Source organism: Phascolarctos cinereus, unplaced genomic scaffold, assembly GCF_003287225.1.
Source record: "Phascolarctos cinereus isolate Bilbo 61053 unplaced genomic scaffold, phaCin_HiC Scaffold_4;HRSCAF=312, whole genome shotgun sequence".
In the NCBI taxonomy this organism is placed as follows: Eukaryota; Metazoa; Chordata; class Mammalia; order Diprotodontia; family Phascolarctidae; genus Phascolarctos; species Phascolarctos cinereus.
The window spans coordinates 301,966,239-302,110,417 of NW_027555847.1; the positions used below are offsets into that span (position 1 = coordinate 301,966,239).

The 144,179-nt window shown below is 37.6% G+C and overlaps 1 long non-coding RNA gene across 1 annotated transcript; it reads left to right on the top strand.

Annotated features, from left to right (window-relative positions):
- The first annotated feature begins 4,466 nt into the window (after nt 1-4,466).
- Nucleotides 4,467-94,259, top strand: LOC110222238 (uncharacterized). The gene is made up of 3 exons (XR_002328323.1): nt 4,467-4,585; nt 67,283-67,404; nt 93,861-94,259. It is a non-coding gene; the product is annotated as an uncharacterized LOC110222238 (long non-coding RNA).
- The last annotated feature ends 49,920 nt before the right edge of the window (nt 94,260-144,179 follow it).

The following is a 144,179-nucleotide window of genomic DNA, read 5'->3' on the forward strand; positions in this document are numbered from 1 at the left end:
ACAGGTGTCTGCTCACATCTCCACATCACCATTCCACTTGTCAGTCACAGTTGAGGTCAAGGGCTAAGTAGGAACTGAGGCTAAACTACTTTCTCATTCCGATGAGTAGAAGCCTTCCTTTGTTGATAGGCTAGACTGAAAAGCTAAAATCACCATACTGTTCTTACTCTGTCTATTCTGTTGATAATCAGGGGGTTTTGTCTGTCAGGACTTTCATTATTATTATTTTAAAATTACTAAGTACCTACATATGCATGGTTATATGCAATATATTACATAAAAAAGTTACCTAGCTATGGTTCTTGACCCCAAATCTAAATTTAGCTAGTAAAATGGCAATAGGAATGTCTCATACTCAATAAAACTTCCATTGGACTTTGTCATGGTATAAGAATCATGAAACATTCTCCAGGTTTATTGTTCTAATCCCAAGTTGTGGAAAAGAGAGGGACATGTTTTGCTATGAGAGTACTTACTAGGAAGAAAATAGTTTAAGATTTCCTACCTGTTGTAAGTAAAAGAGATGTATTTATTTGGTGATTCTTAAAGAATATAAGATGGAGAAGTACTTATCATCTTCTATCTAATCCTGGAGATAGTATTAAAACCTTTGTAAGTCTACAAATATAATTTGGTACAATTGGCATTGGTCACATTTTCAGAAAGGTATTAGATCCCAAGGGAATCCTCAGTATGATTAGCTGGACAAGTCTCCTACAGATGTCACAACATGTAACTCTGACTATAGATAGCCATACTAGCAAAATGGAGTAGAGAAATGAGGTAATCACCTGGTGTGGTAGCTATGTGTATGTGTGCATGTGTGTGGGTATGGGATTCCCAGATAATTAGTGATGATGGGATTGAATGAAATATGTTAACCCAACAATCTGCCATGGGATTTCTACCTATTAGCTCACTTTTTTTTTTAACCAATCAAGGATTTTGCAAGAGAATCAGTGTATAGTATGTCATCAGAGAACTGTATGATCAGAACATGAGGTGAACTAGTCATTTGGTGAGAGCAAGGGATAACTCACGGATAGCCTGTCTGTTCCATTGGTATCTATGGTATCTAGAAAAAGGCTGCCTGAATATTTGTAGGGGTAGGGAGAGGAACCCTGTAGACAATTTACTGGAGATCACAGAGTTGAATGAGATGATGAGGGGGCATGGATAGGATGTGATATAGGAAGGAATGCCCACGTTGATGAGCCTGCAGATCCATTGAAGTTTCAAAGTAATTCATCTTTGAAATTTGCCCTCCTTTAATGATCAGCCACTCCATGGAGTATTCTGAAAAGTCCTGTCCTCATTCTGGCTGATCATATATGAGCTTTGGGGAGTTTGCTTTCAGTCATGTGACTCAGGGGTAAATGACTTGTACTTTCAGATGGTTATGAGTCCCCTGTTGGCTGCAGAGCTAGAATTGCTGATGACTCGTGGATGTTAGAGAGAGAGAGAGAGAGAGAGAGAGAGAGACAGAGACAGAGAGCAGAGAGAGACAGACACAGAGACAGAGACACAGAGAGAGACACAGAGAGAGATATAGAAAGACAGAGGCAGAGAGACAGAGACAGACAGAGACAGAGAGATAGACAGACACACAGAGAGAGAGTGAGCTTTAGTTCTCTCTTTTTTTTCTAGCTGAGAATTGTGTCAGAACTATTTCAAGCTGCTTCCCAAGTGGGATAGGTGAAAGGACGGTTAACACTACCTCCTAACCATAGGCTCCATATAGCTATGAGCACAGAGCATCTAAAGCTCTGTCTCTGCAAGCCTGAGGTTAGGGTTTGGGCTGCCTATTTATCTATCTGGATATGGATGTGTCCATGTTTGAAGGTGACGTTTTGAGTTTGAGAAGTGTGAAGATTCTTGATCCCATCAGATTGGAACTGAATGGTACTAAGAGAGGAATCCCTGGAAATTACTCCAACACTCTGGGAAAGAGGATGACTACCAAAAAGGCAACTGGATCAAGCATGGCCATTTTACCAGCAGGCGCATATGGGGAGTTGTTGGATAGTACAATGCTGAGGTGAAATATAAAATGCCTAATTAGTAGTCCTTAAAATTTTTTTATGCTCTGGTGAGGTTTAAGCAGCACTATAAATTAAGTTATTGAATCCATTATTTTTTGTCAAGCATTCTTTTCGTGTGTAGGAAGTAAAGTATCTGTTCTATACCTGATGTAAGGTGTACATTGAAAAAATCTTAAACAAAGAGAAGTTTTAAGCAATCTCCTTTTCCCTGCCCCTTCACCCCCCACAATGGGGGCAGAGAGGTTAATGAACTAAAAAGTAGACAGCTTTGTGGAGAAAGGAGTAGTACAGCATCCCAGCAACTTGGGGGAAGGAGCAATTTCTTAAAGTTAAAGTCATGAATTGTCAACACCTCGCCATACCATTTCTAGGACTCTAATCTAGGATCTAAAGTCAAGGGTCTAATAACCTAAATTTTTGAAACTTAAAAAACAAACAAAAACTTTCCCAAGAACCTTCTGTTGTACTAATCTGATTGTAAGTCAAGTGTATTACTATTTCTTGAAAAGAACTTTTCAGTGTTCTGTCTGTAGAAGTTTTCTCAGTTTACTTATCTTTATAGCCTATTAAAAACTTTATTTTTAAGGATTTATTGGTATTTATAATTTTAGACTACCTGTTAGAATTTTTTTAGTCATGTACAGAAGCATTCTTTCTTCAAAAAGTTCAAAGATAGTGCTAGCCTTATTTTTGGGCTGGTTATTTTGGAAAGAAGACCTTTTTGTCTCATTTGATATGTCTTCTACCTTCATTATACCATGATGTTTTAATGAAGTCATGATTCTAAAAGATAAACACCTGAATCTAACAAGAAATGAAGTTGATCTATTCTTTTAATTTTCCTGAGAAGATTCCTTGTTAGCCTAGATCAGGAGTTCTTTACCTGGTAATTTCCAGTGGGTCCATAGACAGATTTTAGGGGGTCCATGGACTTGGAGGGGAAAATATCGCATTTTTATTTTTACTAACCTCTAACTGAAATTTAGCATTTCCTTCAATTATGAAGTTTAAAAAAATCCCACAAAATTATTCTGAGAAGGGGTCACTGGATTGCCAAAGGGGTCCATGACACAAAAAAGGTTAAGAACCCCTATGATAGATAGACAGTAACTCTGCTGGACAACTTGAGACATTAGGAAAGATGTCATCTATTCAGAAAGAAGCATGATCCTCATACAAAATGCTGAAAAGATTGGGGTATTTTGATAAATTATTGAGATAATTTACATAGCTTCTTCTTCCCATGCATATACTTAAGAATACAAAGGATACTATTTATCTGGGTAGGTAACTAAGAAAGAGGAGGATAGGCTGATTGATTAGGGGTCATCTCTAGTCTTAAGTACCACAGGTTCATGGGCTTTTAGAGCTGGAAAGGACTTTAGCTATTTTCTATTCTAATCTGCTCATTTTCTAGATGAGGAAATTGAGGCCCAGAGAAATTGTAACTTGCTCCAGATCACATAACCAGTTAATAGCAGAGCAAGGATTAGAACCCTGGGTTCTCCTCATTATAGCTTGCTGCCTCCTGATCCTGTGAACTTGGCCAATATTTTAACCTACCCTTTCCTGTTTATTCACTTGATTCTCTTCACATCCTCAAATCCTTAATCTCACTCATTATATCTAATCTATTACCAAGTCTTGTTAATTTTGCCTTTGAACCATCTTTCATGCAAGCTCCCTCCTCTCCTCTAACCCCTCTACTGCCCTGGTGCAGGGCCCCATCACCTCACATCTGGACTATTGCAATATTCCGCTGGTTGGTTTTCCTGCCTCAAGTTTCTTTCCTCTTGTCCATCCTCCATTCAGCTGTCAAATTAATCTTCTGAAAATGAAAGTCTGACCAAGTCACTTCCCTACTTAGTAAATTCCTATGGCTCCCTATCACCTACAGGAACAGATATAAAATCCTCTGTCTGGCACTCAAATCCCTTCACAACCTGGTCCACTAGTACCTTTCCACTCTTCTTACACCTTCCTCATCCCCACATGCTCTTCAGTCCAGTGACACTGGCATCCTTCCTCTATCTCTCAGATACAGGCATTTTCACTCACTGCCCTCCCCAGTCCTGAAATTTTCTTGCTAATATCTCTCCTTCCTGGATTCCCTGGTTTCCTTCAAGTCCCAGCTGCAATAAACCTTTCCCGCTCTTTAGTGCTAGTGAACATCCTCTTTTAATCATCTCCAATTTAATCTATATCTATTTTGTTTGTACATAGTTGTTTTCATGTTGTCCCCATCTTTAGGCTGTGATCTCCTTGAAAGGAGAGACATGTTTTGCCTTTTTTTTTTTGTCTCTCCAGCACTTAGCACAGTGCCTAGAACACAATAGGTGCTTACTAAATGCTTATTGGCTGTGATTTACTGACATCAGTCCAACATCAGCCCCGTAACAATTCTCATTGTTTCTTTATGCACAGTATGTTAACATACACCTTGTTTGCAGAGAATTTTTAATGTCTCGCATTGATCTTTTGTTCAGAGAAAAAGGACAAGGAAGCTTCTTAATGACAGAACTACAAGCCTAGATCATTTAGAGGTAAGCTGGAGAAAGAGAGGGCTAAACTGAAAGAATTAGTGTCATCTTATTACACTGTCCCCTATCTATAGAGATTAGACTTATGTTAATTCACTAGTTTTTATCAATGCGTTTTTTTTTCTGGTTCCTAGTATTGATAATAATGTTTAGTAAAAGATTTTGTAACCCAGTGGCAGGTGGTCCAAGGGTATTTATGTGTAGCATATCCCTTCGGGGGGAGTAATTCTTAAAAACAGCAGATGGGTGCTACAATGGAGGAAGACCTGTGCCTGAGACCGAATTATAATCTAAGGTTTTTAAGTGGCAATGTGATAATTTAATCAAATCAGTGGGAAAAATCCTGTGGTGGGCATTGGGAGGGAGGTTTACAGAATGTCATTCAGTCTGGAAATCATAAATTAGAACTTTATTCAGTGAGGGATATTAATACAGGGGTAGACGGAACAAATTTTCTGTGGCTCATTCAGACGCCCCTTGAATTGAGGCACAGTTTCTGAGGAGCAGCCATACTGACAAATGTATCATGTGACCCTCGGAACCGAACTGCTGAATGAAGACATTAGAGGGGGATTTTTTGCTATTCATTAAGATTTGTAGAATCCAAATTGTCGGAAAGTCATGGGAAGGCAGGAAGGAGGCTCCTTGGTTTTTTTTTTTTTCCGAAATCCTGGCTGGTATTGGCTGGTATTTGTCTGCCCGCATCATCCAATGCAGGCTCTCATTCTGTTGCCACCCGGAGTCCCATTCACTGGTTTGTTTAACCTCAAAGTGGGAAAGTAACTAACACAAATACATTCATTGTCCATGCTCTAATAGAATTAAGATTCCCAATACACTGCCTGCATTTGAATGAGGTTTGTTATATGCTGGGCTGTGAGGTCACACCCTTTTCCCTGGATGGTTCTTAAGAAAGCCAGAAGTGTAGGACCAGAATTTTTTTTAAGCTCATAAATATGAAGCACACTGTGTTTAAATAATGTTAGAATGGCAACACACATGGACCAATGCCAAGAGACTCAACGTTAAAGCTGACAATTCATCCTTACCCGCAGCACTGTGAATGCAGAGGGGCCCTGTGTCTGTATGAGCTGTGTTCCCAGCACACTGGAGAAGCTCTGTCTAATGGGCCAATATGGTACATGGTTTTGAAATGCACAGTATTTCCCCAGTAGGTGGGAAACTGATCTATTCTGCTATACAGTGACCGGCTTTATAAACGGAAAAGTTACATAATCATGTTTGTTTTTCCAACATGCGTTATCAATGTGACTGGTCCTTGCTGAGCAAATCTGTACGTAGTCTCCTGCTGATCTGGGCAAAAGACACTAAAACGCATTTAAAAATGGCCTCTGCAAAAAAAAAATTCATTATGCAACTGTATGAGGAAGACCGCTGGAGATTGTTATCACCTATTCTTATCCATCTGCCTATTGCCATCACCTACTTCCTTTGGCCATAGCAGCACAAGAATGGTTCTGTGGTTTAGTTATGTTATAGGACCCTTTGGCAGTCTGATGCCACCTGTGGACCTCTTCTCAGAAAAAAAGTTTTAAAATAAAACACATAGTGTTACAAAGCAAACCAATGATGTTGAAATACAGTTACCAAAATATAAAAAAAAAATAATAAAACAGCTAGCATTTATATAGCACTTTAAGGTTTACAAAGTGCTTTACAAATATTATCTAATTTTGTCCTCAGGACAATCCTAGGAAGTAGATACCATCATTATCCCCATTTTACGATAAAGAAACTGAGACATGCAGCAGTGAAGTGAGTTGCCCAAGGTCACATAGCTAGTAAAGGTGGGAGGCCAGATTTGGACTTACTCCTTCCTGACTCAAGTCCAAATGTTCTATCTACTGCACCATTTAGCTGCTATATCACAGACAAGTTCACAAACCCCAGGTTAAGTCCCACAGAGAAGATGTCCAGGGAATTTAGTATTCCAGCTTTCATGGAGGGAACTCCTCACTGAAACAAATGAGCCCATTTTGAGGGCATTTCCCATTTTGCTTTTCTGAGCTTTGACATTCTACCCCAGGAGTGGAACATTAGGGGCATAATCCAACCATTTCACATGTAAAATCATTTTCAGTGTCCTCTTGGTGATTAGCATACATTATATTTGTGGTGGTGGAGAAGCAACCATTTTGTCTTCCAAGGTTAAGGTGCAAGGAAGTTGGTCTTTAATAACAACAATAACAAAATATGATGGTGGAGGAGAGCTCCTAGGAAATAATGTACTAAAATATGGAGGTATTGTTTAAAAATAATAGGATGAATTGCATACCTTTTCCCCCTGTGTAACTGTGCCTGCAAATTAACCTTGCTCTTAATCCATGAATTGTTAAACCATGAATATTACAGCTCAAAATCCAATACTGTTTATGTCCCCTCATTTGTGCTCCCCTTTTCTGGTGCCATGTTCTTTTGCCTTTGGCTTGAAGGCTCTGATCCAGATTCGTTTGGTGCCTAAATACTTAGTTGTAAATTGGCCGTTTTTGGCAACTATATTAACTCATTCAGAGGACTAGGACCACTGGCAGAATCTAGTCCAGTATAATTCTTTGGCCCAGACCTCACCTCTAAAAAGGTGACACCCATGGGGATGCGGTGTCAATAGGTCTGAATATCAGCTTTATTCACTTTCTGGGGTTTTGTGCCAAAGGGATAGTAATGATCTGTGATTTCACTGATAGATGGAACTGCCTGATGAGGAAATGCCCTTTACCAGTGCAGATCAAATTTCCTCTGAAACTTACAGTCTTAGTTGCCTACAGCATGGAGAGATTAAGTGACTTGCCCAGAGTCACAAGACTAGTTAATGTGTCAGAGCTGGGACTTGAACTTAGGTCCTCCTGGCCCCAAGGCCATTTTTCTGTCTACTGTGTCATAGTCAAATAGACTAAAAACAAAACAGCAATTAAGTCTCACAGAGGCCCCTCTCTCTCATTTGGCAGTGTGGGCAGTTATGGCAGTGGTACATTCAGAAGCTCAGCCAGACATACCAAGAGCACTGTGTTCAAAAGACTGTGTTCCTGTTAGTCTCAGGTTTAGTTGTAACATTTCATAAAGTTCTTGGGGGAAAATACTGTTATTTTAAGATCTTTTGTTTCTTTTTGATTTCCTTCTTTCCCACAAATACAGCCTGCCTCAGCCTTCAATGGAAGCTGCAATTAAGATCCACATTGTCTCATTGCCAAGTAATTTTTCCCTTCTTCATCTTGAAACCCAGCTACAGTTTCTACCTATAAATATGGCCCTCAAAGATGTTAGTCCATTTTCTCCTGAAAAGTCAACCTAATTGGGGCTTCCTTTCATTTGATGCTGAATTTGTTTGACAACTTTGGTGGTTGACCAGGAAAGATGCCATCTGATAAGCAAGTGCTGGAGCCCCAGCCGTCTCTCTCCTGGCCATCTGTGTGTGGAGTGAATCATAAGGGAGTAGAAAGATTTATAGGGGTTCATTTGCAAAAAAACCAAAACAACAGTAAAAGACCTTTCACTAGTCTCTCAGTAACCCTTTTTTTCTTTGCAGTACCTAGTGAATGGGGCTGGCACAATACCTAGATGGACTGCAGCGGTGCAGACATTATACACAGTGGTTTTATTAGGTTCATAATGAGGGTGATACATTCCAATTCCAAAATGGATGAGATGAACATGAAGTCTAAAGAAAAAAATATCCAACAACTTTACACGGTTAAGGCCCCAGAATATGTAAACATAAAATATGTAATCTGTCTTTGATTTGAGCCATAATGCTTCTTTGCTTTGAAATCATGGCTGTATTACCAAACTGACAGTTTTAATGGAAAAAGTGGCTTTCAAAAGCTGCTGTTGCAAACACACTGCATAATTCTCTAAGTCGTGAATATTTTACTACCCGGATATGCAGGGAGGCAGTGAAAACACACACTGGTACTTTATTCCTTGCAAGGTGGCATGTAGGGAAATTCACTGGTTTTCAAACTGCAAATCTGTAATAGGTTGCAAACTTATAAATGTGTAGGAAGGTGCTAAGTTGCAATAGGCCAGAGATACCACTTCATAGAGTGATTTGGAAGCATTCTTTTCATGTCACAGGTCATCAATTGTTTCTTGGATTGCAAATGATATATATATTTCCTTTACTCAGTCCCTAAAGTCAGAGGCATTCAGTATAGATGGAAATTTATAACACCAAAGGTGTGCCTATAGGATGCCAAATCAATAGGTGTATTTGTATATATTTTGGCTAAAGATGAATGCCGATACCTATTGTTTGTTAGGTGAAGTGAAAGCTTATGAGTACACTCATGGGACTCTGAAAGAAAATGGGCTTCACCAAACATACAATATTTATGATGGATATTGCCAGATAAGAGCAGTGACCATGACAAAATATCAAGAAGTAAGAGATACAGGGTAGTGTCTGTGAACAGTTCTGTGGCTTCAGAATTGAGTTGTTCTTACATAGAAGTCAATGGGGGTGGATGAATCATGTAAAAGTGGCAGCTAAGCGGGGCTCTTGACATGTAAAATTCAAACATTTTTGTGAAATCTCCATACCATTTCATTTATTTGTGTTCACCAATTCAAATTCAAAATCAAATTAACAACAACAACAGCAACATCAGCATTGTTTAAACACCTACTGTGTACTGGGTTGGTTGTGCTAAGATGGGAGATACAAAGATTAAAAAAAAAAACCTGACATAGACCTCACTTCCATGAACTTATTTTTTACTTTCTGTAGATATATTACAAATGAATTACATGAATAAAGTAGATCAGGTAAAAGAGAAATTCAGAACTCCAGGGAAATTTGAGGAGGTAGAGGTCACTTTCAATTGGGGGTATGTCAGAGAAGTTTTCTTGGGCCTTGAAGGAGAAGAAAGATTTCAACAGGCAGAGAAAAAAAAGGTATGAATAAAATCTTGACTGACAAATTCATTTGGATTCTGAGGAATAAATAAAAGGCTAATTCAAGATTTTGCTAATATGTACTATGCCGGGAACATTAACCTTCTGAAATTCTGTCTTTAATCAGGACATTTACAGAAACACACAGACGCACAAAGTAAGCACATATTTGGCTTTGAAAAGTTTGCTTACCCTTTATTCCCTCCCCTCTATTTTAAATACTTTCTGGCATTTGTTATATTCCTTCACCATGCTTAGCACCTTGCACATAGCAGGTACCCAGCACCCATTTCTTGAAGTGAATCAAATATCTTCCTGTCTTGATGAGCCAGCTGTACACAGTCCTTTCTTTCCTGTTATTTCTCCAGCTCATTCTTGTGAACTCGAGCTCGTCTACAGCCTAGTGTGCTGACAGGGCTCATACTACTTTCTTATTCAGTGTCTACGATTGCTTTGGAGGGAGAGAGAAAATGTGACTATTCATGAAAAGGTGGAATAGAGGTTAGGCTACGTATAGGATTTTCTTGAGGAGTTTATGTGAAATTTTGCATTATTGTTTAAATACCAACACTAAAAAAAGTATATTTGTCCAACAATGTTATGAGTTGTGTGTTTAGATGATGATGATGATAATAACAGCTATCATTTATTTGGCACTTACTATGTGCCAGGCATTATGCTAAGCACTTTGCAATTATTATTTCATTTGATTCTCAAAATGACCTTGAGAGGTAAGTGCTATTATTATCCTCAATTCAGAGGAGAGGAAACTGAGCAAACAGAGATTGTGGCTTGCTTAGGGTCATACACCTAGTGTCTGAAGTGGTATAATGGTTAGGCCATGGGGCCTGGTGTCAGGAAGACCTGAGTTCAAATCTAGACTTAAATACTTACTGATTGTATGACCTTTGGCAAGTCACTTAACCTCTTTGCTTCTGTCCCCTTAACTGTAAAAAAATAATAATAGCACCTATCTTCCAGAGTTGTGAGGATTAAATGAGATAAATGAGATGCCTAGCACATAGCAGGCACTTACTAAATGCCTATTCCCTTCCCTCTCCTATCAAAAAGTAGGGACTTGCAGGCCCTTAAGGTTAAGATCCTGTTTTATTTATTGTTGTGTCTATTACGCAGTCCAGCTCAGTGCTCTACACATGGTAGGTGCTTAATAATTTGCATTAGTTGTTGAATGAATGAAAGTCCATACAAGAACACAGACAAAAACAGGAAAATCTCTACAACATCCTGATTCTATTTCATGTGCCCACACCTGTTTTGGGCTAGACAAATGGCTACCAAATATCTTTGATTATATAACACTATCAAAAAAATTGAATATGTTTTGAAGTATATTTACTTATTTATAAATTATATATGTAATTATTGTGCTAATAATTATGTATTAAAGTATAATTCTATCTTAAATAACATATTTAATAATAGCTATTTAATTAAATTTAGTTAATAATAAATATATTATGTATAAATCATTATGCATAATTATACATTAAATAAAACATTAGAAAAAATGCATAAAAATAAAAATTACATACACTAAAGACAAATAAAATTTGAGAATATTTTATTTCCCACTAGCACAAAATCCATTTTTCGTCTTCATAAAAATGTTATTATTAATAATATTTGATTTAATATGAATTTGAATATTCTATTATTTTTTGAGATCTAGGTTTAAAACTTTATGATATAGCAACTTGAAAATCTGATTCTAAATTTAATTTATTTTGATACTTGATTTTAATGGCTGTCATAGCTGAAAAAAGATGTCTTCTGAAGAGACTCAGCTCCAAATGGAAGTACTGTCTTTTCTAAGTCATGATACTCCTTTTTCAGTCCCATCTACCTATCACAGAAAGGCCTTTGTTGAAATTTGTCTATTAAATCTCCATATTTCCTTATGACAACCAGTTCTTTCAGGCCAATATGAAGGTGTTGTCTTTTCATCTTTTTTAAATGAATTGAAACTCTTCCATTGGAACATTTAAAAACATGTTAGGAAATTATTTTCCCAATTCTTTAAGGTACAGATATGAGAGGGCTTGTTTATTTGTTTGTTTTAGTGACACTGTTTTCTACAATCCACATGGGGTACAGAGAAGCTTGCAGAAATATGTGACCTAAGACCCAAACTAAGCTTTGATGACATAAGGACTCTATGTTCAGTCCTTCTCTGCTCCACTGGCTCTCTTTTGCTGGAAGATCTATTTGCTCAAACAGAGCTGTTAGAGGTAGAATTTCATAGCACTTTTTGCATCTCAGGCATTTTCTTTTATCCATTTCTATTTTACCTTTAAATCAGATTATATTCCAAAGATCCTTCTTGTACCCCAATTTGTGCTCCATATATCTCATTGTACTATAGTTTATGTGCTTGTAGCTCACTGGACTCTGATATGTGTTTCTCATAATCTTTTCAAGTTGGCTTTGTATTGTTTCCCCTCTGCATGCCCTCACTAACTCCTAATATTAGCTTTTGTTAGAGTCTAGTCTGTTTTGTGTAAATGTTCTCAGGCATTGAACATGTGAGGTTGGGAGTATCTGGATTGACATGTTCTATCAATCCAAGATACTTGAAAAGGAATGGTTAAATCAGTGCCCCAAAGTTTGATTTCAGCTTTAACATTTTTTTTTGTTAGTTTAAGCAAAAAGCTGGGTATAGATGTCTCAAAGTCCCCAGACATCCTCTGGGCAATTCTGCACATATTAAATAAAAATGTATTCTACGGAGGAAAAAAAAAGATACCCAGAGTCCAAACAGGTGCATCAAATGATGCATTTGGTGAAGCTGCTAAATTCTCATTGAGCAAAACATAAGGCTTTGGTAGAAAAAAATGGAAGATGACAAACATGTGAATTGCAATAATTGCAATACTGTATGTATGTAATTCTGTCTTTAGGGAACAAAGAATTATCCTAATAAATCCTGCATCTTTCCTAGTGAGAGAAATCTTCTTTAACCGTCCTTAATAGTGTTAGTTTAGAGGCAAATGATGTTAAAATGGCTGAACATTTGGGAATAGCATGGCATTATTTAACATCAGAAATACTCTTACATTTAACATCTTTATAGTCATCTACTAAAAAGGTAATCCTTTCATATGTAAAATACCTAGCAATGTGCATACAGGGAGCAGAAGGGTTGAACAGACATTCAGTGAGCAAGGTAATGAATGGAATTCTCACCCAAGAGGGTCTAGAACAGTGCTGCAAATGTCCCATGCACTCACTGAATTGAATTCACTCATTATTCTGAAGGTGCATAGGATGGATTACCCGGTATTAAGCGAAAGGAAGCCCACACATGCTCCATAGACTTTTGTATGTGTTTATCATTCCTTTTCTCCACAGAGCTAATAACAAACCACTCTAAGTATGGGTGAATCAAACTCAACAAATGCTTTCTCAAAAAAAAAAATAATGGCCCAGAAATAGCAGATATATTTGTCTGTTAATGTACCCAATAATCACAGAATCATCATGCATACATTGTACTGGGAAAAACAACAACAATGATGATGACGAATCTGAGTCTTCTCATCCTATGTCAGAATGAGAGCAATTCAAGATAACCACCTATTCCTTCTAACAAGTGTTCCTATAAGCCTCCTGGGGAAGATGCTATTCCAGAAGTTTTCTTGGGAAAACTTCTTTAGTGTTACAGTGAACTGGCCTCTTCAAATATTTTTCCTGATTTTTTTATTTAGTTTCCTTTTTCTTCCTCATTACCCCAAGGAATGGGTCCTCAAAATGTGTTTATGATGAAATCTGCTTTGTGATAACCAAAGCTTGCATAGGATGGTATAGCTGTGGCTTCTCAGCAATTCATAAGTCATTCTGACCATAGAGTTGAGTCTATTCTATCAATTTAAATCAAATGCAAGAGGCTTTGAAAATAATACAGAAATACAAGTCAGTCTAATCAGTTCACCACAGAGGAAGAAAACTCCTAATAAGCCTGACCAAAAGTTGTGCAATTAATTGCTATTAACATTCTAGAAAGATTATATAGTATAATGGATAGGGAGTTGGCCTCAGAGTCAGGAAGGAAGATTCCATCTTTGACTCCTATTAGTATGACTGTGGGCAAGTCACACAACCTCTATTTGCCTAGGTTCCCTCATCTATGAAATAAAGATAGCCTTTAAGGTCCCTTCCTGCTCTAAATCTATGATCTTATGTCTCTCAATGCCCCAGGCAATTCTCTTTGAGTTACAGAGCAAGTACAGTTCTATATTAGTAGAAGTAGTTTCCACACTGGGAGTTTCCTACATGAAAGAAATCATAGATTTAGTCCAAAAACAAGACAAAACCAAATATATTCTGAGGTCTCCCAGTTCAGGCCTGCTTAGTATTGCACACAACTGACATTTTCTGCTTATCACTGAGGGCTGGTATGGGATGAACGATTGATAAAGACATTCATTAAGTGCTGCTATATGCCAAACACTGTGTTAAGTACTAGAGATACAAATTTTAAAGAGAAAAAAAAACAATTATACAGTCAAGCAGCTCACACTCTAATTGGGTGGGGGGTACAGTGACTTTCCTCTTTGTCCTTGCTCTGCCCACAAGAGCAGCTACCACCTGGCACTTTTTTTTGCTCCTTCCTTTAGGCTAGGGACAGGAAATGGCCTTTTGAGATGGTTCCTGCCTGTCTTTCACTTCTCTTCTGGCTGGTGACAAATGACAGTTGTCATGTCCTTGTGTTTTCCTGGGCCTTTGTCCTTCCCACACCAGAGGAGACTAGCAACCTCATTGCTTCCTTCTCATCTTGCCCTTTTCCCTATGGGTGAGCAGAGGTCTGGCTTTGCTTATGTGCTTGATTTCTTATTCTCTCTTATTCTGCTAGATGAGACTTTGGAGAACCTATCCTTGATATCTTCTCTCTTGGAGAAAGGAACTATAGGAAACTGAGAAGGCATCTCAGCTTCTAGAGGGAAGAATAATGGCCAGAAGTCTTTTCTCTCTCTTCCTTTTTCCCTTTCTCTGTTAGAAATTGGAAAGTCCAATGACCTCACATTTGGGTGGGCCCCACTGGGTGTAAAATAGAGTTTGATGGTAATGATTGCAGTCTTCCTTCCATGAATAACTCCATATTTCATGTTTTTAGGATTATTGTTAAGGTTTTTATCTTCTTGATTTATTGTTGATTTGTTTTGGTCATGTCTAACTCTTTGTGACTTGTCCAGGGTCACACAGCTAATAAGTGTTTGATGCCAGATTTAAACTCAGGAAAATGGGCACTCTATTCACTGTGCCACCTAGCTAGTTTTCCATGTTTGTTTAACAATTTCAGCTGTCCCACATACTTGGTAGCATGGTTACTTTTGGCTCAGGAATTTTCCTAACAGTCTAGTGATTCATAGTCCTAACTAAATAGCTCTCTCTTTAGAGAAAAAAAATAATGTGTATTTGTTTTGTGGCATTCAGCTTTGTAGGCATTCTATGACCAAGGCCAGATTTAGGGATGCAGCAGATTCAACAGCTGGTGGAAGTTTGGGATTCTTCTTTTAGCAGTAACATTAGCATTAATTAACTATAGCCTACTAGATTGAATGCATTCATCCAATTTATCTAAATCCTCCTACATTCAAATTCTTCCTTTCAGTGAATTGCAATTATAGCAAAGGCTATAACAAAATCACTGTCTAATTTGCTCTATTTATTAAAGAACATGGAGAAACTATCTTTAAGTACAGGGTGTCAACCAGGTAGATGATTAGCCTTATGTATCAGCAGATTAGGTAGGTACCTGTATGGTATGGTCAGAGAAGCTTCCAAATATCTTATCCAGTATCTACACCAAAATTCTAACCATTACGAATTTGAACAGCAAACATAGGATCATAATCACCAGAACACTGATATTAAAATGGATCCTTTTTAACTTTATTAACATATTAATATGGATGATACTTAATAAACTCTGACAGCTGGATAAGTAAGATGTACTATAAGAAAGATATGTTTTAATGAAAGTTAATTAAGTTAATTTTTTAAGTAAGTTAAAGAATACACTTGACCCCTGCTGCAGTACTCTGTCCCTGATCTGTCTACCCACCTTCAAAGATTAAAGGCTGGGGAGAATTTCAAGAGGCAGAAATTGTTGGGGGGTAGGGGAAGGGTCAGTGATGATAAATTGATTGAAAAGAAGGCATTTTATGCATAGGGCACATGCTTGGGCATTGTGCCTCTTCAAAGTTGTAGAGCCAAGACAGTGTGGCAAGTAGTTCAATACTGCAAGAACATGGCGCAGACGTGGCTGTCTGACTTCCCAGTTCACTGTTGCCCCTTTCGTTTGTTATGGTGATAGCAGGCAAAGCCTCAACCAGATATTATGAGACAGCTAGATGATGCAGTGTTGGGAATGCTAGAGCTGGATTCAAGATGTGATTTCAAATCCTACCTCAAACACTTATGAGCTGTATACCCTCGAATCACTTAATCTCTGTCTGCCTCAGCTATAAAAGGAGATAATAATAGTACCTACTCCCCAGGGTTATTGGAAGGACCAAATGATATCATATTTGTAAGGTGCTTAGCACAGTGGGGCAACTAGGTAGCACAGTGAATAAAGTGCCAGGCCTGGAATTAGGAGGCCTCATGTTCCTGAGTTCAAATCTGGCCTCAGACACTTACTAACTATGTGACCCTGGGTAAATCACTTAACCCTGCTTGCCTTAGTTTCCTCATCTGTAAAATGAGCTGAAGAAGGAAACGGCAAACCACTCCAGAATCTTTGCCAGGAAAACTCCAAATGGGGTCAGATATGGTTGAACAACACAAGCTTAGCACAAGGCCTGGCATGTAATAGGCATTATATAAATGCTGTTTATTATTGTTACTTTAGTGCATAAGTTAGTTATCAGAGTCCAGATCTTCACATTACAGGTGAATTCTTTCAATGCATTGAGTCACTCTGGGTGGGTAACACAATCCTTGGGCAGAGGCATCAGAACCTTCCCCATCAATGGGATCGTGGTTCTCTTCCACACAGGACAACTCCTCTATAGGATATAAGTTCTTTGAAAGTAGTAACTGTTTTGTTTTGTCTTTGTCACCCTAGCATAGTTCCTTGCACCTAGTAGGAACTTAATAAATGCTTAATAAGTGGTCAATACTCAATTGAATGAACGGGCTCCAAATTCCATGGAAAGAAAGACCTCTAGGGAGTTACAGTTACTCTCAGGGATGGAGAAGGGTGGGGCCCCCAAGACCCTCTGCAGGAGCTCCCTTGTATGTGTCCTAAACTTGTCCTAAACTCTCCAGCTGAATCCTCTGCTGGGGCACAATTCAATCATTCTGGTTTCCTCAGAACAAAGTAGGTCAGTCTAATACCGGCATCAGGCCTAGATCAGATGCTACTAATTTAAGATCATAGATTTAGGGCTAGAAGAGACCTTACCATAAAAACCCCTCCTTTTACAAATGAGCATACTGAGGCCCAAAGAGTTGACACAATTTACTTAAGATCACACAGATAGCAACAGAACTAGGTTCTGAGTACACTGGTCCTCTGACTTCCAATCTAGTATTTTTCCTGCCGTACATTGTTTCCGGACCCTTGTCCTCACTGAATAACTCGGATGGCCTATTGGTGGCTGACAAGGCCTATGTGCCTGTGCCTGGATGTCTGTCTCTTACTGTATCTCTATGAATAAGAGGCATGTCAACTTAGCTTATCTCTTACCTGACCTCAGGGGGCATTGCCCTTTTCATCACCTCGTGGAAGGAAACAGCTGTCTCCTGGGCATGGGCTTCGCCTCACCCTCATTCCTCTTTGATCCCGCTGAGGTTTCTATTCCAGTACCTTCTGCAGAACCTCAGAGACTTCCTCCCTTTTTGTTGCTGATGTAAATAACATTATCTCCCTCTCTCTTTGACAAACCCTGTTATGTACAAGGGTCCTAGAGCCAGCCTTGGAGCCAGGAAGACCCGGGTTCAAGCCCCTCCTCTGATGCAAACTTGTGACCCTCGCTTAAATCACACAATTTCTCAACACTCTAGACAACTTTTTAAGACTCCGTGTTACATAGAAGGTGCTGATCTACATTATGCTATCTACCCAGACTTCTCAGTGCATGGATAGTATAATTGATCTGTGAGGCATTCATCTGTAATGCATCTGGAAGACTTCACTTGGCAATTCCCAAAAGGTCCCATGAGGACCATTAAATGTCTCCTGCTTCAGGCAATTTGGGATAGCAGGGCATGAGCAGCTGAAGAATCAGGAAGGGCTTCAAGGAGAAGGTGAAGCTTGTGCTGAGTCTGAAGCAACCAGCAATTCTAAGATACAGAGATGAGGAGGGAGAGTATTCCAGGACTGGGGAGCTTACACTATTGAAAACAAACAAAAAAACAAAAAAACACTTACTAAGAGTCTGACATATGCCAGGTACCATGCTTTCTAGATGTTAAATCATTTGATCTTCCACAACCCTCTGTGGTAGATGCTATTGTAATCCCCATTTTACAGTTGAGGAAACTGAGGCAAATAGAGGTTAAGTGAATTGCCCAGGGTCATGCAGAAGGTGCATGAGAAGGTCTGAGGCTGGATGAACTCATGTCTTTCCAACTTTAGGCCCAGCACTCCATCCATTGCCTTTAGCTATTTAATTCTAATTAATATTTAATTTAATAATAATATTTAACTGTAATTCTAAGTGTTGTAGCAGGAGCAATGTTTTATAAGTGCTATAGAAATGTGAGCTGGTTTTTTATGTTATATAACTCTCCCTCAACCCCAGTATAATGTAAGCTCCTAAAAGGTAGCAATTGCTTTTTTCCTTTCTCTGTATCCCCAGCCTTAACATAGTGCCTGGAGTATAGCAGGCATTTAATAAATGCATATTTACTGACTTTTTGTTTTGTCTTTGTTTATTCTATGCCTATCATAGTTCTTTATACATAGTAAGGACCTGCCTACTTAATAAATGGGCAGCTAGGTGGCGAAGTGGGTAGAGTGTTGAACCTGGAGTCAGGAAGACTCATCTTTGTGAGTTCAAATCTTATCTCAAACACTTACTATCTGTATGACCCTGGGCAAGTCACTTAACTCTGTTCCAGTTCCCTCATCTGTAATATGAGGAAATGGCAAACTACTTCAGTATCTTTGTCAAGAAACCCCAAATGGGGTCACAAAGATTTGGACATGACTGAAATGACTGAACAACTTAATAAATGCTTCTTGAATTATTGGTAGTTTTGATTTTCCAAATTAATGCTTCTAGAAAAGAAAATTGCCCTTGAAAAGTAATCAGCATTTTAAAAAGTGGATCTATGAGGAAACAAGCTCTTACCTAACAAAGGACTTGTGTTCAAATCCTACCTCTGACACTTACTACTTTTGTGACCCCCAAACTCCCTTCTTCTACAAATGTCTTTCTTTTTGTCAGCAGCTCCAATGTTCTTCCATTTTTCTAGGCTCATGACCTTAGCGTTATCTTCCACTCCTCATTCTCTCTCATCTCATGTATCCTATCGGTTGCCAAATCTTTCCATTTCTGACTTCACAATATCTCTTGCTTGAAATCTCTTCTTTCTACTTACCTGACTACCCTCTTACTCAGGCCCTGAGGACTTCTTGTCCAGAGTATTATAACGGTCTCCTAATTGGCCTCCCTACTTCAACTCTTTCATGAGACCTTGGGCAAATCACTTAACATCCCTGGGCCTTAGTTTCTTCATCTGTAAAATGAAGAAGTTGGGCAAGATGGCTTCTGAGGTCTCTTCCAGGTCTAGAGTTATAATCTAGTTTTCTTTCTGATTATGAATCACCTCTTTTCTGCCTGCTAGAACAAATATTGTTGTCTCAGAGAGAGAACTGCACATACAAGTATTAGAAAACTCCTTCAACCAAAAGGAAATGAATAATCGCCTTTGGAAAATAGCACATGGACATGGGGATAACTTGGACTATGTTTCCCTTGGACCTGTCAGAAGAACAATGACTTCCAAAGTAAACTGAGTCATGGAGAGAGTACATGAGTTTCTAAATAGCCTAGTGAGCATGTGTATAAATTTCTACAAGCAGGATTAGTAGTAAAAGTGATGTGGTGCTTGGGTGCCTATGCTTGGGTGCTTATGTTTGGGTACTTGTACTTGGACCCCAATTTCTCCCTAGCCTCAGAAACACTGTCCCTGACAGTTTCTCCCCCAGCCCAAGGACCCTGTGCCTAGCAATTACTCATGAGTGGGCCCCAGCAAGACCCTTGTCTCTCTCCTCGGTGCAGTTCCAAACAGCACCTGAAGGATTTATTAGTTTGAACTGGCTTTGCACTGGATCATAAAGACATTTTTACCCACTGGACTATCTCCTACCACCCTACCTCATTATCTACATCCTGGGCTCCTCATTAACTGTATTCTAGACTTAAGACATATGTATACTCCCTACATCTATCTTGTCTAACAAGACATTGATTGGTTTCAGACTGGACAACTCTCAGTTACCCTGAACTCTGGTTGACTTAGTGATGTAGCAGGCCTAAAACCACACCTCCCTGTGGCCACCCTTGTGGGCTTTTCCCAGTGGACTCTGGGTAAAACACCTTCGCAGTAGGTACAAGAAGTGCATGTTCCTTTAAGAACTGACCACTCCTTAACCACTCCCTAATCCCACCTGAATCCCCTAGTTAGCATATTTGGCACATGTTTTATTGTATTTTATCTTATATAAACTTTAACTATACCTCTCTAAGGTTGAAAGGAATCCTTAAGAATCCTTGCCCGCTGAAAAGCATAACAATAAACTTTGCCACCTTGACTTAAAGAATGCTTGAGTCCGTGAATTCATTCCAGATGACCCATCTTGTACTTCAGTCTTTGAGGGGTCACAACCTCTCAGATTCTCAGCCCACAACAAAATGCTCCTGTACTGATGTGAGATTTTAAGAATTTCACCAATGTTGTAATATTATCTCAGCATTCCAGCTTCCAAAACATTTTCGTATCTTTGTCTAATTTATCTTTAGAGCAACGTTGGTAGATAGGATTGGTACCATTATACCCTTTTTATAGTTGAAGAAACTGAGGCCCATAGAGATCCAGTTTAACCAAGGTCACTTTGCTAGCAAATGGAAAAGCCAGGATTAAGCTAGGGCTCATTGCTCTACACCACACTGCCCCTCAAGTAAGAAAGAAGAGAGAAGGAAAAGCTCCTTAATCTTTTAATAACACATCATTCTGGGATCCTTGTGTTTCTAGGAAGCTATCTAAATGCTTCCTTGACTGAGGATGGAGAGATGGAATAGTCATTCTTAGCTGCCATTTACAATTTTAGCTCATGGACGTTTGAGTGATTTGAATGACAAGGTGAATATCTAGGAGAGAGAAGTGGGATGAGGGAAAAGAATTACTTTTTAGTGAATGATGAGAATGGAATTGAATGAACACAACTTCTACTCCCATTGTATGGCATTGATGATTTTTACCTAAAACACTGTAAAAGTGTTTTGAATGCAAGGTAGATTTTGACTACACCAAAGACAAGGCAGAATTTTAAGTAGAATGGTATTTTTGTTCTATGTTATGCACATTTAGGTGTTTAGTTTCTTAAAAAACAATCCCGTTAAGTTCTATTGAATTAGCATTGAAGTTCAGTTATAGGTACATTAAAATGTGTTTTTTTTTAATGAACGCTGAAGTGCTCTTGAAAAAGGAAGGTTAATTCAAAGCACATTAAACTAAATAATGAACTTTGAAAAAAGAATTTGCAATTTGGATTTGTAGAAACTGAGGTAAAATGTGTGATCACCTGAGTGAATGTATTTGGACTAGCCTATTGGGCTATATTCAAAAGTCATCCTTAGAGAGAATGAAAATGGGTCAATCAAGCTATTCCCACACACCCATATGCTAATTTCCAAGAGGGCAGGAATAACACACATAACTGCTGGAAGTAAATGGAAAAATTCATAGAAAATTTCCTCCTAGGAAGAGGCAGCTGGGTGGTACAATGGGTAGAGCCCTAAGCTTAGAGTCAGGAAAACTGAAATTCAAATCCATCCTCAGAGACTTACTAGCTATGGGACCTCAGGCAAGTCATTTAACCTCTGTCTCAGTTTCCTCATCTGTAAAGCGGACATGATAATAACGCCTCCTCTTAGGGCTGTGAAAGTCAAATGAGGTAATATTTGTAAAGCTCTTAGCACAATACTTGACACATTGTAGGTGATTAATAAATACTTGTTTCCTTCCTTCTTAGGACTTTAGTGGCTGACTTGTAGCATCAAGAAAGAAGTAAACCGATAAAGACAAGTTCGTAGAGTAACTTGACATACATTAATATCAGATGGTCTGAGATGTGAATACATAAGAAATAATGTCATAAATCCAATAATTTATAATTAAGCACTTAGCATGGTGCTTGATACATAGTAAGTGCTATATAAGTGTTAGCTATTTTTATATTGATAGCTATTAATTAAATTCAGGGCATGCTATTCTGTTACGTAGCTTAGCCATACTTTTTGCTTCTCCTAGCTTTTCACCGATTTCTCTGATAATAATAAAAAGAGTTTACATTTATACGGTGCTTTACAGTTCCAAAGCATGGTATCCACATAATCTCAGCTGATCCTCTATGATTCTGTGAAGTAGGTAGTTCAGAAATTAATATTCACAGTTTGAAGATGAGGAAACTGAGACTCAGAGAGATTAAGTGACATGTTCAAGATATCATCCATTGTGAGGTCACCATCTCCTCTTGTCTCTTCAAAACTACTCCTTTCAATTATCCTCTCTTTTGTTCCAGTCTCAGGGGATAAAACAACTGTTATCCCTGTCAAGGTGAATGTCTCCACTTAAGTCATTTGATCCTGTGGTCCCCTGTCTCCTTCAGGAGCAGGTGTAATGAGCACTGAAAGCTTGTCCTGTCTCTTTCATATTTATTCTCCTCTTTCAATGACTCATGTTCAACTCTCCCTGTCCTTCAAAACAAGTAAAAAAAAAATCCTTCCCTTAACCTAACATCCCCTCAGTAGATGGTTCTCTATCTTTTTTTCTCTTCACTGATAAACTTTAAGACAAGACAACACTTCCTTACTATCCAAATAGTTAATTATTATTATAAATTAATCAATTAATTAATTGAATAAATTAATTTATAAATTAATCGATGGTCATTTATTAATTCCCTGTTCCGAGGTAGGCAGCTAGTGGGTAGGGGTACAAAGACACAAAATGAAATGGTCTCTGCCCTCAAGCAATTTGCATTCTAACAGGGAGACCAGTGCATAGATAAGTATATGCAGAATAAATATGGATTTTAAAAAATACTTAAATAATAGGTAGTCTGAGAAGAAGGGTACAAGTAGTTGGGATGGGGAAAGGAAAGGCTTCATGTAGAAAATGGTGCTGGAGCTGAGTCTTGAAGGACACAAGGCCTTCTAATCAGTCACTAAAGTATTTACTAGAGCAGGGCTTCTTAAACTTTTTCTGCTCAAGACCCTTTTCATGTTTCAGCAGTGTTAATTCATGTTGCATGGCCCGAGGGCATGCACAGTGCAAAGTGTGCATGCTTTGTGTTCAGAACCAAAGCCACAGTGAAGCTGTGAGATGCAGCAAGTGCTGCCAGGAACACTTCAGATTCATTACGTGTTTGATTTTCAATTAATTTTTGGTCGCGCATTCAGAAAACTTTTACTGTTGCCACAGTTTAAGAAGTGCTGTTAGAGGACTCCTATGTTCCAGGCACTTCACTCAGGCAAGTAATAAACATTTATTAAGAACCTATTATATGCCTAACATTGTGCTAAGCACTGAGGGTACAAAAAAAGGGCAAAAGACAGTCCCTGACCTCAAGGAGCTGACAATCTAATGGGGGAGACAACATGCAAACAAATATATACAAAGCAAGCTATATACAGAATAAAGAGGAAATAATAAAGGAGATGCACTAGAATGGAGGGGTTAGAGAAAGCTTCCTGTAGAACGTGAGATTTTAGGGGAGACTTTAAGGAAGAGAGGGAAACCAGCAGTCAGAGATGAGGAGGGAGAGCATTCCAGGCATGGAGGGCAGCATGAGAGAATGCCCAGAGATGAGAGTGGAGTGTTTTATTCATAGAACAGCCAGGGGGCCAGTGTCACTGTTTCCAGGAGTATGTGTCCCGGAGTTGGATATAAGAAGACTGGAAAGGTAGGAGGGTATAGGTTATGAAGGGCTTTGAAGGCCAAACAGAGCATTTTAGCTTTAATACACTGGGCTTAAGCATCTAGAATTTATTGAACAGTGGAGTGACATGACTGAATCTCTACTTTAGGAAAATTACTTTGTTGGCTGAATGGAAGATGAATTAGGTTAACGAGAGAGTTGAGGTAGACAGGCTGTTGTAATAGTCCAGGCATGAGGTCTGAGGCATGAGCCTCAGACCAAATTGGATATGGGGGAGGTGAGAGATAGAAAGGAATGCAGGATGACACCTAGGTTGTGAGGCCAAGGGTCTGACAGGATGGTGTTGCACTTGACAGGAATAGGAAAGTTGGGAGGGGAAAGTGGTAAGGGGAAGATGATGAATTCTGTTTTGGATGTATTGAATTTAAGATGTCTACTGGACATATAATTCAAGATGTCTGAAAGGCAATTGGAGATATGATATTGGAAGTCAGAAGAGAGATTAGGGTAGAAGAGGGCAATTTGAGAATCATCACCTTAGAGATGGTAATTAAATCCACAGGGATTGATGAGGTCATCAAGTGAAATAGTGTGGAGGGAGAAGAGAAGAGATCTCAGAACAGAACCCTGAGGTTGGAGAGAATGATCTGGATAGGGATCCAGCAAAAGGACTGAGAAGGAGTGGTCTGATAGGTAGGAGGAGAACCAGGAGAAAATAGTGTCCTGAAAAACCTAGAAAGAAGACAGTATCAAGGAGGAGAAGGTGACCATCAGTGTCAATGGCTGCAGAGAGGTCAGGGAGAATGAGCATTGAGAAAAGACTGTTGGATTTAACAATGAAGAGGTCATTGGAAACTTTGAAGAGAGGAGTTTTAGTGAATGATGAGGTTGGGAGCCAGATTGTAAGGGGTTAAGGAGAAAGTGGAGGCACTAACTGTAGATGGCTTTTTCAAGGAATTTAGCCACAAAATGACAAGAGATATAGGATGATAGTGAGGATAGAAGGACCAAGTGAGGGTTTTGTGAGAATGGAGGAAGCATGGACATGTTTGTAGGCAGTAGGGATAAAGCCAGTAGAGAGCTACTTTCAATCTTCAGATTGAAAATAAGTGAAAGAGTGGGGATGACAGAGGGGGCAATCTGTTGGAGGAGATGGGATGGAATGGGATCCTTTGAACAAGTAGAGAAGTTAGCCTTGGTAAGGAATAAGGCCACCTTTTCCTGTGAGATAGGTGTGAAGGAGGAGAGGGTGGCAGAAAGCACCTAAGTGATATGAAATGAGGAAGAGGGAAGAAGATGGAGCTCACAGTGAATGACCTCAATTTTTTTTCTGTGTAACATGAGGGAAGGTTCTCAGATGGTGGGGGGAGGGGTGGTGGAAGGAGGAGCCATGGGAGGCTTGAGGAGGGATGGAAACATTTGGAAGACCTGTTATGGAGAGTGGGATAGTGAGCTGATAAGGGAGCTATAGAAGGATTGCCTAGCAGCAGTGAGGGACCAGTTGAAGTTGCATAACATAAATTTTTAGTGGGCCCATTAAAACTGTTGGGTGATTTTTTCTACCTTCATTTAGCAGCATGTGTGTAGGAGCTAAGGCAGCAGGTAGTGGGACTCATCCAAGGCTGAGGCTTGGCAGGGCACAATTAACAAGATAAGGACATCAAGGACTCAAGAGAGAGGAGAGTGTAGAGTTGAATTGGTTCACTAAGGGGTCAATATGGGGAAAAGATGTGACTGGTAGATTAATTGAAATGACAGAGGAAACAAAGGTTTGAGCTTCCAAGTATATCAGTTAATTAAGCAAGGCATACCAATTGTATAATAAATCAGGACCAGGCCTCCTCAGCTTGGTACTGGACCCCAAATACAGGGAGAAATAGATTTTTATTCATTAAAAGATGACAATAAGTAGGTTGCAAAAACAGGATGTGTAATTAGGTAATCCTTCTATAGCTCCCTTATCAGCTCTAATCTGAGGAAAAATTAAGGGCTTTCTGAGTTGGGATGGGAAGAGTAAACAAATGCAATTTCCTGAAATCAGAAAAAGAGGTGATCCACTCCCCCTCAGGTGTCTGTATTCAATCAAAGAAACATGGAAATAACTGATTGGCCAGTTGGGGCCAGTTTTCAGACAAGACATATGAGTTCCTTGAGATGTATAATTTTGAAAACTCCTTGTATCAATCTTAGGATCTAACTGGGTTTCTGATCAGCATAACCTAGGTCCTTAATTGAGGGTCTCCAAGCAAAAGGCAGAGGTAGGCCAGCTTCCCAGCCATATGGGGCTAGTTTCAAACAATGCAATAAAGTTGTCTCACAATTCCCATAATTGTGTTCTCACATAGTTCCCATAAAGTGTTCTCACAAGACAGAAATTGGAGTAGACCCATGACTGAATAGAAAGAGAACTGAATTAGATCCAGAATTGAGTCACAAAATGGAGTCAGTATGGTTCACTCAATTCCCATAATTCCCTCAAAGAGGAGATAATGACTTGTGTAAGGATGGTGGCCTTGGAAGGAAATGAAGGTAGAGAGATTGGAGGTCACAGTGTGGATGAAGAAGAGGGTTTGGTAAAGGAAGGCAAAGGGAGAGGTGAAAAGCGAATAGATAATGGGATTTTGGAATTCTTGAACATGGAGGTAGGGCTTTTATGGTTGATGGAAAGATCAAGGGTATGCTTATCTTTGTGTGTGGCTGAGGTGGGATGGAACAATAGGTTAGGGGAAGTGAGTAGGTTGAAGAACTGAGTGGTTAAGATATTTGAGGGGCAATCAGTACGTATGATTAAGTCCCTAAGCATGAGGGAAGGAGTTAGTTCCAAAGTATGAAGGAGGAGAGAAAAATTGTGAACCAGGTACTGAACTCACTGAGGAAGAAAGCTGAGTCTGTAGACAACAGCTACTAGAATTCTGAGTAGGTGACAGATAAGAAGTGTATGAACTTCAAAGGAGGAGAGGTTACTGAGTGATGGAGGGAGGGGGAGAACCTAGGACTGGCAAAGGGGAGCAAGTACTCCAAATTCCCTTGACCAGTGAACCAAGGGAAATGAGTGAAGGTGTAGCCAATTCTAGAAAGGATGGCCAGGGAGGCTGTGTCATTAAGCAGGGAGTAAGGTTTCAGTAAGAGCTGAAATAGCTAGGACCTGGGGATTCAAATTAAAAGAATGAAATAATCTTTATTCTCATTATTTTTCACTATAAAGGAAAAAACAAACCCATATTTAGGTATATACAGAAAAAATACAAAAATAATAAATAAATACAACAAAATTAATACAAGATTGTTTGGAAGGAAGGGCACTAGCAGGTAAGTGAGATCAGGAAAGGCTTCATGTAGAAGGCTTTGAGCTGTGTCTTGAAAGAAAAAAGGGATCCTAAGAGGTGAAGGTGATATAAGAATACATTCCTGGCTTGGGAGACGTACAGACCAAAGGGATGGATATGTGAGAAAGCATGGATATCATAGGTGAGGAATGGATAGAAGACTGGTTTGACTGGATCATACAATATTGGAAAGGAATAATGTTCACCTAAGCTGGAAAGATAGTTTGGAACCCAATTGTGAAGACCTTTAAAAGTTAAGTAGCTAATATTTTATCCTACAGGCAACAGGGAGACACTGGAATTCATGAAGTAGAGGAGTGACACAGTTAGATCTACACTTGAAGAAAATCACTTTAGTAGCAGTGTATAGGAAGAACTGGAGTAGGACCATAGGATTGTATTTCTAGAGCTGGAGGAGACCTCACAGCCCATTTAGTCCAACTCCCTCATTTTACAGACAGAGAAACTAAGACCCAGGGAAATTAAGTGATGCGATGTAAGGCAAAGTAGTTTGTGAGGAAGAGCACCAGCAGCTAGGAGAGAGACCAGTTAGGATGCCATTGTCATAATCTAGGTAACAGGTGATCAGGGTTGGAAATAAGGTGATGGCTATGTGAGTAGAGAGAAGGAGTTGCACATAAAAGATATTGTGGAATAGAAATGCCAAGATTTGGCAACTGATTGAATGTATGAGATGAGGGAGAGTGAGAAGAGGAAGATATCATTGATGTCATGAACCTGGGAAACTGGGAAAATCATAGCATTCTCAACAGAAATAGGGAAGGGTTTTGGGGAAAAGATAATGAATTTTGTTTCAGATATGTGGAGTTTAAAATATCTCTAGGACATCCAGTTTTTAGTGTCTAATAGGCAGTTGGTGATACAGGACTGAAGCTCAGGAGAAGGAGCTAGGCCTGGATTTATTGATCTGTGAGTCATTAGCCTAGAGATAATTATTAAGTCTGTGGGAGTGGACCTTATAAGGTCCAAGAGAGTATATAGAGAGTAAATTTCACGCCAATCTTTGGCCGCCTAAGGCATCTTACTGATGGCCATATTCACGTGCCTCCCATGGGACCTTTAACCACTTTTTCAACATCAAAATGTTAGCATCCCTTAGGGTCCTGGACCATCTGTTGATATGATTTTACTCACATCTGTTCAATGGGTCATCCTTATCCCCACCACCAATTGTCTCATTTTATAGATGAGGAAATTGGGGCCCAAGGAGATTCAGGGATTTGCCCAAGGTCATGTGGGTAGTAAATGGTGGAGACAGAATTTGAACTGAGATTGTTTATCTCCAGAGCCATTATTCTTTCTACTGTACCATGTGGTTGCCCTTTGGCTCTAGAATTTGTTGATTCTGAACATTTATGTATTAGGATGCTGAAAAGCTCCCATTTTAAAAACACAGCTTGTCCACTGTGCAACCAAAATTCTTATTTTTCAGATTTGGGGGCATCTTCTATATTCCAGCATTAAATACAAAGAACATTACAAAATATTATTATAAGTTCCAATCCTCAGTCTAGGCTTTTCCTTCCAACTACTAAATCTTTTTGCTTTTACTATCTTGTTTTAATTATTCCCAATTAAATATCCATGCATATAATTAGCTAGCTTCACTGTATAATAGTGAAGAAACTTTTAAAATCAAATTCTTTCTCTACATTCTGTAATTTGTTCTCCATGTATTCCTTGAAGAGAAATTTGTGTAAAAATAGTGGCTGCAAAGTTCCTCCATTTTAAGCCTTTAGTTTTAAGCAAAAAAATTTAAACTTCTACAAAATTGTCAAGTAATATTTCATGAATTACATACCTTTCCCAGAAAAAAAGGACTCTGCTTAAGGTTTTGTAGACTGGAAGAGTGCAAGCCCGAGCAATTATCCTGTAAATTCAGAGTATGTGAATGCCTAATCCAGATGATTCATTTTTTGACCTAAATGATCTAGATTTGCTAAAGACTAATTATCCAGTGGCTTCAGCCTCACTAGGCCTGGCCTGAATTAGTTACATTGGCCACTTGCTCTGACTCACAGTACAACTGTCTACTCTCTTTTTGTACAGGCTTTGCCATCCAGATATTAAATACAAATTTTGTCATCTTTCACTTTATTTTTCATGCTGAACCTGAATTTACTAAGGCTTCCCAAAGTCAGTGTTCTCCCGTCTTGGTAGACTGCCTGGCACCACAGGCAGCCTGCCTTTGTAAGGCTTGTTGTTATTCTTCACTAGTGTCCGACACTCTGGACACTCTGTGACCCCATTTGGGTTTTCTTGGCAAAGGTGTTGGAGAGGTTTGCCATTTCCTTCTTTAGCTCATTTTACAGATGAGGAAACTGAGGCAAACAGGGTGAAGTGACTTGTCCAGGATCACACAGTTGGTAAGTGTCTGAGGGCAGATTTGAACTCAAGATGAGTCTTCCTGACTTCAGGTGAGACACTCTATCTCCTACACCACTTAGCTGCCCCTTTATAAGGCTTAACTAATGGCAGAGTGATGTCCAGTAAGGTGGCTGTAGATTCATAGGCATGTCTATTTTCTTGTTTTGCTTCCTTTGTTGCGTGGAACATCTTGGGTAAAACTTTTGTGTTATAGGAGGGCCAACATCAAACTGCCATGCATTAGCTAAGTGACCCATGGAGACAATAATGATTCTATTATAGACCTGCAGACCTTTCCTGTTTTAGGCAAAAGGTAATTTAGCCTAGCGAATAAAGTGAAGTCCACAAGGTATGATTACTTTATTTCTATTTCTATTTCTATTCCTTCCTCTTAGGAAAATCACCTGACTTCTTTGGGCTCTCAGTTTTTCAGTATATAAGTAGGGGGAATACCTCATGGGGATTGCTGTTAATTAATAGAATATATTGGAAATCCTTAGAAGATGACGTGTAAATGCCAGAGAACAGGATCTCAGATTTACCATGAACATTTATCTAATCAATAAACATGAAATTAATTAGAGCTTATTATGTGCCAGGAGAGATAGAGCCTGCCCTCATGGAGCTTACATTCTATTGGGGGGGTGAAATAGTGATTACAAGCATATACATATCAAATTCAACATATATACAAAGTGAATACAAAGCAATTGTGAGAGAGGGATGCATTCCTTACAGTACTAATAACTGAGGGAATCAGGAAAAGGCTTTTGAAAGGCTAATAATTGAGCTGACCTTTGAATGGAAGTAGAGGTTCCAAGATGCCTAAGTAAAAGAGCGAGGATTTGAGATGTGAACGAAAGACTGCAAATGTATGGAGGTCAGAGAAGAAGTATCCTTTATGGAGCACAGAAAATAAGCCAATTTGTTAGGAATATCATAGAGGACATAAAAACAAGTAGTGTGTAATCAATCTGGGCTTAAAATGATGTACAGAGGAGTTTACATTTTGTTTGAAAGGAAATAGGGAACCACTGACACTTCTTGAGCTGGGAGATAGCATGGTCGGACTATGCTTTAGGAATCAAGGATAGCAGAGCCTAAAGGACAAGGCTATGTTAGGGAAGGTTTTATTTTGTTTAGTTTTTAGCATCCTTTGGCTGTGATGACATGTGATTACCAATTGAAAAGTCTTTTGGAAATAGACTGAGTTTTCTGGATTTTTTGTACATGTTTGGAATCATCTTCAAAAATTCCTACTTTGAGTCCTCATCTGGTCAAGAAGGTAACCCTAGACTCTTGGCTAAGCCAGGGAAATGCAAGTGTTGGCAGGTTCTTTTGGAATGGAAAGGCTTAGACTACAGTCCCAGAGACAGATCATGTCTGCTGTCCAAGGACCAGCCTAGCTAAGTAAGGAAAGGCTCATCACTAGTCAATTGGCCATGAGATGAATTATCTGTCTGTGGTAACCCACAAAGAGACAAAAATACAAAGTGGGCCTCCATCCTAAGAAGTCACCTTTTCTTTCTACTGTGAGTGATATATTTTAAAAATAATATTCTATTTTTTCCAATTACATGAAAAGACAATTTTAATATTCATTTTAAACATTTTTTGAGTTCCAAATTTTTCCCTTCCTTCCTTGCCTTATACCTCCCTAAAACAGTAAGCAGTTTCACATAGGTTCTATATGTGCAATCATATAAAATATATTTCCATATTAGTCATGTTTTGAAAGAAGAAACAGACCACAAGGAAAAAAAAAAGAAAGTGAAAATAGTATGCTTTGATCTTCATTCAGACTCCACCAGTTCTTCCTCTGGATGTGAACAGCATTTTCTGTAATAAGTCCTTTGGATTTGTATCGTTGTATTGCTGAGAAGAGCTAAGTCTGTTCATAGTTGATCATTGTACAATGTTGCTGTTTCCTGTATACAATGTTCTCCTGGCTCTGCTCATTTCTCTTTGCATCAGTTCATGTAAGTCTTTCCAGGTTTTTCTGAAATCTGCTTGCTCATCATTTCTTATGGCACATTCATATACCACAACTTGTTCAGTTATTCCCCAATCAATGGGCATACCCTCACTTCTAATTCTTTGCCCTCATAGAAAAAGGTGCTTTAAATATTTTTATACATGTATATCCTGTATGATCTCTTTAGGATACATACCTAGTAACGATACTGTGGATCAAAGGGTATGCACAGTTTGATTGCCCATTGGGTACAGTTCCAAATTGCTATTCAAAATGGTTGGATCAATTCACAACTCCACCAGTCAGTGCATTAGTGTCCAAATTTTCCCACGTCCTTTCCAACATTTATTATTTTCCTTTCCCGTCATATTAGCCAATCTGAATAGGTGTGAGGTAGTACCTCACAGTTATTTTAATTTGCATTTCTCTGATCAATAATGATTTAGAGCATTTTCCCTATGACTATATATAGCTTTGATTTCTTCATCTGAAGACTGCTTGTTCATATCCTTTGACCATTTAGCAATTGGGGAATGACTTGTATTCTTATACATTTGACTCAGTTCTCTATATATTTGAGATACAAGGCCTTTATCAGAGATATATGCTATGAAAGTTGTTTCCCAGCTTTTTGCTTTCCATCTAATCTTGGTCGCATTGGTTTTGTTTGTGTAAAACCTTTTTAATTTGATATAATCAAATTATCCATTTTACATCTTGTAATGCTCTCTATCTCTTGATTGGTCAAAAATTCTTCCCTTTTCTATAGATCTGACAGATAAGCTATTCTTTGTTTTCCTAATTTCCTTATGGTAGTGGGTGATATATTTTTGAGAAACGGGTAAGAGAATACTGAAAATGACTTAATGTTTAGAGCATCTTCAATATGTGAACCCTATAATGGATTGACAATCTATGGGAAGCTTCCTTACAACAGTACAGATGACAAACTATCCACATGTGGTTATTCTGTAAAATTCTTGTCCATATCCCTCCATAAGTTCACCATTGATTCAATATGACAGGAACTTTTGTTCTTTTGACATTTTAAGGATACTAATGGGGTGCATATCCCTGGTATCTGGAAGACCTGAGTTCAAAACCTGCCTCAGACACTTACTAGCTGGAAGACCCTGAGTAAGTCACTTAACTTCCTTAAAATGGAAAGAATACTAGTTCCTATTTCCCAGGATTGTTGTGAGGATAAAATGAAATATACTGCTGAGAAGAGCTAAGTCTGTTCATAATTGATCATTGTACGATGTTGCTGTTTCCTGTGTACAACATTCTCCTGGTTCTGCTCATTTCTCTTTGCATCAGGTCATGTAAGTCTTTCCAGGTTATTCTAAAATCAGCAATATATTTGTGAAACTTAAAGTGTGAGCTATTATAATTATTTATTCAAGTATTGAAGCAGTTTTGGAATCATGTAGACAAAGGTTGTATTCAAACTATACACTAAATCAAAGTATTTTATTAGTATTAGTTGATTCACCATTACATGAGATGATGAGAAATGTGAGATATTGTCATCATCTACCTGTCATTATTTGATGAATGCTAATTGATTATTATTGAGCTTTCAGATACATTATAAAAAGATCAATCTGTCATATCCTTTCCTATTTATTTCAGCACACATTTCTGATTTTGTCTGAATCACTTTGCCAAACTTGTTGAAAAGAAAGAAAAAGAATCCTGGGTTTTGTCTTATCAACATTCCATACTGTTAGAAGATAGCATAAAGGAATTCTGCCCTCCAAAAATATGATGGAAAAAGACAAATCCAAGGGAATCAATAATAAAAGAAAAGAGCAAAGGAATGTCACAGTGATGCTAATATTTCTAGGAATAGAAATCAGTTCAAAAGAGAAATTTATTTTTATTTTTAAAAACATATTTGTATTCATTTCATTAAATATTTCCCAATTACATGTAAATTTTTTAAACAATCATTTTTAAAAATTTGAGCTCCATATTCTCTCTAGGTCTTTTGAAATTGTCTTAGATCATTGTCTTGATCAGAGCATCTAAGTCTTTCACAGTTGATTATCCTTACAATATTACTGTTGCTGTGTATAATGTTCTGCTGGTTCTGCCCACTTCATTTTGCATTAGTTCATGTAAGTCTTCCCAAGATTTTCTGAAATCATCCTACTTATCATTTCTTTAGTTCTGTGTGTGTGTGTGTGTGTGTGTGTGTGTGTGTGTGTGTGTGTGTGTGTATGTGTGTGTGTGTGAGGCAATTGGGGTTAAGTGACTTTCTCAGAGTCACACAGCTAGTGAGTATTATGTATCTGAGGCTGTATTTGAACTCAGGTCCACCTGACTCCAGGGCCAATGCTATATCCACCGTACCACCTAGCTACCCCATACTCATCATTTCTTATAACACAGTAGTATTCCATGTCAGTCATATACCACAGCTTGTTCAGTCATTCCCCAGTTGATGGGCATCCTCTCAATTTCTAGTTCTTTGCCACCACAAAAAGAGCTGCTATAAATATTTTTGTATAAATAGTTCCTTTTCTCTTTACTTTCTTTGGGATACAGATGTAGTAGTGGTATTTCTGGGTCAAAGGGTATGCACAGTTTTGTAACTTTCAAAAGAGAGAAGAGTTTTCTATTTTTTCATATTCATCAGTGACAACATTGTTAGAGTTGTGTTCAATTGTTTTTATAGCCAGATAATTGAATGTGCTTGTGCATACATGAAAATATAAACACAAATATGAAATGCACATGTATACATAGGGACAAAGTCAGTTGAATATTAAGTGTCCCAATCTACTCCTGATGAAGATGGGTTGAGTAGCATATAGTCAGACTTCTAGAGAGTCTGGCTTAAAACCCACAGTTATAGATTACAGTCTGAATACCCTTCACCTCCCAATAATTTAGTGTAGGTGAGCAGAAGGCAACATATGGAGAGGGGAATGTTGAGGTGATGTGGGATAGGGAAAGGTTGGACCAGACAAAGGGTTGCCATAGTGACAGAAGCCTCAGAGCCTGGGAGCAATGGTGGAAAGGAAGCATATCACTTTCAGATATTAAAGCTTTGCATGGCTCATACCAATGCTAGTTACAACTCCGAAAATCCCTAGGACACTAGAGCAGGATGAGACCTATCTGGTCCAACACCCTTATTTTATAGATGAAGAAAGTGAGACCCAAACAGTCTTTCAACAGGTTAATGGTAAAGACAAAATCAAGGTCTCTCTGGGATTCAGAAGCCTGGGCCACTTCTTTGTCGACTTTTTAATATTAACTGTTGACTCTCCCATCAGAATATAAGATCCTTGAGAGCAGTTCTGGCTATGTTACTCCCCTATTCAATAGACTCCAGTAGCTCCCTATTACCACTAGGATCAAACATAAAATTCTCTGTTTGACTTTTAAAGCCCTTTTGTAACCTAATTCTGCCCCTACACTCCCAGACTTCTTACTTTCTTATATTTTATTTCCCACCACTTATTCTATGATTCAGTCACTAGACTCCTTGCTGTTCCTCACATAATACGCTCCATCTCCCTATTCCAAGCCTTTTACTGCTGTCTCCTATTCCCAGAATGCTCTCCTTCCTCACATATGACTACTGGCTTCCCTGGCTTCCTTTAGTTCTCATCTAACATCCCACCTTCTGCAACAAATATTGCCTGATCTCCGTCAAGGCTAGCTCCTTCCCTCTGAGATGACCTCCAAATTATCCCGTATACATCTTATTTGTCCTTAGTCATTTGCATGATGTCTCTCCCACTAGATTATTAATTTCTTGAGGGCAGGTACTATTTTTGCTGTTTGTTTCTCCAGCTCTTAGCACAGTCCTTGACACATAGTAGGTTCATACTTGTTGACTTGACCTTTGCCTTTATATCCTCCATACCTAGCGCACTGTCTAGTACAGCTACCCCAAACCAACATGGGAATCAGAAAAAATAAGGCAATTAATTTTAAAAAAAAATTTAACAAATGTATTTCTAGCCTTTCTCTGTGTAAATTTACAAAATAATCAATGAAAATGTAGCTTTTGTACACTGTCTCAAGGGATATTAAGCCCAGTGAGATGATGTAAATGCTTTTGTCTTAGAGTTAATTGGTGATCTTTTTAAAAATTGGCTAAACCAGAGGCTTTTTTGCACTTGAGATCCAGACCTAATTGCTGTCTTGGCCTTCCTCTTGGCAAGCAGGCCCAAGTTGAACTATAACTCAGGTCTCCTGACTCCATTCTAGGAATACCACACAACCTTTCCTACATATGACAGACACATCCCTTTCTGGGAAGAAGCCTGGAGTATAGGGAGACACGCTTGATTTAGAGTCAATTGAATTGAGTTCAAATTCTGCCCCTGTCATTTTCTTACTGAGTGACTTTGGCCAAGTACATTAACTCCTTTTGTCCTCAGTTTCCTCATCAGCAAAATGAAAGGCAGGAGTAGAAGAGACCTAGAAGATTCCTTCCAGACCTAAATCTAAGTTCTTATAATCCCTTGATTTCTTATATCTTGTGCTCAGGAACATTGCTTTAAAAACAAAATGTAATTAGGTCTTGCCTACTGTTTTCCAGTACCAATATGGGCTTTCTCTTGATAATATTTCTGTGTCCCCAGTCCATTTTAAAAGAAATTGACATGTAGCCAGAGACTGACCATAGGACACCTCAAGCTAACGATGGAGAATAACTCAGGAGTTCAGCTACTTGGGAGTTTTGAAATTAAATTCATTTGGCAATAAGTCTCCAAATGACTCTGAACAGTCAGTCTTTCTTTCCTAGCCTTGTCTTATAGAGGAGAGTGGAGACACATCTCAGCTCACTACCAAGATATACTGTCAGTGAAGCAAAGTCCATCACTGCAAAAGTCCCAGAAATAGAAGCACTCTTCCAGAGAGAGAGAACTAAGTCACAAAAGATGTGGAGTACAGTGGTCACTGACCACTCCCATTGCATTCCCATTACAACCCAGTTAGTAATCCCTGGTATAATTTGAAATCTTCCCCCAAAAGCTGGTGATGTTTCATGCAAAATTTCTTAGCAGATCTCTCTAAGACAAGCCCCTATTCTTCCCCTTGCCGGCAGATTTTCTTTTCCTGTCAGGTATGGCTCAGAACATTAATCAGAAAGACATTTATTAATCAAGATATCCAGTCCTGTTCCTTGTTTTCCAGTAGGCTGGGGTGACCCTGGATTTTGAAATTGCATTCTGCTCCCCAAGGTAAGTCAGAATAATATGACATAGCATGGTTTGTCACATCAAAGAGGATAAGGTAGATGGGTGAGGGAAGGCCCTCATGAGTTCTTTTAGAAATGTAAGAAATTATCATTATTGTACAAGAGGTACTAGACATTATAGAAGTACACTTCTGTTCCTAGGAACTTTTATGTGCTTTCTGTCCCTGGCATCCCATTTACTGTACAACTCTGATTTGGGGGGGGGGTTACCTAGTGACAGAGAATGAGAGGAAATGGACCAAGTTCTCATAGCTTTCTAATAGTATTTCCTACTTCTTTCCAGCTACCTGTTCAAAGTGTCCTTAGGTCTAGTGTCCTTAGAAAGGCTGAGAGATGCTCACTTTGCACAGGCAATAATTCCTTATGAGGTTATTCCTGAAAACTATTATGTGCTTGGAGGCTTTGGGCTGGGGTGATGTCTGCTTAATAGATGTCTATGACTGTGCATACCAAATTCAAGACAGAATGTGGAAGCTTCAGGGCTTCTTGTTCTGCCAGAAGGAAATGCATTTGGGAGTTTGCTAGACTTGATTACAGGAGATGTGGAGCTAGGCTGGCCCTGGAGGTGCCCAGTTGTCCTTGAAACATGGAGAGGACCTGCCTTCTGGTCCACTGGAAGAAGCTCTGAAGGGGGTCCACTCTTGAGCCCACTGGGGACCTCAAAGGGATGTGGGGATTACAAAGTTATCTCAAGGAGATCACAGATAAAGAGGGAAAACAACAACATTTATATAATGCTTACTATGTTCAAGTCACTGTGCTGAGTGTTTTACAATTATTATCTTAAAACAACTCTGGAATGTAGGTGTTATTGGTTATCTTTTTTTTTTCTTTCTTTTTTTTTTTTAACTGATGAGGTTAAGTATCCTGTTGGACATCCCAGAGCAGGCTGAATCAATTCATTCCCTCAGGGAATTCCATGCATATGTGTACATGGTGGGAAGGCGGGTGCTACTGGGCTGAATGCACACAGGTTTAAAGTAACAGAATTTGTTGGACCCATTCCCAAGTGTTTAGAGAAGCCAAAGATAGACTGCCCAGCTATCCTAGGGGAAAGAAGGTTGAATACAGAAGCCCAGACTGAGTGGTCCTATTGTATTCAAGTTCCATCAGGATTTTTCACGGTTGGAGTCTCCAGGAAGACACTAGGATCCTCATTTCTCAGTAACCCCTTCAGGGCACAGTATTTAGAGGAAAGAAAAGAAATGAAGCCGCTGATTGCGGGACAGAAACCTCAGCTAAATTTCCAACTGAGGTACTTCTGGGGCTAATCTAAGCCCTCTGTATACTTTGTGACATCTGCCCTGATAGGCCATAGGAACTCCAATACATGATTCAGTTCATTTCTCCAACTCGGTTTTTCCATTTGTCAAGTGGGAATAATGATAATCTACTGTTTCCCAAGATGTTGGGCTATTCAATACGTACCATATAAGGAAGGGGGTTATGTGAGAAAACATCTTTTAACATAGATTTTATTTAGCCATTTTTCCAAGTTGAATATTTTTTCAACGTTGTCTAAAAGGTTTTTTTCATTATGCTACATGAGTATCCCAATACTGAATTGGTACAATGAACCTTCCCCTGTCTAATCCAAGGAAAATTCCTTATTTTAGAATGCTTCACCATCTTTTAATAACATTTAAATGAAAGAAGAGTCTTTATCATTTGAAGAGCTATTTCAAGAAATAATTGGCTTCTGGAGAAAAGCCTGGACAGATTGAAGTCTTGTGTGGAGGGGGTAAATTTAATGAAGCAAACACCAATGCCAACATCAATCAGTCATTTATTTATTGTCAATCAATCAGTCAATCAAGAAGCATTTAGGTCTTTACTATGGAACAGGCACTGTGCTAAGATCACTGAAGATACCAGGAAAAAAAGGGGAAAAAAACAGACTCTGCCCTCAAGGAGCGACCACTCTATTGGGAGAAATGATATACAAATAACTAAAAAAGAGTAGATGAAGTACTTACTTCAGTAGGAATCTCACCTAAGAGACAAATAATGTTCTAGGCACTGGAGATAGAAATACACAAATGAGACAGGCCATGCTCTCTAGAAGCTTATGTTCTATTGTGGAGTGATGGCAACCAAGGTGCAAATCCTGTCTCAGGTTCTTACTGCCTTTGTGACCTTTGATAATTTCCCTGTGCCTCAGTTTCCTCCACTGTAAAATGAAGGGGTTATGTTACATGACCTATGAAGTCCCTCCCAGCTCTCTCTATATGATCCCTATGAATATGACATGTTCATAAATAAGAAAATTCAGAAAATCTACAGAATAAATAAAGTGAATGGGAGAGGAAGACTAACAACCAGATGAATCAGAAAGGAAAGACTCTTGAAGGTGGTGACACTTCCACTGAGCCCTGAAAGGGTTAGGGATTCCAAAGAAACTAGAAGTCAATCATTGTCAATCCGTAAAATGGGTTTATTTCATTATTCGTAAGTTACACGACCAAATTAATATTTGTGAGCATGCTATTGCATTTCCAAAATGGCAGAAGATACATAGGCAACATCTTTGCTATTTTTAAGGTCAGCTAGAATCAAGTTTGAAAACAATAGTCTATCATCTTATATGCAGCATGAAGGAAGAAGAAATGGGAAAGAGGGAAATTTGAAATGAGCTGACATTCTTTCCTAAACTTGGATATAATTAAGAAGTGCCTATGAAATAACTAATAAAAACTGCTTTAAAGAAGGTAACAAAGCTCCCCCCTCCTCACTCCAGTTACCCCTCCCCCAAACAAAGCACCAGACTTAAGTTTCAAATTGCCTGGTGCAGACAATTCTCACTTTCCAACTTCAGGCCGACGAATGCACAAAGAGCAAAGTTTTGTCAAAGTTCATCTTCAGGTCACCCCTCCACCCCCCACCCCCTCAGTAGAATCATCAATCTGGACAACCTCTGGGTAACCTCTACATACTTCTAGACAGGAGCAGGGGATCCTTTGCAGCCTCATTAGAGCATGCAGCAATTAATTTGTCTTAAATAGGAAATTAAACAGTCGTGTACAGTGTTAGAGGAGAGGTCAGAAAGTGTTTCTTGAAGTGCATTCACAAGCGGGGCTTGGGAGTTTTTTTGTGGGCCTGCCGGGAGGCGGACAAGACTCTGAAGAGAAATAATTGTTTAGAGAAAACATGACAAAACCTCATTCTCCAGATGCATAAATAAATGGAGGAGAAGTCCAACCTGGGAACAAATGGCCTGGTTTTTGCTTTTTTGTTTTTTTAATGATGCATTGGCATGCCTGTCTATCTGAAGACCTAGGGTGAGAACATGAGGGGAGGCTACTTCACACGTGTGGTATATTTACCCTAAAACCTTCACACAGTTGGCCTTGAACTCACTTTTGTTTACATACTAACTCCTTCTGTGCTAGGGATTCAATGAGGAGAAAATGGAAAGAATTGCTGGATGCTGGAGACTGTGTGACTGCCATTCTTGCTATCAATTTTCCATCGTTAGAGGCAGCCTTGATTTCCCAGCAAATCCCACTATTGTCTTCCGAGATTATGTTTTAAAATAAACATAGGAGTAATGCTCAAAAGAAAGTTTAAAAAGGTTAAAATGTTATTTATTCCTTAACAAGAGAAAGAAAGAAAAACTAGTTACCCTTAGGAGTAGAGAATTTCAAATCTGAAAACTTTAGCAGTATAACTCCTATGTTGGTGTGTTGATTATAATATTATAATTCATAATTTGTATGATACTAATTCATAAATTGAAGCATGATATGTACATATTAATAGGATTTAGTATACCTAGTTTTTGTTTTTTCAATGTTCTTTAAAAACTTCTAAAACCAGATTTAGTATACCTAGTTTTTGTTTTTTCAATGTTCTTTAAAAACTTCTAAAAGACATTAAAAAAAGGAACTTTATCCAAAAAAGCAAGATAAAATCTAAGAAAAGATAATCTTTACAGTGAATTGGTAAAGATAAGGACAGGAGAATTGAGCTAGCTTCTTAACCTTCTTATGTACTGCAATTTGGTGAAGTTTATGAATCCTGGCAGTCTATGAACCCTTTCTAAAAATAATGTTTTATTTTTTAAATCATAATTGAAGGAAATGCTAAATGTTAGTTATGTTAGTAAAAATAAAGGTAGTTTATTTTATGTGAAAAAATAAAGGTGGTTTATTTAGTTTATGTGAAAATAAAGGCAAGTTTACAGATCTCCTGAAATCACTCTAGAGACTCCAGTTTAAGAACCCCTGCTTTATAGAAAGTAGGTGAAGAAAAGCAGACTTAATAATAATAAATGGCTAACATTTTTATAGTGCTTACTATGGACTCGGCACTGCTAAGTGCTTTACAATTATTATGTCATTTGGGCCTCAAGACAACCTTGAGAGGTAGGCAATATTTTTATCCCTATTTTATGGACAAGGAAACTGAGACAAGCAGAGGTTAAATCCTTGCCCAGGGTCACCCAATGAGAAAGTATCTGAGGCTAGGTTTGAACTCATGCCTTCCTGCCTCCAGGCTGCCCCCTAAAATCATATTAAACAAAGAAATGCCAATGGGAATAAGCGCAAGGAGGAGAAAAGTAGAACTAACTTGAGGTCTGGGAATACTTGAAGGAAATGCACAAATAAATAATTTTGAATCATAAATCCTCTATTAAAGTAATCATCTTTGTGCTTCTGCAGCCTGTTTTCTACTCCCTTGAAACCCAGCCAGTAAAGAGAGAGGAATCATGGTGTTGCAGAAGCAGCCTGGCTTTGGCCCAGAAGATCCCCTGCTGTTTAGCTGCCCTATGACAATGAAGGAGTCATTACCCTTACTGTCCCTGTGTTTACTCCTCTATAAAATGGAGGTAGTGATATTTGGGATCATAGAGTTAGGAAAGACCTAAAAAGCCATGGAGTCCAATCCTTTTGCTTTAAAGATGAGTCCATGGAGGTGATGCAACTTGGCCAAATTCATGTGGATAATAAGTAGCTAGATTGAAATTTGGAATTGGTTCTTGACTCCAGTTGTGTCCTTTTGTACTGCACCATGTTGCACCTCTTCACCCTCACTCCCCATACTATTTACCTAACAGGGTTGTTTGAAGAAATAACTTTGGCAATTATAAAATGTTATATGAATATGAATTATTATTAAGAGTACTCCATAGTACTTTCCCACTGGAAAAGAACATCAGACATTTAATGTTTTCTCTGATGTTAAGACATTTGATTTTTACATTAACACCAAGGCTATGTTGCAATTCAAAACCCCTTGAGTTCATTGGATGGCTGGTTAAGAAAACGATTGGTGGAAAACATAAAGTAGAATGTAAAAATAAGTGATTAGCAGCAGTGTAGGGGATTTGGAGTTTAAAAATGGGAACTTTGAAGTCTAAACTTAAAAAATATAACAGATTTACATATGATAATGCAAAATTGAGCTTTTATCGGATGAGATATGAAACTTTGGAAAGCCTATGTACAATACACTCCCACAAAAGCATGATTTGCAAGTGACATTGAAAGTGCTTATGGCCAACAGATACAGCAGCTCTAAAATGCTATGATTCTGTGTTATCAAGGTTATTAAAGTGTGAACACCCCAGGACCCATGAATAGAGAGTTTGTTCACTTGCTCTCTCTTCATATCTTTAATAATAGCTAGGTGGCCAAACCAGATCTATATTGATATTTTAAGCCTGTGTGCAATATGTCAGACACTAGATTAGTTAAATTGGCCCCAAATTTGCCAGTTTAATTCATTTAGTGTCAAAAATTACCGAAATCACTGAAAGTTCCCTAAACTTCTGGGATCAAATATAAATTCTTCTGTTTGGTAGTTAAAGTCTTCCCTAGTCTAGTTCCATTCTGTCTTTGCAGGTTTCTTAAACAATGTTTCTATCCACATGCTCTGTGGTCCAATCATCTCATCCTATTTTCTGCTTCTCACCCACAACACCATCTTTGTGCCTTTTCACTGGCTGTCATGTCAGTTTGGAATGTTCTCCTTCCTCATCTCCAATTCTTAGAATCCTTGGCTTCTTTCAAAACTCAGCTCAAATCCCACCTTCTACAGTAGGCCTCTCCTAGTCTTTCCCAGTGCTAGCACTGTCCCCTCCAAAGTTGCCTTCCATCACTCAGTGTGTAGCTTATGTATACCTATTTATATGCATGGGTTAGAATGTAAGCTTCTTGAGACCAGAGACTATTTTGCTTTTTCTTTGTATCAGTTCTATGCACAGTGCGTGGCACAGAATAAAATGTTTGTTGTTTGAGTTAGGGGAAGACCAAAGCACGTCTCAGCACTAATTGGAGAAGAGGCCAGAGCAGTGGTTAGGAGTACCTGGGCCTCACTCTGATTACATACATTTACCAAGACTTAATCTATTTGGAATACTTATTTCTTATTGTAAATTAAGTAACTGACTTTCTTGTACATATTCCATTTCACATACATTTGAGAGGTATGAAATGGTATTTCCCAGGGCCCAATCACTCCTAGAACAGCTGACCTGTAAAGTTCAAGACCTGCAGAGCTGAGAAACTGAAAGAACAATTCCTGGAATGTGTAGAGAGGAGAAAAACAAAGCTTTTTTTCCTGATGGGACAAGGTTCAGCTCAGTAAATTAATCAGGGTAAGGGAGAAGGAATGTAATTCAATAGATAGAGGACTATCTTTATAAAAATCAGAATCCAGTTTGGCCAGTAACTAGGATTAGCTGTGGAACCATGGGTAATTTGCCTGGCCTCTCAGTGTCCCAGGCAACTGTCTAAAACTGGGTTTCTTCACCTTTCGTGTAGCGTGGACCTCTTGGGCAGTCTAATGAATTATATGGACCCCTTCACAGAACATTGTTTTTTAAATGCATAGAATAAAACACATAGAATTATGGAGAAAATCAATCATATTGAAATACAGTCATCAAAATATTTCTTAAAAATTAATCAACCTCGGGTTAAGAACCCCTGTTCTACAACTGTGAATTACAGGGACATTGTCTGCCTGCATTGATGAAAAGAATTTAATTAAACACTGGGAGTTCTCTGTATCTATGAAATCACAATTCTGTACTTAACCTTCCCCCTTCCCCCCCCACCAAATGAAAGAAGAGGGGGAAGAAGATAGATATGTTGGTAAATGTTATTATATGAGTTTGTGGGTGTAAAAGGTTTATTTGGATGAAACACAGCTATGGGGTTATATAATAATATCTAGGCTATACACAAAGCCAAGAGATGATTGGACAGATGCCATGACATTTTATAACCCATTCTATTTTTATGACTGAATATGCGAACTTATTTTACATGATTGATTGTATTTTATATTTGATTGATTTTAACTTGTTAAATATGGACTGGCTTACATTTAAGTTTTATGGAAATATAATTGGATATAAATTAGATTTTATTCTAATTTAAAGTAGTGATACCTAGGGCAAGCGAGCTAAAGACTCTGTAGCTCAGTTGCCTTATCTATAGAATGAACGGGATGGATTAGATGCTCTTGAAAGTCTCTCTAATTCAATATAACTGTTGAAGAATTCAACATACATTTATAAGGTATGGGCTGTATGCAACTGCTAAATTTGTATTTCTAAGACATATCCCTCCCCTGCTCAAAATCCTCAGTAGCTCCCTATTGCTTCTGGGATAAAATATAAATTCCACACCCTTGCATTTAAAGCTCTCCATAACCAGATTCCCACATACCTTTTCACACATGTTCTACTACTTCCCTTCACTCACTTTGCATTTTTGACAGCCTGAACTATAAGCTATTCCCCTTTAGGATCATAATAAATCACAGTTCTAAGATCTGGAAGAGATCACAAAAGCCATCTCATCTAATTCCCTCATTTTTCAAATGAAGACGCGAAGGCCCTGGGAACATCTTGTCCAAGATCACATGGGTAGTAAATGTCAGAGGTGGAATTTGAATGGGTATTGCTATGATTAATTCAATAAATCAATAAAAAACCCAAACCTTATTAAGTTCTTACTATTTGCCAGGTGCTGTGCTATGCTCTGGGGATACAAAGGAAGGTAAAAACATTTCCTTTTCTCAAGGAGGGGGATGTTTAGAAAGCTATTCCAGTAGCCCAAGTGAGAGGTGATGGGAGCTTACACCAGAGTTGAGGCTGGGTAAATGGAACCAAGGGAACACATAGAAGAAACATTGTGAAGGTAAAAATAATGAGATTTAACAATTATTTGGATTTTGGGGGTGGACAAGAATGAGGAATCAAGAATGTCAACAAGTTTGAGAGTGTGGGTGACTGAGAAGACGGCAGAATCCTTGGCAGTAATAATGAAGTTTAGAAGAGGAGATAGTTTGAGGGGGAAGCTAATGACACCAAAACCAGGGCTCTATCAACATACCCTGCTGATTCCCTAAATAATCCTGCCTCAGTATTTTTGAACCCTGCTCTCCTTCCTCACCTTTGTTTCTTAAAATCTCAAGTTTCTTTCAAGGTTCAGCTTAGTTGCTTCTGCTGCTTGCAGCAGTGATGCTTCATATATTTCTGCTTTATGGCAGACTCTTTGGCAGTCTGGTGAAGTCTATGGACTGGTTCTCAGAATGTTTTTAAATGTACAAAATAAAATATATGGGATCACCAAGGAAATCAACTATAAAGAAAAACAGTTATCAAACTACCTAAAAATAAAATTCATGGACTCTATGACCTATAGGAAGCCCTTTCTGGTACTCCCATTTGTCAGGGCTTTCTCTGTCCTAAAATGACTTTACTTACTTTATGTGCACATGTTGTATCACTCCAGAACAACTTAAGCTTTTTTAGGACAGAGACTATTTTGTTTTGGCTTAGTATGAGGCCTTGCGTACAGTAGGCACTTAATAAATGCTTGTTGAATCCAGTTAGTAAACTCAGTTGCAAATATGAATAAGACATGGTCTCTGCTCCCAAAAACCTTATACTAGAGGTCACAAGGTTATAGATTAAGACCTAGAAGGATCCTTGGAGATCAATGAGTCCAACTCCATTTTACAAATAAAAAGAAACTGAGAACTGGTTTTAAGTGTCTTGTCAGGATCAATCTCACAGTGTTGGAGGCAGAATTCAAATCCATGTCTTTCTGACTGTGGGTCCAGCACTCTATTTACTGTCACATTGCCCTTCATAATCAATAAGCATTTATTAAGCATCAGCTGTATGTCAGGCTCTGTGCTATGTGGCAAAGATACAAAGACAGAAATGAAATAGTCCCCACCATCAAGGAGCTTACATTCCTTTGGGTAAATAAAATGGCCAAAGAATTAATTGGGCAATTAAATTTATTTGATGTGTAAGCCATGTGCCAGGCAGCCACAGCTTCTTATAGCCTTGATGTCCAGATGTGCCATGTCATGGTCCATTTTGTTCATATTTAGAGACATGGCCCTTAATGTGACTGGGACAACATAAGCAATCATCAATCCTTTCTTTTTAGCATTAAATTCTTGTGACTTTGAGAACAGCATTGTCAGCAGCCTCATTTCCAGACACAAATGATAGTAGGCACTCAATCAGTGTACCTCCCTGGCTACTTGACTTGGCTATTTTGAAGCATTGAAGAACCATTTAGAATGTACTCATCAATGTGAGTTCTTTTTTCAAAGAAATACCTTAAATTCTCAAGTAAAAAATGGAAATGTAGAGGTAGAAAAAGAATGAATTAAAATACAAATGCTAAAAAATAAATTCGCTTTTAATTTTAAATAAATCTTCAGCCCTCGGTTTCTTTATTTGTAAAATGGAGTTGGACTCATTGGTTTCTAAGGATCCTTCTAGGTCTAAATCTATAACCTTGTGGCCTCCAGAATAAGGTTGTGGGGAGCAGAGACCATGTTTTATTCGTATTTGTAACTCTGAGTTTACTAACTAAATTCAACAAGCATTTGTTAAATTTAAAAATTTAAAATAAATCTTTTAAATAAATCTTTGGGCATTTAAATGCCCAAATCAGATCACACATTTCATGCATTTGTACAAATGAGTTGGTGGTATGGATGGGGTGAGGGGAACAAACTAAACAAAAATTGAAAATAAGAGTGAAAAGCATAACTAGAAATGACACACTGTATGTAATTTTAGGAGGTAAAAGGAAAAAAATTCCCCAAATTAAAAGAGGAATGCTGATTCATTGATCAGACAGTAGCAGTGGCAGCAAAAACTCCATAATCTAAAATATCAAAAGGTGGGACTGAGACTTCCCCTGTACAGAATAGAATCAATATTTAATTGTTATTTGAAAATGTGATTGGACAGAAAGTTGCAGACACTTTTTGTCCAAAGAACAACATTGAAATTAGCAGGGTTTTAAAAATTGGCTATTTGACTTTTGGGTTAGAAAAAATATGAGTTATCTTGCGTGTAGGACTTATATTTTCGAACATTTGAAATTACAATAATAGATGATTGTTGAATATAATGAACCTTGCTTTTCTCTGGCACTGGATTTGACCCAGGATCCCAGAATCTCAATGTTGTGGAAGGAACCTCAGAGGCCATACCTTTAAATGTTGTTCCATCTTGTATGTCATCAAGTGTTTCTTAGGATCCATTTATATTCAGAAGATTTCATTGTGAGGATTTCAATACTTTTCCTTCATGTTCTCCTGATGTCCTTTATTTTAATTATATGATATGTTAGGAATATGCTATGTTTATTGGAGAAAAGTGTTGTGTAAATGTAAGCAGCTAGGTGACATAATAGATAGAGGATTAGACTGGGTGTCAGGAAAGCCTAAGTTAAAATCCAGTCTTAGACACTAGTTGTGTGACCCTGGATAAGTCACTTAATCAGTTTCCTCATCTGTAAAATGGAGATAAAAATAGCACCTACCTCCCAGAATTTTTATGAAGATCAAATTAGACAATATTTGGAACCTGCCTTGCAAGCTAGCTATTAGTTATTTGTGACTAATTAGTAAGCTAACTAATAAGCTAGTTAAGAATCAGGCTTCCCCTTTTCTGTCTCTTTTTTAAAAAATAACTTTTTATTGATAATTTCTTTTTCTTACATCACCATGGTATCCCATATATCCCTCCGCCTCCCTGAAAGCCATCCCATATGACAAATAGTATTTTTTTTTAGAGAGGGAAAAAAAAGGCAGCACAACTGATCGATACATTGAAAAAGTCTGTAACACCTTCCACCTCCACAAAAGGGTAGTTTGGAGGTGTCTTTTCACACCTCTTCATCTGAGTCCTCCTCAATCTTTATAATGTTGTTATACTTGTTGTTCAGTTGTTTTCAGTCATATCTGACTCTTTGTGACCCCATTTGGGGTTTTCTTGGTAAAGATACTGGAGTGGTTTGCCATTTCCTTCTCCACTTCATTTTACAGATCAGGAAACTGAGGCAAACGGGGTGAAATGACTTGCCCAATGTTACCCAGCTAATACACGTCCGAGGCTAGATTTGAACTCAGGAAGCTGTCTTCTTAATTCCAAGCCCAGGGCTCTATCCACTGTGCTACTTAGCTGCCCCTTTTATTATATTTACTTTTGATTTTTTTGATGTCATTGTTCTTTCCATTTAAATTGCTGTAGTCATTGTATATATTGTTTCCTTAGCTCTGCTTACTTCACTTTTCATCAGTTCATAGAGTTCTTTCCCTGTTTCTTTGTATTCATCACACACATCATTCCTTACAGCACAATTCTATCACACTCTAGTTCTAAGGAAACTCCTAATTGATACTGAGAGATTGGGTTACTACTCTACTATCAGATACCTGAATTTCCCTAAAACTCAGTTTATTAGAATATGTTTATTTTTGGTGTAACAAAGGAACTTTTACAAAGGAGCATTTACTTTAAAATGTAAATCACAAGTATATAAACTTTTCCCCCCTCGTGTGGGAGGTGTAATCTCCCTCACCCTATGCATCACTCTATTCTCTGGGGAGGGAAAAGGCATTAGGTTTATAGCTTAGCTCAGTTCTTATAAAGCACAGTCCCAATTCTTTGGGCTCAGTACCAGGTAGCCTGACTTCTTAGGGCTTCCATGTAGCTGTCTTGCTACGTCACCCCACCTTCCATCCTGACTCTATGGTTGCTATGACTTGGACTGTCAGATTCCATGGAGATCACCTGCATCTGAGGAGTACAAACAACACAGGACAGAAACAACTACCTTCAGGCTAATTTTTCAGAGCCAAGGTAAAAGAGAGGGAGCAGGGGGGAAGGAAAATCCTTCCCTTCTCACTGGTTCGATTAATGGCATCTATGCTGAGTAGTTGTTGTTTGTCCTTCGTTCTTGAAGAGGACCATGACTTCATGGAAGTGATGTCATGACTTGCAAGTGAATTGGGTTTAAGTGAGGGAGGACTGTTTAGTTATCAGCCTCACTTTCTCCTCTGGAGCCATCTGGGCACATCAGATAAGAGTTGACTAAAAGAGGAAAACAGAAAGAGATTGACAGAAAAGAGCACAGTAGAGGAGGGAGTGATTAGCTCAGTCTCATTGTGAGTAGCACTATCATTATTTCTTCATTCCTTTCACTATCAGGGCTTTAAAAATGGGTCGAAGTAAATCGAGATGACCAACTCTTTCAATTATATCCAATTTTGACTTAGAATATAAATAGTGCCAGTAGCCGATTGAACAGTGATCCTGAAGGCTAAAAAGCATGCACAAATTTTGAAAGATTTTTAACAACAATGTTTTCCAAACATTATAGAGTGGTATCCTCTTTTAATGAAACAGTCTGAGCAAATAACATTTTGCGCTTAATTTGTCCCATTGGGTTCTGAAGCTATGAACTTATGAGCTTACAATTTTTAGAACTACAAGCACATCTTAAACATATAATAAAAATAACTCATAGAATGGAAATAGTTGCTACATTCATTGTCATGGAATTGTAAATTTAGAGATGGAAGGGATCCTCAATGTAATTTAATTTATCTCTCTAATTTTGTAGCTAAGATGACTTGCCCAAGGTTGCATAGGTAAAAGTTGTAGAGCCAGACTGTGAATCCAAGTTCTCTGACTCCACTTCCAGTACTCTTTACTATCCCATGCCACTGCCCAAAGTTGAAAGCAAACATACACCAGGCTGACGATCTGGGGCTATGGGAAAGTGAGGAGCAATCTACCAGCTCCCAACCTGTTGGCTCTGCCTTAAAGAGCCTCCCTGGTCTCGTACCTATTGAAGACAGTTTGGGCTCTGGCTCTACCCCCAAGATGAAGCTGAGGGGTAGGGGTGGATTTATCTAATTAGCATGGAGTATGCTATGAGGTATAAGGCCTTATCCTCTCATTCTGGTAGAAAGTCCTGACTCTGTTCCATTGCTGTCCAAGGGATTCATAGACCATGTTTTGAGTCAATTTGGTATAAGACTAGACAAAGAAGGGTCAGCTGCCTCCCCTCACTTGTCATCGGAACCACGTTTTGCAGAGGCCTGGCAACAGTGCCTGCTTCTTTAGCCTCCACCAGTCAGAGGGAATTCCTAGTGTTAGTCTTGATTTTGTTGACTTCTGTTGATTTTGATTTCAAATTTGTTTTCCTTAAAAAGAGAAGGGGGAGTGTATTTATGTGAGATCTGTACTTGGAAATATCCAATAATTTTGGCCACTGCTTCAGGCATAGGGAAGTGGTGGGGAAGGAGAAGGAGGAATGAAAGAGGAGAAACGGTTTGGGAAAATCTGCTGTAATGACTACTGGGTAATTGCTTAAACCAAGAAAGAATCAGACTCAAAGAACCCTAAAGTTTACAATAGAATTAAAGTTTCTAAATAGAATAGAATTAAAGTTTGCTAAGGATTTCTCTAATGTCATAAACCAAAAATGACAACTTGGTTTGTTTATTTATAGGAATCCAGAGATGTTCATAAAATTGTCATTGGAAAAATGGCTTATAAACTGTTTGGACTGAATATCTGCCTGGGAAATACATTTTGTGCAAAAATGGTTTTCATACATAAAAAATTAGGAATTTTTCATATAATCTTTACCTTTCCCATGCAAAGAAAGAGAATGTGTTTTTCCCTGTCACCCAAAATGTAAGTCACCCAGTTTAAAATGGTTATGAAAGGAGAAAAAATGTTTGAATAACATTTTATTTTCCTTGGATCACATTTCAAAGGGCATGACACCGGTAACATGATGGCTTTCCTTCAGTGTTATTAGGCCACACCGGGAAATAACCATCAAAGTCTGACTGAGATAAACTACCAAAAGATTGTCTTTCCATATCCAGCTGTCAAAGTCAAGCATCTTTATTTACCTTTTGAATCTTCCTTGGGGAAGCCAGACTGGGGGATATGAGTACAGCCTTTGAGAAAGAGTAAATCCGACATACTCTTTCTTCCATGGCCCAAGTTTCATGTATTTGGATTATTACAAAATACATCTTTGGGATAGCTCCTTTACTTATAAAACCATGTTCTTCCTAAAAACTTTAGGGAATACTTTCAGAATACTAACCAACTTTTGTTTCCCTTTTAGGCAGGCAAGCCAACAGTTACCGATTTTATTTCAGATTAGGATATATGATGCAAAGACCATGTTAAAATATAATCTGGTTCTTAAAGGACTTAAAATAAAGTAGCAGTGAACAGGATAGTCATACAAAAACATAAGCAAAATAATCTTGCAAATTACTACTCCTATCTGCTATAGGCCAGTTAATGTCAAAAACATTTTAGTAAATACCTACTGTAAGTAGAGCATGATAGTAGCTTCCTAGAGGAAGATAGGAAAAAGAAAAGAAGAAGAAGAAGAAGAAGAAGAAGAAGAAGAAGAAGATGATGATGATGAAGGAAGAAGGAGAAGAAGGAGGAAGAGGAGGAGAAGAAGAAGAAGATGATGATGATGATGATGATGATGATGAAGGAAGAAGGAGGAGGAGGAGGAGGAGGAGAAGAAGAAGAAGAAGAAATGGAAAAAAAAGAAAAAATGAAGACATAGTCTGTGATCCTGAGGAACTTAAAGTAGTTACTAAACAAATTTAGTCTAATACAATTAAAAAACCAAAACATCATAAGATAATCTTATCCATATCAGTAAGAATTTGGTTGTCTATCTTTACCTCTTCATTGGTATCTAACTATTCATTCTCTATTTCTTATGATCTTATTCATTACTTACCTTTTCTTCTCTTTCTTTCTTCATGGAATTCCTTCTTTCCCTCATTTCCTTTCTTCTTTTCATCTTGTTGTTGAATTCACCACAAGTCCTGTTTTCCACTCCTGCATTCGTTTAGGCTTCTCCTCTAAAGTTGTTGTTCAATCATTTAGTCATGTCCAACTCTTTGTGACCCCATGGACAATAGCATGCTAATAAGGTCCATGGGATTTTTTTTTGGCAAAGATACTGGAGTGTTTGCCATTTCCTTCTCCAGCTCACTTTACAGATGAGGACACTGAGACAAACACAGCTAGTAAGACCCTGAAGCTGGATTTGAATCCAGGAAAATAAGTCTTCCTGGCTCCAGGCCCATCTTTCCATGCACTGAACCACCTAGCTGCCCCAAAGTGCTGTGCTACTCTCTTTTAAAACTGTTGGACTATACTCTCTGAGGCCCCTTCCAATTCTAAGTCCTTGTCTGCTTCTCGAGTCTGTGACTTGTTTGAAGTCACAATAGAAAGGAGAAAGTCAAAAAGTAGAAAGAAGACAGTGAAATTTTTGCAGTAATATATCAGAGTTACCATATGATATCTGTAAGTAACTCTGTAGTCTTAGAATTGGATGATTCTCACAACCAAAGAATGAATGAATGAATAAACAGGCATTTATTAAGCACTTATTAGGTGCAAAACATTGTGCTACGTGCTGGAGACATGAATAAAAAGGCATGATAGTTTGCTCTCAGGCAGCTCATGTCCTAATAAGGAAGTACATAACGGTAAGAGATTTCAGTTATAAATCAGATGGAAAGGGCCCCTGGTCCTCAAGGTGTAGTAGCAAAGCAGATGGTAATAGACCTTCTTTAGTGTCAGTTCCATTGATAAAACAATATTCGCTGAACTGTTTGACAATGCCATGGGATTTGGTAGTGAGAATTTTCTATTCTGGCTCTTCAGTAGTGTGGCTGTGGAGAAGTAGGGGGAAGGGCTACCACCTAAAGAGGTAGTGGCCAAGTTTCATCACACAAAGAGGCAATGAGACACTGTTTCATTCATTCACTGTCATGAGGTTTATGAAATTGTCACAATTTTCATACAACATGCATGAAATTTTAAAAGCATAAGAGAGCAGCATAGCATAGTAAGGGCTGTCCTTGAGTCCAGGAAGAACTGGGTTCAGGGCCTGCTTCTGACACATACTGGCTGTATAACCCTGGGAAAGTCACTCAGCTTCTCAGTACTCTAAGCAACTCTCTAAAACTATAACTTGAAAAAAAAAAAGGGGGGTGATGTACATTGGAGAGGGCGTTTCCTCGACTCAGAGCTCTTTGTAACAGTGAAAACACAGATCTGGTCTCTATTGTTTTCCCTATCCTAATCCACATAGCTTATAAATATTAGATCCATAACTCAAACTCAAGCATTCTGACTCTAAGATCAAGGCTATTTCTATTAGGCCATCATGCTTCTCATTAAAGTTTCCCAGAACTTCTTACATGACCCAGCTTGCAATCTCATGGCACCAAGAATTTTATATTTCCCTTGCCCTTCCTCTTTGATGATGTTGTCTACCAGAATGCTCTCTTCTGTCCAGAATGCTTGGGGAGGTTCTTAATCCCTAGCCTGGTATTTCACTGGTTCTGGTGGTCCTTCTATCCAAACATAGTAGGTAACTATTACATTACATGACCATTACATTAACTAAAATCCTACTCCAGTACTTCATCGTGGTGCGGATTTGATCCTGGGTTCTTCAAATCTCTGTGAACAGGTCACAAGTTTTGGCAGGTTTTACAATGTTGGAAAGATCTTGTTTTTAGGTTCTAGCCACAAACTGTGTGCTTCTGTAGTGAAGTACCGAAAAGCTCATGCTCAGGTGGCAGGCTACTTGGTGATGAAATGTTTGGCCATGGCAACCTATGAAACAAAGATATGAAACGACCCTTGGTCTCAGGTGACCACTTATGTTTCTACAGAGATAGGCAATGGAGAGTGAGAAAAGGGGCAGAGGGAGCTAAGAATCAAATTTTTTTCAAGGTATCTGTAAACATTAACTGAGCAGCTAATAGTATGTATATAAGTTCCTTAAAAGTAAGGACTGTTTCCACTCTGTATTTCTAACAACTGCTAGAGTGGCTGGCATATAGTAGAGGCTCAATAAATACTTTTTGACTGATTGGCATTCTAAATATAAGGTTCTTGTTCAGAATTAATGATTGGATATGCCACTAGGAAAGCTGAATTGTATTATTATTATTGACATGCTATCTAAAAATTAAAACAGATGACAAAAGGAAGCTAAATGGAAAGATTGGTCATAGGTTCTTCTTGGAAAGGGAAGTAAAGGAGTTGGTTAAGTTGGTTTCACCAAGCAGCCATATTTAACAAGAGATGGGACATTTGCTAATTTTGTATTTTTGTCTGATGATAAAGCTTTGAGAAAAGATCACCATGAAGATAATTAGCATATATGTACTATCTTTGGTTATAGAGGACGAGGAGGAAAAGAAATTCTCTTAAGAACTTGCAGACACCCTACAAATTAAGATGAAATGTTAATTCTAAGTGACTTTAATGCAAAGTTGGGCATAGAGGAGAGTAGTGAGAAAAGATATTTGGACATTATAATTCAGGAGTAAGAAATGAAAGATTTGGTTTTAATAGTAAAATATAGAGTAATTTCTTTCTTTCTTAACGTGACCCAAGACTATTTTAGTCTTCTTGGCTATCGTATCATACTGTTGACTCAAATTTACCTGACAGTCCACTAAAACCCCCAGATCTTTTTCAGATGAACTTCCACCTAGCTACACTTTTCTCAATGTGTACTTGGAAAGTTGATATTTTGAATCCTTGTGTGAGAATTTGCCCTCATACCTATAAATTTTTATCTTCTTTGATTTATCCCATTATTCTAACCTTTCAAGATCTTCTTCAAACCTGATTGTCATTCAGAGTATTTCAAGCTTTCTATCATCTACAAATTTGATAAGCAAGACATCTTTGTATTTGAATCACTGATTAAGGAAAAAAAGAATTAAAGAGAACAGGGCCAAGTACAGATCATGGGATACTTTACTTGAGAATCTCTTTCAAGATGACATTGCCATCCTTCTCTTGAACTTTACCCAAATGCTCTTCACCATGCAGCACTCTGCTCCACCCCCACTCCCCCAGTTTTCTGGATTTCCTCTCATAAGTATGTCTTCTTTATATATAATGCTTCTCACCTTTTATGCATCCTGTTTCTTTTGGATCGTGTATCCTCCTCCAGGGCTATAATTGAATCTTAAGCTTTATTACACCAAGTCTCAGTGATGAGGTCAAATTTGACTTTTAGTCTTTTGATCTCTTTTCCATTATTTAATCCCTATCTTGATAGGTATACATATAGACATCTGAATCCATGTAGATATCTGAATCTCATTACTTGTTCCTTTCTTGGATTTTATATCCTGTTAATGTCTGGATATCTCAACTGTTATTTTTGTCCATACGTTGTGACTATTTTCTATGGTGTGTAGCTTGGTGGATATATAGGCAGTTTTTTCTTTCCCTCTTCCTTTTCAATTTGAAGAACATTTATATATCATATTTTATATATTATATTTGCAGGACACCAGGAAAATACATTCTTACAGTCCCTTGTGAAGTTATAGTTTGTGCCATGTTCCAAAAGTACAAAATCCATTTTCAGGTGCCATTTTCTGAATTGCTTATCAGATCTGCTTTTTTCCTTCTGCATCTCATGTTTTAGTGGACAATACTAATGAAAACACAACTTATATGCCTAAAGTCTCTAGTTTCTTATGTAAGATTTCATAAACATTAGCTTTGTTTTTCAGGTTCCATCTCTCAGTATCTTTTTTGAGCACATGAATCAGCAGAAGGTGGAACTAATCATCTGTTTTTGACAAGTCTTATGTTGTTCTCTGTCATGTGTTGGAGATGTGCTCAGAGAAGACAGTGGGACTCTTTTAATAATAGCATTTTTATATTTATATAAATATTTATATGTATTATATTTATACAAACATTTATATAGTGTTTTAAGATGTTCAAAATGCTTTATAAATATTACGTCATTTAATTGTTACAATAATCCAGGAAGGTAAGTGCTGTTTTCATCTCCATTTTACAGGTAAGGAAAGTGAGGAAGGCAGTTTCTGAGTATCTTGCCCACTGAGTGACTTGTCTCAGGTCACACAACTATCTACTAAATGCCACAGGCTGGATTTGAACTCAGATCTTCCTGACTGCCTGTTTAGTATCTATCCATTGCACTATAAGGCTACTCCAATTCTTTCCAGTACAAAGTCACAGGCAGGCACTACTCATCTCTTCTTCACTTGACCCTCACTATATGATACTCTCTTGATAGCCCCTATCATTCTACATAATTCTTTGAAGGACAGGTAGCTGCTTTATCTTTAGAGCACCCACCTTCCTCCTTCTTAGGTGGAGCCCCATTCCCCTCACCCCTGCCTTTAGTTTCAATTTGTTTCTTAACTGTTCCCTCCACTTGTTTCTGAATACCTCATGTAATAGTACCATGCTGTTCCCTTTTGCCTATATTATTTCTGTCATGTCAATCTGTTGACTCAAATTTAGCTTACAATTCACAAAACCCAAACATAGATGCTGTTGTTGTTTTCACACATGAATATTTTGCACATATTATCTAGCTACTCCTACATAGGTTGTATTGGTAAGACTTTTTCAGTCCAAGTATTGAACTTTAAAAGTTTTGCCTTTTAAATTTTCTTTTATTCAATGTTACTCAGCATTCTAGCCTGAGGTCTTTTGGGATCTTGAGTTGTTGTACACTGTTAGCAATCCCTCCCTGCTTTTTGTCTTCTATAATTTTGATAGTCAAATACCTTTATCTAAGTCACTGATAACGTTGCTAACCTGCATAATGTCTTTGTAGTGCCTCATGCTTCACTGGACCCATCTTTCTGACATGCTAGTCTGCCTCTGTTGATCCTGTGTCTTCTGAACCTGACCTCTGGAGATCATGACCTGGAAGAATTAAGACACTTAGCTTTAGAACTCCTGCCTTGGAGCTGTGCTGAACTCATTGGTTAGTGAATGAGCACACAATTCTTATGGCCCACCGTATCTAGTAAACATCAGATCCCCAACCAAGCATGATTTGACATCTTACTATATTATGTATTCACTGTCTCCTTACTTCTTGCTTTGGGAACAGTAATCAAAGAGACACTACGATGGTTTTTGAAAATTATATCAGTTGATTGCTTAAATCACCACTCCTGTTCTTTCCTGGACCATAAAACCTTTCACTTGCTATCATACTACATTTATATGTCATCTTCCCCTATTGTAATGTAAGCTCACGGATGACATGCAGTGTCTTTCTTTTGTTATTATATCAAGTGAAATTTTATATCTATATCTATAACTATCTATGTATCTTTATATCTCCTTGCAAAACTCTGAGTGTTATATAAATATTAGTTATTATTTATACTTCCAGTGTTTAACACAGTGCTTGGCACATAGTTAACACTTAATGTAAAAATAGCATGAAAAAACCTGTCAAACACTTTGTTGAAATATAACTATACATCTCACACTATATACCAAGAAAAGGTCAAAATGGTACATGATTTACACATAAAGGGTGATACCATAAACAAATTAAGAGAGCATAAAATTGTTTGTCAGATCTATGGCTAAGGGGAGAATTTAGGATCAGAGAAAATATAGAGAATGTTACAAAATATAAAATAGGTAATTTTGATTACACAAAATTAAAAAGTTTTTGCATACACAAAACCAATGCAACCAAAATAAAAAAGAAAGCAGAAAAGTAGGGGAAAATTTTGCAACAAGTATCTCTGATAAAGTCCTCATTTCTCAAATATATAGATAACTGAGTTCAATTTATAAAATATAAGTTGTTCTCGAATTGATAAATGGTCAAAGGATATAAACAGATACTTTTCAGATGAAGAAATCAAAGCTATCTATGGTCGTATGAAAAAATGCTCTAAATTAGTATTGATCAGAGAAATGCAAATTAAAACAACTGTGAGGTACCATCTCACACCTATCAGATTGGCTAATATTACAAAAAAGGAAAATGATAAATGTTGGAGGGGACGTGGGAAAACAGGGGAAACTAATGCACTGTTGGTGGAGTTCTGAACCAATCCAACCATTCTGGAGAACAATTTTGAACTATGCCCAAAGGCTATAAAACTGCATTCCATTTGATCCATCAATACCACTGCTAGGACTATATCCCAAAGACATTTTTTAAAAAGGGAAAAGGACCTATTTGTAGAAAAATATTTATAGCAGCTCTTTTTGTGGTGGCTAAGAAATAGAAATCAAAGGGTTGCCCATTAATTGGAGAATGGCTAAAAAAGCTGTGCTATGATTGTGATGGAATATTATTGTGCTGTAAAAAAATGACAAGTTGGATGATTTCAGAAAAACCTGGAAAGACTTACATGAATTGATGCAAAGTGAAGTGAGCAGAACCAGGAGAACATTGTACACAGTAAAAGCAGTATTGTATGATGAAGAATTGGAATGACTTAGCTATTCTCCGCAATACAATCATCAAAAACAATCCCAAAGGACCAATGATGAAGCATGCTATCTGCCTCCAGAGAAAGAACTGATATTTTCTGAATACAGACTGAAGCATACTATTTCCTTCCTTCCTTCCTTCCTTCCTTCCTTCCTTCCTTCCTTCCTTCCTTCCTTCCTCCTTCCTCTCTCTCTCTCTCTCTCTCTCTCTCTCTCTCTCGGTCTTCTTGTACAAAATGACTAATATGGAAATGTTTTACTTGATTGCACATGTATAACCTATATTGAATGACTTACCATCTCAGGATGGGGAGTGGGGAGGATAGAATTTGGAATTTAAAACTTTTTTTAAAAAAATGTTAAAATTTTTAACATGTGGGGAAAATAAAATATTTATTAAAAAAAGAAGTGTGACTATACTATGTCTTCAACTTTCTCCTGATCTTCCAGTTTAGTTACTTTGAAATAGACTATATCACCATGGCTTGACCTGTCCTTGATTAAGCCATATCTTAGTGATCACTGCTTCCTTTTATAAATGTTCACATACTGTCTTTTTAATTATATGTTCTATTTTTTCCCCATGAATTGAACTTATAATTGTCAAACTATATTCTTTCATTTTTTAAAATGACTCAACATTTATAGCATACAGGGCCATTATCATTCTTTACAATCGTTCAAAGATAACCAATAGTGACAACAATCACATCTACTACTTTTTTGGGTGACTTAGGATGAAGTTCATCAATGTCTGATGACTTGACCTTCAGTGAAACTAGATGATTTCATCTCATATGACATAGGGAGTTCTATCTCTGTTAACTCTTTTTATTCTATCCCTCACAAAACAAAGTTCTTTCTTCTTCATTGAGAAAACGGAAGTGAAGTAAGAAATGAATAGTTCTTCCTTCTCTCTGGCATCTGTTAACATCATCAGATCCAAATATTGGAATGAAAACAGTTTCCTTTTTAATAAATAGAATGAAAGGGTTTGGAAGAGTGTTGGATTAGGGTGTAGATTTGAATCTCTAGTAACAGACCTACTTTCTGGACACATCCCAATATAAATGAGAAATTAGACTGGCCTTTAGAATCTCTAAAGCTTTACATTACTTTATATTCTGTTATTTTATGAAATCATATTTTGTAATATGGTACTATGGTATATTTCAAATATTAATAACTGAATTATACCAGGAATGGAATATTTCTGGAATATGTCTTGAAATCAGAAGACTTCTTATCATTCCTTTGAGAAAAGGAATGTCTGTATTCATAGCAGCTCTTTTTGTGGTGGCAAAGAATTGGAAATTGAGAGGATGCCCATCAATTGGGGAATGGCTGAGCAAGTTGTGGTATATGAATGTAATGGAATACTATTGTGATATAAGAAATGATGAACAGGCTGACTTCAGAAAAACCTGGAAAGACTTATATGGTCTGATGCTGAGTGAAGTGAGCAGAACTAAGATGACTTTGTACACAATAACAGCCATGTTATGCAATGACTAAGATTGTTAAACTGAACCCTTCTCAGCATTATGAGGATCTAAGACATGTCCAGAGGCCTCGGGATGGAAAATGCTGTCCACATCCAAAGAAAGTACTATGGAAGTCGAATCGCTATCACTTATTTTTACCTTCTGTTGAGTTTTGTTTCATCTTTCTGATGGTTCCTCCTATTGGTTTTAATTTTTACTTACAACTTCACTAATGTGAAAATATGTTTAATGGGTATGTAAATGTAAAGCCTATATCAGATTGTGTGCCATTTTGGGGAGGGTGGTGGGGAGGAAGGGGGAGAAAAATTTTCAACTCAAAAGCATATGGAAATGATTGTTGATAAATCAAAATAAATTAATTAAAAAAAGAAAAGGAATGTCTGGTAATTCTTTTTTTTTCCATTTCACAAGTATTTATTGAACATTGGACCTTATACTCTTCCTCCTCCATGTTCTGTAATCCAGTGAAACTGACCTTGATGCTCCTTGAATAAGACACTCCATCCTCCAATTCCAGGCATTTTCACTGGCTGTCCCCCATGCATGGAATGTTTTCTCCCTCATCTCTACCTCTTGCCTTCCCCGGCTTCCTTCAAGTCTTGACTAAAATCCCATCTTTCATAGGAATATTTTCCCAATCCCCTTTATTTTGAGTGTCTTCCCTCAGTTCATAATTTCCATTTTATCTTGTATATGGCTTTGTTGTACATAGTCATTTGTATATTGTCTCCTTCATTACACTCTGACCTCCCTGAAAGCAAGAACTGACTGTCTTTTGCTGTTTTTTTTTTTCATCTTCCAATGCTTAGCACAGTGTCTGGCACATAGTTATTGCTTAATAAATGTTTATTGACTTATTAACACAAAGATCATGCGGAACTTTAAAAGTCAGGGGAAAAGTGAAGGCATAGATGGATAGTTAGAAAAGAAGTCAAGGTTGGTGCCAGCTCTCTATATCCTAAGGTTTGGTTTCCAGATGCTACTGATCTCAACCTTAATCTGTTGTACTGATACCAGATAAGATTTCAATTAATATAATTCCAGCAACCTTTTAAAACCATAGACTACAGGCAAATAATTTATACTAGTCATCAAAGAGAACACAACAATGAATTCCCTATGTACTTTTTCCACTTATTAGCTATGTGACCCTGGGAAAGTCACTTGACTGCTATTTGCCTCAGTTTACTCATATGCAAAATGGGAATAACAGTAGTACTTATCTCCCAGGGTTATTGTAAGGGTCAGATGAGGGTAAGGGTCACATTTATAAAGCACTTTACAAATGTTAAAGCACATAGCAATACTCCTCCTCCTGCTGCTACTGCTATAGCTACCGCCACTATTAAATGACTTCGCTGACTTTCATACTTCAAGAATCTATGATTTTATCCATATGGGCATTTCTTCCATTGATATAGATTGAACTTTAGCATACTTTATCAGATAACTTTGGCAGTTGTTATGGCCCAAAACAACTTAGCATCTGGGGAATAGTTCTCTGAGAAGAAGCTTCTCTAAATTTGGCTTGGCTAAGTAAAATTAGTTTAGATCTACTAGATCCTATGCTCCATTAGCAAACCAAGGCCACTTCCACCTAGAAGGCATTAAAGTAGGACTTTCATGAGATTAGCATCTGGTGGTAGAGGTTATATATATATACATATATATATATATATATATATACACACACATATATATACACACATATATATGTACATGTGCATGTGTGTGTGTGTGTGTGTATGTGTGTGTGTGTGTAAAATGGAATGTGAATGTTTAAGAAAGACAGTGTTAGCACAATCAGGGAGGCAGGGCTGTTGAGCTGTGGAAAGTAGCTGTGGTCAATAAACTGAAAAAGGGATTCAGATTTTCCAAACTCTGAGGCTTCCTCTAGGTAGTAGGAAAAACAAAACAAAACAGGAGTATCAAGAATCTCTAAACGAATGCTTCTAAAATAGCTTATACTATAGCTACAGCAGTCTTTTAACGGGAATAAGAACAAGGCAACCAGGTGAAACTTCTTTATGGCTGAGCTCTGTAGCTCTAGAAGGTTGGGGGAACGAGGTCTAGTATTTCTTTTTGCCTTTCTTTTTGTATCTGTGTTTGTGTTCCTTCATCTTGTCTAGGTCTCTGGGGGACATCATGTGCTGTGGGCTGAGCTGCAGGCTAAATTTCCCTAGCTGTTTGGGATGTCTGGGGAAGCAGACAATATGATCTGAAAAGGATTTTTCACTGTCTTTTTCACCTTGTTATTACAGTCAATCAATTTTGAAATCAAACCATCCTGGAAAATCTGGGGCTAGCAGTCAGAGTCAGGGTATATTCAGGAAAAGAATGATTAGTTCATTTTACAATGGGAAATAACTCTAGTAGGGGACCCATTTGAGAAAGCAAAAAAAAAAGTTAGTTTGTTGGTTGGTTACTGGGTGGTGGCATCATAGCTTCTTAGGCACCTTACAGGATAGCCTGGCTAAAGCTAAATGAGTTATTTCTGTAAGAATGTATTTCAACTTAATTATGAGTTCACAAAGTGCAGACAGAGCCTGGGTACCCTCTCCTCAGTCTTTTTCATTGCTATCCTTTCCATCTTTACCATCCAGTTAAGCAGACAAAACATACATACATTAAAGAGTAGAAAAAGCTGAATTAGATAACATCTGAGGTCCCTTCTTACCCTAAGATCTGACATGCTAAGAAGCAATGCGGAAAATAATATGATTATCAGAGCAAGTGGCATGAATAATAAATACAAAAGTGACTTGTTTATCTTTGAATAGTCATTTAGCTTCAAAATTCAGGGAATGAGTTAATAAAAGTACATTGTGGAATCTTTGCAGATCATGATTCTATCATTGCATATGTTAATAATCCCTCTAAACTTCATGTTATTTGAAAATTTTATTGGCATGTCATCTGTCTATCCAATGCATTAAAAATTATCTAACAGAACAGGCACAAGGACAGGGACTTGGAGATATCCTACTATTGGTAAAATTGAAAGAATACAGAATTTAGAATAAGAGGACCAAGGTTCAAATTCTGGCTCTGCTACTTATTTTCTTGTTTCACCTTTGATAAATTACTTCCTTTTTCTGTACTCCTTCCTCATTTGCAAAGTGAACTGTTTGACTTAATCTGTGTAGGGTCCTTTCTAGTCCTAAATCTCATTATTCTATGTTCTTTAAGTAGATTAGAATGGTTGAGGAAGGCTTTGTAAAGAAAGTATTTGAAACTTTGTTTTTTTTCTCCCATATCCAATTAGGTATCTTTCAAATTCATCAGTTTAATACTTTCCTCTATTTCCTTTCTCATCTAACACTTCTTGTCTTCCATGTAGAATAATCCAGCCAAACTGGATGACATTTTCTGATCTAGTATCTTCCTTCTTTCATGCTATGCCCTAGGCTTGGTATTCTCTCCTGTCATCTCTGCCTCTTGAAATTCCATGCACTCTTCAAAGTCCATATCAAATTCTATTTCTTTCTTTCTTGGAAACTTTCTTGCCCTTCATTGTCATATAGTGTACTTGGGAAATATAGTGACTTTATCATTGGCATGGAAATAGGATAGATGCTTCCAGATTCATTCAACTCTTCCTAATGTTGCTCTTGGGGTGAAATGAACATACTATATTGGCATAATGGGAATGGAAAAGACTTAAAAGAAATTTTTGTATCCTCAACCTAAACTCAGGACATGTTAACTCAGAAGGAATAAATTGAAGGTGTCTGGAGGGCAGATTCAATTAATAAGTGTTTTCCTTGCTTGGGTTTGAATCACAAAAGAGTGCAAGTAGGCCCTGAGTCTATGACCTAAAAGAGAAGATACACTCTCCCCACAATGGAATATGCTGCATTGCTTCTTAAGACCAGAAGATGGCAGCACAGAGCAGAAGAGAACTTGCAGTAGATAGCAGGACAGTAGAAATACAGCCCCACAGAACAATATAATCTGTGGAGAAGGAGGGACAAAAAGCAGTATTGGAAGCAGAGACGGATTCTAGTAGGGATGTAGCCATAACTACTGGAATTGTATGAGCAGTGTGTGTTCCCTATGTATAAGACCTCTTTTATGCATGTTCTCTCTCCTATGGGACATGGGAATCTGTGGGTGTGTCCCTAAGTATACGAACAGAGTTTTCCTTGTCATATATTTTGCTATGTCTTAAATATATTTAGCTTTGACACAATGCAGGTCTTATGTTTGGTATAATAAAGGGAACATTATTGGGAATTTGTGAGCTTTAGTTTTGACTAGAGATTGACCACCCAAAGTACCTTGAACCTTGAGTAGCTGTTTAGATGGGTCTACAAGTGAGAGGTCCCCGAAATACACATATCTTTGCCCACTTCTTATGCTATCATCCTATTCTGCATTACAATTATAAAATATGTATATATTTTAATATTCCATATTTGAATATACATTATATTCCCATTGTTAGATTGAAAACTCTAAGAGGTAGAAGGGTGTATCTTAATTAGCTTTGTATGTCCTCCCACACCTCATAAGAATGTAGGCATTCAGCAATGCTAAGGAATGTATCACATACTATTAAAAAAAAATAAAACCCAGAATCATTTCTCTTTTTCTATGATCTCCCACTTGTCAATCTTATCTACTTCCATGGTGACAATGGACAAGTCAGTTAACCTCCTGGGCCTCCTTTCCTTCATCTGTAAAATGAGATTAGATGAGATAGCTTCTAAAGTCTCTTCTAGCTTTAAAACTATGATCTTATGATCCTAGGTGAAAAGTAATGTTTTAGAAAGGTTTATCTGTTTGCATACATAATTCATGACAGATTGAAATTGGAAGAGATGAGAGGCAGGATGAGTAGTTAGGAAGAAGCTGCAGTAAGGCAAGTAATGAAGATGTAGACCATGGTAGTGGACATGAAAGGACTGATATGAAAGTAATTTCAAGAAACACTAGACAGAACTTCACAATTGGTTATTGGATGAAGGTTAAAAAAAATTACTACCAAGTTTTGAGCCAAAATAACTAGGACAATAGGTGGTGTCACTAATGGGAGAAGGGGTTTGATTTCAAGTAGAGGAGTGAGAAGATCTAATTTTGATGTGGTGAGTTTCACTTGATGTCATGATATCCAAAAGGAAATATCCAGTAGGCAGTGGTGATAGGGGACTAGAACTCAGGTGAGAGGTTAGAGAAAGAAATGCAAATTTGAAGATCATCGAGATTGATATGATAGCTTGAGACATGAGAAAGGATCATTTTACTGAGGAAAAGAGTATAGAAAATGAAGACTACTGGATGGAGGAATAAACTTTGGGAGAGGCCAGAGTTAAAATCAATGAAGAACAAGAAGATTAAAAGAAACAAAGAAGACAAAGAAGGATTGTCACAGAGATAGGAAGAAATGGCAGCTTTGCAGAAAATAATAAGAAGGGCTGTGGTCAACAGTATCAACTGCCATAAACAGGTAAAGTAGAATGGTGGAAGAAAAGCCACTGAATTTGGATCAATATTGATTTTCTAAAATGCAATTTCAATAGAGTGGTGGATTTTTTGGCGAGGAGGTAGGTCAAAGCTACATCACCAAATGCCTTATTTGCATTTTGGATCATAGATTTTGTGCCAGAAGACTTCTCAGAAACTATGTGATCCAACTCCTTTATTTTATAGGGGAAGCAACTGGGGACCAGGATGTTAAGTGATTTGCCCAAGGTCATTTTGGCAACACAAGCAATTATTATCAAGGTTGAGATTTGAACTCAGGTTTTCTGATTCTAGAGCTAGTTCTCTTTCCTCTATGCTGTACTGCCTCCTAAAGGACTTTGGTACAAAATGGAAAGAGAAGGCAGCTTCAGTATTTGTCAAGTTGTGTTATTAATTGACATGTGTTGATAAATGGTCAAAGGATATGAACAGGCAGTTCTCAGATGAAGAAATCAAAACAATTTATAGTCATATGAAAAAATGCTCTTAATCACTATTGGTTAGAGAAATGCAGATCAAAACAGCTCTGGGGTACCACATCATACTTATCAGATTGGCCAATATGACAAAACAGGAAAAGATAAATACTGGAGAAATGTGGGAAAATTGGAACATTAATGCATTGTTGGTGGAGTTGTGAACTGATCCAACCATTTCGGAGAGCAACTTGGAACTATGCCCAAAGGGCTATAAAAATGTGCATACCCTTTGACCTAGCAATAGCACTTCTAGGGCTGTATCCCAAAGACATCATAAAAAATGGGAAAAGGACCCACATGTACAAAAATATTTATAGCAGCTCTTTCTGTGTTGGCAAAGGATTAAAAATTGAAGGGATACCTATCAATTGGGGAATGACTGAACAAGTTGTAGTATATGAATGTAATGGAATACTATTGTGCTATAAGAAATAATGAGCAAGTGGACTTCAGAAAAACTTGGAAAGACTTGTATGGACTGATGCTGAGTAAAGTGAGCAGAACCAGGAGAACATTGTACATAGTAACAGCCACGTTGTGCAATAACTAACTTTGATAGACTTAGCTCTTCTCAGCAATGCAAAGATCTAAGACATTTCCAAAAGTCTCATGATGGAAAATTCACATCCCAAGAAAGAACAATGGAGTTTGAATGCAGATTGAAGCATACTATTTTCTCTTTTTTTCCTTGTTTTGTTTCTTCTTTCTTATGGTTCCTCCTGTTGGTTCTAGTTTACAACATAACTGATATGAAAATATGTTTAATAGGAATGTAAATGTAGAGCCTATATCAGATTGCATGCCATCTTGAGGAGGGAGGCAGGAAAAGAGGGAGAGAAAATTTAAAACTCAAAAGCTTATGGAAGCGAATGCTGAAAACTAAAACTAGCTAACTAAATAAATATTTTAAAAAAAAAGAATAATTGACATGTGTAAATGCTCAAATCCTACACACAGTCAGCCAGTCTGTCAATAATGTTCAAGCAACTTTTCCTAACACAGAAACTGCCTTGAAAATCTATTGCCACCTAATTATTACAGACTGCTGTGGTGAAGGATTTTTTTTCTTTTAAATTATGTTGATCAAAAACTTGCTTCAATACCACAAGGATAAATGATTTCATCAATGTGGCCATACCTTGTGAGTATGTCTGAAATTTCCCCAGCATACACATAGCTGGTTGAGCCTTTTAGAACCCAGGCTCATCTCTAAACCATGGTGAAGTGTCAGAATAAGACTTCAGTGAAGGATCAGAAACTTGAAATGGACAGTAATGACTCTAAATTTTCTCATAAATCTTATTACTATAGCTGTATAAATGGGCATTTCTTGCAATTTTCAATACTAAGATGTTATTGAAGTATTTAAGAAGAAAAAGGATTTTAAGAACTGTTTTAAAATGAATTTTGTAATGTCATAAATTTTCTCTTATAAATTTTTTAATGTGGAGGAGTTGATATGGAAAAGACAAAATGGTTCCTAGTCACAAAGTTTGTGCAGCATCTCATGAGTGATTAATGTGTCTCTGGAAGTAGGGGAACCTGTGTGTAGCTACACAGGTAATAGAGGCAGCACATATATAATACTATTTAAAAATGAGGTTTAATGGCGGGGGGGAAATTAGAGAAAACCTGGATGATAGCTGCATGAGAAAGCAAAATCAAGTGAAATTTTTTTCCAGTGCCATTCAGGAGACCTGGGTGTGTTTGAAGACTTAAAGAGCCTGTGGAGATGGAGAGATGGAAGACATTACAGAGTGAGAGGAAAAGATTGGGAAGCAAGACACTTCAGAAGTTAAAAAAGGTATAATATGAAGAGGTAGTTCTGGAAAAGATAAAATCAATTTTTACTCTGAGAGGATGGGAAATCAATTAATCAAGAAATATTTATTAAGCACCTACTATATATCAGGCATAGGGAATGCACATACAAAGAAGGGAGAGGTGGTCAACCAGGGGAGAAAATGGTCAGAAAATAGACTAAAGTTCAAATGGTGTGTGCATGCTGGTGAATGGCTGATCTGGGGGCAGAGAAGATTATTGGTGGAATAAAGGAATAAACTATGAGCACCAGGAGCAGAATGAGACAATAACATAGATATAAAGTTTTTTGAGGATAACGTTTGCTAAAGAAGGCGGAAGGGTAGAGGAGGAAATAAAAAGAATGTGAACCATGTAAGAAAGTTGTGTACTTCTGTTGTATCTCTATTCACTACTGACCCTCACCACTAGAGCAGCAGGGTAGAAGACCTATAAGAATTTTTAACAAAGATATTTACTGTGTTGCTAAATCCCTTTGTCCCATTAAAGGCTAAAGGCACTGACAGTTTAGGGAAATGAAGAAATAGAAGGGTGGTCTGCCCCGTTCACATCAGAGAAAATCAGGCAAATTATGCATTTAAAAATCTTTGATTTATTAAAGGAATCAGACTTCTTAGACTATACCAAGCACAGAAATTACATGTCAGCAAAATAAACTATATGCAGGCTAAGTTACTTCCATTTCTACAATCTAGTCACCCAACAGTGAGCGTTTGATAATGGTTTTGATAGCAGACTGTACATTTTAACAACATTTGAAAAACATCTCTCCTATTACTTCTGTATTTCTCTGAGGGAATGCATGTTACAGGAAATAAACATTCAGGAAGGTTCAGGGAAGAATGAAATTGAGTATATGGTTTTTAATTAAAACAAGTTTTGCTTTTTAAGAACTTATGATAACCTTCAAAAGAGTCAGGGAAAGTAAGCACACACATACAAATGCAAATAAAGCAACACACTCTTTCTACTTGTTTCCCTGTGGAGAACCCATTCTCATTAGTTAGCAAAGATAAGAAGAGAAATAATGGATTTAAATTTGAACAAGAAACATAGAAAAAGTCAAGAAAAACTGAACAGTAAGATCAACTAGGGAATGCAACCAATTTCTGGAAGAGATGATGGGATCAGAATCAATTGAAATCTTCCTGTTGGAGTTTGACAGACACTGAGTGGAAAAAGGCAAGAGAGGTTTGTAAGACATGAGATAACGGTTGTGCGGTGGTGGACAAGTCCTTCCATATAGAAGCTCTTCTAGACCGTGGTTGGGGAGGAGGATGAATTAGTGCACTGAAATCTCTTTAGAGGTATTTAATCTCCCATAAAAGAAGCAAAAGCAAGCAGAAGGAGACATAAAGGGCTTAAATGCACAGACTCACTCTCACATATCCCTTGCAATTTTTTCCCCCCTACGTTATGTAAAGAGAAGAAGAAGAAAGCAGCACAAGTGTGAGCACAGCATACTATGGCCATCTTTGCACGTGGCTGTGGGTCTGGATTGTGTATGCATGGGCATGCACATGCCCTCATTTGTGTGTGACTAGTTTGTATACTGTTTAGAAGGCAACTGATGGCAGGGATCACAGCTATCTTTAATTTTTTTTAAATTTTCTTTATTTCTTTAATATCTTCAATTCCTTTTGCAGTCAATACAGTGGTGGGTACCTCATGACCATGGAACTAGGCTCATACCTCTTCCTAGGGTTCAGGACACAAATGAGATGTTCCCCTTATTCTGGAGAACTGGGCTGCTACTTGATTGACCCAAAGGACCTGATGCCCTGGAAAAATACTGCAGCCCCAGAAAGCATAGTGCTGAAGATGGACAACCCTATCTTTCTTCTTCCAATTTTTTAAAAAAAATGAAGAACTTTAAAAACACTAATATAAACATTGAATATATCAGCATGAAAAGAAAAACCCAGAAATAATACTGCATATGAAAATTTGAACTATTATATGTAGTTTTTAAAAGTATTTTAACTTTAACTTGAAAGTAATAAAAACTGTCCTGAATTCCTTTCTGTTCTTCCTTCTGCTTTAAGCTGCATAATTTTAGTGTTTCCTTGATATTCTTTTTTTTCTATGTATTACTATTTTTAATTACATTACAAACATTTACAGATTACCTCTACTCCATGAGAGGGCTTATGTAACAAAGTAAAATAATTAAGTAAAACTGACCGTATAGTGACCTAGTCTGTGTTCCACATCTGCAGCTCTCTATTTAAATTGTTTTTCATTTACAGAAACATTTTCTCTTTCTCCTACTTCCTACTGCATTGAGAACAACCTCCCCCCCCACAAAAAAAATAATTCCTTGTAACAAATTTTCATAGTCAAAGCAAAACAAATTCCTGAATGTCTATATATAAAAATATATGTCTCATTCTACATTGTGAATTTGTCATCTCTCTCTTAGGAAGTAGATAGTATATTTCATCAACAGTCCCCTGGAATTATGGATGGTCACTTGTATTGATTATAGTACTTATAACTTTAAAAGTTGTTTATCTTTATAGAATTATTGTGATTGTATTAAGTGTTCTGGTTTTCCTCATTTTTGTTCTTCATCAGTTTATTAAAGTCTTCAAAATTGTTAGTTTTTATAATATAGATGCTAGAGTATAAATTTTTTTTCTGATTTTCTGTATTTCATTCTGCATCAATCCATGTAAGTCTTTTCATGGGTCTTCGAAATCATTTATTTCCTAGTATAATAGTATTCCACCACATTCATACACCACAACTTATCAACCATTCCTTAGTTGATGGGTATCTCTTCCTTTAGTTTAGTTGCCAGAAGAACTGCTATAAATATTTTTGTACATATAATGTCTTTTACTATGTTTTTGATCTTTTGGGCCTAGAAGTAGTATAACTAGGTCAAAAAGAATGCACTGGCTATAACTTTTCTGTGCATAATTACAAATTGTTTTCGAGAATAGTTGTACTTATTCATGACAGCATCAATAGTCTATCAAAGTGTCTATTTTCCCACAACACCTCTAACATTTATCATTTTCCTCTTCTGTCACCAATGACAATTTTATAGGTGTGATATGGAATCTCAGAATTACTTTAATTTGTATTTCTCTAATTAGTAATGTTTGGAGAATTTTTTTCTCATATGGCTATGGGTAGTCTGGATTTCTTCTCTTGAGAACTGCCTATTTATTTCCTTATTTATCAATGAAGAATGGCTCTTATTCTTATAAATTTGAATCACCATGTAACTTGGAAATGAGACCTTTAGAATTCCTGAAAATCAAAGAAGAGATTAACAAAACTGAAAACAAACAAACAAAAAAATTAAAGTAGGAGTTGTTTTTTAAAAGTACAATAAAATTATTAGCTAATTTGATTAAAATAAAAAGAGGAAACCTAAATTACTAGTATCAAAAATAACAAAGGAGAATTCAGAAGAAATAAAGAATAAAGGATGTTGTTAGAAACAAATTTGCCCAAATATATTTCGATAATACCAAATTAAATGAAATAAATATTTACAAAAATAAAAAACCCAAAGAGATAGAACAATAAATAGAGAGTTTAAGCAACCCAATCTCAGAGGGAGAAAATGAACAAACCATAAATAACTTTCAAAGAAAAAAAACACCAGAAATATATGGATTCATAAGTGAATTCTATCAAACACTCAAAGAACAATTAATTGAAATATTATATATTCTGCAGAAGAAAAAATCTTACCAAATTTCATCTATGGCATAGATACAGACTTGATGCTTAAGCCAAAAGATATAAAACAGGAAAATAAAATCATGACCAAAACTATAAACCAATATCCCTACTGAATATTAATACAAAAGATTTAAATAAAATATTAGCAGAGATGAAAACAACATACCAACAATTGCGCTATGACAAGATTGGATTTATACTAGGAATGCAGGATTGGTTTATTATTGGAAAACTATAAACTTAGACATATTTATAATAAAATGAATAAAAATAATATGCTGACAGATGGAGCAAAAGCTCTTGATAAAATATTATGTCAATTTCTCTCAAAAAATTAGAAAACATAGAATTAAATGATCCTTTCCTTAAAATGATAAATACAGTATCTCTCTAAAACCAAGAACTACCATTATATGTAACAGAGATAAACTAGAACCTTTTCCAGTAAAATCAGAGGTGAAACAAAGATGTCCCTATCACCACTTCTAAATTCCCCCTCATAAGTTCCCCTCTTGAAAATGTAAAGCTTCCCTTGTAATGAATAAGTATAGTCAAAATAAGCCCACACATTAGCCAAGTTTGGAAATGTAGGTCTCATTATGCATATCTAGTCTATCACTTATCTGCCCAGAGGTGGGAATACTCTACCTATTCCAGCAACTGCATGGTCAGTACAGAGAATTCCCCAATGTTTCCATTGATCTGGTAGCTGATGATACCATTTTCTAGGCTGTTTTCCATTCTGCTTCCATCTGCTGGTTGTCTGCTAAGCTATTGCTATCATAATTGAAGCTGATAGGTGAATACTTGCAGTTGTTTTTGTGTGTGCATAGCCCAAAGCTCCAGGCTATTTTATCTGTTTTGTGGTTCTCACTTGCAGCTATATCCAACCAGCATAGGAAATCATTCCTTAGTCAAATGCTTTTTTTTTTAAGTCCTTTAGCTTTTCCGCGGTGTCAACTCTCTGAGCTCATTTTACTATGAGAGTTGAGGTGAATACATGCCTTTCATAGATATGGACCATAGGGTCTTAGATTTGTAGCTAGAATGGATTTTAGTGGTTATCCAGCACAATGCTCTCATTTTACAGATTGGAAACCATTCTCTGTGAGGAGGTGGGTAGCATTCTTCATCATTGTGGTTGGTCATTGATCAGACTTCCTAAGTCTTTCAAAACTGTTCTTTTTTTACAATATCAGTGTCTTAGTATAAATCGCTCTGGTTCTGCTCTCTTTATTCGGCATTAGTCAATACATCTTCCCAAATTTCTGTGATAATATCTCTTGCTTCATTTCTTACAGCAAAATAGTATTCCATCATATTCCTGTACCATAATTTATTTAAAGTATTCCCCAATTGAAGGGCTAGCCTTTAGTTTCCAGTTCTGAGATATCTATATCTATATCTATATCTATATCTATAGATATCTATATCTATATCTATATCTATATCTATATCTATATCTATATCTATATCTATATCTATATCTATATCTATATCTATATCTATATCTATATCTATATATCTGATATATATAATATATATGTATATAGAGAGAGCTGATATATATATTGATATTGATATTGATATAGATATAGATATTATATACATATATATTTGTTGGACCTTTTCCTCTTTAATGTCTTTAGGATATAGGCCTGGCAATGTTATTGCTATGCAAAGAACATGCACAAATTCGATAATGTTTTAGGCATAGTTCCAAATTACTTTCTAGAATTGCTGGAGCAAAACAAAACAAAACAAAAAAACCAACAGAACTTTAAAATGGGGTGGCTAGGTGGTGCAGTGGATAGAGTACCAGCCCTGGAGTCAGGAGGACCTGAGTTCAAATACGACCTCAGAGCATAACACTCATTAACTGTGTGACTCTGGGCAAGTCATTTAACCCCAATTGCCTCACAAAAAAAAATAAAACAAATAAGTAGAATTGCTGGAACAATTCGAAGCTTTACCAAGAATTCAAATGTGCCTCTTTTCCTATAGCTGTTCTATCAACTGTCATTTATCATTAAAAAAAAAAAATCAGTTTTTCCAATGTGATGAGATTGAGTGGTACTTCAAAGTTTTTTTAAATTTGAATTTTTCTATTAATGATTTGGAGTATTTTTATATGTCCAAAAATAAGTTAGATTTCTTACCTTGACAATTGCTTACCTAAATCCTTTGACCATTTATCAGTAGGCAAATGACTCTTATTCTTACAAATTTGAGTTAGATACTTATGTATCTTGGAATTGAGATCTTTATCAGAGAAACTTAATACATAGATTTTTTTTCCCACTTAACTATTTCTTTTCTAAACTTAGCTAGATTGGTTTATTTGTGAAAAATCTTTTAAATTTTATTGTAATCAAATTTGCCATTTTATCTCTATCTTTTCTTTAGTCATTAACTTTCCCCCTATCTATAGATCTGAAAGGTTAATTTCTTCCTTGCTCCTCTACTTTGTTTATGATATAACCTTTTATATCTAGGTCATGTATCTATTTGGAGCTTGCTTGATATAGGGTGTGAACCTAATTTCTGCCAGACTGCTTCCTAGTTTTCCTTTTTTGTCAAATAGTAAGTCCTTCTTCCAAGAACTGAGGTCTTTGGGCCTATCAAACACTGTGCTATGTTTGTATACAGTGTACCTAATCTTCTCTAGTGGTCAAAAATCTCTTTTTTAAAAAACCAGTACCAAATCATTTTAATGATTATAGCTTTGTAACATGGTTTGAGATCTGGTATTGCTAGACCCTCTTCCTTCCCACTTTTTTCTCCCATCATTTCTCAGAGGATTTTTTATCTTCAGATCTTTTTTTTAAATATAAATTTATTTTCAGTTTTCAACATTTACTTCCACAAGATTTTGATTTCAAAATTTTCACCCCATCTCACTTCTCCCCCCATCCCAAGATGGTATGCATTCTGAATATCTTTTCCCCTAGTCTGTCCTCTCTTCTATCTCTCCCCCCCTTCTCTTATCCCCTTCCTCTTCTATTTTCCTTTAGGGCAGAATAGACTTCTGTACCCCATTTCCTGTATTTCTTATTTCCCGGTAGCATGTGAAAACACTTTTTTTTAAACATATGTTTTTAAAACTTTAGGTTTCAAATTTTCTCTCTTCCTCCCTCCCCACCCACCCTCATTGAAAAGGCAAGCAACTCAATATAGGTTATACATGTACAGTTATGCAAAACACTTCCACAGTAGACATGTTGTGAAAAACTAACTTTATTTCCCTTAATCCTATCCTGCCCTCCCATTTATTCTATTCTTTCTTTTGACCCTGTCCCTTCTTAGAAGTATTTGCTTCTGATTACCCCCTTTCCCAATCTGCCCTCCTCTCTATCATCCCCCTGCTCTCTTGTCCCCTTCTCCCCCTATTTTCCTGTAGGGTAAGACAGATTTCCATACCCAATTGAATGTGTATGTCATTCCCTCCCTAAGCCAAATCCTATGAGAATAAGATTCACTCATTCCCTCTCACCTTCCCCTGTTTCCCCTCCACTGTAAGAAACTTTTTTTTGTGAGATAATTTACCCTATTCTACCTCTCCCTTTCTTCTTCTCCAAGTATAATCCTCTCTCATCCTTTAATTTTATTCTCCAGATATGACCCCTTAATCTTCAACTCACCCTGTGCCCTCTATCTATCTATCTATCTATCTATCTATCTATCTATCTATCTATCTATATATATAATTTTTTTCCCCCTCTAACTACCCTAATACTGACAAAAGTCTCATGAGTTATAAATATCATCTTTCCATGCAGGACTGTAAACAGTCCAACCTTAATAAATCTCTTATGATTTCTCTTTCCTGTTTACCTCTTCATGTTCCACTAGAGTCTTGTATCTGAAAGTCACATTTTCTATTCAGCTCTGGTCTTTTCATCAAGAATGCTTAAAAGTCCTCTATTTCACTGAATGACCATTTTTTCCCCTGAAGGATTACACTCAGTTGGTTGTAATCCTATCTCCTTTGCCCTCCAGAATATTATATTCCATGCCCTGTGGTCCTTTAATGTAGAAGCTGCTAAATCTTGTGTTATCCTGCTTGTGTTTCCACAGTACTTGAATTGTTTCTTTCTGGCAGCTTGTAACATTTTCTCCTTGACCTGGGAACTCTGGAATTTGGCTATAATATTCCTAGGAATTTTCCTTTGGGGATCTCTTTCAGGAGGAGATTGGTGGATTCTTTCAATTTCTATTTTGTCCTCTGGTTCTAATATATCAGGGCAGTTTTCCTTGATAATTTCTTGAAAGATGATGTCTAGGCTCTTTTTTGATCATGGCTTTCAGATAGTCCAATAATTTTTACATTCTCTCTCCTGGATCTATTTTCCAGGTCAGTTGTTTTTCCAATGAGATATTTCACATTGTTTTCTAATTTTTCTTATTGAAAATGCAACTTATCTTTAATGCAACTATCTGTCATTTCTATGATTTAATCTTTGCCCCACCTATACCTTAGGATTAATTTATATAGTTCAGTTATTTTTTAATCTTTTCTCCAATGAAAATTTAGTTAATTTTCATTGCATTGGTATTCTGCATTTGTTTGTGACATTTTAATGCCCTAATACACGATCAGGTTTTATAAAGGTGCCATAAACAGTTGCAAAGTGTGTGTATACTGATCTCTATTGCTATTCAACAATCACCAAAGATCTATCATATTTAATTTTAAAAAGTCATATTAAGGCCCTTAATGCCTTTCTTATTTATTATGTTGGTTAGATTTGTCTAATGCTGAAGGGATACTGCAGGGGTATTCAACTCTTGTCTGTTTAATAGAAATTCTTGAATTTTATTGAAGATCTATTTTTTTCACTTCCCCTGGATAGCTTATTCTTAGTTATAAGCTTTTATCTTTTGCCTTGTGGAGTACTGTATTACATGTTTTCCACTTGTTTATAGTGTGAGCTGCTAAGTCTTGTGTAATCTTTGCTATGGTTCTTCAGTACTTGAACTTTTTCTTTCTGGCTACATGCACCTCTGGAAGCTCTTGATTTTGGTCATGATGTCCTAGGAATTTTCATGTTGGTGTTTCTTTTAGGAGCTCAATGGAGGATTCTGTTTTTACTTTGCCACATTTTTCTAATACGTCTGGGCAGCTTTCTTGAAATATGACATTCATGTTGTTATTCATGGCCTTTCCAATAGTCCACTGAGTCTTAAATTACCTCCCTTTGATCTGTTTCCCAGGGCAGGTGTCTTTGATATTAGGTACCTTACATTTTCTTCTATTTTTTCAATCTTTTGATTGTTAAAAAATGACTCTCATGGAGTTAACTCATTGACTTCTATTTCATCCTTTTTTTAATTTTCAAGGAGACTATTAATTGGACAAGGCTTTATACCCATTGAGTTAAACTGTCAATTCTTTTCCAAGTGTTTCCTCCATAGCTCTTTTTTTCTTTTCTTTAATGCTCTCATTTCATTTGTAATATATTTTAAACTTTTTAAAAAAACTACTTAATTTCTTCTAGGAATTCTAATTAATATTGTGAACAGTCTGTGTTTTACTTTGAGGCTTTTCTTGCAGGTGTTTTGAAGCTATTCTCCTCTTCTGTGTTTGTGTCTGGGGCATCCCTCACATCATAATGGCTTTTTAATCTTTTGTTATTGTTGTTGTTCTTATTTGCTCATTCTTCCAACCTTACTTCCTGGATTATGAGTTTGGGTTAGGGCTAAGGTCTGCACATTTCTGGTGGGATTGTCATGGCCTTGTGAGGTCTTAGAATATTCTGCTCCCTAGGTCTGGCTCCAAGATTCCTTCTCTTGAATTAGAATGACAATGACATTGTGCTTATTATTTATTGACTATTCAAAGAATTTGATAAAGCAAACAGCTACTTTACATGTTCTTTTCCAGCAAGTTATCTCTCAATGTATATCTCAAAATCACATAAGAATTCTTGAAAGATACAGAGATAACTCTGTTTGACAACCATCTAATTATAAATCAAAGGCAAGGTACAAAGGGTATGTTAATCAAAATTGTTTTTCGTTCTCATGGAGAACTAGTGCAAGCTATAAATTTAAAACAAAAGATTCCTAGGAGATCAATTGATCAAGTAGGAAATAAGCATTTATTAAGTGCCTTTTATGTGCAAGAAATGGTGCTGGCAAGGGCCTCCAGGTATTTGTTTGCAGATAACATCATGCTAATTGTATCAAGACCCAGAATGTTTAAAGTTTCTTTAATAAGATCTGAAATTACTCAAAAGAATTTAGCTATTCACATGGGGGGGGGAAAGGGGAGTGGAAATGAATAATCTAGTTCTAGGGCTGTAACCTAGTATCCAATAGACAACCTATAAAGGTGATCTGATATCAGACACTTTATATGGACAATAAACTGAAGAACAACTTCAATTTCCTTCGGCAAAGAAAGATCTCAAACTTTTCTCTGAAATGAACATCACTTTTTTAATTTAAATTTTTTATTTTTTTGATTGGGCAATGGGGGTTAAGTGACTTGCTCAGGGTCACACAGCTAGTAAGTGTTATGCGTCTGAGGCCAGATTTGAACTCAGGGCTTCCTGAGTCCAGGGCCAGTGTTCTATCTACTGCACCACCTCCCTGCCCCCACCAATCTTTTTTAATATCAAACTCATTCTGCTGACCTCCTATGGTTACTATGCTTGGGAGAAAACTATCTCCAAAGAATTCAAGTTTCAGAAAATCCAAAGAGCAATGGAAAAATGAGAGGTGAGTTTGATTAGGCTGCTGTAGAATATTATTAATGAAAAATTATACTGGAGAACTAGCCCGACCTAAAAGTACAAAATAGATTCTATTGGCTCAATACAGCAGCAGATACCTATAAATGATAAAAGATAGCTGTGCAGTCTTCTGTGAGGAATCAGGACCAGGGAAAGGAGTCTCTGTTAATCAACCAATAGCTAACTATATGTCACACACACTCACTGCTACATCATCCTTACTGGCTGACCCTTACTTATTTGCCATGCTTTTTTCCTCCCCCTTCCTCTCCTGTTGCTTCATTTACCTACCTTTACTTAGGTCACAACTTCAACACTACTGAATTAGATTAATAAATACATATTTGATCCAAGTTCAGACCCTCCCTCCTCTGTCAACCAGAAAAGCCCCATCAGCCAGAATGTTTTCAGTTGAGATCTAGATGATGGACTCATTGGGAGTCAAAATCTGGTCACAAATATCCCTTATATCTGCTATAACACAGATCATAAGAAGAGTCTAAACTCATAATTGATGTGGAAGCTTGATGTCCAAGAATCCCCTTTTGCTCTTATTGGGGTTCATCTGCTAATTTCTCCCTGCAAGTGATTTGTTTCTTTTCATTCTTGCTATCATCAGTATTGGTCACTTGACCCTGTAACTCAATTACTTACCTGTCTTCAAATTCTTACCTTTATTAGGAAGAGTTGATATCTAAAGGCTTGAATGCCTTACCAAGACTAACTTCTCTACTTGTTCAGGTGATCCCGTTCCATCCCATCTTGTCCAAGATTGCCCCCTCCCCTGTCATTGCCACTCTTTAATTTATATTCAGTCTCTCTCTACTGGTTCATTTCTCATTACTATAAACAGGCACAAGTCTCCTCTCTATGGGGGAAAAATATGCTCCATCTCTGCTGCTGTTCTACATCTCTTCTGCCCTTTGTAGCTAAACTCCTAAAAAAGGCTATATATGATAGGTGCCTCTACTTTCTCTCCTCTCCTTAACCCTTCACAATCTGTCCTTTGATCTTATCATTTCACTGAAACTGCTCTCTCCAAAGTTACCAATGATCTCTTAGTTTCCAAATCCATTGGCCTTTTCTCAATCCTCATTGCCCTTGATTTCTCTACATCTTTTGTGGATCACTTTATCCTACTTGATACTTTCTTCTCTCTAGACTTTGGGAACACCACTGTCTCCTGATTTTCCTCCTAATTTGACCACTCTTCCTCCTTCTCCTTTGCTGGATCCTCCTCCAAATCATGCCCCCTAACCATAGATGTTTCTCAGGATTCTGTCCTGGGCCCTCTTCTCTTCTTCCTCTATATTACTTTGCTTGGTAATCTCATCAGCACACATGGATTTAATTACCATTCCTAGGCTAATAAAACTCATTACTAATAAAACATTACTAATCTTCATACCCTTTGACTCAGCAATACCATTAGTAGGATTATACCACAAAGAGATAGAAAACGGAGAGAGAGAGAGAGTTAAAGTTCCTGCATGTATAAAAATATTTATAGCTGCCTTTTTGTGCTGGCAAAGAACTGGAAATTAAAGGGGTGTCCATCAATGAAGGTATGATTTAACAAAATATGGTATAGGGGCAGCTAGGTGGTACAGTGGATAGAGCACCAGCCCTGAAGTCAGAGAGGGCCTGAGTTCAAATCTGACCTCAGACCAAATACTTGACACACTTACTAACTGTGTGACCCTAGGCAAGTCACTTAACCCCAACTGCCTAAAAAAAATATGGTATATAAATGTAATACGTTTTAAGAAATGACTAAAGAGATAGTTTCACAGATGCCTGCTAAGATTTTTATGAACTTATGCAGAGTGAAGTGAACAGAGCCAAAAAAATAATCTATACAGTAAAAATAATGTTATAAAAACAAGCAACTTTTAAAGACTTGGGAGTTCTGATCAATGAAATGACCAACTATGATTTCAGAGGGCCAATAAGGAAGGACATTACTCATGCCTGACAAAGAGGTGATAGACTCAGTATACAGAATGAAACATATGTTTTCGGACATGATCATTGTAAGGATTTGTTTTGCTTAGCACCCTCTTCCCCCTTTCCTCCTATTCCGACATTGTCACTGCATAAGCAGAAGGGAATAGCACAAAACTGAGGGTTACTTTATATTTTGTCTTTGTTTTATGGGTTCCTATGGCCCAAAAGTTTGTCTTCTAGTGGCTAGACTGTTGGTGGTGAATCTCTCTGTTCTTAGCTAGATTGGTCCTTAGGAAACAGATATAGCATGTTGCAGAGTCATACTCAAACAACAATACCAATTGTCTAGGTTATAATCTAAAGCCTGATGGACAACCCATAAAGGTGGTCTTGGATCAGATACTTTATATGGACATTGAACTGGAAAGCAAACTCAGTTTCCTTTGGGAAAGTATTTTTGATTCACTGGAATAGAAATTCATTTCTATGCCACATCGAGGCATCAGAGAAGCACTTGATAGCCTCTATAATATATGTTTGCTATATCATAATAACAACAATAATAAATAACTAACATTTATGTAGCACTTATTATGTGCCAGGCACTGTGCTGAACATCTTATGATTATTAGCTCACTCAATCCTCACAACCACCCTGGGAAGTAGGTGCTGTTATTACCTCCATTTTACAGATGAGGAAACTATGACAACTGGGGGTTAAGTGACTTGTCCAGAGCCACACAGTTAGTATCTGAGGCCAGATTTGAGTCAGGTTTTCCTGACTCTAGGTCCAGTAGTGCTCTATCCACTGTGCCAACCTACCTGCCTCGATTTGGCAAAAAAGAATAATAGTATCATAGAATTTAGAGGGGAAGATAACCAACAGGTCATTTGGTCTAACCCTTCCATTTTACAGATGACAAGACTGAGACCTATAGAAGGGAAATAGCATGCCTTGGGTCACCTAGTTAATAATTACAACAATCATGTTTTCAGTTGGAGTCTTCTGGACCTTGATCTAGTGTTCTTTACACAATAACATACAGCTATACCTAACAAGTTCAACTATAATAGACAATGATAATCAATGGAGGAGGGGGAAGAAAGGATTAGAAAGATTTAAAAGAAACAGCAAGAACTTTGAAGTTGACTGAAGAGCAGTGGGTACAATTGTTTCTGTGCCCTAAGGAGTAATGGCATGGGGGCACTACACTCATGCCTTCTTCTGAGAAGGCTGAGGAACCTAGGAAATCTGAGCTTCAGTAGGGCTGAATGTGATCAAGTATCTGAAATGTGTACCACCAATATGGTGAGCTCTCAGGAACAAGGGACAGGAGAGAGGCGAATGCCCTAGGAAGAGGCAATTGAGCCCGGGTCAGAAATGGAGCAGGTCAAAGCTTCCTTGATGAGCAATAGTGGGATTGCATCTGGTAGATGGCTGCTATATTTCTAGTCTGGGTGAGAGAGGGAGACCAAATGGTGCCACAGAAAATAATTTTGGCTATAATTTGAAGAAGGTTTAAAATTTCATGAAGGCTGTAGATGAGGACTCACCTCACTATCTAAATGCCAGTGTTCTGAAGCTGAGTTTGTGGAGAAATCATAAATACCTCCTAAAATTTGAGCATAGGTCACTGATTTTCTTCCAAATTATGGTATATACATAACATCTGGTTTCTTTAAGCATTAGCCCCATTTCAATTCAAAAGCTGTGCTATGTCAGAGTCCCTATGCTTGGAATAATTATGATTTCTAAATGTTTCCTAGTATGTGAAGTTTTTACAATGAGGTTAATTACCATCCCGCAAATCCTCTTTTTACTGAGGCTACAAGGAGTAAGAAATTAGTTTATAATATACCTAAAATGAGTAGTGAGGCAAAAGGGAAGCATTTTTAATGCTAATCACTCTTTTATTATTAGAACACTAGGGAGGCTAAGAGATCTCTGTCCCTCAGGGTCTTTAAAAACCCTTTAAAAGAGGCACGAATGATCATTTCACAGAATTTTAGAACTGAAAGGTACCTTAGAGGCCATCCTATATCTAGACAAGAAGAGGGGGCAATTTTAAACCACCTCTTAAATACTGGAAATAATCTGGTTTGAGAAATATAAAGGGAGAAGTTAAACAAAGAGAATTTTTAAGTATTATCTGCTTCCTTAGACCCAGTGGAAATATCTACTTTAAGACAAAAAAAGGTAAATACGCATAGCAGGTTTTCCTTCTCCCCTATCATAAAGAGGCCATGTCACTTAAATCCAATTCACTTCCAAGTCAAGGCATTACCTTCCTGATGTCATTGGTCCTCTTCAAGAACAAAAGACAAACAATAATCTGTGAGTAGTAGCAGCTGCCCCACTGGGTACTAAACTAGCCAGTTCCAGTTGGACAATGCTTTTTTTTCCCTTCCTTCCTTCCTTCCTTCCTTCCTCTCTTCCTTCCCTCCTCTCCCTCTGTCTACATAGGGAATCATATCCTTACCTGTGGGTACGCAGCCTAAAGGAATATAAAGTTTGATCTCTGAAACCTCACAAGATATTTTGGAGTTCACAGGCTATATTTTTTTTTCTCTTCCCTATGTATTTGTTCTATCATTTAAAAAAAAAACTAGGACAATTAACCCTTTGTCCCTATGTAGTTTCTTTTACAATTTCTTGAAATATAGCATTGGAAAACCAGGCTTTGATAAATCCCATTGGGATTCAAATGGAGCTACTCAACCGCGCCTTAAACCCAAATCACTCTGGCTTTCACAGATTGGCCAATCACAGATCCCAGTCCAAGCCTCAGTTGGTCATTGTTTTGGGCTTTGATGGCTCAGAGTGAGTATAAATAGTGACTGTTTCTGTTCTAGCTAGAAACCCTTCCTCTCCCAGATTGATTTTTTTTTTGAGTAGGTGAAAGAGGCCATTTTTTACCTCATTTCTTACCTAACCTTAATCACTGAATGGGTGTAGCCTCAGTCAAACTGAGACCTGGGAAAGACCTTAGCTTAAAAAGGCCATGGTTTCCAACTGCATCCTGGGCCATCACCAGTCATTGTGATTTATATCTTGCCACTGGACCCAGATGGCTTGGGAGGAGAGAGAGGCTGGTGAAGTTGCATAGCCCAGACTCACTTAAATCCAATTCACTTGCAAGTCAAGACATCACCTTCCTGATGTCATTAGCCCTCTTTGAGAAGGAAGGACAAACAACAACAGCAAAGCGGCCATTAGGAGACACTCCTTGTCTGTGATTCTTTCATATGGCAATCGATCCTTAATGTGTTTGATTCAGTTTCTTATGTTCCCTTTTTCAAACTTCTTTCCATCTTAGCTCTTCCCTTATTATTCCAACAGACTTTATCTTTTTTTTTTTTTGCATTTTCTTTGGTTTGCACCATGCTTATGTTTGGGTTGCCATTCTTTCTTGTTCTGTCATCTTTACTAATTCTTAGGTTCTTCCCCCATCACTGAATTTACTGATATGGATGAAATATAAACCTCCTGGTATTCTATGCCTCTTGAACACATCCTTGGCCTGTGCAGAAGGAGTTGAACAGGATTAAGATATAGTTTTGCTTAGCCAATAAAGACACTTTGGGGCATTAGTGAACAAATATTTCCTATTTATTTTACACTTGTACCTTTTAGGATTAGATTATTTAGTTTCCAATTATTTTTTAGTCTACCTTTCCATGGCCTTTTATTACATACAATTTTTATTGCATTATGATCTGAAAAGGAGAGCCTTGTACCTTTTTAGCAACTCATGACAATATCAGGATTGGCAAGATCCACATAGTATGCTTTTAGTCCTTCAGCAGTAGGGAGAATGTCAATTAAGTATTTTCTTCCTCCTCCAAAAAAAGAATACTATTAAGGAAACATTCTTTTTCTAAGAGGTTGGTGCCTTAAACATTCAAACTCAAAAAGCATCTACCTTGAGATTACCTATCAAGTAATTTCCAAAGCTGGTGCTGCCCAGGAAATTTCCCTTTATTAGGTATAAGGACTGATTCTAGGGATAACAACACTTAGTGAATTAAAAGTTCCCTCTCTGCTTCAAAGAAGCTTGGAGTTCAGAAACATTGTTCCTGAATTCTCCTCCCAGATCATGTGTAAACAGATGTCTACCAATGCCATGTGCTTCTGCTGTAAGGCACCGTTCCTGTTCCTGGTTCTAAACAGAGGTTCCTAACCTTTATGTGAGTGTGTCATGGGCACCTCTGATGAAGTTTATGTACCTCCTCTAAGAATATGATTTTTAAATAATGGAAGGAAATGCTAATTTTTATCAGAAGTTAGTGAAATTATAAATGTTTTGTTTTGGTTTTTTGCCCAATCCAGTTCACAGGCTATAAGGGGTATGCTGGAGCCCATTCAAAAATCAAGTTATGTTTATTGTTTTGTTGATTGTTTAGATTTAGGAATGTGTTAGGAATGTAATAATAAAACTTGAAATGTACTGAGTGCTTTTTTTTCTCCTCCCAGGAATAGGTCATTAAATATTTATCTCAGCATTCCTCTGAAGGACTGGCTAAAATCTATCCATGGGCCTCCAAGGTCTTTAGATCCCAGGTTAGGAATCCCAATCCTACAAGAAAAATTATCCATCTCTCCCTGAGGATTCTAACCTCTCTGAGGGAAGGAATATTGCCCGAAGAGCTATCTTTGTATAATAGGTCCTGTACAACTAGGCACTTAAGTAATACTTTCTGTGCTAACAATCAAAGAAATCCTGTCAAATACTTTCTGGGTTTGGAAAAGGTCTGAAGATATAGTTAAGATAAAGAAACACTGGCTGTAGAGTAAGAAGGAGAGGCCAGCAGGCTTAAAAGGCTGCTTTTCAAAATCTAATTACCAAGGGATTATGGGGTGTCTAAAATGTAGTTAGCTATCAGGAAGAATCCTTAGGGAGAATATAGAAACTAATTCACAAAAATCACACTGATTCATAATCTCACATGTGGCATTCAAGTTGATCAGGCCTGAGCATGATCCCAAAATGTGCCTAGGGACACCTCTTCCAGGATATCCACATTCTCAAACTATTTGAAAAAACCAAAGACATGCACTGTCAGAGGAAATGCTTTCTCTGCTCCACAGGGAAGGGGTGTTAGGAGGGCATCCCCTTAAATTCTCCCCTTCACTCCTGGCAGAAATGCTTGGGTTTAAAGTTTCAAAAGCAGTGAAATAGATAAGGTCAGGAATTAGGGTTATGTCCTCTTTAAATAAGCTAATGCAATGACATGAAGATCCCCACTGGATCCTCCAAAAGTGAGCCTAACAAGATGTGTAGAAAGAAGAAATGAGATAGTTTCAAAAATGATGACCTACTGCTGTGGACTGTCTGTCAATCAGCAGGAGCCATGAGCAAATCAGATAACACAAACAGGAGTCTAGAGTGAGAGAAAAATGTCCTTGAATAGGATCTTCTGTCTTACGGGGTGAGAATCCACTGGTTCAAGTAAAAGAATCCCCTTATTCCCCTAAACAACCCTGGCTGATCAAAAGGAAGAAACTAACTGGACGATTGGGTTGGAATGAAGTGATTAAAAAAAAAAAGAATCTACCTGCATATTAGATATTGTATAAGCACAGATTAGGTCCATCATCCTCTGAGACCAGGACTAGAATTCTAATCTATAATGATTTTGGAGACTTCCTATGACTTCAGCCACCCCAAACATTTCATGTTCTTATGTCTTCATTCCACCACCTTTATTCTTCTGTCTTGCCAAGTGTCAGGAAGTCCTGCTTGGAGCTCGTTTGTGTTATTCCTACCTAACAGCAGGAATAACAAAAGAGTGATGTTTTCTCCCTGCACTTCACTTGCCATAGTTTCCCCAGTTGGGCTCAGCTTTCTGTGAGGGCAGAAAATGGGGAGCAGCGGAGAGGAAGTTCAATTAGCTCTAGGGACTCTGGGAAAACTATTTCAGGTCTGGAAGGATCTCTTGGGACTCTTCAGGTTCAGGTTGAATCAAGTCAAGGGGTTCCATTTCAATTTTATATCTGAATGAATAACCTTCACATTAATAGCTTCTCCTGGTCATGTTTTTCAGAGATTTTCCTTCATTCACAGTCATTTGACATTTCTTCATCAGAGTGACATGACATATGTACTTATTTGAGCTATCTCAGGCTTCCCTGAATAAACATTCACGGGAGTTATTTCTGGGAGACAAAGGTGGGCTGCCAACTAAAATGGCTTGACTGCATTTTTGTGAGTTTCAAATCAGCTTAGAAACTCTATGACCTATCAGATAAATGGAAGTTGAGTATTTTATTCCTGCTCAATTTAGCCACTGGGGAAATCTGCATTGCACTGCCTCAGTATCTTTGTATGCAAAATGGGGATAATATTATTCTTACCTGCCTTACCAGAAGGTTAAGAATATGTTTATAAAACATTTGAATTTTGACTGAAAGGGCTGTGAGTAGAACTCATTCTCATCCTCAACTATTATTATTATTGACACGCTGAAATAGACTCTTCACAAAATAGAACCCTAAAAGTCAGAATTCAATATCATAGATTAAAATTGGCTTGAGGGGAGATGAACTTAAGTGTCTGTCAATGACAATAGGATGCAGTGAGTAATCCAATTTACTTCGGGGAATGTGGAGTTGTGGCAGGGGTGAAGAGTAGGTATCAGGATGGAAGAAGTTAACAAAGGTAGCTTACAGTTGGATATTCATTACTATATTAAGGAAACTGTGGGAGGAAGAGGAGGGGGAGGAAAAAGAAGATACATTTTGGAGGGGGTGAGAGAAAAGAATTGTAAAAAGAGAAAGTAGATAAAGATCTCAGAGTAGGAAATAATCTCAGAGCAAGGGGAATTCACATAATATAGGCAAGAATGCTCAATTTATGTTGTTGACTGAGAGAAAAGAAATAGATTCAAGGAGAAATCAAGGGCATGGAGAGAAGTTAAAGAGATCCAACTGATTTATTCTTAAGCTAAAGTTTCCTTTGGGAAAAAGACAATTCATGGAGGACAGAGAAAGGGAAAAAATAAAAACCTCCAAAGCCCTTGATACTGAACATCTAAAGGGAAAAAAAAAACTATTTGCCTACCCCAAAAAAGAAAGGAATGGAGGTTGCTGTTATATGAGAGTAGAACAAGAAACTCAGGACTTTTCAGTCTGGAAAGAAGAAGGCTATAAAATCATGATTGTTATTGAGGGGAAGAACATAGACATTCAGCAATCCCACATAGCTAAAACAAGAGAGTACCCCTTTGAAACTTGAGAAAGGTGGGGTTACAACAAATGGGAAGAACTTATACCTTATGCTATGAGTAGTAAACTCATAGAAGTTACAACCTCACCCAACTACTTTAAAAAAAAAAGATTGTAAATCTTGTAAATTGATACAAATTAAATAGATTCTTAGATGGAAGAACCATACTGGATTACTAAGGGAAAGTAGAGATGCTTGGGATAGACCTCTCATCTTTGAGGTGATGTTAAGAAACATAGTCATTGTCCTCAAAAGCCTCTTGAATTCCATTTAAAGGTTCAACAGATCTGGTAGAAAGGAATATGCAGAGAAGAGTCTATGAGCAGATTGAGACTTTGGGAAATCATAGGATCACAGCATCAGAGTAGGAAGGACCTCAGACCATCTTCTCCAATCTCCTTATTTTGCAGAGAAGGAAACTGAGGCCCAAAGAGAATAAGTGACTTGTCCTAATACAATGACCTCTGAAGTCCCTTGAAGCTCTAGATCTATGATCCTCTGAACTTCCCTGATTTTACAGATGAGGAAACCAAGGTCCTTTATTTGATTTATCCAATGTCACACAGGTAGTAGCAGAGCTGAATTTAAACCCAAGTTCTCTGAGGCCATATCCAATACTGCTTCTCTAGGCCAACTCCAAAACAGAGATAATTAAATTTAGGAATCTAAGTCAATGCAATCACAACATAGATGACACATCCAGCACATTTCGCACAACTATTGTCTAGAGCAAAGGTTTTAAAATGACAGATCTTAGACCACGATTTAGGGAAGAATTTAGAGAACTGGCTTGTTTTTGCAGTAGGATTACTACTTCCGAATGCCTCACGCTGCTGTCATGTCAGAATAGTTCATGCCTCTGAGGGCTTTCACATTCCTGAATGAATGGATGTCAGGTCTGCCAGAAGACCTCCCAACTACTACTGGTTGAAATGGCTTGTTAACTTTGGAGTCACCACTGAACAAATATCTCTGTAGCAACAGATGTCCCGCTGTAATGGAGAAGAGAGGACCTTGGACTAAAAGTTAGAACAGAAGGAGTTGATATTGGGGCATTCAGTGGGTATATCTTTGGGAGACTGCTATGGTACTAAGGAAGATGTAATGTCCCTCAGCTGTGTGGCCAATGGCATCTATTCCTAAGTCATTCTGTATCTGATTGACTGAGCCTCATACATACTTGTCTAGGTCTGGAATGGGATTGTATACATTTTTCTTTCATGTGCTTAATAGTTTGACATGTTGGTTAAGTATTTAAATAATCTCTAGATGGAAAATCTATAGCCAGTCATTGATTTTCTATCAGATGCTCAAAACTATATCCTTATTTGGCAATTTTAAGTAGGGATTCATTTCTAATCAATCGTTATGACCAGGACTTGGATTTCACATTCTCACCAGAAATGTTAAAGGATTCGGTGTTTGAGTCATTCAGAAAAGCATAGTGATGGCATGTTTTCCACTTTATTGAATACATTGAGTTTAGGGGCCACACATCATGTCTGAACATTGCCAGATTTCATCTCATTTTCATATCCCTCCCTCATTTTGTGGCTTCTCCACGAGGTATAAACTGTGTCTACTTATTCATCTCATAAGTTTCATGCTTTATACATTTCTTATTCCATTCATGGAAAATCACATTTCAGTTTCTTTGTCCTTGTGGTTCCTCTCTGGAAAGGCAGATAGAATCTCACAAACAGGGAGACGGGGAAGGCAAAGACAGATGAGGGTAAGGACCCTGGGGATAGAGGACTGTGGGGGGCAAATAGGGCAGTGTGTTCAGTGAGCATCTCTTAGTGAGGCCCTGGGACAGTCAGCAGGGGTGCTCAGCTCTCCAGGTTTCCAGGCCTGGCTTTAGTCTGAAACACACTAGCCCTCTGTTTCATGGGCTGTGTAGCACCCTTGTGAAGAAGGAACCCTCAACCTAGAGGTTGACATTTTATTTATATCACTTCTCTTGTTGAATTCATTCTGAAGAACCCGAGGTGGCCGTGGCATTCCTTCTCTTTATTCACTTGGTTACAGTTTAAAATTTGAATAGCTGTTTATGCTGGAAGGCTGAACACCCAATCAGCAGCCTTTGAATCGAAGCCGTATTGTTCACTCATGGAAATTCCTGTTTCATCTGTCAGCCTTCTTTCATAGTGAGCCTAATAATTTATGCTTGCTAAAGATGTTTTCTGACCTGTGATTCCATTGCTAGTGAGGAAAGGGCTTTGACAGTATTCACACTTCCTCTTGCAAGAGGGGCCACTAAGGTACCATTTAGTAAAATTGCTGCTCCAATGCATTAATGGTACCCAGACTCAGACTGAGGAGGGCATCAGGGTAGGGGTGACGGACCCCCATCCTTCAGACAGGGCCTCTAGATTCTAAAGAAAGAGTCCATGGGGAGGGGACTCATCAGCAAATGCCCCCTTCCCTGTGTTTCTGTCTGACCCTGATGGTGTATTAATGGCCAAAAGAATTAATGCACCTAAGAAAATGCCTACATACATAAAAAAGGATTTTATATAGGTTCAGCCCAGGAAGGCCTCTCTTTTAAAAATGTGCCCTCTAGCATGAATAAAAATGAATTGTTTGCATGGAGGAATTCTGTGTTTTCCATTCACACATCTCATCTAGTCTGGTGATGTAATTTTATTATACAGGGCGGCCAGTTTCAAAAACTCTCCATTTCTGGAAAAAAGGATGCAGAGCACTTCATATGAAAGACACTTTAGATATTGAAGATAGATATTCTTTTTATGGTTGAAGAAATCATATTTTGTGGAATGAGGCCTCTTTAAAGTAGTCATACTATAGTACAATCCTGTATAAGTATTTAATTGACAAGTGCTCTGTTTGGTCAGAGCCTGAAGCAACCTTTCCTAATTAGGAATAGGATTGCAGGTCTGTATCAGCATGCATCACTTTATATACCACAGCAATAAATGACAAAGTCTGAACTCAGACAGGAGATGGGAAGTGGGGCCTGAAGAGAGTTATTCCTCCTCCTACTCCTTTTAGCCACCTTCATTTTAACTTAACCTAGCAAAATAGAGGGAAAATGTATTGATTTGTGAGGTTTTTCGGGGAGGAGAAGGGATTTTTTTGCCCCCATTTTCTACTTCCTTTGAAGGTGTTAACACTGACCACCTGGGTCACGACCTAAAAGAGTTCCCACGTACCTCTCCAAAGATTTCATGCCTTTACTGGGAATTGTTTATTCCCCTTAATGGAGCTTAAGATAGAATATTCTAGAGCAGATTGTAATTTTATTTATTTAAATAATTTATTATTTATTTATAACATTTATTTTTAAAATACAGTTTTTATTTTTTTAAGGGAAAGAGAACATACATAGAAATTTAAGAAAAGATCTCAGCATATTTTGATACTGCTAACCTATTGTCAGAATTCAACCTTCATCTCATTCATAAAGGTGAACAAAGTGAATGAAATGCTTCATAGATAAGCTTTTTGAAGATTGACAAGGAATTTAAAGTTACTGTGGGGGTTGGGTGAGGTGGCCTCAGAAACACTAAGGCAATGTATCTTCCAAAGGATATTTGCCCTGTTTGCATTTTTGTCTTCAACTGCTGGTTACAACAGATTCAGCAGGAAAAAAAATGTCAACGTACTGCCGTAAAGATGGAGCACTGATTGGCAGGGTGAGAAAGTGGGTTTGCCATGTATTAGGAGTAGAGAGAGAAAAAACCCCACAACTTCCTTGTGTTTTCTAAATTTTATTTATAAACAATAGGCGGAATTTAAAGAGCTTCACTTTGGGGGTGAATGGGGGGACTAGACTTTGGATTTGATCAACTTAAGGAGTTCCCAGTGAAGAACTGTGGCTAATAAAGATTAGCAACTTCTCTTTGGAAAGTGGCTAGAGAGCTCTGACTGGAGCCCAAGAAGAATTAAGTTCAAAGATGGCCTCCAACACTGTGACCCTAGGCAAGTCATTTAACCACCTCTGGTTGCCCCAGTTGCCTAATCTATAAAGTTGTGATAATAATCCCAGGGTTGTTGTGAAAATCTAATGACATCACATTTGTGCTTAGTACAATGCCTGATACATAGTAGGTGCTTAATAAATGTTTGTTTTCTTCCTTTCTCCCTCCTTAGCTTAGACTCTTAGAGTCTTATCTGCATGGGTACAGAGAAGTTAAGCAAGAGGAAGTGTATGACAGGGGCTTTAAAGTAGGTCTTTCGGACTGCAAAGGCTAGCTCTCTATTGATCATGTCACTCTACCTCTTATTTCTTGATAGCATGTATTTATGTCTCTGTCTCTTTCTATCTATAGGGACCTATCAAGGTAATGTGCTATAGCTGGAAGAATATTAGATCTGAATTCAAAGAAGTTGGAATCAAATTGCAGGTCTCTTCTCATTACCTGTAGGACTTTAGACAATTCAAATAATCAAAGAAGCATTTATTAAGCACCTACCACATGTCAAGCATGGATTCAGATAGCAGTTCTCTTATTATTATCTGTGTGACTTTAGTCAAGTCAAGCAAGTCAATATGCATTTAAGTACCTACTTTGTGCCAAGTACTGTATAAACACAGAGGGTACAAAATAAGACAAAAATAGTTACTGACTTCAGTGAGCTTACAGTCTCTAATGGTAAGTCCCTTAACTTCTCTGGGCCTCAGCATCTTTGTCTGTTAAATAAGGGAGTTGAACTCAATGATCTATCAGGTAATTTCCAAGTACAAATTCTGTAATTCTGTGATTAAAAAATAGACTATCGTATTATAGAATCAAAATTTCAGAGCTGAAAGGGATGTTAGTATTTAGCTAGTCTAGCCTCTTCCACTCTTGTATACTTCCTTTTCCCTGAACTCACACTTTCACTTCCTTTGTTCAAAGCCTCAACACTCTTGCCTGGTCTATTATAATAGCCTCCTAATTGCTCTCCTTGACTCAAGTCTCTTCTTACTCCAATCTTCCCTTCATACAGATGCCAAAGTGATTCTTCTGAAGTAAAAGTTTGACCAAATCAATAAACTCCAGTGGTCCTCTATAACCTCTAAGATCAAATATAAACACCTCCATTTAAGCTTGTCACAATCTGATCTCTTTCTACCTGTCCAATCCTTTGACACATCCCTTCCCTCTAAGAACTCTACGATCTGGGCACATGAGCCTACTTATTCCTCATTCATGATTCTTTATCTAGTCTCCAAGACTTTGTGTTGGCTGCCCCCCATGCATAAAATACTCTCCATCCTCAAGTCCATCCCTTTGGAGTTCCCAGTTTTCTTTAAGACTCAGCTTAGTTCCCTGAGTCCTCCATAATCCTCTAAGAGCAACTTTGTGTGAACTTTGTGAGTATCCTGTATATGCCTATTTATGAACACATCTACCTATTAGGATGAAGCTGTTTGAGGACAGGGACTGTTTCAATTTTGTCTTTGTATCTCAACATCATCACATAGTAGGCACTTAATAAGTATATTGATTCTTTTTTCCTGCAATTTTTATTTTATTTTTAAATTATGGAATAATACAAGCATTTCCATAACATAATATAATTTAAAAAGATTATTGCACATAAAACTGCTATTATGTACAACTTGCTATTCCTTTTAAATATGTAATAGGTTCCATGTAAATTTCTTTTTTTTCCTTTTTTTCCCCTTCACTCCTCTCACACCTAATCACTCTCTCCACCATCCCTCCCCCTGCCCTAGAGATGGCTACCCTTACACACAAATAGGTATATCTCTATGTAAAATTATTCTACATATACTTCTTTTTGTCAGTTTTTTTCCCCCTTTGTATGTAGATAGCATCTTCCTTCATAGATCCTTTGTAGTTAATTTGGGTATTTATAATAGTCAAAATTGCTTATTTGCTCAGAGTTGTTCTTAAAACAATATTGTTGTTACTGTATACACTGTTTTCTTGGTTCTGTTCATTTTCCTCATTATTTCGTGCAAGTCTATCCATGTTTTTCTAAGACCATCAAGCTCATTATTTTTCATGGCACAGTAGTATTCCGTCACAATCATATACAACAACTTGTTCAGCCATTCCCCAATTAACAGGCATCCCCACAATTTCAAGTTCTTTGCCACCACAAAGAGAGCTGCTATAAGCATTTTAAAACATATAAGTTCTTTTCTGTTTTCTCTAATCATCTTTGGAAATAGACCTAATGGTGGTATTGCTGGGTCAAAGGGTGTAGACAGTTTAATAACTCTTTGGGCATAATTCCAAATTGCTCTCAAAAATTTTTGAGCTGTACAGATGAAGAAGTTAAGATTCAGACTGATGAAATGACTTGAGAGACATCATGGTACAGTGGAAAGAATACTGACATTGGATTAAGAAAATGTTGGTTCATATTCTGCCTTTTTCACCTATGTTATCCTGTCAGGAATGCAACATAAAGTTCTCTTGACTGAGTTTCCTTATCTGTAAAATGACCATATGAGACCAGATGGCCTCTAAGGTCCACTCCATTTCCAAATCTATGATCCTATGACACAGCTGATAAATCTAATTGATACCAGGACCATAACTCAGTTCCCATTATGTACAGGTCACAATTCCAAAATTCACTTTTTTTAAAAAAATGGAAAAGTTTATTGCTGATAGGTCAAAGCTACATGGAATTCTTTGTCTGGTATTCTCAGGAAATGTGTCTTTAAACCCCTCCTGCCATCACATTGTGTCCTTGATCTCCATGCGAAGAGTAAAAGCCACTTTATTTAAGCAGTTTCTCTAACGTCCCAGTAAATGCTACTAAGAACATTATGCTATTGCACTTAAGCTCCAGTTTGAACAAGGATCTGACTGAGTTTTTGCTCTTTTGTTTTGGATCAATAGGTTCAGAGAACACATTTCAACTTCCAGAAGCTGAAGAAACTCAAGAGAGACATAATGAGACTTGAAAAATTTCAGAGAAGAACAAGTGAAATGACCAAAGAGATGCAAGGTTTTTCATTTGGGAGAGATTAAAAAAGGAAGTGAGAGAGATGATCAAATTTCACAAAATCATGCAGGGTATGAATAAGTTGAACAGAGACCTGTTTAACAAATCTTAGAAACACTGGATATGATGGGGTGGGGAGGGAACACCTTGACGATTGACAGTGTCTATCTGCCAGTGGGCAGGTAAATGGGAAACCTTTTATTCCAGGAAATGGCAAAAGCTACCTGTAAGTGGGATTCTGAAGGATTCAGATACATTTATGGATGGTAGATCTATGACTAAATTTTAAGATAATGTGGGGATGTTGGAGAATATCTTTTGTGATTCTATGATGGCTCACACCCTTCCATGAAATGTCCTTTGATATTTCTCTATGAAACAGAATGAATAGACCAAATGGATCATTGATCTGACTATTTATGGTTCCTAACTTTAATATTCCGATGGATCTATGATAGAATCAATGTGGATAAACCCTCCAGTGATGTAAATCATAACTTCTCTATACCTGCCCAGGCTATATGACTTTGGAAATGACCTATATTGCCTGTCAAATCTCCTTCTGGGTCACTCATCTAATGAGTGTCTGGGGCAGGATTTGAACTCAGGTCTAACACTCTAACCATTGCACCATAAGAACACGATTATTACCTCATATGGTAGGTAGCAGTGGGAACAAAGGACACTGTATTTCCTTACATTCTTATAACATATAGGGAGAACTGATTTCTCATCTTGCCCTTGGGAATGACTGATATATTGATGCCTTCAAAAGGAGTTCCATATAGTTCGCTGACTCAAGAAATGGGTCTCTAAAAAGAGCCCACCGGCATCGTCAGATTTCTTACTGTGAGTGTTGAATATTCTTGTTATTTACTCTTCACTTTCTCTTTTACTCCCCAACGCACACATATACACACACTGACACATGCATATGAACACACATACTCACACATTCTCAGAACCTTAGTGCCTACCAACATGCCCACATTTCTGTAGCCTCAGGCTGGAGACAAAGCACCATTGGCATTAAACCTATTTGGCCTTCTGAAATACATAGGGAACTCTACCAATTCCAAACTAGCAGAAATTTTGCTTATTTTGCATCAGTCCCCCCAGGGATTTATGTGGAAGGCAAAGCATTGCTCCTCTTTATGTGTAATATGAGTAGTATAGTTAGTATTTCCATGTCAAATGCATATTGACTGGTTGGGATACTCAACGCAATGGAACCAGTGGCTATATGTGGACAGCAATTCTGTCGCTCAAATGTAACCAGTGGTGAGCTTTCAGAACAGAGGTTTGTTATGATGATTTAAAGAAACATAAAATTCTTCCAGTAGAAGTGCAAAGAATTCACTACATAGAATGAATGGTCTCTGTATATACTCAGATAAATTAGTGAATGAACAATGAAAGCACAGTGATGATCTTCTCCATCTCACATCCATGAAGGGAGCTAGATAAGGTGGTCCCAGCAGAATTGAGGATCCTGTTCACTTATTTAAATCTCTCTGTTTCTTTTCTATCCAAAAGAGCTTGTTAACTAGGGCAGGTGATGTTACCTTTGGGATAACTTCTAGTATCAGACTAGCCTTACAGATGGGAGTTCTTAGTATTTTGTGATCCCTTGATAAAAGGAATTTTATAAATACCAATCATTAATTTTATTAGCATTTTGTGCTATGATTATACTTTCTGCACTGGAATGAGTAGTGCCACCTATTTCTCTGTGGGACAGATATCTCTTCTCCATAAATGGAACCCTCTGGCTATCTTACTTTGTTAGCTATTTGATGAAAAGATTAAAGGATAAAACCTATCTGGGACCCATTCTTCTTTAGCCTACATATATTTACATAAATTCCTTGAAAAGCAAATAAAAAAGAACTATGTGAAGAAAGTGGCAAAAGACATTTGGTAACCAGAGCAGCTACTTTTTTTTTTTTGAAGGAAAAAGGAGAGACTATCTGAAGTCATTGTAATTAAACAGAGGACACTGGTTCATTTGCTATTTTTGGTGAATTTTAATGGGGTTGTGTCTCCATTTTTATAAATGTTGTCAATCTTCATTTTCTCTATCTCTCACTCCCCAACTAAAACACACGCACGCACACGGACACACACACACTCATCCATTCTCAGAGCTCTGCTGCCTCCAGACATGCCCTAACACAGGCTTCTACCCAGTGACACATACTGCCACGAACACAAAAACATCCAACTTTGAGAGAACACCCCTAAGACCGAAAAATACCCCAAAACCCCTTCTTTTAACCCATTTATTTTACAGACACAAAAGCTCAGCTAGTAATCAGTTTTGATAACTTTAGCTGTCTGTTTCCTTGATGTAATGACTAGACTGAGGCAGTTACAATACTTCATTATGCTATTCAAAGTGTAGAGCTGGATTCAGTCGGAGCTCGACTCAAAACCTGGCCCCACTGCTGCAAACAGAGATGATGCATTAATCCACAGCTACTCTCCCCCACTGTTTCCTTAGCATTCACACACTCATAATGGATATCATTTTTCTTCATAAAACTGGTGGTACTTGAATCAAGTGCATGACTGTCAAGGCTTGTTTAGTCTTTCAAGCAGGTGATTACAGGATTGAACTCCTCAAGTGCTAGCCCGGTGGAATACAAATAGTTAAATGCACATTTGAAAGAGGGGAACGGGAGGGGGGAGAATTGTCCAGCCCCATCTGTCAAACTGTGTGTATGACATCATCAGATATTCTGCACTTGTTTGCAACTATTCAGGCCAACCCTCCCTGCAGCCTGTGCTTTGTGTTCCAGTTCCCTTTACAGGGCCATCGGGCTGGAAAATTACCACATGCTGTCACAGTTAGCTCAGCCCGGTCTTGTTATCATTGTTTCCAAGGAATCCATTCATTCTGTTATTTTACATATTGGGCAGACGTCCTTCCACTAAGGCTTGGGCTGCACTAACTTGAAGGGCCAAACGTTAATGGGCCTCTATTGTTGGCAGAATAGCAATGCAATACGTGGGAAGAAATACCCAGACAGCTCCCTGACACTGGTTTAGGACCTCTAGACTTAGGGGGTAGCCTGTGAAAATCTTTTATGTAAACAAGCTTTCAATAAACAATGAATATCTCCTGTGTCAATAATCATAACCCATCAATAAAAAATATTGATAAATCTTCAACTAGAAAGAGGCTCAAATGTATTCTGGATGGCAGTGCTCTTCCTGAAAATAATCTATAGAATGTGACCGAGTCTTCTTCTGAACATTGCTAATTTATGGGGGATGTTGTTGAGGCCCTGGATGGAAGAAAGCCATTTGATTTGGGGTTGGTGGTGTTCTCATTGCAGGAGATAATACAGTGTGTAAGTTTCCCTGCGTTCCCTTCCATCACTAGCCTGAAATAAAGATGAGGACCTGAGTGACACATTACATCTTTACCATGCTGGCAATTTAGAGTGAGTTAATGAAATCATTAGAAAGCCGACCTGAGATTTTTAAATGAAGAAAATCCTTCCGTTTTCAGAAGCACCAAGTTAACCTGACAAAAACAACAACCAGAATCTTTACTTAAATGACCAGCTAAGTCAGGAAAGTCTTTTCTTCATAGTCATCTTAGAAGGTTCAGAGGAAGGGGCTGATTTGTTTTGTTCTCTTTTCTCTTCTTCCTCTTTTTTGAGGGGAGCAGAATCAAAATGCTTAATTCCTTGTTTCCATGTGGCTCTATACCCGGCATAGTGTACCCTTAGGGCCCTTCCCTAAGGCACCCTTCTCTTCCAGGAGCAGATTGGGAATGGGTCATAAAGAGGCCTGAATCCTCCAAGTCTTCATTATTGGCCCTGGAAACTTTCTCCACCTTATTTTCATCGCCTTTGGACAACAAAAGTCTCAATCACAAGACCCTGGCTGCTCTGACTGTGACAGCATGTGGTAATTAGTTGAGTCTATTGGCATCTGGAAAAACCTTAATTCAAGTCTTATCATTTTAAACTTGCTCATGATTAGCCCAGCTGTTATTTCAGTTAATTTGTTTTTATTGATTCTGCACAGTGCACCAAAAGGTTCCATGAAAGTTTACATTGGAACAGTTGTACTCCTCAAAAAGATTTTCCAAGCATTGCAAGATATTGTCCCAGCCGATGAGGTTGATAGAGTTTTGAGAAAGAAAAGAGGATTCCAGTTTCCAGAAACCAAATCTGCAATATATTTGCGGTAATAATGTTCTGTGTTATAAGGCTCATACTACCCAAAAGTCAGTTTCGTCAGTTCATCCTTTTGTGAAATACATTCTAATTTCAACTAAGATCATTTCTTTGTCTGGCAGCTAATTTTAAATAGTTTCCTTCTTCAGCTGACATTAAGAGCCAATTGAGATAAATTTATTTTTCCATAAAAGTAATGTATGTCAGGGCTAGATTTCCTAAGCCAAGCCCTTCAAGTAATCATAATCATTTTGTAAACCACTGATAATGTCATCTTTGAGGGAAAAAAAAGGTTTTTCAGTGTATGAAATGTTACATTAAGTTAAATATTAGAATGTGATAGTTTTTATTCAAATATAATCTTTTAAAGGAATCTTTCAGTATTTTTAAATCATTATTTTTAGAAAAGAATAAATTAATCTCTTAGAAATTATTTTACGTATTCCAGTATTCCTTCTTATTTCTTTCAGCTCTGAAGTTAGACTTTGTGCCAGGTTTCCACAAGATTTGAACATAGGAGATGAGCACAGGGGTCCATACGGACTTCTTACTAACAGTAATAGGAATTAGCATGATACAGTGAAATGAGCACTAATATTGAGGACCTATGTTCAAATCCCACCCTGGTTAATGCTACCTGTGTGACCTAGTCTGTCACTTAACCTCACTTTCCTCATCTGTGAAATGGGAGAATTGGGCTAGATAACCTCCAAATCTATGCTCGGCAGCCAATGATTCCATTTTTAAAAATTAAGTCCTGTACTATGGAAGGTTCTAGCAACAAAAACTAAGCAGTTATCAAAAACAGCTTTGTCAACATGCTGAAAATGTTATGTAGCTACCATTTAACCCAATATTCTTAAATGAAACTGACAAACTATTGCATCATATACTGTTACATTAAATAAAGGAGTGAATTTTAAAAGAGATTTCTTAATGAGTATTCAAGAAGTGCTCTAGTTTTCAGCATTGCCCTCTGATTATTATTATCACACAATTCCTATATGTTAAGCCATATTGTCTGGCTATAAATTCAAGGTAAAACTAATTTGTGCCTTCAAGTTTTGGAGAGCTCCAATATAATAACTTTCACATGCAAACCATTTCTTAGGGGAAAGATATTACTAGCGACTAAATCTTCTTTATTTAAAAAAAGGCTAAAAGATTGGAGCTCACCATCTGCTTTTAGTTATTAGTACTACAGCTCTTATTGCTGCTGTCTGAAATTAATATCGACATGCATAAAGACTGTTGTCTACCTGTGAAAAATACAGAAGTCCTGATGGTCGCCAACCTATGTCCTTATTCTTTATCACCATGTAGTCCCTAAAAACCAAATTCCGTATTACAGAAGATCTATAGAAAGGTCCCCTTAAACTTCTTCCAGATGGACCTTCAGTTCCTATTAGAAACTTTTTATAATATTAGCAATTTTCCTTCACCTCCTATTAGTATCATATAATTTTAGCATTTGAATCCCCTAACAAGATATGACCATGCAATCATCTCAGCAATTTTCATATCATATTAGTGAAAACAAATACTAATATAAGAGGATGCTAACATGCAAAACCCTAATAGAACATGACAAAACTTTTCATATTTTATTTGTGCATTATGGAACCTCTTGCCTGTTTCAACATTTTTCACTTCAGTATATGTGAAAGTAGCATTGGCTTGCATGTTTTTGGATATCAATTAAGCAACATTATAATATAGTAGCAGGGCAGTTAACAGCTCTCATTTGGTTAGGGGACTAAGGTACCATTCTGAGCCAGCACAGTACCTGGCACATAGTAGGTGCTTAATAAACATTGATTGGCATTTATTCATTTCAGTTGCCTTTTCATGGAACTATTTGTGAAAATGTGATAAACCACTCTTTAAAGAAGTGTGCACTCTGGTTCCTAGAGTTAGAGAATTGAGGCAATTATCTATCATTCAGCCCTCCTCTTCCCCTACCCCCACCCCAATACTTTAACCTGATATATCTCCACATAAGAGAGGGATGGTTTTTGTCTTGAATTATCCAGGCAATTGCCTCAATTTTTCCACTTCACTTTTACTCTCCTTCCTCACAGCACATTCACCCAGAGACTGTTTTCTGCAAGCCAGTAAATCTGAGCCGTGGGGCTGAGAAATACCACTGAGGAAATAAAAAAAGCAGGCTCTTCTATAAGCTTCCACCAGTAGTAATGAAGAGTAAAGAGAGACATTAGGCATAACTTTTGGTTGCTGCTTATTTATAATAAAGAAATTGTGCTGAGATTAAATACAACTTCCCTTATGGCAAGAAGAGATCATATACTGATTATAAAGTGATTTGATCTTCACAGAATTGCAGCACCCACTCCAGATATCACTGCTACTCAAAGGGCATATCCAAAGGAAGTAAAGATTTTTGACTCTGAAGTACTGTCTGTTCTATAATTTTTTCCCTCTCATTCTATTTCATGAGTCTACATGATAGGCCCAGGAAATAGAACCAGAAGTGTTGTTCCTCCCTATGAAAAAAACAAAACTGAAACAAACAAACAAACAAACAAAAAAACCAATGCAATAACACTGAATATGAGATATCCAATCAAAAAAGAAATAAAAACCCAAAAGCTAAGGATGTGTTATTCCCCATCATTGGAGGATTGGGAATTCTAGTAGGAGCTGTCATGAAAGGCACTGCACATGATGTGGGAGCACCCACACTACACGTGTGACTTCGAATGATGTGGGCTGGAGAACTTCACCTTGGTGTCTCTGGGGTAAGGTTTTTTTGTGTCTATGGTCCCTATAGAAATACCTGGCAAGACTTGAACTGTGGCTATGCTCTTGCCTTACTCTGCCTATACTGTAACCACCAATTGTCAAACCTACTTCTTTAATACCTGTTTGGATATTTGGGGGCACCAGGGCGAGGCCAATCCCATGACTACAAACCCTCCAAGGGACCTTTTCCTCATATGACAACAAAGAGCTATTTTATCTACTCAATTTCAGAACAGTAAATCTTTATGAATTGCTCACTGTGAGCAAGACAATGGAGATATATAGATGAAAATGAAAAACAGTGGTTGTCTTCACAGAACTTGCCTTAGCAAAATGTAAATATGTAAGGAAAAATATGATTTAAGGAAGGAGAGAGACTTAATTAAGGGGGCAATAGTTATAGCTAACATTTATATAAACACTTTGTGGGCAGCTAGGTAGCACAGTAGATAGAGGGCTGGGCCTGGAGTCAGGAAGAGACTCTCATCTTTGTGAGTTCAAATCTGTTTTCAGACCCTTATTAGATACGTGACTCTGGGTAAGTCCCTCAACTCAGTTTCTTCATTTGAAAAGTGATTTGGAGATGGAAATGGCAAATCACTCCACTATCTTTGGTAAGAAAACCTGGAATGGGGTTGTAAAGAGTCAGACTCGACTGAAATGGCTGAACAACAATAACATAGAAACACTTTAAGGCTTGCAAAACACTTTACACATATTATCTCATTTGATCCTTACCACAGCACTGTGAGGTAGATGCTATTATAATAATCCCCATTTTGCAGATGAGGAAACTAATGCTGAGAAAGGTTAAGTGACTTGCCCAGGGTCACACAGTCTGAGGCAGGATTTGAACTCAAACTTTCCTGACTTCAAGTCTAGCACTCTTATCTACCGTGCTGCTTTAGCTATATTATACTCAGGGAAAAAAGTCACAGAGGAAATGGTACCTGAGTTGAGCCTTGAAGTGTGGTAAGAAATTTAACTTAAGTTAGAAATTTCTCCTCAAATACTATTTCAAAAGGAATATTTGAGTAAAATGTTCCAGAAGGTTAATATCCTTAGGGAACACCTGCTTTAGACCTAAAATATGTGTTTGTGTCATACAGACATTCCTGGTAAAAGGAATGGCATTGCAGTTTTTATGTTGTGGTTAAAGGTACCCCAAAAGAGGAGATTTTGTATGGTGACCAGGGAAGAAATGTGAATATTAGGTCCATTAACACCAAAATAATTTAATAGTATATGCCATGTAGATTCCCTAGGGAGAAAAATCATTTCCTTTTCCACCAGGGAGGGTAATGCCTTTTCTAGGATATAGACTCTTGAGGTGTGGCATTTGTGATCATTATTTCATTTGTGGATGATAACTTCTTTGATCAATGCAGTTATTCTGCAAATTCTAAGAGCTGCCTGAGACATGAAGTTGTTAAATGGGTCACATAGAATATGTCAAAGATAGGATTGAACCAATGTATTTTTTTTTAAAAATAATGTCTTCTTGACTTGGGGGAAGCCCTGTATGCACTAGAGCTTGCCACTTCACTCCTGTAATGGGCTTAATATACCTTCCCTTCACAAATGACCATATTAACATGCCTCCTTATGGGACATAGGAACCATCTTTGTACCTGCCTCCTAGCTTCATGGCAGCTCTGAAAGGCAAAAACAAAACAAAAATAAACTATTAGGCACAAGTATTCCACATGGGGCAAGACAGCTGAGGGGTGGGAGAAGTAGGATCACCTGAAGCCACAGAAGTTTATGGTGAAATCCCTCTACTTTTTTTCCAGGACTCTGCAATTCTCATTTTACAAGGAAACAATGGCTTTGCAAAAAAAGTCTTATAGTAATGGCCAGAAACACAGGGATCCTCCACTCTGCTTAAAAAGGTTCTCATCCATTCTGCTTTGACACAAACTAAAAGTCCTCCCAATGTGAAAAAGAGATATGTGCCTTGTAGTAGGGCCTATGGAAAAGGTACATGCATAAGTTTGCCACTAGAACCATGAAAATTGATTTGATGACTTGTGTATTCTGTGAAATGGAGAGATCTAGGCATTGTTTGGGCAGAGCATTTAAAAATGTAAATTTTTATATTTTTTCCAATTATGTATAAAAACAATTTTTGACATTCATTTTTTAAAAATTTTGAGTTCCAAATTCTCTCCCTTCCTCCTTCCCCTCCCCCTCCTTGAGAAGGTAAGCAATTTGATATAGATTATACATATGCAGTCATGCAGAACTTATTTCCATGTTAGCCATATTGTGAAAGAAAACACAAGCCAAAAAAAACCCACCAAGAAAAATAAAGTTTAAAAAAAGTATGTCTTGATCTTTGACAGAGTATTTTGTGAGAGTATTTCAAAGGCCTTAGATTTCTTTATTTAAAGGCAATAAACAAAATCCACCTCTTTTCAAAAAAAAATCATGAATAGCAAAATACTTATATAATTAGTTTGATTTTCCAAATCAAATTCCATTTTGTGGTAGGGAAATTCTAAATAATTGCTAGCATTATGAAGTGTTTTAAGGTTTGCAAAGCTCTTTACAAATATATCTCACTTTATTCTCATAACAATTCTGGGAGGCAGGTGCTATTGTTATTATCTTCATTTTATAGATAAGGAAACTGAGGCTGACAGAGATTAAGTGCCTTGCCCAGGATCACAGAGCTAGTAAGTGTCTGAGGCTGCATATGTGCTCAGATCTTCCTGACTTACAGGTCCAACATTCTATTCTCTGTATCACCTGTTGTTGTTCAGTTTTTTCTCTTTGTGACCCCATTTGGGGTTTTCTTGGCAAAGATACTGGAGCGGTTTGCCATTTCCTTCTCTGGCTCCTTTTACAGATAGATGAGGAAACTGAGGCAAAAGGGGTTAAGTGACTTGTCCAGCTACTAAGTGTTTGAGACCAGATGTGGACTCAGAAAGATGAGTTTTCCTGACTTCAGACCTGATGCTCTATCCTCCATACCACCTAGCTACTTCTAAACTATATGTGTGAAGAAACACCTCATAAGCTCCATTTTTTTGAGTTCTTGTTATACATTTGGCATTTTGAATCTTTCGTTAAACTCCTGTGTCCATGGTATCTCTTGATTTCTTTTCTCCATATCTCTGGCAAGGCTTTAAACCATTTCCCCCTGTTATTGTTGTTCTTCAGTCGTTTTCAGTCATGTCTGACTCTTTGTGACCCCATTTGAGATTTTCTTGCCAAAGACATGGGAGTGGTCTGCCATTTCCTTCTCCAGCTCATTTTACAGATGAAGAAACTGAAGCAAATAGGTTCAAGTGACTTGTCCTGGATCAAGTTAGTGTCTAAGGCTGGATCTGAACTCAGGAAGATAAGTCTTTCTGACTCCAGGCCTAGCATTCTATCCACTGTGCCACCTAGTTGCCTCCATTTTCCCATTATACTGCCCTCCAATTTTTTTTTAATGTATCTTCATTTAAAGGTAGCATCCAAATGGTAAAAAGGAAAGACAACAAGCAATTATCTAGTTAATTGGGCCACTGTAGATAGACTAACCAGATAATCCAGGGTTAAGTATCCTTTTTTCACACTTTTCCAAGGTACAGTTTTCTTATTTTATTCTCATAGCCATCCTGTGAAGTCCAATGATAGATTTACATCCTATTTGTCTAACCACTCCATGGTATCTGTCTCTGACTTTTCATACATATCATGCCCTTTAATTGTGGGTATTCCTTTGAGTTCTATACTGGGCTCTCTTCTCTTCTTCCTCTCTACTTGGAAACCTCATCAACCTCCATGAGTTTAACTGAGATGACTGCCCGATCTGGATATCCAGATTCTGGCTCTCCCAGAGCTTCATCCCCATAATAACTATTGAACATTTTAAATTGGATGTCCTGGAGACATCTTAACTCAGTGTCCAAAACTGAATTCTATCTTTTCCTTTAAATACTATCCTCTTCCAAACTTTCTTATTTCTATGGAAGGCATCTTCATCCTTCCCTCACCTCATATTTCAATCTGTTGCCAAATTTTATTGTTTCTATCTCCCCTTGTCTTTCATATGACCCCCTTCTTCCTATTCACATAGTACCTTAGTTCAGGTCCTCATCACCATTCACCTAGATTATTGCAACAACCTCCTAATTGTCATCCCTGTGTCAGTTTCTTCCCAATAAAGTCTGTTCTACACACTGCCATCAAATAACTTTATGTAAATAAAGATCTGACCTCCCCTATTCAATCAGTCAATAAATGTTTATTAGGCACCTACTACATGCCAGGAACTGTGCTAACCTAAAGGGGTACAAAGAAAGGTAAAAGACAGTCCCTGTTCTTAAAGAGCTCACAGTCTAATGTTGACCACGTAAACAACTTTGTACAAACTAAGCTTTGTAAAAGACAGATTGGAGATAACAGAGGGAAAGCACTGGAATTAAAGGGAATAATCAGGTGGCTCCTTGTAGACTCTGGAATCTTACCTGGGGTTTGAATGAAGCCAAGAAAGCAAGGAGGAGGAGACAAATCAGATGAGTATACTAGATGTGGAGAACAGCCAGTGAAAAAAGTCCAGAATTGGGAGATAGAGTTTCTTATTCAAAGAACAGCAAGAAGGGCAGTGTCACCTGATTATAAGGTAGGGTGTAAGGTATAAGAAGCCTGGAATAGTGGGGGAAGACAGCAGACTATGAAAGACCTTGATTTCCCCCCCCAAAAAAAAAGCCATTATATTTGACCATAGCGATGATAGGGAATCACTGAATTTTACTGAATGAGGGGTGGTGGTGGTAGTATAGTGAGACCTGGATTTTTGGAAGATCACTGATAGCTGAGTGGAGGATGAACTGGAATGGAGAGAAATCTGTGTCAGGCACATCCACCAGCTGAATATTGCAATAATCCAAGTGTGAGATGATGAAGGGTTGCACCAGAGTGGTGGCAGTATCAGAAAAGGGAAGGGGGTGTACGTAGGAGACATTACAAAGAGAAAATTGATAGGCTTTTCAACAGATTGGATGTGGGGGTGAAAGAGGTTGTGAGCCTGTGTGACTGAAAGGATGATGATGCCCTCATCCACTCCAGTAGATTCCCATTGCCTTTCTAATAAAACAGGCACACATCTTTTTAGTTTTTAAAGACCTATATGTTGTTGTTCTTTAGTCATATACTACTCTTTCTGACCCCATTTTGGGGTTTTCTTGGAAGAGATACTAGAGTGGTTTGCTATTTTCTTCTCCAGCTCATTTTACAGATGAGGAAGCTGAAGCAAACAGGGTTAAGTGACTTGCCCAGGGCCATATAGCTAGTGTCTGAGGCCAAATTTGAACTCACGATGAGTCTTCCAGATTCCAAACTCAGTTCTCTAACCATTGCACCACCTACCTGCCCCCAAAGACCTCCCCCAACCTATCTTTTTATCTTCGTTGGACCTTACTCCCTTCCCGCCTTCCAAGATCTAATGAATCTGGCCTGCTCTCTATTTCTCAGAGATAGAACTCCATCTCTATTCTTTATGCCTTTGTATTGACCATCCTCCATTCTTGGAAGACTCTCTCTTTACTTCTACCTCATAGAAGCCCTCTCTTTCTATAAGATGCAGGTCAAGTATCTTTTCCCTTGATTTCTGCAATTGCTTTCAACTAACTTTTATTCAACTTCCCTCCCTTTGTTCCTTTGTTCCTTCCTTCCTTATTTCTTTTTCTATTTATTTATTTAAATATTTCTATTTATGCTGTATATATATTTTTTATGTACACTTATTATCTCCCTCATTAGAATGTAAGCTCATTACTAGGTAGGACTGTTTGCTTCTTTGCACTTGTATCTCTAGTTTACAGTGCCTGGTGCATAGTAGGTGCTTATTAAATATTTATTGATCAATTTATTGACTTGGTCAGTATACATACTCTTTAGTCTTTGGGAATCTTAAAGAATAAATGGTCTTATGGATAGACAGAGAGTATTTAAATTCTGGCCAGACTTCAAGTGTCAGAAGAACCTATGGAGACCTCTCTCTATATTTTTTAACAGCACAGCGGCATTTATTGTTCCAGCCTATAAAACATTCCTTTTTAAATTTCACACAGCAAAGCAAGTTTAACAACTATACTCATTCACTAAATGATAATTTAAACAAAAACTTGCAAAAGAAACCTTGTCACAACAACTTTTTAGGGCCTAATCACTTTAAGTCAATGGGGCCATTAAGAAATATCAACCAAGTGTCTTTCATAATCTGTGAGCTATTTTCCTACAAGAATGAATAACATGTCTCCTTGGCTCAGATGATACATTTAGAAAAGAAATCATGATTTTTTTCTCTTTGAAAATTGAATGTAGGGACCCCTCCAGGGTACCTCTATCTCTATAATAAGAAAAGATAATCCCCAAACCCATTTCCCGGAAGTCCTGAGTTTGGAGTCAAGGGATCTGGGTTAACATTCTGATTCTAATACCTTTTGTTTCATCTATCTAAGCTTCAGTTTTCTTATAAACAAAACTAGGAGTTTGGACTAGATGATATAGAAGCGATTTTCCAGCTTGAAATGTTGTAATCCTGTGATTTTATCAAAATTTCTGGTGAGAAGGTGATTTGGAGCTGAGTCTGTTCTTGGGGATGCTCTTGCCTATAACACATTGCTTCAGATCTACACCCTCTAAGTTGGGGCCAGAAATTAGGTGGGATTAGATAGAATCCAAAGAAACAGGGTAGTTGGCCAGGTGAACTTGTCACTATTTAGTGAACTCGTTGCTCCCAAACTAAAAATTTTAAACATTGCTGTTTTACAGAGATACTTGGAGTCTCCTCAAAATTCTCCAAAATGAAAAAAAAAACAACAAACAAAAAACTCCTGAGGTCTTTTTTGTCCCTATTCCACTTTGGAAATACCTTGTTCCCCGTTTTACCTACCAAAAGTGGCAAATGACCCTGTGACAAACCTAGTAAACATCTGTAATTGAGTTAGAAACCTCATCCAGAGTGAAAGGGTTTACTATGGATATTCTAGGCTTAGGGATGCCTCAGTGGCTTAAAAAGGAACAAGATAGGTATTCCTAAGGGCATAGTATGGGGTGATCTCACCCAACCCCCCACCCCACAATTTTGTATCTCAGAATGATGTCTGTTGGGGCCAACCATTTTTACAAGTACTAGCAATATTTTCTGCCATCATTTCAAACAGTATCCGACTTTCTCTCCCTTCATTATAACGATGGTGTTTTTGCCAGGAAATGTCAACAGCCCTGATAGTTTTGTTTTGTTTTGTTTTAAATTTTCAAAATTTATTTACAATTTAAATACAAAATAAGAAAAGAAAAAAAAACACATTGCCCTTTACACAGCAAAACACAAGAACGGATTCATTTTAAAGCAATAAATTTCCATTTCAAAAAAATCTATATAATAAGTACTACACATTGTTTTCAAACCTGTCCAGCTTTTCTTTGCTTCCTTGCAGGATTTCTTTTGTTTTCTGCTGTACCCATTAATTTTATTTTTGCCCCCCACTGCTCTGACCCCCAAGAAGGCTACAATTAAGCACAGATACATACATATATATGTGTACATGGATATCTATAAACATACACATATGTACACATATATACTCATACCCATATATGTAAGAACATACTATGCTTATTTCTACTTGTCACCAGTTTCTCTGAAGGTAGATAACATCTTCCTTTATATGTCCAAGTCTTTGCATGTTTTTCTAAATCAACCAGCACTTCATTTCCTATACCACAGCAATATTCCAACCCAAACACATTTTATCTGAGAGATTATCTATGAAAGTTTCCCCCTCCCCTGCCAATTTCCTGCATTCCTTCTATTCTTGGTTGCATAGGTTTTATTTATACAAGAATGTTTTAATTTAAAATACTAAAAATTACCCATTTTACACTTCAGCAATGCTCTCACCTTATAATATGGTTTAAGGTCTGATACTGCTGAATCTGGTTCCTTCCCATCTTTTCCCCCTGGTTTCCTTGAAGTTCCTGACTCTATGCTCTTTTAAATGAACCCTGTTATTATTTTTTCTAACTCACTAAGACAATTTTTAGCAGTTTAATTGGGATGGCATTACATAAATAGATTAGCTAGGTAAAATTGTCTTTTTTAAATTATATTGGCTTTACCTATTCATGAACAGTAAATATTACTTCAATTATTTAGATCTAACTTTATTTGTATAAAAGGTGTTTTGTTTTTATATTTGTATAGTTCCTGTGTCTGTTTTAGTAGATATACTCTCAGATTTTTATACAGTCCAATTATTTTAAATGGTCTAAAACAATTTGGAATGACTGACAGTGTAGTTTCCCTATTTTTCTCTTTTGATTAAAACTATTTTAGCTTTAACTTTGTCTGAGATCATGCTTACTACCCTTGCTTTTTTTACACAATAAATTCTACTCCTGACCTTTATTTTATGTTTGTGTGTATCTCTCATTTTTATTGCATTTCCTGGAAACAACATATTGTTGAATTCACATTTTTTAATCTGCTATCAGTTTCCATTTTATGGGTAAACTCATCCCATTCACATTCTAAGCTATAATTACTTGTATATTTTCCTTCCTATTTTTCCTCACTATCTTTCTCACACTATTCCTATCTCTCCTTACCCCTCTACTTTCCTTCAACCTGCTACCTGCCCCACACCAAGAATCCCTCCCTAGTCCTGTCCCCCTACCCTATCCTCTTGCCCTCTTGTTTCTGAATTTAGAAGGCTTTTATAATCTTCTAGACATATATGTTGTTCCCTCTTTAACCCATTCCTGTTAATCTACATACCTTTGTATATTCCACCTTATCTTGTTCCCTCACCCCTTATTTCCTTGAAAATTTAGAAGACTTTTATATCCTTCTAAATGTATATGTTGTTCTACCTTTAATTCAGATCTGATGTGAGTAGGGTTCCTGCACTACCAGTCTGCCCGCATCTGATTCCTCTGTATCAGTACTTCCTCTCTCACCTCATTTGTATGAGATAATTTTTTTTTACCTTTTCTTACACCTTTTTGCTTTTTAGAATTATATCATACTCAGCTCTACCCCAATCTTTCTTTCAAACTACCCAATTGTTAATGACAATCTTAGGTATATAGTTTATATTACACATACAAAAAATAAACTATTTGTCCTTGTTGAATCTCTTGTAATTAGTCTTTGATGTTTATCTTATACTTCTCCTGGATCTTGTATGTCAAATTTTTTATTTAGTTCTGGTCTTTTTGTGACAAAATCCTGGAAGTCTATCAATGAATTGAATATCTATTTTTTTTTTGTTCAGTTATACTTTGCTAGGCATGATATTTTTGGCCACAACCTCAATTCTTTTGCTCTTTGATATATAGTGTTCCAAGACCTGTGGTCTTTTAGTGTACCCACTGCTAGGTCCTGTGTAATTCTAATTGTGGCTCCACGATATTTGATTTTTTTTCTTATTGCTTGTAATATTTTTCCTTAACCCATGGGTTTCAGAATTTGGCTGTGATATTCCTGTAGGTTTTCATCTTGGTATCTCTTTTTGGTGGTGATTGGTGGATGTTTTCTATTTCTACTTTCCCCTCTTGTACTAAAACTTGAGGGCAATTTTCTTTAATTATTTCTTGTATTGTTAGATCAAGATTCTTTTTTTGATTGTAGCTTTCAGGTAGTCCCATTATTCTTATGTTTTCTCTTCTTGATCTGTTCTCCAGATCATTTTTTTTTGTGAGCTGTTTCACATTCTCTTCTATTTTTTTCACTCTTTTTATTTTGTTTTATTCTTTCTTAGTCTCACAACATCCTTGGCTTCCCTTTGCCCAATTCTAGTTTTCAAGGAGTTGTTTTCTTCCTTAAGATTCTGTATCTCCTTTTCCAGTTGGTTGACTTTCTTTTCATAATCCTCTGGTTTCTTGGATTGTTCTTATTTTAAAAAAAATAATTTCCTAAATCTTTCTTATTGGATTTTAAAAGTCTTTTCTGAGTTCCTCTAAGAATACTTTTTAGGCAGGTGGCCATTTGACGTCATTCTTTGGGATAGGAGAAGCTTTTTTTGCTTCAGTATCCCCCTCTGAAGATGAACCTTGGTCTTCTCTATTCTCAGAGTGGCTGTCTATGGTTCTTCCTTCTTTGCTTTCTCATTTTTGTTTTGTTTTGCTTTTACTTTTAATAGCTTGTTATTATAATCACCTCTAGTCCTGGGGTGTGGGGAATGACGCCTCTGGCCTCATATCCTTCTCACTATCATTTTTTGAGCTTTGTTCTGGGCCCAACCTCTGCACTGCTTTCCCCCTCAAAACCACAGCTAGGGCCCCCAGGCACACTCCACTGGAAATGCTCTTGCTCCTTGAGGACACTCCAGGGGCTGTAACCTTCAGTTCTCCCCTCTGACCTGGAACTGAAACCAAGAACTCAGCTCTCCTTTAAGTGCCCACAACCAGCAGCATCCCAGCTCCACTGCTACTGCACTCACCAGGTCACATGTAGGTTCCTTCTTGCCCAGGACTGTGTCTCAGCAGCACAGTTGGGCATGATGTCCTTGGCAACAGAGGTTCCTTCAACCTTCCCCTGCTCAGATGTCTGACCACCCATTGTCTGTGAGGTGAGAATTTCTGTGGCTGAGGTGAGGATACCTCCTAACCCAGCTGCCTCCAGGGCTTATTGTTTGTTGTTTCAGCTGAGATAGCCCGGAGGTGTTTGCACTTGGCCCAGGCTGAACCTCCACCTGGGGTCTTTGGATCTTCTCCATTTGCTCCAGAAGGACCACTCTTCTGCCCCAACTCTTGCTTATTTTTGATGCTCTACGTTGGCCCTGAGGTGCTGTTTCATATTGTTTACGGAGGAAATCTGGAAAGCTTGGACTTTTCTGACCTACTCCACCATATTCGAGAATCCTCTCAACTGTGACTTTTTTGTAAGGAATGTTGAGAACATCATAGTTCAGGCGTCTCCTGTTACCGACTGTGCTCCGTCCTGTCCTGGCTCAGCAGCATCTATTGACTAGGCAACCATATTTCAATGCAGTCTTCAGACTTGAAACCTGTTGCTAGTATAGGATGTCTTCTTATTATAGATCTGATATTTCACTGTTTGCTACCATCAAGCTTTGACCTGTTAAAGGGAAGTCAGTGATAATGGCACATTCTGGAAAGCTTGTGAGAATTTCAAGAGACATAAAGTACTATAAATACTTTTCAGCCTCTTTCTTCCCCCACTCCCATTTTTTTTTGAATATGGTTTAGTACTGCACATATTCCCCAACCCTTTCCCACACAAAGATTTCTTTATCTCTCCCTGAGTCTGTATAGACAAATTAGTACATATCCCAGTCACTCTTCCCAAATTAGATTTTAAAGCTCCATGAAAACAAGGTTTGTGTAATATTTATTTTTGTAGTTTAAGTGCAATGCCTTGCAAAATGTAGGTGCTAAGTATATTATTAAGCAAATTAATTGAATGAATAGAATGAGATAATTCAGCCCAAAACATCAAAAACAAACAACTAGAGAGCTTTTCATCAGGACCTGAATTATCACTCAATTCTCCACTTCAAATAGCCCATCCAAAGTTAGTCTTAGTTCATGTCTCTATGCCACAAATGTACTTCTATGTAGCAACCATGGTCAGAAGAGACCACGGTGATTGTTCTAATGACTTATAGAGAACACTGGCTAGTTGCTTTGGCACATCCAAATTGATCAGATGAATTGGCCACTAGGAATTGAATTTATTCACTTTGCTCCTATATTGCCTGTTTCAGAAGTAATTAAATTCGGTTTGACAAGTATTTAAGTCAATCAGTCAAGGAATAAACATTTATTAAGCACCACTATGTGCCAGGCACTGTGCTAAGCTCTGGAGATACAAAGAAAGGCAAAAGCCAGTCCCTGCTCTCAAGGAGCTCCCAGTCTAATATGGGGGAGGCCACATGCAAATAATTTTGTACAAACAAGCTATATGTAGGATAAATTGAAGGTAATCAACAGAGGGAAGGCACTAGAATTGAGGAGAATCAGGAAAAGTGTCCCTGTAGAAGGTGGATCTTAGCAGGATATTGAAGGAAGCCAGAAGGCAGAGATGAGGGAGGAAGGCATTCTACACATGGGAAAAAATCAGTGAAAATGCCCAGAGTCAGGAGATGGAGTGTATTGTTTGAGGAATAGTAAGGAGGCCAGTGTTACTGTATTGAAGAGTACTTTGGGCAGCTGTGGGTGATTGTGGGTGGGGAGGGGTTGATATTGAAAAGTGTAAAAAGTCAAGAATATCAAAGGAACTAATGAAAAAAAAATGTAAAAGAAGGAGGTTTAGTGGTACCAAATCTTAAACTAGGCAGTAATTATCAAAACTAATTGGTACTGGCCAAGAAATAGAAAGGTAGATCAATGGAAAGGTGTAGACATACAACTTACAGCAGCAAATGAATATAGTAACTTTGTACTTGGCAAGTATAAAGACTTAAGTTTTGGGGATAAGGATTCACTAATTGGTAAAAATAAAATTTGGGAAAACTGGAAAGCAGTCTGGCAGAAATTGGGCATAGATCAATATCTTACACCATTTACCATGGCAAGGTAAAAATGGATACATGACCTAGATGTAAAGGAGATATTACAAGAAAATTTGAATAACACAGAACATATTACCTATCAGACTTATGGATAGGCAAACAATTTGTGAATAAACAAGAGATAGAGAGCAGTGTGAGATGTAAAATGATAATTTTGATTACATTAATTTTTGTTTTGTGGTGAGGCAGTTGGGGTTAAGTGACTTGCCCAGAGTTATACAACTAGTGAGTGTTATATGTCTGAGGCTGGATTTGAACTCAGGTCCTCCTGACTCCAGGGCCAGTGCTTTATCCACTGCACCACCTTGCTGCTTGAAGTTTTCTGATGAAGAAATTAAAGCAACTTTTAGTCACATCAGAAATGTTCTAAATCATTATTGATTGGAGAAATGCAAATTAAAACAACCTTTTATGCCTATCAGATTGGCTAAGATGATTGAAAGGGAAAGCTACAAATATCGGAGGAGATGTGGAAAAATTGGGCCACTAATTCACTGTTGGTGGAACTGTGAACTGATCTGGCCATTTTGAAGAGCAATCTAGAATTATGCCTGAAGAGTTATTAAACTATCTATACCCTTTGACCCAGCAATACTACTACTAGGTCTATTTTCAAAGATGATTAGGGAAAAAAGAAAAAGAACCTATATGTCCTAAAATATTTATGACAGCTCTTTTTGTGGTGGTAAAGAACTGGAAATTGTGGGCATGCATGTAAATTGGGGAATGGCTGAACAAGTTGTGATGGAACACTACTACGCTATGAGAAATGATTAGCTCATTGATTTTAGAAAAACATGGATAGACTTGCATGAAATAATGAAGAGTGAAATGAGCAGAACCAAGAGAACATTGTATACAGTAACAGCAATATTGTATGAAGAACAACTTTGAGCGACCAAGTCACTTTGATGATTATAAATACCAAAATTAACTACAAAGGACCTGTGAAGGAAGATGCTATCTGTATCCAGAGAAAGAATTGATAAATAGAAATATGTATAGAATGATTTTACGCGTATATACCTATTTGTGTCTAATGGCAGCCATCTCTAGGGTGGGGAGGGGAGTGAAGGAACAAAAGGAAAAAAAAAACAAGAAAGTTAAATGATAACTTTATTACATATTTAAAAGGAAAATCAAATTGTACATAATATATTGGAAATTTCATGTACAATCTTTTTTTTATTCTACTATGTTATAGAAATGCTTGCTTTATTTCATAAATGAAAAATAAAATAAAAAATTTAAAAAAAGAAAAGTATAAAAAGACTGGAATGCTGGAGGTAGCAAGTTATGTAGAACTTTTTGTCTTTGTGTCTACTTAGTACAGTGCTTAGCAAATTGTAAGTGCTTGATAATAACAATAACAACAACAATAATAAGTAGCATTTATGCAGCACATTAAGGCTTGCAAAGTGCTCTACAATTATTGTCTCATTTAATCTTCATAACCACCATAGGAGACAGATGTCATTATTGTCTCCATTTTACAGATGAGGAAACTGAGAGGGCAAGAGGTTAAATAACTGGGTCAAGGTCACACAACTAATAGGTGTCCAGGGCTGTATTTGACCTCAGATCTTCCTTACTGCAGGTCTCTATCCACTGTGGATTCTATCCACTATTCCACCTTGCTGCCTCACTTGCTGCTCGTTGATTGATTAATTGGTTTCTAGGTCCTGGGGATATAAAGACAAATGAAAATCAATCATTGTCATCAGGGAACTTATTTTCTACAGTAAACTCAAGAGCTATAGAGACAGGATGATATCACCTGTAGAGGGAATAGGAAACTGTCCACATGGTATAATTTCAGGGATATTGGGAAGATGACCCCTTGTTTCTTTGTGCCCCATGCCTGGAACACTCTCTGTTCTCTGCTCTGACTATTGACCTCCCTGGCTTCCTTTAAGTCACAACTAAAATCTCACCTTCAACAGGAATCCTTCCTAAACCTCTCTTAATTGCAGTGTTTTTCCTCTTTTAATTATTTCCTATTTATCCTGTATATAGCTTGTTTTGTATGTATTTGCTTGCTTGTTGTCTCCCCCATTCAACTGTAAGCTCCTTGAGAGCAGGGGCTATCTTTTCCCCCTCTTTGTATCTCCAGCACTTAGCACAGTGCCTGACACATAGTAGGTGCTTAATAATTGTTATTAATGATTAATAATAATTAGGTGCTAAAATATTGATTTATGTCTTCTCAACTTTTCTTTTTGGCTTCAATGTTTCCTCCTTGGTTTTGTTCTTTTAGCTTAAGGCCTAGATCTTTGTGAAAATGCAAATGTGACCGAGAGAAGAAGATTGAGGTACTAGACTGCTCTTATTGGGGGTGGGAAAAACATTTTATATTTAACAGAAAGGATGATTTAAAGTTACTTTTTTTCTTGTAAAGTCTGGAGTCTAGAAAGAAGCTCCAAGTAGGATGAGTCTATCTGTGGCAGAGGGGAGAAGGTAGGAAATGGGAAGGGGCAGGGACTAGCACGATGCAAAAATAGCAAGGAAAAGGGGTCTATTGTTGAATGAGCCAAAATTTGTTACTACTATTATACCAGTGAAGAGCCAGGAAAACCAAGAAACAGAGTTGGTGAGTGAGGAATTGGAAAACTCAGGTTTTGAGCAGAAAGAGAAATCCATCTGGAAAGGTGATCCAGCCATTCTCAGTACAAACTTGGCTAAGCTAAGCTCACATAAGGAGAACATTGAAAATTAGACCAGACCACATAATTCTGGCTACCAGGGGACTTTTAGAGTGGGCGGGTACACATATAGGATGATGCCAGAAATTGAAAGATTTCAAGCAACCTCAAACCAAATAGGAAAGAGAAGATAGGCCAAAGTTTGGCAGAAAAGAAATCACTGAAAGTCCAGATCCCCAACATTTTTGAGCCAAAGATGAGGAAATACTTCCAAAGACTTCCTACACAATACAAGATGTCATCCAGTGCTGCTTGAAGAACTCCAATTAAGGGACATATGATACTTTCCATTTGGATTATTAGGAAGATTCTTCTCCCATCACAATTGAACAACATGAGGCCAGGAAAAACAGATTGAATCCCTCTTCTATATGATAATCCTGTCTATATAATGAAGCTATCATATCCCCATGAGTCTTCTCTTCTTCAGGCTTTTTGTCTCCAGTTCCTTAATTTGATCATCATCTGGTATGAGTTCAATACCCTTCACCTTTCTGTTTGTCTTCCTTTGGACACTTTCCAGTGTATCAACATTCTCCCTAAAATGTGGTGCCCAGAATTGAATATAATACTACAGATATGGTCTGCCTAGGCAGATTACAGAATGTCTCCTTATTCTTAGAAGCTATCCCTCGTTTAACAGAACCAAAAATTATATTAGTTTTTTTGGGGGGAAGGGAAGCTGGTATATCATGCCCGTGACTCATATTGGCCTTACATTTTACCAAAATCCTTAGATCTTTTTTTAGACTGCTGTCTAGTCATGTGTCTTCCATCTCATATTTGTGTTATATGTATGTGTTTTTATTAGAACACATAGCTTATGAATTAAAGTCTACACCTTGACTCCTCTTCCTGTTTCCTTCTCTGCTTCTCTCTCCAAGATGTCTCTCACCCAATTAGGAGTTATGTCTCCCTACACAAATGCAGTATCAGGTTGTCCTTCAGGGGATCACCAAAGAGGCTATGTCCATTCCCCCATCTCTCTCTCTGTCTCTCTCTCTGTCTCTCTGTCTCTGTCTCTGTCTCTCTGTCTGTCTCTCCCTCTCTCTCTCTCTCTCTCTCTCTCTCTCTCTCTCTCTCTCTCTCTCTCTGTCATCTCGCTATCTATCTATCTATCTGTCTTTGTTAGAATGGTTGCTTCTCTAGCCAACTTTACCCAATATGTATTTTAGCTTTTGTTTTTACAGCTACTTATATAAGAACTCTCATTTGAAAATATACATTTTTAAAGGACAACATGATGTTCATTATGGGGGAAAGAGGACAATTTTCAATACTCATTCTATTTTAAAAGTTTTTAGTTTGTTAAGCACAGCCAAAACTCCAAACATACCAAAAATCCAAAGAATTAATAGCTAAGTGATGTGAACCCATCCCACTTCACCCAGTGGTGCATGTGCTAGTGTTTTTTCAGTCTCATTTTGAAATCATAAATTACATGGCTTCCTCCCCCCCCGCCACATGCATATACTCACAGACCATGGACCATTCCTATTATCATTTAACAATCATGAAATTTCCCTGCCTCTAGTTTCTTAATTCCCTCCTAGTCTACTGGTAAGGTTTACAAATTAAATTTATTCATTTCTATCTATAGATATTTTTCAATTAGTTATAATCATAGTTTTCCTTGTCTAATATTGACAGGACAGTGCATTGATACTTAGCCCTATTCCCCAGACACCAGAGATGCAGCATGGCATAGTGGATAGAGAGCTGACCTCAAAGCCAAGAAGACCTGGGTTCGAGCCCTCTCTCTGACTGTATGACCCTGGTTGAGTCTCTGACCTTTCAGTTCTCTTGACAATCCTCTAAGGCTATGAGTTGCAGAGAAGATGCTGATCTGCTTTGGTAGAGAGAATTTACTTTTTTGGGAATATCTTTTATAAATCAAATCACAGGTCCAGTCCCTACTCCTATTCCCAGACCTTCACCTAACAACAATAACAGTAACAATAACCTATGAAGTGTCATAAGCCATGATTATGGCTCAGAGGAATGTTCTTCCAGGAAGTAAAAATTCCCAAATTTATGAGTTGTGTTCTACAGGATTGTGTGAAAGCTATTTCACTTCTCTGTTTGTATCTTTGAAATGGAAGTATAGGGACTTCCGCTTCCAGGAGCCAAGATGGTGGAGGGAAAAGGTAGTCGCTCTCACTCTCCCCTATCAACCTCTGAAAACCCAGAAAATATCACCCCAGAAAAACACCCTGGACCAGCTGAACTAGAAGAAAGATGGGGAGCAGCAGCACAGCAGCCCAACAAATGGGTTTCCTAGTGCCTGAGCAAAAATAAGGGAGGCAGAACTACAAGGGGCCCCAGGCAGATAAGTACCCTGTGGCATTCATCTGAAAGGAGGAGGTAAAGAAAACAACCTAAAGGGTTCCTAAAGCCCTGGCCTTGCTGGTTACAGCCCAACACCAGGTGAGCTGTTGGAGCTCTGCAGCCTCCAATTGTGAAGAAATCCTGAAGCTCAGGTGGAAGAACACGCAAATACCAACACCTGGACCTCCGAGTGCCTCAGTGAGGGTGGGGGAACCAGTGGAAACCAGCTCAGAAGACCACCAGATGCCTCGGCACTCTACTGCAAAGGAATCTCCCAGTGCATTAGCAGAAACTAGGGAGGCAACACTGCAGGGGGCCCCAGGCAGGTAAACACCCAGCAGCACCCATCTAAAAAGGAGCTGAAGAAAGCTAAAGGAAAAGCAGGCAACCTAGAATTGCCTGAAAGTTCTAGCCTTGCTGATTCCAGCCCAACATGAGGTAAGCTGCCAGAAATCTACAGCCTCCAACTGCCAACATAAGAGGCCCAAGCACACAAAGCCTGTCACCAAGACCTAGGCTCCCAACACAAGAAGCTTGGGTCAGTGCCCTCTGTTCCCCAGCAGGAGAGCTCAATCTCTTTAAAGGCCAGGGAATAAAGAAACACCATGAGTAAAAAGAAACATACCATAGATTCACATTATGAGAAGAGCGAAGATCAAGACAGAAATTCTGAAGAGGACAACATAGTCAACAAACCCACATCTGCAACAACAAAAGGGAATATGAACTGGTCTGAAGCCCAAAAGGCCTTCTTAGAAGAGCTCAAGAAGGATTTTAATAGTCAAATGAGAGAGGTAGAAGAGTCCTTAAAAAATACAATTGGCCAATTGAAAAAAAAATACACTGAAGAAAACAAGTCCCTAAAAAACACAGTTGGCCAATTGAATTACCAGTATCAAGAATGAAAAGGGAGAAGCTACCACCAAGGAAGAGGAAATTAAAACAATAATTAGGAATTATTTAACTCAACTATATGCCAACAAATTTGATGATCTTAGTGAAATTGATCCATATTTACAAAAAGATAAATTGCCCAGGTTAACCAAAGAGGAAGTAAAATACTTAAATAACCCCATCTCAGAAAAAGAAATTGAACAAGCCATTGATGAACTCCCTAGGAAAAAATCTCCAGGGCCAGATGGATTTACATGCGAATTCTATCACACATTTAAAGAACAATTAATTCCAATACTATACAGACTATTTGGGAAAATAGGTGAAGAAGGAGTCTTACCAAATTCTTTTTATGATACAAATATGGTATTGATACCTAAACCAGGAAGAGTCAAAATAGAGAAAGAAAATTATAGACCAATTTCTCTAATGAATATAGATGCAAAAATTTTAAACAAAATACTAGCAAATAGATTGCAGCAACTTATCACAAGAATAATACACTATGACCAGGTAGGATTTATACCAGGAATGCAGGGTTGGTTCAATATTAGGAAAACTATCAGCATCATTGAGCATATCAACACCAAAACCAACAGAAACCACATGATCATCTCATAGATGCAGAAAAAGCTTTTGATAAAATACAACACCCATTCCTATTAAAAACACTAGAAAATAGGTATAAATGGAGTCTTCCTTAAAATAATAAATAGAATATATCTAAAACCTTCAGCAAGCATTATATGTAATGGGGACAGGCTAGAAGCATTTCCAATAAGATCGGGGTGAAACAAGGATGTCCATTATCACCACTGTTATTCAATATTGTACTGGAAACATTAGCTTTAGCAATAAGAGAAGAAAAAGAAATTGAAGGCATTAGAATAGGCAAAGAAGAAACAAAGCTATCACTCTTTGCAGATGACATGATGATATACTTAGAGAATCCTAGAGAATCAAGTAAAAAACTACTTGAAATAATAAACAACTTTAGCAAAGTTGCAGGCTATAAAATAAACCCACATAAATCATCAGCATTTCTATATATTACCAACAAAGCCCAACAGCAAGAGATAGAAAGAGAAATCCCATTTAAACTTACTGTAGACATTATAAAATATTTAGGAGTCTACCTCATGAAAAAAACCAGGAACTCTATGAACACAATTACAAAACACTTTTCACACAAATAAAATCAGATCTAAATAATTGGAAAAACATCAGTTGCTCATGGGTAGGCCGAGCTAATATAATAAAAATGACAATCCTACCTAAGCTAATTTACTTATTCAGTGCCATACCAATCAAACTACCAAAAATTATTTTATAGAGTTAGAAAAAATAATAACAAGATTCATTTGGAAAAACAAAAGGTCCAGAATATCAAAGGAACTAATGAAAAGAAATGCAGGGGAAGGTGGCCTAGCAATTCCAGATCTTAAATTGTATTATAAAGCAGCAATCATCAAAACTGCTTGGTACTGGCTAAGAAATAGGGAGGTGGATCAGTGGAATAGGTTAAATATGCAAGACACAGTAGTCAATGACTATAGTAATCTATTATTTGATAAACCCAAAGACCCCAGCTTCTGGGATAAGAACCCACTCTTTGAAAAAAACTGCTGGGAAAACTGGAAAAGAGTATGGCAGAAACTAGGCATAGACCCAAATCTCACACCATATGCCAAAATAAAGTCAAAATGGGTTCAGACTTAGATATAAAGGCTGATACCATAAGTAAACTGGGAGAACAACCTAACAGATCTATGGAGAACAGAAGAATTCATGACCAAACAGGAGACAGAGAACATTATGAAAAGCAAAATGGATAATTTTGATTACATTAAATTGAAAAGTTTTTGCACAAACAAAGCCAATGCAACTAAGATTAGAAGGAAGGTAGAAAATTGGGAAAGAATTTTTACAACCAGTCTCTCTGATAAAGGCCTCATTTCTAAAATATATAGAGAATTAAGACAAATTTATAAGAACCCAAGCCATTCCCCAATTGATAAATGGTCAAAGGATATGAACAGACAGTTCTCAGATGAAGAAATTAAAGCCATCTATAGTCATATGAAAAAATGCTCTAAATTGTTATTGATTAGAGAAATGCAAATCAAAACAACTCTGAGGTACCACATCACACCTATCAGATTGGCCAACATGACAAAACAGGAAAATGATAAATGTTGGAGAGATGTGGGAAAATTGGAACACTAATACATTGTTGGTGGAGTTGTGAAATGATCCAACCATTTTGGAGAACAATTTGGAACTATGCCCAAAGGGCTACAAAAATGTGCATACCCTTTGATCCAGCAATAGCACTTCTAGGGCTATATCCCAAAGAGATCATACAAATGGGAAAAGGACCCACATGTACAAAAATATTCATAGCAGCTCTTTTTGTGGTGGCAAAATCGAGAGGATGCCCATCAATTGGGGAATGGCTGAGCAAGTTGTGGTATATGAATGTAATGGAATACTATTGTGCAATAAGAAATGATGAACAGGCTGACTTCAGAAAAACCTGGAAAGACTTATATGGTCTGATGCTGAGTGAAGTGAGCAGAACCAAGAAGACTTTGTACACAATAACAGCCACATTCCTGTGATGACTAATATTGTTAAACTGAACCCTTCTTAGCATTACAAGGATCTAAGATATCTCCAGACGCCTTGGAATGGAAAATGCTGTCCACATCCAAAGAAAGAATTATGGAAGTCGAATCGCTATCACTTATTTTTACCTTCTGTTGAGTTTTGTTTCATCTTTCTGTTGGTTCCTCCTATTGGTTTTAATTTTTACTTACAACTTCACTAATGTGAAAATATGTTGAATGGGTATATAAATGTAAAGCCTATATCAGATTGTGGGCTGTTTTGGGGAGGGTAGTGTGGGGAGGAAGGGGGAGAAAAATTTTCAACTCAAAAGCATGTGGAAGTGATTGTTGATAAATCAAAATAAATTAATAAAATTTTTTTAAAAAGCAAATGGAAGTATAGGTATATATTGCCTATTACTGTCAAGTGGTCTGCAAAAACACAGTATTACATGAAACAACATTGATATCAATTAATCAATCAACATTTATTAAGCACTTATGTGCTAAGCAGTAAAGGAGCTAAGGGAGGTAAATACTACAGTAGCAATTAGTACTGGAAGATCCACAAAATGCCCTGATGTGGAGTCTTATGACATTGTGGGGAGATTTAGTTATAATGTATTAATGTGATTATTGTTAAACAACATTGCTCACCCACCATTATGTAGACATATGTTTGTAACATTAACTTATCTTAAACCTAATTCAGAATAAGAGTTAATGTAATTTTATTGGTGAAATTCTGGGTAAATGCATTATAAAAGGCATGTCCTACAAGGCTGTCTCAACTATAAGATATTATGCTTTGCTTGGTCATTTATCTGCTAAATTCTTCCAGCTTTCTAATTCTAACATACCTAGGATCCTTAAAATCAAGTCTAAAGGAGCAGTTACTCTATTAAAATATTCACCTTATTCATTTATTAAGATCCTCTCCCGCAGAACTCCTAATAAATTCGTTCGTTCTCCTTTCTATGTTCTGAGTGACCATTTCCTTGGCTTCTGAGGTAACTGAGGCAGAGAGAGCTTAAGTGACTAGGACAAGGTCACACAGGTAGGTAGCTAATAGCAGGACTGCAACTGAGGTCTCCTAAATATCAATATAGACCTCTCTTCTCTACATTTCTCTGGTATGATTTCTCAGCAACTGTTTGCTTTTGTTCATTCAGGTAAACCTTCATCTGATATCACTGTAGATAATTAAATTGGCAAATGAATTTAGAATGTATTGACAGTTTGCATTTACACATTTCCTAAACATGTTTCTCTTCTCTCTTCTTCTCTCTCAGAATTTCTATGGAGAAATATCAATAGTTCTGTGTATTTTTTTATTTAAGGAAACAGGAGAAATCACTGCTCAAATGGTCCCCACTGTTTCTGAGTTTTCTTTGGTCCTGACTCAGCAGTGTATATTGATTCTTGTTTGTGTATTCTGGAGTGTTTTTCACCATTTAAGCCTCTCACAGTGCCTTTTGTTGTTGTTCCTGGGAGACAGAGCTCTTTTATCCTGAAGATAGTAAACATTTCTTTGGTGTCTACCTGAGTGCCTCCCTACCTGAAAATTTCTATGATTGTTGCCATTGATTAAAAGCCAGTATTGTCTTCAAGTGACCTATTGTATTTTTGCCCTAATTCAATATGAGTGGGTTATGATTCAAGCTCTGGACAAATTTGTTTTCTTGGCACAAATACACATGGCAGAACATTTTAAAAGGTCTTTATTTCTAAGGCTGGATAAAGCCCTCAGCCACGTGTCAGACTTGGATGCATTGGATACATTTTTTCTAAACAGTTTTTTTTCCATTAAAATAAGCAGGGAGAGAGACACAGAGAGAGACAGAGACACAGAGATAGAGAGAGAGACAGTGAGACAGAGAGACAGAGACAGAAAGAGACAGAGACAGACAAGAGACAGAGACAGAAAGACAGAGATAGAGACAGAGACATATTTACATGTATATATATATATACATATATATATACATATATATATGTATATATATATATATATACAGAGAGAGAGAGAGAGAGAGAGAGAGAGAGAGAGAGAGAGGAGAGAGAGAGAGAGAGAGAGAATAGGTGTTTTTTGTTTTGTTTTGGGTTTTTTTTTTGTGGATGCCCTCAAGAAGTTTATTACCTAGTTGTAGGCATGATATATAGACAGACTTCAAGACACAACTAACAATGCCAGGTGATATTAGTTTCAAATAAGAACTTTAGGCATTCAGAGACATAAGAAATAACCATGGTTTGGTATAATCAAGGAAGCATTCACAATAATAATAACTTGCATTTAAATTTTTAAAATTTTATTGATATCTTTACATGATTTTTATTTTCTGCTACATCCCCACCTTCTAGATCCCACCCCAGCATGCCATCCCTTGTGACAAAGAATAAAAAAAAGAGAGAGAGAGAAAAGAATTTAGGAAATCACAGTTAATAGAGTGCTAGATCTAGAATCAGGAGGACAGTTGGGTTCAAATCTTCCCTCATACTTTCTGTATGACTTCACGCAAGCCACTTCTCTCTGAGTTTCAGTTTGCTTGTAAAATGAAAGAGTTGGGGAAAAGACTTCTAATATCCCTTCCAGCTCTAAATTTATGATCTTAGGATCAATTAAATCAGAGATTTATACTAAATATAGTACTATACATCGATAGTCCCCTATTTTTATAAAACAATGGAGGAAGGTGTTTTTTCTCATCACTTCTCTGGGACCAAGCTTCATCATTTTTGCAACTCCTGTAACATTTACTATTTCTACTTGTGGTCATCACAGGCAACTTTCTAGGTGGAGGGAGAATAGTTTTTAAACTTTGAGCCTGCAAATATTTTGTCCATCTGCAAACCACTGACATTAAATCCCCAAAAGTTGTCTAAGAAATTGCAGTGACATAACTTCAAAATTTTAATGATTTTGTAGAAGGCAAGTGAGGCCTGAGTAAATAGGGTAGAGTGGTTGATTGTAACTAAGGTTAATAGAAAATGACCATTTCAAAAGCTGTTTATGAATATAAAGAAAAATTAAAGCACAATTTAAGATTTACAACATTTTACCCACAGATAATTAAAAACACGTAGCTGCATTAGCTTTTGGTGCTTTACTAATATCTATTAAACTATAGATAGAACAAAATTACCCATTATAGCCAAGAAGTGATTTAGCAAAAAACTTCCCATCGTGCTGTTTTAATTTTGATAATATTTTAGAATTTTAAACTAGAATTTCACAATTCCTGAAGAATTGAGTTTATGAGGAATCCATTCCAGGTTTTACTCAAAACCCATACTAACTCAAGGGAAAGCTCTGAAAGTTTCAATTAGGTTGACACAGAGGTAGGATCCCAAAGAGCTAGTGTGGAAAAGCTGCTTAAGTTTAATTTTGGATTTGGGGCTGCATTCATTTGAGGTTCTCCAAAATCTGAGAAAAAGCAATCAGGGCAAAAGTTCTAGAACCCACAATTTTTTCTGTTCTATCAGCTTCTTCCAGTGGTAGACTTGTCTACATTGGAGTGACTGCAGTCTCATTCATCTCCATGATAATACACTAATTAAAAGCATTTCAGACCACAACACGGAGCTTTAGATCAGGCCTCAGAGATCACTTTAATAAGGGAGCAGGGGGTGTAATGACCTTATGTTGCAGGTGGATTCTTTCTGACACACCATCAATTTTAATTCATCTTGATCCTTGCTGGGGCTTTTGATGCTGGGAATCATGGAGCTCTATAGAAATGCTTGAAGTGCATTGTGGGCCCTACAGGCACCGCTCTGCCTCAGCCCTCATTCCTATTTGTCTCTGTGGTGTCAGTTAGGGACTGCACGTGAGGTCGATCATATGCTGTCTGGAAATTACAGAGCTGCTGTTAAGTTCTGTATCATTTAACTAGCTTTCATATCATTATGAATTGGTTCTTCTGATACCTTTTAATGGGTTGAAGCTATTTTTCTGTCATTGTGTAGTTCTTTTACACATGAAGTGTATAGGTTTGTTATCCATTAATAAGGAATTTCATGGTATAGAATAATTTGTATGATGGTAAGGTGTAAAGTTGGAGATTGCTTTTCAAAGCAATAAGTTTCATTTTGCCAGTGTACCTTCTGGGATCAGGGACACTTAAGTCTGATCAGAATAAAAGGAAGATGCATTACCATGAGTTCTGGTACTAATATCTTTGTGGTATGTAGTTGGAGGATGCACTCTTTTTAACTAATTGCAAATAACAATTAGAACGTGACAATTAGGCTTTGGATAAATTTATGGTGTTTATTCTTTAAAACAAAAATATTCTCTTTTGCCACATTTCATTTTTAATACTGAAAAAAGAATGATAGCTATATGTAAGCCACAATGTGTGTTGCCTCTTTGCTGAACCCTGCTTCCCAGCAGGGACTAAGACAAAACTCTGAAGCCAGAAAAATTTATCCAACATCTGCCTTTCCTTTCTATCCTATTTCCTAGTGCTGAACTCACCACTGTGGTACACTTCCCTTCTCTTACTAGACCTGCCTTTTTAAGTCAGCACTCATACTCATGCATATTTTCCTCTTCTTGCCCTTTCAACCTCTTCCTGTTCTCCATGTCTTTTCCTCTGAGGCAGTACAAGTAAACTAATCCTGATGAATTGTCAACAGACTATCTCTTCAAACCCATTTACATCCTAAGAGATGATTCTTGGGCACCAAAGGCTTATTGGAAGTAAATTTCTAAGGGCAAAACTTCAGGCATGGGAGAGGGCAGCAATGGAAGAGTTATTTTTGTGAGGGGAGCCTTCCCTTCACCCCTCCAAACAAAGACACCTGCTCAAACCTACACATAAGGATTGTCCTGCTGATGGTTTTCCATTGATGCTGCAATCATGAAATAAAAATTATTATTTTTTACAAATAAGAAAACTGAGGTCCATAATAGTAAAATGACTTGCCCAAGGTCACAAACTTATCAAGTAACAGAACTAGAATTTAAATTCCTCAGACTCTTGCCTGCCACTTGCATAGGATTTTATACTTTCCAAAGCTCTGTCCCAGTCATTTACTTTCCCCTCTTCTTTTTATCAATGATTTATTATAATCTTAATCTTAAAGATCAATATAGCCAAATTATAAATGTGCCTTGCAATAACTTACATTCAATCATTTTATTTTAGTGCATAAAATTTCATAACTTTTGATTCCCTCCCATTGGGTGTCAGGATTCTTTGTCTGTTAATCCCAACTCACTATTACTGTTAATATTTTGGAGTTACTGTGAAGACTGGTTTTTTTTCTGTCACAAATATTCTCATTTAATTTTCTCAGCAATTCTGTAAGGTGAGTAAACAGGTTCCATGGTTACTTTTTCTGCAGATAACTCAGGTTCTTTGAAAGATGTGCTGAAATTCACATGGCCTAGTTAAGTCCTAAGTGAAGGACTAGAATCCCAGAATGGTGGTCCAGTAATTTTCCCAATATATTCCACTAACTTCGTTGCTGCTCTGAAATGGTAACAGTAAAAAGGAAGTGATCAAGGGGTGGGCTAGAGGCCTTTTGGTTACCAGGCTTTCTCAGACTATGAGATCTGGAGGAAGGATTCCAGGAGTGAGTGTTTCTGGCTGGTGTTTTAGGGCATATAGGGGAGATGAGACAAGGTCGACGTTAGAAAAAAAAAGAGATGTGGTTTCTGGAAGTCAAGAGGATGTTTTTGGTTTGAGGATATATATGTGCATAAATACATATGAAGAAATATGACTTAGGATAGGAGCATAGAATGGTTGTTTGTTTTCTCTTAAATGCTTAATCTGTATTGACAAGAAGTGTGTGTCTAAGGAATTAATTTCACTGAGGAAGACACATTACTTTAAAGTAAGGATAGTATTTCAATTTTTTTTTTTTTTTTACAAATGGGGCTTACATCTTTTTTAGAGTTGTCTATATCTGATAATAACTGTTTGGGTGGGAGATCCCATGGTATTTTCCCTCTTCTTCCTTCTCTTTCATCCTATTCATTGTGCCCCCTCAATAACCATCCACAGAGAACATGCTCGTCATAACTGAAAGCAGACTTTTGTATATAATTCAATCTCTGGTTTCTGACAGCATTACTCTTTTTCTATCTGCTCAGCACACACGCGCACACATACACACACACACACACACACACACACACACACACACACACACACACCCTGATAGTCTAGGCAGTGAGAAATTTGTGAGTCTTTGTAAATTTTGACATCCCTGGGAGAAGGTAAGGTGCAGGCATGACTTGCAGAACAGGAAACAGGAGCTGTGACTTCCAAAAATAGCCTGCTGAAATGGAGCAAACTCTACCCTTTCCTTATGTTCTTCAAGGGCTGCTCCCACTTCTTCATTGCTTTCATCTCAAAATATCTCAATCAGCTTCTCACATGCCAAAAAACTCCAATATAAAGGCAGCGACATATACTAATAAGTTAATCTATCAAGGAAATCTTATCACATCTGTTAAATGAGTCACTCACCTCAAGAAGCTTACCTTCTAGTGGTGCCAATAGACTTACTGCTCCTACAGAGTGCATGCATGTACAAGGTATTTTGTCAAGTGCTCAAAAATTAATGAGATGATTAAGTCAAAAATAAATATTCATCTCTTTGGACGAGATTAGCATTTCTAGGGAAAAACAGAGTGTAGGGCTTAAGTTACTTGAACAGATAACAAGATAAGAAAAATTAATTGGCTAATACAGTCCAAAAGTACCCCAAGAGGTATACAGTAGATGAGTGTGATATGACTATCTTTGATACTAAGATCACCAACATACAGTACATTATTTTGCACATTTCATCTGTTTTTCTTTAGCGTTACATGACCTTATGTCTTATTTGCATAATTTAAATGAAGCCTCTGAGTGGCATGTAGTTGCATAATTATTCTTTTAATTACTGTTATTAACCTGTTTGTGTAATAGCAGATAATTAGAATAGATCATTATCATCTCTCAAAATTTTGAAGTTTTATGTACGAGATAGGCTGTGTCAAATTGGAACAGTTAAATGAGAAGTCAAAAAAGAATTGTACCTAGAAATTTAGACTCCTGTGATTTTGTCTTATAAATTAATATGCCAAAGAATCCACATTAATTGTCTAAAGTCCCAAGGCTTAGCTATTTTAAGTTGTAATGCCTTGAATAATTACAAAATACCCACAGAAAAAAAACGGTTGTACCTCAAACTTATTCACCCTGTTGAATAAATCACATAGCCATTTATCTATTTTGAGAGAATTATTTTATGGTAATGATTCAGACAAAAAAATAATGCATTAATAAAGTATTTAAGTCTAATTTTAAATAAATACATGAATTGTAATGTGAAAATCAAGATAAATGTTCATTTCATTTTGATTTTCTAAATATATTAAAAAGCAAAATATCCTGTGATTTTTATTTATAGGAAAGTTAAAAAAAACACCAAACCTTTAAATTGCATTAAACAATGACCACTGACTCATTAAAACACTTTGCAATGTAATAAATCCCTGAGGATCATTTATCTTTTCAACAGACTGTATATATGGACTCTAGTGGCCTGCCAGATGCCCTGTATCCCATGTGGCACAGAAAGTGGTGCTAAGGATGACCAGGGATGAGGAATGGGACTGGGCAGCTGAGTCTTTGATGGTGCAGCTGCCACTTCACCCCACAATTAGCTAGCAGTTTCTGAGAGATACAGCTTCCCACTCTGTTGAGGCATAAGATTTGCCATAGTTCAAGTCAATTAACAGATACTTATTGTGTGCGAACTATGTGTAGTGACGCTGTGTTGGGCGATTCACAGAATAAGGGATTCACAGAAGTCTAGGATATTATTACTTCCCACAAGGAGCATTCTCATTTGGGGAACTAGGACATATGCATATGAAACAAAAGATCAATAGTGCAAGAAAAGGTGTCATTAAATGTCATGGAGGTGATGATGGTATTCAAGTAGGTCAAGGGCCAGTGTGTTAAGACTCACAGGTTTTAAATCAAAACGGAACCCTAAAACCATTTAGTCCAAACCCCTCATTTTATAGATGAGGAAATTGAGATCTATGGAGGTTAGGTGACTTCCTCATGATCACCAGATAATGAGTAGCCGAGGCAAGATTAGAACCCAATTTCTAATTTCTAAGTTCATATCCTTTAAAGCTATCACAATAGGTAGCCTCCTAATAAACCTTCATGACTCCACACTTTCTCTGCTCCAAACCATCCTTTATATCACCACCAGACTAATCTTCCCTTTTGTTTTTTCTTCACGTCACTCTTCTTCAGTTCAAAAATTTATTAGTGGTTCCCTGTTGCCTCCTGAGTAAGATCCTGACTCCTTTGCCCGTCATTAAACACCCTCCGTAATCTGGAAACAGCCTACTTTTCTGGCCTCATTTCAAACTGTTCTCCTTCATGGACTCTATACTGTAGACCAGTGGTATCAAACTCAAATAGAAATGGGGACTGCTAATCTGAACATAAGGACCCCTATGGGCTTGGAATTGACTTAGTTTTAAAATGTAATGTCATCTGTGTTTCATTGAATTTTTATTTTGTTAAATATTTCCCAATTACTAGCTCACTCAGAGTATTGCCAGCCACCTGCCAAGCCGTCTGTCATGGGTTTGACACTCTGCTCTAGACAAGTTGAAGTTTCTGTCCCTTGCAAATATCCCTTTCTTTCCTGCCTTTAATTTCTTTGTTTATATTATTTCCTACATCTTATTCTCCCTCCCCCTTTCCACTGATTGAATTCTTATCCTTTAAAACCAACTCAAATGCCACCTTTTCAGTGAAACCATCATGGAGTTGGTAACAAGCATAACTTCCCTCAGAACCTATAAAGAACTTTGCATTTTTCTAATCCTTGTATCATGTATTTTTTTTTGTATTAAGTCTACCTGTTTATGTGTTATATCTATCTTTTAAACCATAAACTCCTTAGGGTACAGACCATGTCACATGTCTCCTACCATCTAGCACAGTCCTCTGCACACAGTACTCACTTAAGAAATTCTGGTTAAAATGAATGGAATAAAGTATTAGTTAATAATAATTTTTAAAAACTCATCCCATTCATAAAGAAACTTACCTGAAGGCATGCAAATACTTGACACTGTGACAAATGAAGGGATTTATGACCGCTGTAGCTAAAAATTTTATCCCGGAAGCCTATGCAATATAGTAAAAAATAATGAGCTAGATTCTCCCAGTGCATAAACTATGTACCAAATGAAATGATCCTGTATAGATTATCATCCTTCCAGAGATCACAAGGTTGTATAGTATATTTGCCTTCCATAAAATGTTTTATAGTATATATCAAATGCTTCATTGTATCTCTGGATCACTTGCCAAATTCCTTGCTAGTATATATAGTTCCAGCTGCTGAATAAATGTGTGTGGAGGTTGCCTGTGGGTATTGCTGAGGTTTCCATGGCCTGTTACAAATAGAATCTATTATAAATATTATAAATCTATTATAAATAGGAAAATAACTTTCCTTAATCTGAATGATGTTCCAGAAATTTATTTTGGGGGCTCTAAAATAATTCACCTTTTTTGAAGTTCAGTGAAGTTGAGCAGTCTCAGTGATGTGTCTGGATTTGCTTATTAATTCCATTTCAATGACTCCTTCTTGTCACTCAGCATTTTTTTTTAGTTGAGAACTTCATGGAGGTGAGAACACACAAAAATGCAGCATAATATCACAATACACAATAAGGAAACACTATATAGACTTCGTTTGGACTAATAACAGACAATACTTCCTGGGATCTGGAAGTTAACACTAGGAAATCTATTAAAAAATGGTATGTCTTAAAGAATGAAAGTTAATTTTTACATGACCAAATAAACTAGCATAACTGTGGCTTCAGTGGTAGAAAACATTCCTATTTATCTATTTCTGCTCATTTGAAGGTCTGTGATTTCATCAGTGTGCGTGCTGTCTCTCTTAATGTGAATCACAGTCCCTCTGTAACTTTCTCATCCTTTGCAACTCTTGGCCATATTTACCAAATCTTCCACAGAGGATCTAGTTAGAGAGCTGAGGCTCCTATTATTTTTTCCCCAAAAAATAGCTGTTCAGTTCTCAAGTTGTCGACCTACTGTTTCTCATTTTTACTATGTTTGCTCCTCTTCCTATTGGGGTCTCACATATCCTCTAAGACATTTTTTCAATCCCACTTTCGATAAATAAATCATTCTTGGTGACATGCTACAACACACTTACCCTCATCATGCATCTTTCTACTGCTCTTAGAATCATTTGCAATTTTGAGTCTTTTGCAGCCATGATTAGCAAAATAGTATTAGGAAGACTGTACTCATTTTAAAGTGGCAGGATTTTGCATCAGTGGGCAATTTGGGATCATTCAAAGCATTGCACAATTTCCCAAATGCAGTCCAGCCTGATTTACTCCTCCTACTTGATTCAGGGCCCAGTTCATTATCCATCTGCAGCAATTGTCCCAAATCCACATATTGAAGGCCTAATTTGACAGGTTGCCCATCCAGCTGCATGTCATAATTTAGGCAATGTGTTTTTTTTTCTACCCACTGTATTTTCTATTTTTTCCCCATGTCTTATGGATGACTTTATTTTCAGGAGACTTAGGTAGATTCTAAGCCATTCGTAGGGTTTCACAAATCAAAGAGATAACCCACTCAGGGTCAGTAGCTTTTGGAGATATGCATTGCTTTAGAGATTGAATGACTCAGGGTAGAAGAGAGGAAAAATTCTATACTAGTTGAGCTGGTTCTAAAAAGGATTTGGGATCCTATATCCAAGTAGATCAACTATTCTGTTTTGTCATTACTGTCATTATAATCAAGGCTTAAGTGATGGCAGAATGGACCAGCCAGAGAAAGACCAGAACAAGGAGTCCAGATAGACCTGAAGGATGGGCAGAGCCCAGGCATCTAAATACAGGTACATGCCAGGGATCTATTATTTTAGGAATCGGTACATGGCTATGTGAGTACAAAGAGTGTGTCAAAGACTAGGAGATCAGTCTAAGGGAAAAGTACTGGCAGGACACAAGTATGGTTAATGGAAGTCAAATTAAAATATAAGAGCAAAGATGTGTTGGTCCAGCACAGGTACAAATTCCATTGGAATTCAAGCTCCTGGAGGGTAAGGACTTTTTTCTTTTTGTTTTGTTTTGTTTGTGTCCTGACCACTTAACTCTGTGTCTAGCACTTAATAAATGCTTGTTGATTGACTGACAGACAAAGTGTGAGAGTAGTTAGAATAAAGAGATTTGGTGGCAGGTGGCAGGAACCCTACCACTGGGAATCTGGGAGATGAAGGTCAGAATAGCTTTCAACAACGTTGACCCTATGCTGACCTTATTGATGAATGAATGAAATGAAATAAATAAAAGGAAAGACTCTTATGTCCCCCTCTCTCACCTAGAGCCAGGATCTCTCCCAGAGTATAGTGTGGGGTGGGAGAGAGAAACATTAGACCATAGATGTCAGTTACTAAGACTTCTTCCCACACCCAGCAACATAGGAAGAGAATTCTCTTCTCTCTGGTTCTGGTGAGGCTTCTCTTTCTACCCCATCTTGCCTCTTATCCTCTGTCTTCTCCACTCCATCACTCTGTCTCCTGTATACCATCTGTCTCCAGATGTGATCTTTCTGCAAATCGTATCCCATCTTATCTCTGTTGTCCCCACTACAGTTTCCACACTGCTGCTTTGCCTTTTCCTGACTGATCTCTAAAGCCTCTCTCTTTCCTGACCTCCCTCCCTCTTTCCCTTTCCCTTTACCTGCTTTCCATCTCCTCTTTACTACGTCCTCAAGTTATGCTCTTAGTAATTCCCTCAGGATATTTGTTCTTTTTGGGACAGTCTCTCTCCTCTGGCATTTTCCCCCTCATACAACACTGTTCACTCAACTATGGGTATCTTTATGTACATATGCGTGGTTCTGTTGTCAAGCCTGCCATTCGTGTCCACTTTAACTAGATTTCATCTGCTCCTGAGAGGGTAGTGGTGGGAAGGTCAGTATACAGTGTGATTTGCCCCAGAGGCCCTCAACCTCCCTGAGGGATGTGCTTTGCTGCATTTAGAAGCGTAATGATTCACTTGTCTAAAATACCAGACAAAAAGTCAATAATTCTGAGAACTAAATATAGATCTGACATGAATCTGCTCTGTGACCTTAGACAAAGCATTTGACCTTTTCTTCTCAATTTCTTCATCTTTAAAATGAGGTTAATTTGAAAAAAAATGGGGTTAACAGTATTGACCTTTTCTACTACTTGAAGAGCAACAGTTGCTTAATAACATATTTACAAATACCTATGACTTATAAATGTAATAATAATGATAACAACAAGGAGAATAATAACTATAGGCAACATGGTATGATGAATAGAAAGTCAGATACAGAGTCAAGAAGACTTGTGTTCAAGAGCCATCATTAAAACATACTGTCTGGGTGCCATAAACATCACAAACTGAAAAGTTAAAAACAGAACTCATCTTTCCCTTAAAACTGTCCCCTGCTTCCAAATTTCCCACTACTGTCAAGGACACCAGCACTATCTCAGTCACCCCACCTCTCCACCTCAGTGTCATCCTTGCCTCTTTACTTCTGCACTCAGCCTACATATTCAGTCTGTTGTCAGATCTTGTCATTTTTACCTTCACAACTTCATGCATGGACATGCTCTTTCCTCCTCTCACAGCCACCACCACCCTTGTACTCTACCCTTACTGCCTCTTGCCCTCTGCACTATTACAGTAGCCTTCTAATAGGCATCCCTGTCTGTGCTTTGTCTTCAATCCATCCTCCTCTCAGCTGCCAAAGTGATTTTCCTAAAGCACAGATTTGACCATGGCAATTCCTACTCAATAAACTTTGGCTGCTCCCTATCACATTTGGGATCAAATATAAAATCCTTGATTTGGCATTGAAAGTCCTTCACAAACTGTCTCCTTTTTAAATTTTATTTTTAGGCAATTGGGGTTAAGTGACTTACCCAGGGTCACACAGCTAGTAAGTGTTAAGTGTTTGGTCTGAGGCCGCATTTGAACTTAGGTCCTCCTGACTTCAGGGCTGGTGCTCTATTCACTGTGCCACCTAGCTGCCCCTACAACCTGTCTTCTTTCTACCTTTCCAGTCTTCTTATACCTTACTCTCTTCTTTGATCTAGCTATAGTAGCCTACTTCTGATCCTCCCACTGACTATTTCATCTCCAAACTTTGTGCATCTGCTCTTGCTCTCCTCCATGCCCTATTTCCCTCCTCAACTCCGACTCTTCACTTCCCTGATTTTGGTGGAGACTCACTTCAAATTCTATGTTCTTTAAGGGGCCTTTCTTGGCCCCTTTTGCTGCTAGAACTTGCCTTCAGAGATTATCTCTCACCTACTCTGAATGTATCTTATTATGTACCTAATTATTTATATATTGTCTTCTCTATTAGAATGTGATCTCTTTGAGAACAAAGGTCATAGTTTTGCTTTTCTTTCTATCCCTATCCGCTGAAGTCAAGCACATAGAAAATACTTAATATATGCGTCTTGACTTGACTTAACCTGTCAGGGCCACAGCAACTATCTAAGACTATATATATGTCTTGAGCAGTTACCCATTTGCATTACTAGAAAGAATTTCTCACTGGGAGTTCTTTATAATGAAATCACAGGTCTAGACCAACAAACCCATTACAATAATAATAATATTTCTTTACCAATACAATATTAAACAAACGAGTATTGTCCTAGGCTGAATTGTCAGGAAGGGTATCAGGAGTACAAGGTTGGGCATAATCCATTGCCTGATTAGACTGGCTTATGAAAATCCATGTTTTTTTTTCTTCTATATTTCTGTTGATTATTTCTCCCACTAATACACTGTTCCATCAATGCAGTGTTTGTTCATTTGTGGAATCATTTAGCATGTATTGGACTTTGGGGACTTGAGATGGAACTTCTCCCATTTAAGAAAATAGCCCTCTGTATTTAGATTCCTGTAGGGGACACTTTAGGAGAGTGATATTGGTATATAATGCCTTAAAATTCCTCATCTGGGTTTGGAGTTTCTGATGAATCTGATCGCTCAAGTTAGGGGCGTTTAGCAATTCAACAAGATGTAGGTTGGCTAATAAACAATGGCCACATTCCCTGGGTTTGGAAATAAGACTTCAGTGTTCCGCTTTCCATGCCTGGGGGCTATTTTAAACCCAATCCCTCCAGCATTGCTTCCCCTTGCCCACCACAGCTCTCTCTGTGTCAAAGGCCACTGACCTTTTCATTCCTATAACAAAAAGACTGGAAACAAATTGTGCTTTAAGAATTGGTCAAAAGGATGAAGAACAACAACAAAAAAAACCCAAGGCAAAACAATCAGAAAAACAAGGGATGGATTCAAACTGTGGGCTGAGGTCAATGTCTTTAGAGGATTGTCACTTTTATTTCAAGTGAAATAACAGCATTTGCTTTAGTTTACTCTGAAACTATCCCTCCTCTCCTCAACTCCCTTAGTGTCACACAATAAAGCGACTACTGTCACCCCCCCAACACACACACACACACACACACACACACACACACACACACACACACACATATACACACCCCCTCAAACTGAATCTAATCCAGCTCCCAGGCTGTCCACCACTTAACTGAGCCTTTCTGACAGCATGATTCACCCACAAGCTAAGCTTTCGCATTTCTGCAGAATATATTTAGTGTAAAAACTGGGGGATGCATCATCTCCAAACACATGCCAGGGTACAGAATTTGAGTAGGAAGAAGAGGAAAGGGGTGAAAAATAGAAATGAAATAAGCTACCGAATCAGAAGCACCTGCCTGTATGTCCCAGCTATGAAGCTCCAGCAACACCTACAGTCTCCCACCAAGAATGGCAAGCTTTGTTATCAAACAAGGGAAGTGGGGGGAGGGAGGGAGTCCAGGGAAGTTTTCCTGTGGGCAGAGGGTATTGAAACCCAGAGTAACTCAAGAGCAAAGTGACTAATACTGCCTTCTGTCATGCAAAGTCTATCTCTGAGGCCTAGAGTCCCTGTCTGAAAAAAGAATATTGCTTCACATTAAGTGGGAATCCATCAACATTGGCTGAGTATCTGTTCTGAGCAGATAATGGTCAAAGGTGAGTGATCATATTCTTCAGTTTACAGCAAGTCACAGGATTATTGTCTGTGTCAATTCTTCACAGCTAAATCAAAGGAAGATTCAAGGGGAAGAGAATTTGGGGGTGGGGTGGGTAGGCAGGAATAAAACAAAGCACATACAGAAAGACCTTTTGCCTGAATGATTTAAGAAATTGTCTTGCACTCTAGCTTTGGTGAGACGGGACAGCTTATATACTTAAACAAAAGCTAATACCCTTTTCTTTGTACACATATGCCTAGGTTGAAGGACCCCTGCCTTCTTCCTTGACATTCTCCTCTCCCAACTCAGCTGAAAACAGCCCCTCAATTTGATATAATTCTCAGGTTAATATGGCTTTGCTTATAGACACTATACTGAAAAAGAAAAAAAAGAACCCCTACCACCCATACAAACAAATAAACACTTTGCTATAGATGCCCTGGACAAAACAGAGACTTTGAATTTTTAGTTTAAAGGACAAAGAGTGGTTGGAGAGTTTCAAAGAGAGGTTCATCTATTAATTAGCATTTTGAAGCCTGTGATCATAGGGAATAACAGCATTCTCAAATCCACAGCCCAGTGAACAGCAGGGTATGATAACAGTCATTTACTTAAGACTAACACTCACTTCAGAAGCTATTTTTCTTTTTCTTTCTTTCTTTCTTTCTTTCTTTCTTTCTTTCTTTCTTTCTTTCTTTCTTTCTTTCTTTCTTTCTTTCTTTCTTTCTTTCTTTCTTTCTTTCTCCTTAGCACCTTCCCCATTTCTAGGTGTGTTTATCTTTTTTCTTTTTGTGTTTCCTCCTAACACCCAAAAAGTGAAATGGGCAGGTAATGGGTTTTCTCTCACTGGAGATTTTTCGGCTGAACTTGTTGGGTAGGTTGTAGTAAGATTCTTTAGGGAGCCTGGATTAGACTATATAATTCTGAGGTCCCATCCCAACTTTAAAATCCAGTGATTCTTTGATTCTATGTTTTATTCTTCCTCTTTGTGTTTGTTGGACTAGACGACCTCTAGAAGTTTCTTCTAATTCTAACTAGTCTCCTTTCTCTTCCTCCCATCTCCCCAAACTTCTTTTAACTGGCTATAATGTGGAATTGAAATCTACTTAATCTACCTTACTGGTGAAATTTTTATATTGTAAATGATTTGTTTAAAAATCAATAGAATTATATTTCACTCAGAAAATTCTAAAGTCATTCTATATTTGGATGTATCTATTGATTTCTTGCCACAGATATCACCTCTTAAGGCAGTCCATTCAATTTTTTGTTGACTATCAATCTAATTGTTAGGAAGTTTTTTCCTGACATCAACTCATTTGCCTTTTTGTGGCTATCACCGGCCCCAGACAAACTGAGACCTGAGAAAGACCTTAGTTAAAAAGGCCAAGGTCTCCCACTGCATCTGGGGCCATCACCAGTCATGCTGACCTATATGTTTCGCCACTGGACTCTGACTCTGGAGGAGAGAGTGAGGCTGATGGCTTAGTGCAGCCCTGCCTCACTTAAGTCCAATTCACTTGCAAGTCAAGACATCACCCTGCTGATGTCATCCATCGTCTTCCAGAAGGAAAGAAAAAAAACAGCAAACAACAACAGCTACCACCCATTGCTGTGCCCAGTTCTGCCCTCCAAGGTCAAAGAGAACATGTCTCATCCCTCTTCTGTGTGGCAGAAATTCACATACTCAAAGAAAGCTGTCACCAAATCTTCCCACCAGCATTCTCTTCTCCTGGTGAAACCTCCACAGTTCTTTCAACAGATTTTCAAATGAAACTGATATAAGGATGTTCACCAGTTTATTTGTTCTCCTCTAGATCTTCTCTGGGTCTGCTAGCCAGTCCAGTGGATGGAGTGCCAGGCCTCTAGTCTGGAGGTTCAAATCTAGCCTCATACACTTACTAGCTACACGACCCTGGACAAGTCACTTATCTCTGTTTGCCTCAGTTTCCTCATCTGTAAAATGAGGTGGAGAAGGAGATGGCAAACCACTCCAGTATCTTTGCCAAGAAAACCCCAAATGGAGTCACAAAGAGTCAGATGTGACTGAAAACAACCAAACAACAGATCGTCTTTGGCTTATTAATGTTCTTCTTAAACTGTAGTTCTCAGACATGAGAACAATGCTCTAGATGCAGTCCGACCAAGGCAAAGTGCAGAGAGACTATTACTATCTTATTACCAAAAGCCATACATGTAAGGATTGAATGACATATCTGTAATGTGTTTCTCACAGTTCCTGGCACATTGTAGGCACTTAATAAATGTTTGCTTCTACCTGCACCTCCTCCTTTAATGAAACCTAAGATCACATCAGCCCTTTCATCTTCCCAGCCACATAGTTATCATCATACTGAGCTTGTAGACCACTAAAACTGCCGTATCTATTTTTTTGGGGGCCAATCCATTGTCTATGTCTCAACCATCCTATGCTTGTGAACTCAACTATGACTTTGCATTTATCTTTGCTGCATTTTGTCTTCTTACATTCAATCCAATGCTCTAGCCTGCCAAGATCTTGTTGGATTCAGACCTGAGGTATCAGTGTGGGGTTATGGTGGGAGTAGTTGAATTCAGTCAAAGGGCCAGTCAGTAACATCTTGTATTTTTGAAGAGGACCAATGACATCATGGTTAATGTTTTTGACTTGCTTGTCAACTGGATTTAAATGAGGCAGAGTTGCACAAAGTGTCAGACTCACTCTCTCTTCCTGAGTCGTTAAATCCAGTGGTGGGACAAAAGTCAAGATGACTAGAGAGGGCCCAGGATTCGGTGGATGACCTGAGTGTCTTTGATGCCTGACCATCCTCTAAGCCAGGCCTGTACAACCTGTGGCCCGCCGAAGGATTTCAGGCTGCCCAGGAAAAATTAACAACCTCTACATTTTTCATGGGCCTCCCAAAATCCTTTGGTGTGCCGCAAACAACCCATGGGCCACAGGTTGTGCAGGCCCGCTCTAAGCTCTCCACAGCACCTGCTTTTAGCGTCCTTCATGGCTGTTTGAATAAATTGTTCTCATCTACCCATTCTGCTAGGAAAAGTCTCCACATGCTCACAATGACATTCCCTTAACTCATTAATGGGTTTGAGGCTTGTCTGTTACCCTCAACCTGATTCAGCCCATCTACTGAGAAGGTTTACCAGGGTGTGGCTTCTGGGCATGTTACACCTTCTTAATGAACTAAAAAGTGTTTTCATTTTTGAATTGATTTGGTTTAAATTGGGGAACATGGCCTGAGTGTGGTAAGTGGTCTGTTAAGTATCAGGCTCATTTAGAAGAGATGGTATTTTGAGTGCAATCTATACTAGATATTAATTAGAATTTCTGCTACCCTTTAAAAATAATCTTGGACTTAAAAAATTATTGGCCCCTCTCCTTGTAGTCACACATATAATCAACCATACATGAACCAAATCTTTATCTTTGTTTTCTCTCTAAAAATGTTAATTTTCTTCAATACTTTTCAGTCATTCCCCACATCCAGCCCCTCATTTAGCCTTTCCAGTTCTTACCCACCTTTTAAAAATCAAGCTTAAATGCTACTTGCTCCAGAAAGTGCTCCTTGATTCCCCAAGTAAGAAGTCATCAGAACTATCTTGAATCACTTTTATTCCCTTTTGGCATTTTCCTTTATATTATTGTCACTTGTGTACTTCTTTTCTTCTAGATTGTAGCTCCATGAGAGCAGGAACTATCTTACTTCATCTTTTTATCCACAGATCTTTGCATGTGGTAAAAAACAACAGCAATGAGTTAGATTTGTTGAATGAATGAATGAGTCATTTAGAGGGAATCTTGATCCTGATTTGGTCATACTTTGAAAAGCAGCCATATTTATTTCTATGGCATTGAACTGGAAATAAAAACTTTAAACTCTCACAAAACCCACTGAATTTTGATCTGTCTTGTTTTCGTTGTGTTCAGCAACGGCACAGTTAGGGAATTTCCACTATAAAATGGCATTGTCTCATACTCATTCTTCATGGCAAGCAAATCATCATTGTCATAAGCATTCCTTCTCCCTAGGGGTTGTTATTCCCCTGATTCTGCTCCCTGTGGATTCCCCTTTGGCTTTGACCTCTTTCTCAATCCACATCTTTTTCCTGCCTGCTATCTGTATGTATCAAGATAATAGATTTAGACCTCATAGATCATCTAATCCAACCTCTTCATTTTGAATATGAAGAAGGCAAAGTTCCAAGAGTTAAATGAATTTGCCAAAGGTCAGAGAAGCAGCAGAGCTAGGATTTGAACCCCTATCTATTGGCTCCAAATCCAATGGTCTTTCCATGGTTCCTGGTATCCCACCAATTGATGACTTTAAGATTTTTAACTTTGTACTGAGCTCAAACTATGTCAGCCTTCTCTTGTTCTGGCCTTTGTAAGCTACTCCCTAGTCCTCAGAACACTCTGGTTTTCTCCTACTACTTCAGGGGATCCTGGGACATAATGAACTTGAATTAACTGAAACTTTTCACATCATGAGAGAATCAAACTTCTGTATTAGTTAAAAGTTAGATGTCTTTGGAGTGAAATAATTCTAACTACACAGACTGTCATTTGACTGTCATTTTCAAACAAGTAAAGCAGTACAAATATCTCTATTTCAGATGAGCAAACATTGAAGAAGATGGCACATTCTTGCCAGGATACTGCAAGGTGATATTTAAATCCACAAGATTCAAGTCTCCTGTAATAGATGTTGTCTTCCTTCTGCATGTGATGCTTTCCACTTGTCCGTGTCTTGTCCATCTTTCAGTACCCAACTCACTCCTCACCTTTTTCATGGAGTTTTGTTCACCATCTTGCCTCTCCTTTCTGATCTCTCCTTCCTTTGATCTCCTCCACCACTTGCTAGCTGTAGTATTATTTTGATACTATGTATGGTCTCATATATGTAATTTACGTATTTCACATATGTGTATCTTACTTTCTTCATTAGATTGTAAACTCCTTTTTTTTAAGAGTAGGGCTTTTTTATCTTATACTTGGTACTTAGCATAGAAGCTGTGCACTTAAGGGATGGTACTCAATATAAATTTCCAGAATGAATAAATGAATGAAAAAAATGAATGAATTAAAATACTAAAGTATTATTCTGAATAAAGGTAATGTTTGTTTCCCAAATGCAATTTGTATAAAACCTCTGTATAGAAAGTAATCATGCTCTTAATGCTATGCATAGATAAGGAAGAGAAAGACAAATAAAGGGATAAATGACCAATAATAAAAAATGAATTTAAATATTTTTGAATGCAAAGGACTGTTAAATAAGCCTTTCACAGGCTTATTTATAAAATTTATTTTATAATTATTTTAAGCCTATATCTATCTATCTATCTATCTATCTATCTTTCTTTCTTTCTTTCTATTTATTTTTTTTTCATTTAGAAGAGATGGTATTTTGAGTGCAATCTATACTAGGTATTATGCTATATTCTGAATGATATACTAATGTCATATTCAGAAATTTTCTTTTATTCCTAATTTCAATCATGTTATCTGAATTATTTTTAAGGACTCTCTAACCTTGTATTCCTTCTGTTCTTTTTAAAATGAAAGATCCTTTCCTATTCCTTCAATGCAACAAATGTCCTCTCAATATTTAACTTTTTGTACCTTGATGAAACAGACTCTCTCTGTATCTCTCTTTGAAATCTCTCTCTCTCTATCACCATTACTCCATTTCTATCTCTCTGTCTCTCCAACTCTCTCTATGTCTGTCTCTCTGTCTGTCTCTGGATTAGATGAAGGACAATATCTATGATTTCATTGGTATAGGGAGCTACTCAGTTAAGGAAACTCCTATCAAAATCAATCTGCATCATCTGTGTGACTGATAGTCACAGAACAGCCCAGTGCCTTAAGAGGTTAGATAACTTGTTCAAGGTCAATCAGGCTGTATGTGTTAGAAGGGACTTGAATGCATGTCTTCCTGGCTTTGAGGCTGACTTTCTTTCCACTATGCAACATGGCATATCTGTATATTTATATATTTAAAATAGTCAGTCACAGGGGAAAAGCTTTTTAAAAATTATTTGGCATCACTTTAGATGACAGTGTCATCTAAAGCAAAGGCTTGGTTTTGTTAGTATCTTTCCTTCATATCTTTCTAAGTAATTATAACTTGACAAAGAATAAATAGTAATCATGCATCTTCAATTCAGAAGTGCACAATTAGAAAGGGAGCAGGAGTACTTTCGCTTATCTATGGGTTCTGTGGACATCTGCCATCCTGGCATTCTAAATCAACTAATAAGCCCTAGAGAAAAAATGAGGAAGCAGAAGGTTGGGAGAAAACTGGTAAGAAGGGAAAAAATCAGTCAGGCCCCTCTCCATCTCAACACTGGTAGGTGATTTTAGTGTAAGGGTAAGTTTTGGAGGAATTCTAGTGGGAAAATTTATCTATCCAAGGAGTTATTTTCAAATATGAATATCCTAAATTACATATATAAATACAGTATCCTACTTTCTTCAAATCAGTTGGGTTCACTCTTCAAAACTCTGATAAAGTAAACAAAAACAGTTGTGCGAATAGTTCATTAAAATTAGATTTTTCTTTTTAAAAATATTTGATCTATAATTGAAAAGAGAATGCATTAAAGATCAAATAAAACCAAGATTATGTTCCCCTTTAGAATAAATGAAATATAACACAGAATCAGCAGTGAAGCCTATTCTTCTCAGTTCAATTCAATTCCATTCAATGCAATAAGTATTAGGTACCTACCCTATGTCAGGTGCCAGGCACAAAAGAATATATGTTACATAGTCACCGCTCTCATGGAGCTTATGATCTAATGGACAGGAAGGAAGGAAGGAAAGCACTTTATTAAGTATCTATTACATGTTAGGCACTGTGCTAAACTCTTTAGAATTGTGATCTTATTTGATCTTTATAACCACCCAGGGACATAATTTCTATTATTATCCCAATTTTACAGATGAGTAAACTGAGGCAGACAGCAGTTAAGTGACTTGCTCAAGATCATACAACTAATAAATATCTGAAGCTGAATTTAAATTCTAGGCCCAGAACTCTATCTACTGTATTACCTAGCTGC